The sequence below is a fragment of the Haliotis rubra genome, unplaced genomic scaffold (assembly GCF_003918875.1).
Source record: "Haliotis rubra isolate DU_JTF1 unplaced genomic scaffold, ASM391887v1 Scf117, whole genome shotgun sequence".
Lineage (NCBI taxonomy): Eukaryota > Metazoa > Mollusca > Gastropoda > Lepetellida > Haliotidae > Haliotis > Haliotis rubra.
In genome coordinates this window covers 858,399-1,002,577 of record NW_025765081.1, presented here as the reverse complement: position 1 = coordinate 1,002,577, position 144,179 = coordinate 858,399, and the positions used below count along the sequence as shown (strand labels likewise).

The 144,179-nt window shown below is 41.0% G+C and overlaps 5 protein-coding genes across 5 annotated transcripts; 2 read left to right on the top strand and 3 right to left on the bottom strand.

The window, feature by feature from the left end:
* Positions 1-53,056: 53,056 nt before the first annotated feature.
* LOC124257544 (immediate early response gene 2 protein-like) lies at positions 53,057-54,640 on the bottom strand. Its single transcript, XM_046691646.1, has one exon. The coding sequence runs from the start codon at positions 54,473-54,475 to the stop codon at positions 53,690-53,692; it is 786 nt and encodes a 261-aa protein (XP_046547602.1). The 5' UTR covers positions 54,476-54,640; the 3' UTR covers positions 53,057-53,689.
* A 10,326-nt stretch (positions 54,641-64,966) lies between these two features.
* On the top strand, positions 64,967-68,809 carry LOC124258083 (DNA-binding protein RFXANK-like). Its single transcript, XM_046692157.1, has 3 exons — positions 64,967-65,223; positions 67,499-67,597; positions 68,177-68,809. The coding sequence occupies exons 1-3, from the start codon at positions 65,052-65,054 to the stop codon at positions 68,491-68,493; spliced, it is 588 nt and encodes a 195-aa protein (XP_046548113.1). The 5' UTR covers positions 64,967-65,051; the 3' UTR covers positions 68,494-68,809.
* Positions 68,810-83,594: 14,785 nt separating this feature from the next.
* LOC124257534 (histone-lysine N-methyltransferase SMYD3-like) lies at positions 83,595-122,651 on the top strand. The gene is made up of 13 exons (XM_046691636.1): positions 83,595-83,793; positions 86,386-86,449; positions 87,456-87,566; positions 88,663-88,729; positions 89,549-89,679; positions 90,570-90,637; positions 92,295-92,403; positions 92,963-93,073; positions 111,956-112,019; positions 113,048-113,179; positions 117,229-117,400; positions 120,781-120,889; positions 122,488-122,651. Exons 1-13 carry the CDS (start codon positions 83,693-83,695, stop codon positions 122,593-122,595), a joined length of 1,347 nt encoding a protein of 448 aa, XP_046547592.1. The 5' UTR covers positions 83,595-83,692; the 3' UTR covers positions 122,596-122,651.
* On the bottom strand, positions 97,923-100,493 carry LOC124257526 (tripartite motif-containing protein 45-like). Its single transcript, XM_046691623.1, has one exon. The coding sequence runs from the start codon at positions 99,860-99,862 to the stop codon at positions 98,042-98,044; it is 1,821 nt and encodes a 606-aa protein (XP_046547579.1). The 5' UTR covers positions 99,863-100,493; the 3' UTR covers positions 97,923-98,041.
* Positions 122,652-122,721: 70 nt separating the features above from the next.
* LOC124257967 (uncharacterized protein DKFZp434B061-like) lies at positions 122,722-123,477 on the bottom strand. Its single transcript, XM_046692044.1, has one exon. The coding sequence runs from the start codon at positions 123,475-123,477 to the stop codon at positions 122,722-122,724; it is 756 nt and encodes a 251-aa protein (XP_046548000.1).
* Between the last annotated feature and the right edge of the window lie 20,702 nt (positions 123,478-144,179).

The window sequence follows — 144,179 nt, the reverse complement described above, 5'->3', positions numbered from 1 at the left end:
ATCGATCACTGGTCACTTTTTCAGTATATTCATTGTACTGAAAGAACCGTTGTTTCTTACACCATTGCGACTAACTTAAAGTTAAAAAACAACTATAAATAGAGTAAATTATGAGGCGCAACGCCAAGTCCCATTCATAAACTCCCGAAAAGGAAATACACAGTGTTTTCGGTCTTTAGACACGATGTATAACTCGTTCGATGTTTCTTTATATCTCTGATAATATAGATGTTTCAATGTTCTTCCACAACAGATTCTTAATTTATAGTTTTATTGATATTTGATATAATAATTAATTGTTCTCGTCACGATATGGATGAAATATTGTCAATAGATATTAACTCACTCACTCTATCGAGTTCACGCCGTATACTAAGAAACATTATTTTAAAATGTTTGTTTTTTTTTTATAAAATCAACATGCTGTAAAAACTTGTACGGGTTTCCTCAAACGGAGGCAAGCACAGTAGAGAACAAAGACGCGTGGCAGGTGGTGTCTGGTTCCACCTGTCACGTGACCGTCCTCACCTGTGTTCTTTATCAATATACCATCTGCCATGTGACATCTGCACCTTGTAAGCTGATTGTTAATTATTGGCGCCATTGTTAATAACACGCGGTCTTCATGCATGGCTGTTGGTTGACTTCCGCAAGCGTCAGATACCCGCCCCACTGTTGGCGCCTCTTGGATCACGTGGTACACGAGGATGCGGACAATTGTCGGAGCGTCATTTGATGGACCTTCGACAATATTGCCAAATGTCTTCGACTGAAATTTAGTATTTGTTTTGATAACGTTATGACGCCGAAAATAAACAAACTGAGTGCAATAAATAACACTAACTAATCACAATACAACGTATAGGGAGTGGTGCTGAATATTCATACCATATACATATTAATGTATTAATGTATTAATTATTCAGTTATGTAGAGCGTGTGTTTATGAAAGTAAACACCAAATTTCCAGTGTTTTTCAGGCTGAATATGTCTACAATGACAAAACTTGTTTGAGAGGCATTAGAAGGAAGGATAACAATATATGGATGATGAACCACTTCTTTATTACAATGAGAGGACGTTCCGGTGGAGATTCTAACACCGTTATCAAACAGGTGATGAACAGAATGAGGATAGAGAGACATATATATGCATCAATATAAGTATTTTATATGAAAATTGCTCTTACTTGTATATATACTCATGCCAATAATGATTGTCACCCCTTCAATTTTGTAATTGGAGAGGGGTGTGGTGGGTGTGTAGGGGGTTGAGGTGGGAGGGTGGTGACAACCATTATTGGCATGAGTATATGTATATTTGTATGACCAACTTTGTTTTACATAAGTCTTTCATAACTCAAAAGGGAGTGGGGCGGTGGGGTAGCCTAGTGGTTAAAACGTTCGCTCGTCACGCCGAAGACCGGGTTCGATTCCCCACATGGGTACAATGTGTGAAGCACATTTCTGGTGTCCCCCGCCGTGATATTGCTGGAATATTGCTAAAAGCGGCGTAAAACTATACTCACTCACTCACTCACTCACTCAAAAGGGATCGGCTCAAGGAATTTTTATGTATATGTTTTAATGCAATGTAATTTATGTACCACATTTAAGGTGAAACTAAAATAAAATAACCGTATGTCTGTCTATATACAAGTATGAGGAGAGGTGTGTACACATCTGTATTTCAGAGACCTGGGCAAATGTAGAAACGTTTCTTTTGGAATGAATGATGTGTTCACCAAATAAACAAAATATACAAAAAGCATTTGTTATAATTTTTTGGGGAAATAGATATCTCGTGTGTGTATCTCATCACCTTTCGTGTCATTGGTGTAGTTTGCGAGCGAAGGCGAACTTGTTTACGAATGTAAATTACAGTTTGTCAGTCACGCCATCTGAAGACGGTAGAGCTGTACAACACTTGTCACCGCTACAAACCCATCACCTGATACGTTGCAGTGCACTTGTTTATCTCAGGTGGACGCCCAGGCAGGCCTGGCTACGTCAGCGCTGGCTTTATGGACGTGTATGATTGTGAATAATTTCAGGCGTCACTGGTCTACCACAAGCGTCTAATTTTATTAAGCAATGAATGTTTGTTACACATGATGTATTGTGTTTAGCATGTACAACATCGTCAACAATTGTTCTTTTCCACATAATTGGCGTTATTAGGCGCGATATAGGAGGATACTTCACCTCCTACATCTTCGACTACTACTACTACACAACCTCTACTGCCACGTTGTTACCACTGCTTCAACTACAACACATACTGCACTGCGGTTTCTGCTGCTACCACCACCACCACTACTACTACAGCCACCAAACCCACCACTACTACTGCTATTCTTCTTCTTCTTCTTCTTACTACTACTACGACGACTACGACTACGACTACTACTACTACTACGACGACGACTACTACTACCACACAACCTCTACTGCCACGTTGTTACCACTGCTTCAACTACAACACATACTGCACTGCGGTTTCTGCTGCTACCACCACCACCACTACTACTGCAGCCACCAAACCCACCACTACTACTGCTATTCTTCTTCTTCTTCTTCTTCTTCTTCTTACTACTACTACGACGACTACGACTACTACTACGACTACGACGACTACTACTACTACTACTACAACTACTACTACTACTACTACTACGACGACTACTACTACTACTACGACGACGACGACGACTACTACGACGACGACTACTACTACGACGACTACTACTACTACGACGACGACTGCTACTACTACAACGACTACGACTACTACTACAACTACGACGACGACGACGACTACTTCTACTACTACTACTACTACGACGACGACTACTACTACTACTACTACTACTACCACTACGACGACTACTTCTACTACTACTACTACTACTACTACTACTACTACTACTACTACTACTACTACTACTACTACTACTACTACTACTACGACGACGATTACTTCTACTACTACTACTACTACTACGACTACTACTACTACTACTACCACTCCTGTCCATCATTGTCGTTATGAGGCCACTAACGAGGGATCGGTGGTCAGGTCCGCGAACCCAACTGATCGATGCTGATGATGCGAACCACTGGATTGTCTGGCCCAGGCTCGATTATTTACAGCTATTCATGTGTAAATCGTGTAAAACAACAATTAAACTTCTACTGCTAATGACACTAGACAGCCACTTCTTATGCTGGCACTATAGTCCGCACTGAAAAGTAGGCGAATACTCCTATTGTTTATAGAACAATGTTGTGAGTCGCATGGGGCGGTGGGGTAGCCTAGTGGTTAAAGCGTTCGCTCGTCACACCGAAACCCGGGTTCGAATCCCCACATGGGTACAATGTGTGAAGCAATTTCTGGTTTCCCCGCCATGACATTGCTGGACGAAAAACCATTCTCCACTCACCTCACTTTAATGTAAGGAAACCAGAGGAAAAACTAATGCCCGTTTTTGTTCCGTTTTATTGAATAGAGTTAATTGTTGCTGCAGAAATTCTATATTTTACTAGAGATTTGAATAAGCAATTGTTGTCAGAAATTCTATATTTTAAGAGACTGAGGAGTTGTCAGAGAGCTGATGACCAACGCTCTATTCACCAGGCCTTGAGACCACGTTTTACCACAACAAGTGCTCACCGCCTACAACTGCGAGCTGAGCAAACAAACGTCAGAGATTGCCAGGAACCACACACTTGCTGCTAATCCCTGGTGGAGACGTCCAACGTTATGGCCTTGGCAGGGTTCATGTGCGGTGAAACAGGCGACACTGGTCTCAAATCCTGCTCAAAGATATGTACAACTGTTTTCAATGACGGTAGAATCCACGTCATGAAACGCCCTGGAGAATGGTCTCGTTACAACCCCCCCCCACCCCCACTCCTCCAATATAGCGGAAAACGGTGGTGGGTCATTAATGGACCGTGATAGTCTGTAATGGGTGCGGCCTGAGTCACATGACCCCTTTGTCTATATAATCCCATCCGGGATTCGAACCCACACCCTCAGAGTCAAGCACCAAATCGCCAGCACACGAAGTCAGCAACCTAACCCGCTCAGCCATCGCATGTTGCATTTGACCACTTTCTAAATGACATCGTGTAATCATGGTTCTTCATGCTTTAAATTCTATAAGTTACAGAGCATAGACATTGCGCCACGGTTTGTGAGAGACGTCCTTATATAGACCGACATGCAAGGTAGTACCATGTCTAGCGAATTCACCCCGGAACTGCAGACTCCCGAAAGGCAGTGAGATGATGTCAGGCACCCTCCCACCGGTGGAGGAGCGCACCCATTACTGAGATCGTTACTCTTGTGTTACTCTTGTGTTACTCTTGTGTTACTCTTGTCCCTTGTGACTTGGTTAATATATTTGAAATTTAACTGTATACATCTCAAATCGAAACATGAGTCTCATTAACCTATTCAGACAATGAACGACTTTTCAGACGATCCGTATTTACTCGTGTGAAAGTGAAAAGAGACACCACAACCAACTATGGTTACACTGAATTCCCATTCCTTGTTTCATAAGAAAATGGTATTTACGTTAATTTTTTAAGTTTAAACTTTAATAACATCGTATTTCTATATTTTATGGCGAGGTGTAAGCAGCATGGCTATAACTAAGACGTCACACACTGCCCCTGTTTGATGAAGTCGTAAGATGATTCACAATTCATCTGGCTCACTGGTTACACCTGTTATGTGTTCTTTGCGCTTATTCAGTGTAGTTTTGTAACGTACAATGTGATTGATATCATATCAAGTCCGTACCAGACCGCCAAACGTTTCTAGCGGGAGAGCCTCGTTTTGAGAGTTGCACGATTTCCGTTTCTGTTTGTCAGTGCTCGCTGTACGACAGAGCTCGCTGCGCGACGTGTTTGCAAGGATTAGAAGGAGCGTAGTGTTGCAATATACAAGTGCTTAGATGTATCAAATAATACTGATTGATATTTATGTATCCAGTTGAATGAATTGGCATCAAAATTCTGGACTAGTTATTGTACTAATATGCCCACTTCCATTCGCAAATTCCAATCAGCAGGAAACGAGACTGTTGTGTAATCAATGTTTTGACTTGTCGACTGAATTCCCACTGCTAACAACTAATGACATATTGTTAAATACAGTCATATGACTATTAACCATCTAGCGAGTCACAGGCAGCTCGGGTTACCCGGGGTCATGCCCTTCATGTTTGCGTTTGGAGCACCGTTACATAAGTGAGTGAGTGAGTTTAGTTTTACGCCGCACTCAGCAATATTCCAGCTGTATGGTCGCGGTCTGTACATAATCGAGCCTGGACCAGACAATCCAGTGATAACAGCATGAGCATCGATCTGCGCAATTGGGAACCGATGACATGTGTCATCCCGTTAGTCGCCTCTTACTACAAGCATGGGTTACTGAAGGTTCATTCTAACCCGGACCTTCACGTGGATTTAGCATCAAAAGGCTACTATTACTACTACTTCTACTACTACTACTTCTCCTACTACTACAGCTTCTATTACTACTACTACTACTACGACAACGACGACTACTACTACGACGACTACTACTACTACGACGACTACTACTACTTCTACTACTACTACTACTACTACTCCTACTACTACTTCTATTACTACTACTACTACGACGACTACTACGACAACGACGACTACTACTACGACGACTACTACTACTACTACTACTACGTCTACGTCTACGTCTACGTCTACGTCTACGTCTACTACTACTACTTCTACTACTACAACTACTCCTACTACTACTACTTCTATTACTACTACTACTTCGACTACTACTACGACAACGACGACGACTACTACGACGACGACTACTTCTACTACTACTACGTCTACGTACTACTACTACAGTATTTCCTTTGTCCCGTGTGTTGTAACATGTGTCGGCATGTAACACGACCATCGCGGAACCCCACCCCGGGATGTCCACCTACCGTAATCACTTGAAACATTATTGATAAGCATCAAGGAAGCGAAACGCTTTATCTGCATGTTAATATCTCTGTCCCAGGTCATAGACCCCCACAAGGAAGTCTGTGACGGGTCCTCGGTGACGCAGCAGTGGGGGCGGAAGTTACACGGACGGCGATAGTGTGGTGGAAAGCGCGTGGGCGAGGGTGACTTCGTTTTATCTCTGGAAATATAAAATTCGATAGAAATCTGTTAAACCGAGAAAGGAGCGCCTGCGGAACTATCGGAAACCTGGACTTGCTTCATATGATGTATGCAATGATTTGTGATCCAGTTTCCTATTTGTATTTATTAATTATCCCAGCCCAATATGACGGAAGACGAAACTCTGAGATCAACCAGTGGGTTTCCAATGTTGCCTTCGCTCAACCCTAGCCTAGCTCCAAGGCTACACTGAAATATTATGTCCATGGGTGTATAGTAATTCTCTAGATAAGCGGACGCTACGCCAGTCTGTTAGATATACAATGCTTTCTGTATATATATATATTTTAGAAATTATCATGCAAACTATTCATTGTTACCTTAGAGACTTTGCAAGTCTAGCTCAACCCTTACAGTAATGTATTTGCGACGAATCAAGAATACTAGATTTTCCTCCGATTTCAGTTTAAATGGAATAGTTTGTTGCTATCAAAATAATATTTTTTCCGATATTGAGCCTGTCTGTATACCATAACATTTCCCCCTCGGGCCAGTCCATTCCCTCTAGCCAAACCCTAAATGAATCAGGCTCTATTGTCCTCCGGTTAAGGGTTCTGATACCATCACGTTAGAAGTTTGTGAATCTCACTCGGGCTTCTTTTCAGGTTAAATGTAGTGATGTGTTTCATTTGTTCAGCGGTTAAGCGTAAGGATACCATGTGGACCCGGCTGTCTGGTTATCGGAACGTGGGGGTAGTAGCGACTTGACGTGAACTCAAAAACATCGGTTGGCCTTGACCGTGAGTCTGTCGATGACATGTTCACATCTACTGACGATGGTTCCAACACTCCCGTAACATATCGTCTATAAACAAGTTGATTCATCAGAGTGAATGGGAGCCTACGCAGTATATTCAGGAGTCATGTGGTGGTGACTACGTGGTTGTAGTGACGACGTCGATGTAGTGATGACGTCGGTGTGATGGGTGAGTGGGTGAGTTTCGTTTTACGCCGCGTTCAGCAATAGTCCAACTATATGGCTAGGTCTGTACATGATATTGTATTGGTGGTTTTTATTGTTGTCCGGGTGGCATTTGTCCTATTTGGCTTTTGCCCGGGTGACATTTGTCCTAGGTGGCTTTTGTCCTAGATGGCTTTTGTTCTAGACTCCTGTAAATAATCGAGTCTGGACCAGACAATCCAGTGATCAACAGCATGAGCATCTATTTACGCAACTGGGATACGATGACATGTGTCAACCAAGTCAGCGAGCCTGACCACCCGATCCCGTTAGTCGCCTCTTACGACAAGCATGGGTTACTGAAGAACAATTCTAACCGGACTTTCACGGATCACGACGTCTATGCAGTGACCACCCGTGGATAAAGTGACCACCCGTCTATGTAGTGATCACCCGTGGATGTAGTGAACACCCGTCTGTGTAGTGACCACCCGTGGATGTAGTGAACACCCGTCTATGTAGTGACCACCCGTGGATGTAGTGAACACCCGTCTATGTATGACCACCCGTGACCACCCGTGGATGTAGTGAACACCCGTCTGTGTAGTGACCACCCGTGGATGTAGTGAACACCCGTCTATGTAGTGACCACCCGTCTATATAGTGACCACCCGTTGATGTAGTGACCACCCATCTATGTAGTGACCACCCGTCTATGTAGTGACCGCCCGTGGATGTAGTGACCACCCGTGGATGTAGTGACCACCCGTGGATGTAGTGACAATGGATGTAGTGACCACCCGTGGATGTAGTGACGACCCGTAGATGTAGTGACAATAGTTGTGGTCACGTTGAATCAGAAGCTAATACTGCTGCTACTACTACTACTACTACTACTACTACTACTACTACTACTACTGCTACTACTGCTACTACTGCTGCTGCTACTACTGCTGCTGCTACTACTGCTACTACTACTACTACTGCTACTACTACTACTACTGCTACTGCTGCTGCTGCTACTACTACTACTACTGCTGCTACTGCTACTACTACTACTACTCACTGCTGCTGCTGCTGCTGCTGCTGCTACTGCTGCTACTACTACTACTGCTGCTACTGCTACTACTACTGCTACTACTACTGCTGCTACTGCTGCTGCTACTGCTACTACTACTGCTACTGCTGCTACTGCTACTACTGCTGCTACTGCTACTACCATGCTATTACTACTACTACTACTCTGCTGCTGCTACTACTACTTGCTACTACTACTGCTGCTACTACCACTACTACTGCTGCTACTACTACTGCTACTGCTGCTACTGCTGCTGCCTGCTACTACCACTACTACTGCTACTACTGCTACTACTGCTGCTACTACTACTACTGTTACTGCTGCTACTACTACTGCTGCTGCTGCTGCTACTGCTGCTGCTACTGCTGCTACTGCTACTACTACTACTACTGCTGCTGCTGCCACTGCTACTACTACTACTACTACTGCTACTACTACTACTACTACTGCTGCTGCTGCTACTACTACTATTGCTACTACTACTGCTGCTGCTACTGCTACTACTACTACTGCTACTACTACTACTACTACTGCTACTGCTGCTACTACTACTACTTGCTACTACTACTACTGCTGCTGCTACTACTACTACTGCTGCTGCTACTACTACTGTTACTACTACTGCTGCTGCTACTACTACTACTACTACTACTACTACTACTGCTACTACTACTACTACTGCTACTACTGCTGCTGCTACTACTGCTACTGCTACTGCTGCTACTACTGCTGCTACTACTACTACTACTACTACTGCTGCTGCCACTACTACTACTGCATTGCTACTACTACTACTGCTGCTACTACTACTACTACCACTGCCACCACTACTACTACTACTACACTGCCACTACCACTACTGCTGCTGCTACTACTACTGCTACTACTACTACTACTTTTACTGCTACTACTACTACTGCTACTATTACTACTGCTACTATTACTACTACTACTACTACTACTACTGCTGCTACTACTACTACTGCTACTACTACTACTACTACTGCTGCTGCTACTACTACTACTGTTACTACTACTACTACTGCTACTACTACTGCTGCTACTACTACTAATGCTGCTGCTACTACTACTACTACTACTACTGCTACTCCTACTACAACTACTCCTACAGATACTGTTACCATTACACCCGCCACCACGACTTCACCTACTATTCTCCCATCTCTGACAAAATCCACTACGAGTACTGCCACATTCGTTGCAACTAATTAGATATTTAACGTGTTTGAGCTGTTACTAGAATAACACTGAGTCCCTGAATATATATAATTTTAATAGTAACAAATAAACCCATTTAAATTGAAAAGGAGCCCCAGTGAGTTGGGAGATTCCTGAACCTGAGAGAATCTAGACTTGCTTCATTTAGGGCTTCAGCGTTGCAGAGAGGGCTAGAGGAAATGATGTGGCTCAGGGACTGTACGACAGACGAAGCTGTTACATACACGCACCGAATGACACCTAACCTTTTCCCCTGGTTAGAACTAGCATTTTCGTCAATGTGTGCCTCTAACACTTCCGGCATTTAGGTTTCAGCCTGCAGTGCTGTACCCAAAATCTCTATAAGTATTTTATATGATCAGCTTGACGTGGGTAATAGACTCGTCCCTCGGTATCCGTGTCGAGTGTACTGCTCTGATACAACAGCTGGTGAAATCGATACCTGTAGACGTGTATGTACGTCTCCCGGGACATACAATCAGATCCTGGCTACTCTACATACTGCGGTAGAACCTGTGTTGACACCACTAGGAGAACCTACCTTGTCATCTGTAGTAGAAGGGCGGTGGGATAGCCTAATATTAGTGGTTAAAGCGTTCGCTCGTCACGTCGAAGACCCGGCTTTGATTGCCCACATAGGTACATTATGTGAAGCCCATTTCTGTGTCCCCCGCCGTGATATTGCTGGAATATTGCTAAAAGCGGCGTAAAACCAAACTCACTCAGTCACTCTTTAGTAGAACCTATGTTGTCAGCAGAAGTAGAACTTACCTTGTCATGTTTAGTTGAACATATGTTGTCATCGGTCCGTCTGAGCAAAAGACGTCGCCAGTGACGACTATATGAGCTGAGCTATGACATCAAACACTCCTTCATAAGAAAACAATGAAACCGATATACATTTAAAGATGCATACTTCACATCGTTCTTGAATGATGATGATGGTGATGATGATGATGATGATGATGATGACGATGATGATGATGAAGCGCCAAACATAGTTGCACCAACGTGGTTCTCTAAAATTACAGCGTTTCCATAAAGATACCACATTATAGTAGCGTTCTGACATTGATGAAGGTTCAAGGTCTTCAACAACACACGCTTACCACACAACCATAACATCATCAATCATACAGGGTCACACTTTCCAATTTTAATTAAATCAAAACATTAAATATTTTTATATACCCTCGTTTACGTAGGAGGGGTTTTATGCGAGCGTCTGGCGACGAGGGTAATCAACATTCTTGTGCGTCAATAGCTGTCAATCACTGGCAATAGATTTCGTGCGGGCGTAACAACCTCATTAGAATTCCAAAAGAGGACACTTCTGTCGCGTAAAATAATTAGTTTTTACACACCAGCTCTTATATTTATAGCACGGAAATATATTGTTCAGTGTTATCAATTTATTTAAGATAAATGTATCATTTACATATGTACTTATATTTCACATTATATATTCATTTCAGTTGTACATCGATGACCCGGTTGTTCCCAGTTCGTACCACTCAATGCTCAGAGAGTCGTTGTCCCCTCCACGCATCTGGGGGCGTTCTAATTTTCCCCCCTGACGTACGTCAGAGATTACATGGCACTACTTACGCACGTCCTCTCATTCTTTCTGGGGGCTAACACCGCGGCCCAGAGTGAGGAGGAACGGCCGGATCAAGGCGCCCATTAGTTGTACTGACACAAGTCTTTCAATTACACATACACATCGCCTTCAGATGTGCAGCTCGGTGCCACCATTTTATTGATCATGTCGGTTCTGTAACAACGAAATCAGGGGACAAGACGCTTTGCACGGTCAAGGGTCAACGTGCAGATAAATTCTTCCAGGATTGCGTTTTTAAGATTTTAAATGATCAATATGTTTTTGTACCAGGGTGTTTGATCGAATCTCCACATCGTACAATGCTATGCCGATTTTTTAGAAAAAAACCACACGGATAAATGTGACCTAATGCAAAATGGCCAAAGATGCTGAATTATTTTAACTAAGACAGGTCCCACAAGTACATCTTTCAAGTTTAATCATATTCCAGCTAACTATAATTTGTGAAACAATTAACCCAAGGGAGGGCTTCAATTCAATATGCTACACTAATTACTGCATTGTCTTGGCCATCATTGGCGAGAACCATTACACAATGGAAGTTACTCAATATTGAATAAAGCGTCTTTGCTTCGGTGGTTGTTTTTGGCAACAAAAAATATATAATAAAAACTCCAAAACGTTGCTATAGTAACCTGAAAAATGCTTAAATTTATGGTATATAAAATACCTTAGTTTTTGTAAAGAAATGACAGTTTCATGGTGACGACTGTTTACTTGTTATGTCAAAACGTAGTAATTGTTTTGTTCTAGAATCCTTCTATAAGGATCCGCGAAGATCCGGGTTAGAACTGATCTTCAGTAACCCATGCTTGTCGTAAGAGGAGACTAACGGGATCGGGTGGTCAGGCTCGCCGACTTGGCCGGGTAGTCTACACATGTCATCGGTTCCCAATTGTGCAGATCGATGCCCTGTTGATTACTGGATTGTCTGGTCCAGACTCGATTATTTACGGACCGCCGCCATATAGCTGGAAAATTGCTGAGTGCGGCGTAAAAATAAACTCGCTCACTCACCCACCCGTTTCAAGACGTGTCGTGGTAAGAATTCCTCCCGTTCCCCCATCCCAAATAATATTTATAAATATAATAAAATTATTAACAAAACACAACAATTACTAGAGAACTCACAAAATGACTAAAAGTTCAAAAATTTAAGTTAGGTTTAGGGTTAGGTTTAGGGTTGGGGGAACGGAAGGAACTCTTTCCCATGTCGTTTGTTGAACTAGACATCTTCATTCCGCCTATGCCGCGAGCATACACCCACGGTACCAGCATTAATTCTCTCCCAGTATCCCTGTGAAGGCAGCTTTGTTGCTGATGACGTATTTCACTGTTGGCATATACTGTAACCCACGAAGCTCGTGCAGCACGTGAATCCCGTACACGAAGTGTCACCATGCTCGCCCATCTGATACTGGGTCACGTCAGGTTCCGCGCACAACGAAAATTAGTCCCAGATCGATAAATAATTATCAGATTTTTTTTATATTCGAGAGAGCATTCCTTTACTATCAGACCTGTTTGTAAACCGGGAAGACCACCCAGTAAGTGATTTTTGGGGAATAAATTAATTTGCTTTGTTCTAACAAAACGTGATCATTAAAAATGTTGTTGATTGACAGTGAAACAATTTACACCTGAATTAGTGGGATCAAGTGTCTATACCGCTGTCTGCAGCCACCCCACCCCTCATAAGTGTATTAGTTTGATAACAAAGTGATATTAATGACTTGTCAACTTAATTAACTCAACCTAAGTGATATCGAAGGGCGTGGAGTATCAGCACGCCCGTCAGTAAATCGATATGCTCTCAAACCCGTGAAGGTCGGGGCTAGAATATTGATCTTCAGTAACCCATGCTTGTCGTAAGAGGCGACTAACGGGATCGGGTGGTCAGGCTCGCTGACTTGGCTGGTTGACACATGTCATCGGTTCCCAATTACGCAGATCGATGCTCATGCTGTTGATTACTGGATTGTCTGGTCCAGACTCGATTATTTACGGACCGCCGCCATATAGCTGGAATATTGCTGAGTGCGGCGTAAAATAAACTCGCTCACTCACCCACCCGTTTCAAGACGTGTCGTGGTAAGAATTCTCCCGTTCCCCATCCCAAATAATATTTATAAATATAATAAAATTATTAACAAAACACACAACAATTACTAGAGAACTCACAAAATGACTTGCCAAAAGTTCAAAAATTTAAGTTAGGTTTAGGGTTAGGTTTTAGGGTTGGGGAACGAAGGAACTCTTTCCCATGTCGTTTGTTGAACTAGACATCTTCATTCCGCTTATGCCGCGAGCATACACCCACGGTACCAGCATTAATTCTCTCCCAGTATCCCTGTGAAGGCAGCTTTGTTGCTGATGACGTATTTCACTGTTGGCATATACTGTAACCCACGAAGCTCGTGCAGCACGTGAATCCCGTACACGAAGTGTCACCATGCTCGCCCATCTGATACTGGGTCACGTCAGGTTCCGCGCACAACGAAAATTAGTCCCAGATCGATAAATAATTATCAGATTTTTTTTATATTCGAGAGAGCATTCCTTTACTATCAGACCTGTTTGTAAACCGGGAAGACCACCCAGTAAGTGATTTTTGGGGAATAAATTAATTTGCTTTGTTCTAACAAAACGTGATCATTAAAAATGTTGTTGATTGACAGTGAAACAATTTACACCTGAATTAGTGGGATCAAGTGTCTATACCGCTGTCTGCAGCCACCCCACCCCTCATAAGTGTATTAGTTTGATAACAAAGTGATATTAATGACTTGTCAACTTAATTAACTCAACCTAAGTGATATCGAAGGGCGTGGAGTATCAGCACGCCCGTCAGTAAATCGATATGCTCTCAAACCCGTGAAGGTCGGGGCTAGAATATTGATCTTCAGTAACCCATGCTTGTCGTAAGAGGCGACTAACGGGATCGGGTGGTCAGGCTCGCTGACTTGGTTGACACATGTCATCGGTTCCCAATTACGCAGATCGATGCTCATGCTGTTGATCACTAGATTGTCTGGTCCAGACTCGATTATTTACAGACCGCCGCTATATAGCTGGAATATTGCTGAGTGCGGCGTGAAACTAAACTCACTCACTTACGATATGCTCTCAAACTGCAATCTCAGCTCCCTGGGAATCACATCATAAAATCCATCATAATTATCATGATAGGTGATCGTGGTTATAATTGCTTTAGAACTGAGTGAGACAAGGAATTGTGAAGTGTATCATTTAACGATATAGCAAATCATTGTTTTGATTAAAAGTTATTGAGTAGAATCGGTCGAGATAAATTAGAAAAAGAATTTGGCCTCATACTGTTCTCAAATCCAACCCATATTATACGTTATACGTTCGGTGTTGTAGGTGGCGATGGAGTAGCCGGGTGGTTAGTGCGTTGATTCGTCACGTCAAGGATGGAGTTTGATTCCCCTCATGAATACAGTGTAGGAAGTGCATTTCTGGTGCCCCCCGCCCTGATATTGTAGGGATATTGCCTAAAACAGCGTAATACCAATCTCACTCATTATGAATTGTGCGTGCTGGATTGTTTTGTGTGGTTGTCTGTGTATCGAAAGCCTTTGTCATTACAGACGCGCCCTTTAACAATATTGATAAGTAAAGCAGATGAAATATGCATATTCTGAAATGATGCAATGCTGATTTGTACCCCAAAATGTCATAGGTAGAGCTGGAATGAGTAGTCTGTGATATCATCAATTCTAATTATTCTAAATTTACAGGAGTATTCATAATTAAAAACTAATTTTAAAAACAACAGGCACAACATGGGGAACACCTTCACTTATATAACATGGGGAACACCTTCACTTACATAACATGGGGAACACCTTCACTTACATAACATGGGGAACACCTTCACTTACATAACCTGGGGAACACCTTCACTTACATAACCTGGGGAACACCTTCACTTACATAACCTGGGGGAACACCTTCACTTACATAACATGGGGAACACCTTCACTTACATAACATGGGGAACACCTTCACTTACATAACATGGGGAACACCTTCACTTACATAACATGGGGAACACCTTCACTTACATAACCTGGGGAACACCTTCACTTACATAACATTGGGGAACACCTTCACTTACATAACATGGGGAACACCTTCACTTACATAACATGGGGAACACCTTCACTTACATAACATGGGGAACACCTTCACTTACATAACATGGGGAACACCTTCACTTACATAACCTGGGGAACACCTTCACTTACATAACATGGGGAACACCTTCACTTACATAACCTGGGGAACACCTTCACACCTACATAACCTGGGGGGAACACCTTCACTTACATAACCTGGGGAACACCTTCACTTCACTTACATAACATTGTAACATTGGGGAACACCTTCACTTACATAACCTGGGGGAACACCTTCACTTACATAACCCGGGGGAACACTTTAACTTACATGACATGGGGAACACCTTCTTTTTCATAACGTTTGAGAGCATCTTCACTTATATTATTCGAGTTAGCCGATGAATAAAGAAGGAAGGCACATTTTGTTCGAGACAACCACTTGTTCGACACTTCATTGCTTGACCTCAAAGGTGTTTGCTTGTAAGTGTGTATTGAATTTGTTGTTTCATAAAGTCGTCGTCCCTATTTCGATTTGTTTTTCATATTGCAAAACACTTGAAGGTTGTAAAGGATCATTTGATGGATAGTTGCCATGGTGGGAAATTGGGTTCAGTAAGAGCAAGTTATCATTCTTAAATTTCGATTTCGGAAAATCATTCTAATAACGATCCCAATGAAGGTTACATGGCGTCTTATTGTCTGCTTTTAAATGTGGTTAATGCACAATACGTTTGAACCCATTCTCTATCTTTATATGACATCTTTTCATCTGTTGCCTTTAATCCCATCAATAGCAAGCTAATTCCTGACACGCACATTGGTATTGAACTTGGTTAAATTTGTTAGCAAAAGTATTAGGATTCGTCATGTTTTGATTGACGCTGATGTTTTTGCCTTCATCTAACGGTACATGTACCGCGTGACCTTGACCCAGCTCACTATACAACACACATGTGTTGCTGCCATGTGGTTCTGTCTTCACACGTATAGATGTGGGGAAATAACAGTAATTTCATGAAAGGCGATTGGACCTCGCGAGCGGCAGATCGAGATGTTGTTCGGCGCTAAGTGGGACTTTCTCCACCGTGACCTACCTCCTATTGATTTTCCACTCCGTCTGCCCGGTAAAAACACCATGTTGGGATGGCAGGTGATCTACTTACTGACAGGGGCTGTGTGCTGGATAAAGATACAAACAAAGCAATCCTGGACTAGTCACGAGGAGTCAAGTGTCATTGAGATCGTCATCTTCTATTCGGTTCCCTTCGCACCATGTTCCTTCCTCTTGCCCCGCTCAAACATTCTCTTCTCTTTTGACGCCTTCCCTTTTCTTCTCTCTTCAAACTTTCTCTTCGCTGACCTTCTCTTATCAGATCTTCCCTTCTCATGTCAGGCCTTCTCTTCTGCCTTCAGTACTTCTCTTTTCTTTTCAGCCATTCACTTCTCTTCCCATCTCAAACCTCTTCTGAGACCTATTTCTTCTCAAATCTTTTCATTCCCTCCATGTGTATTCTCTTTTCTTCTGTTCTCTTCCCTTTTTGACCTTCCCTTTTCAAACTTCTCTCCTCTTCTCAAACCTGTTTTCTCTTCTCTTATCAATCAAATCAATCTTCTCTTTCCTCACAAATCATTGTATGTTTCTACACAGATGGTACACTAGTCTGCCACACAGACCCTGTAACAAATATACCCAATGCAGACCAAGCAAGTCTAGAATGTGTGGCAAGTCTAGAATGTGTGGCAAGTCTAGAATGTGTGGCAAGTCTAGAATGAGTGACAAGTCTAGAATGTGTGGCAAGTCTAGATTACCACAGTTTAAGAACTAAAAGTGAAGAAAGACTCTGGGGTCCTTTTATTTTATTTTATTTAATTTAAAAACGTTTTTAATTCATTTTTTTCTTCTGTAAAATATGTTCATTTCTAGATGTTAGTCTAAAGGTAGGCCAACTCTGAAACATCCTAGCCTTCCAACTAGACTAATGCTTAGTCCCTGAATATATATATTTTTTAATAGTAACAAATAATCCCATTTAAATTGAAAAGGAGCCCCAGTCAGTTAGGAGATTCAGGGCCTGAACCCGGGGAAATCTAGACTTGCTTCATTTAGAGCTTTAGCACTGCAGGGAGGGCGAGACAGTAGGGAAAATAATGTGAGACAGACTGCCTTCCTACTAGCCTAGTGGTTAAAGCGTTCGCTCGTCACGCCGAAGGTCCCGTTTCGATTCCCCACATGGGTACAATGTGTGAAGCCCATTTCTGGTGTCCCCCGCCGTGATGTTGCTGGAATATTGCTAAAAGGGGCTTAAACCAAGCTCACTCACTTACTCCAACCTCCTAGTCCTGCACGACTTCCGTGATGTTTGAGTGGGTTTGAGATCTTGCGCTTCCCGTGGGCTGATCAGGTCCTGGATGCTATACGACACCAAACAAATAACAAATGGACGCACAGGAGGTGGAGCACGATGCTTTGCTTAAGCAAATCGATAATTTTGGCAGTGCGTTAATTCCAGTGCATTTGAATTCTGCTGCATATGTCACTGGGACTTGTGACTTTCGCTGATTGAAGTGAATTCCTAAAAATAGATATTAATTCACGCTTCTGTCGGAATAATGATCATGCGGTGTGTTTGCGTCACAGACTCGTGAAGATCCGGGTTAGAATAGTCTTCAGCAACCCATACTTGCCATAAGATGAGACTAACGGAATCGGATTATAATGCTCGCTGACTTGGTTGACACATGTCATCGTATCCCAACTGCGTAGATCGATGCTCGTGTTGTTTATCACTGGATTGTCTGGTCCAGACTCAATTATATACAGAGCGCCGCCATATAGCTGGAATAGTGCTGAGTGTGGCGTTAAACAACAAACAAACAAACAAACACCTTTATGTCACAACAGTCTCCGCCCTATGGTGGGGTGACCTATTGATCAAAGGGTTCTATTGCCACGGGTACAACTTTCACAACGGTCTCCGACGTAGGGTGGGGTAAACTAATGACCAAAGGGTTCTATTCCCCACATGGGTACAATTTGTAAAGCCCATTTCTGGTTCCCCCTTCGTGATATTGATAAAAGGGGCGTAAAACCATAGTAACACCAAACGGCGTGAAACCTTACTCAGTCAGTCAGTTCTCCGACACAGTTCTGCGACAATTGGTTCAAGTCCGGAAATAGCTCTACGCATGCCTCTGTGGGGTGAAGGAGACGTCGTTTTGTGACGTCTATTGGTTTGTCTGCTGTTGTTCTTGTAGAGCACCATGTCCAGCAAACCACCTCAGGGATGTGCGTAGATCGATGCTCGTGTTGTTTATCACTGGATTGTCTGGTCCAGACTCAATTATATACAGAGCGCCGCCATATAGCTGGGATAGTGCGGAGTGTGGCGTTAAACAACAAACAAACAAACAAACACCTTTATGTCACAACGGTCTCCGCCCTATGGTGGGGTGACCTATTGATCAAAGGGTTCTATTGCCACGGGTACAACTTTCACAACGGTCTCCGACGTAGGGTGGGGTAAACTAATGACCAAAGGGTTCTATTCCCCACATGGGTACAATTTGTGAAGCCCATTTATGGTTCCCCCTTCGTGATATTGATAAAAGGGGCGTAAAACCATAGTAACACCAAACGGCGTGAAACCTTACTCAGTCAGTCAGTTCTCCGACACAGTTCTGCGACAATTGGTTCAAGCCCGGAAATAGCTCTACGCATGCCTCTGTGGGGTGAAGGAGACGTCGTTCTGTGACGTCTATTGGTTTGTCTGCTGTTGTTCTTGTAGAGCACCATGTCCAGCAAACCACCTCAGGGATGACGGCATGTAAATGATCCCTTCTGATACCGGTGATAGACATTATGAACATCTGTCCACTCCGACAGGGCACGATGACCCACAATTAGGTCACATGACCACCACAGTAGCAGCTCAGCTATATGGATGATACCCGTGAAATCGGGTACGAACGGGTCTTCAGCAACCCATGGGCGACTAACGGGATCGAGTGGTCAGGCTCGCTGACTTGGTTGACATATGTCATCGTCTCCCAATTGCGTACATCGATGCTCATGCTGTTGATCACTGGATTGTCAGGTCCAGACTCAATTATTTACAGACCGCCGCTGGAATGCGGTGTTAAAGAACAAACAAACAAACAAACAAACATGAGTAGGATGACGTACTTATAGCATGTTTAGGAGCATAATGGCAGGCTTGTTCAGACAATCAGCTGTAGACCAGTAAACGAGACACAGCACGGGTACATATGGCTGTTGACACTCACCGTGTCGGAACAACACACATTAAATCTAGCCCCAGGTCGCTACCTGATACTGAAATGAGGATTATGTCATTGTGGTAATATAATGTCATGGGATATATACCCGTAAGACCTTGTTTCGCGGGACGCGTTCAGGTAACATAACGGAATTCCGTATTGAGGTCAGGTGACGTATTGAGTTCACGTGGTATCCTCGGTCGGTCAGCCTCTGGCTTCAAACAATACCACGTCGGTCAGAGGAAGACGAGCTGGAGCATGTTTGTGTCCATCCCTCTCTGACCTGTGAAGATCCGGATTAGAATTGATCTTCAGCAACCCATGCTTGTCGTAAGAGGTCACTGACGATATCGAATGGTCACCCTCGCTGACTTGGTTGACACATGTCATCGTATCTAGGAATATGGTGCCGTGTTAAACAAAACCACAGCAACAACACACAGTGATAATTATCGAAATGAGCAACGACAACGACAACAACGTCTCTGAAGTAGACATCAGTTTTATTTTGTATAAGAATTCAATGTGGCACCAGTAGATCTATTTTCCGAAGGTTGACTTAAACCAGACAGGAGAAGTCCCCTCACTAACTCTGTTTAGTACACATAGACACGATAAAAACAACACCACAGATGTCTGTGAAGAAATAATGTCATTGGCTATTTCATTCTTCTGTTAAATTTATGATTTTAGCGGTTTTTAAAATTCAGATAACATATATGTATGTTTGTCAAGACATCCTACACATATACATGTACAATGGTTATGTGTAAAAAGCGTCATCACGCGAATGTTATTTGCGATGGTAAATATCCAGAATTAAAAACAGAAATTGTTTTGTAGCGAGTCTTGGCGACATAAATAGAAAATGTTGGCTCCTAACACCAGATAATTACAATCGTAATGACCTCTTTATCATTATCATCTCTCACAAACGATGAACACTGATGGTTTGACGAGCATATGCGCATTAATATGATACGTCCTAAGGCAGTGATTAGTCGGTGGGACAGAAACATGACGCGATATAGTTCCGGCTGAATCCCGTTATGTAGTGTCTGTTAATCAGTATCTTGACTGTAATTATTGTAATGGTAACAAGCACGTGATGTGACGAAACAATATACTTCAAATGATAGACAAACGGTGACGTCATGACTGACTGTGAGAAGTGGTCCCTACCTGACCTTTCTCATCTGCATATTTATCCGTGAATGACCTCATCGGATACCTTTTTCTGTTAACATATATACCACTGGGACACGTCCCCGGGATATGATTAACTGTTTTATCATCTGATCCATGTTAACAAATATAGGCTGTGGGGTAGCCTAGTGGTTAAAGCGTTCGCTCGTCTTCGAAGTACAATGTGTGAAGCCCATTTCTGGTGTCCCCCGCCGTGATATTGCTGGAATATTGCTGAAAGCGGCGTAAAACCATGCTCACTCACTCAGCAACATATCGTTTATGGGCATAATTTTTTATGTGTTTCACGTAGCCACCAAATTCTGAACATGGATCGGTCGGTCGAGGAAAAAACAAAACAAAAAAACAACGAACAATAAAAACAAACTTGATAAAGACAAGATTATCTGAATAATGTTCTTGCTTCTCATTTCTTGTAATTCTTATTACAATTTCTCGCGTTATTTGGACTTGTGGCAGCGACTGATTAAAAGAAAACACTTTATGTGACGAGGCGGTAACTTTTAGGTTCGAGTCGACGGTGTTGAAATGAAAAAATATAAAATTAGAAGGGTCGGTCGGGCGATGAGAAACACAGAAAATTAAAATGCTGCCCTATCTTGTATGTAACCGTTACTGTCACAGACCTGACAATAAAATGAAAAAGTGTGGTATTCAAGGCATGTAACAAATGTCATGTATATTATGTTTATAGTAAACACGCCATGGAAGTTAACCGACTTCACAGTGATGACTCAGCAGATCAACACCAGGTAATTTACATATCACGTGATAGGGCGTACGGCTTGATTGTAAACAAACGTTAGTGTACCAAACAATATGATAGAGTATCACTCGCAAGTGTGTCAGTGCGATTTATACTAACGCTTAGTCATTGAATATATATAATTTTGATAGTAACAAATAATCTCATTTAAACTGAAAAGGAGCCCCAGTGAGATCCTGAACCTGGGGAAATCTAGATTTGCTTCATTTAGGGCTTTAGCATTGCAGAGAGGGTTGGGCAGTAGGGAAAGTAATATGGTTCAGGGGCTGTGAGACAGACTTGTGTGATTTATTCATTGGTAAGTATAATCATGGAGATATCAAGCTACGTCACCGAGGAGTTTCAGAATAAATATTTACACAGCGGAGTGACCCTTGGTTTAGTGACTCAGTCAGTGACTGAAACAGCTGATAAGCGATCGGGGTGTCCAACTTTAGTGACACATGCTGAGGAAATAGTCGGGAAACGTACAGTGGATTTCGTATGTTTATGAAAATGATTTTGGTTTCGGTTTTTCTTGTATTTTTGTTGTTGCTATTTTATAGATTTGTAAGCATTTTGTTTGTTTTAAACGCCGCCCTCGGCGATATGACTACTATATGGCGGCGGTCTGTAAATAGTCTGGACCAGACAATCCAGTGATCAACAGCATGAGCATCTAGCTACGCAATTGGGAACCGATGACAAGTGTCAACCAAGTCTGACCACCCGATCCCGTTAGTCGCCTGTTACCACAAGCATGGGTTACTGAAGATCAATTTTAACTCGGATCTTCACGGGTGACGGCGGTCTGTAAATACGTGAGTGTGGACTAAACAATCCAGTGATTAACATCATGAATATCGATCCCTGCAACTGGGTCATGTTGACATCCATTCACCAACTACACGCATTACGTTTGTCACAGGCATGGGTTGCTCCAGACCTTCAACAGTACGTTTTAAAGCAGTGATATTTTTTGGATGCGGCAGGTACTGTATGTTTTGTTATGAGTCAGTGAGATGGCGTTAAGTACAAACTCAATGACTCACTCGTTGTAGCCTTTACTCTATTTATACTATTAAAAAAAGCACGGGAACTTTTCAAAGACAGACATCTTATGAACGCACCACCATTTCTCTTTATAACCAGTTCTATACACAACACATGGGATGCACGTGCACAACGCTGTAGCCCCGTACACGTGCATGGGGTGTCATTCTTGATTTTGACGGTTTTCAAGAAGGTTGATAAATCACTGTAGGCCATTAATTTTGACAATCATCTGCATCACACAGTTGTTGGTGTTTGTTTCTTGAAAATAAAAATCGTACATATGCAAACACGTCAAACACCAACCATCTGTCAAGAGCGATTACTGTACAAACAACTAAGGTCATAAGGAAGTGCAAGTGGTGTTGCACTCTCAAAACATTCATTATGATCATATCAACATTGATTGACTCCGATATATCTCCAAACTGTTTCAATACTAAATTAAAAATGACTAGAGTATATATTACGCAAATCAAATAAAAGACCACCCACAATTGGACTGTTGCTATACCCAACAGCAAGGACAGATGAACGTTTCGTGTGTCATACAGGCCAAGGTAGACAATTCATGGGTAACATCTTCTTTACGTAATTTATGGATAAAAATGCCTGCACATAATTTATGGATAACATTTATTAATTTCAACTTCCTAATAATACTGTAACAACGATGTTTCGTTATAAACCCTGGCAATATATAGAGACAGACGTGCAAAAGAAAGATCACATCCCGTGACCCACGCTGATTAGGATATGTGCATCCGGTTGCGCAGATTCAGAATGCGCAAGTGATGGCCATCTTGGGCGTGATCACTCTCGGTCTTCGTGGTCTGGGACTGTCAGATGTCAGGCCAGTCTGTTTGATGTGTCTGATTAGTTTGATGATGGTCTGCCCTGTACAGCCACGCGCTCTGGCAATACTCTCTGCTGGAAACGCTATCTGCGACATTCCATTGGTCATTCTCTCTCCGCTGCTGATAATCTTGGCATTTGGATTTAATAGATGTACCGCTAACAATCGCAATAATATTTACTGCTTCTATCCTGTCGGCAGATAACATGCAGTGTCATTCAACAAAATCATGATTTCCATGATGGTCTACGTACAGCACTGTAAATCTGTCGTGATATTTGAGGAATCTAGATTACATAGTGCAGGATCTGCAAACAAAGAAAGTCTAGAGGCACCTGTTTTGACACATTCTTAACATGATTTAGGGTGGTGGGGTAGCCTAGTGGTTAATACGTTCGACCGTCACGCCGAAGACCCGAGTTCGATTCCCCACAAGGGTGAAGCCCATTTCTGGTGTCTCCCGCCGTGATATTGCTGGAATATTGCTAATGGCGGCGTACAACAATACTCGCTCATTTAACATGATTTGCCAATTGTTTTGTCTGTTATAGATTTTGATTTCAGAGCCTAGATGTTAATTTAATTAACCACAGTGAAGTGAAAACTTTGGATTGTTTTATCTTCTTTTGAGAAAGATAACAACTCACGGGCCCTACTTTTGTATCCGTGTCATGTACATTGTAAATAGACCTGGAGAATGACAGTGACATATCTCACGATATTTGATCTTTCAGATCTATACTTGTTTTGTTCACTTGATACATGTCGCAAGTCCATGTGAAATGGGAAACATTATCCTACGACTTTCTAATGCATGTCAACAGCTCGTCAGAAATAGACAACTTCGTAAACATGTGACACATGGCTGCAGTTGTTTGTCGTAAATAAGATGATTATGATGTAAACAAAAACACGTGGTGACAAACAGCTGGAATTATACACAACGTGAATGAGCGGCTCGTGTTTCAGCTGACATTAGTAGAATCTTTGGCCTTTTGGATAACCGAGTTGTTGACATTTTTGTAACGCCTATATAACAAAACAGTGGTTATATAGATATGATTTTAGTTAATGTCATCAGAGGTAGTCAAGTGCTTTAAGTCTTCGAACTTCAGGCTGAAGACCCAGGTTCTATTCCCCTAGAAGGCTAAATATATACTGAATAAAGGTGGTTAGTGATCATGAGTATTTGCAAAATATATTAAATTTTTGCTTTTTGTATACGGACGCCATTCCTTCTACGCTAATCCAGGGGCGGTGGGGTAGCCTAATGGTTAAAGCGTTGGCTCGTCACGCCGAAGACCCGGGTTCAAATCCCCACATGGGCACAATGTGTGAAGCCCATTTCTGGTGTCCCCCGCCGTGATGTTGCTGGAATATTGCTAAAAGCGGCGTAAATTCAAACTCAGTCAGTCAGTCAGTCAGTCTACGCTAATCCTTATGGCGTGTCGGAAAGGTGGACTTCGCAGCTCAAAGTGTAAATTCTGCATCTTGTGGTTGTCAAGACACATCATTATTTGTCGTAGAATGTTAGCTATTGCTGACAATAACAACCTGTCATTCATCCACTCACCCCCACGACTCACTCACTCACTCGTTCATTCATTTATTTCTAGAAATGAGAGCAGCTTCCTACCAGCTGGGATCATTAGTTTATGTTCATTATGGATGTTGAGGAACCATGCCAGAAAATGAGCCAGAAGAGAAGATGACCCTACCGAGTGTCTTCCAGAGTGGGTTACGTCACTGGTAGAATACACAACCTGAAAAACAGGAATAGAATTGGTTTAACCCATTCTGTCCCAGCCAGCTGTCTTCCAAAGTCCGCATGAAACGTGTGTAGATGTTACCACTGACTGAGTTTTGGTTTTACGCCGCTTTTAGCAATATTCCAGCAACACCACGGCGGGGGACACCAGAAATGGGCTTCACACATTGTACCCATGTGAGGATTCGAACCCGGGTCCTCGGCGCGTCGAGCCAACGCTTTAACCACTAGGCTAGCCCACCGCCCCGTAGATGTTACCAATGAGAACTAGGTAACCATTATATGTAAGCATTGCTACATAATTGTGTTGTCGAAGAATTTTGTAAAAGTGACGTATTGAATAACGCTACATAAGACCAGTGTGTTTCCTGACGAAGGAATCTGCAAAGGCCATGCGTCAGCACCTTCATATTTCGGCTTGACTATGAACCTGGAGACGTGTCTATTCGTCTTTTGTACTGTATTCCAGTGGTCCATGAAATCCGTACAAATAGACACACATTAATGGATCAAACAAATGGATGTGCCACCGAGCACCTGTCTCAAGGGTCAACCATAATCCTGAACACAGTGAAGGAAAGACCTTTTTCTGAGACAAGTTGATATCATCTTGACTTTTATATTTATAGCCTTTTGTAATCTCAGAAAAATAGATCAGAGAAGTTCTGTCCAAACTCATGATTTTTTCAATTTCGTTCAGCACGATGTCACGTGACCCATCCAGGGAAGCACGTCATTCCGGCAGGTTTTGTTGCAAAACGTGATGACTATAAATACAGTAGTGACATGTCTTCCTTCATATATGTACGACAAATTGTAAACAATGAAAGAAAATGCCACCTGAACCTTACTGAGATAACGATATATAACATTTATGTACATTTTGTAGCATTTAAAGACATTTAGGCAGGACGTCGGTATATTCCCATGGGTAGTGTTCCCCTCCTTGCAAATCTGTTTCTTTATTTCTGCTCGGACAAAACAAGTCAAAACAAGTAAATTTGGTCAATTTACCGTAAGCTTCAGTTATATCGATAATCTAGCGTGGTTCAGTAACAATGAAACAGCTAATTCCCTTTCAGTGATTTACCAACTCGAACTAAAGATAATGGAGACCAATGGGATGTGCCACCTCGTCTGGTTTATATTCATATCAATAAATAAACACTGGAGTGACAAACATTTACAAGGCTGCATCACGAGAGAGATGCTTTCACATTCCAGTGTCGACCATCACTTAATGTCCGGCAATTGTCAAGCAGCTCCAGCCTTTGGTGTTATATGTCACAATATTTTAGTCATTTTAAATTGTTTTGTGGTAGACATGTTGAGGACATTTCCAAATGTGACCGATCCCCCTGATTCCTTTTATTGACTTGCTTCTATTCAGCCGAACAATAGGCAAGCATTTTTATGAAAGAATGAATTAATCAATTAATTAATTATCTCTATTTCCTCCATTGGTTACGGAGAATACAGGTATTACAAATACTATATCATTACATCGACCCGTGAAGATCCGGGTTAGAATTGATCTTCAGTAACCCATGCTTGTTGTAAGAGGCGACTGACGGGATCGGGTGGTCAGGTTCGCTGACTTGGTTGACACATGTCATCGTATCCTAATTGCTTAGATCGGTGCTCATGATGTTGATCACTGGATTGTCTGGTCCAGACTCCATTATTTACAGACCGCCGCCATATTGCTGGAATATTGCTGAGTGCGGCGTAAAACTTAACTCACTCACTCACAAGTTTTCCATGAATAGCATGTCGGACCACCTCAATGTCTTTGATTTTGACACTAACGTAAGAACTAGTTGTCCCCATGTTGTTTTCTTTGGGAACTGTCCATCATTTACATAAGGTTGTATATAGTCGAAAAGATCATACGTCTTCCTTGTGTTCATAAGATCATGGGTCACAGATGCTCTTGAATCGTTACTGCACAGATATTGTCCAACTCGCACGTCAAATGCATCGATATGGAAAGGGTTTTGGTGCTCTTATTCCAGTCAACTCCGAGATCACAGGATTATCCCCACATAATTCCTGATTCCTAATTTGTCTGCATATAATGCCAGGTCTTTCTTCGTGTCTCAGTTCTAAATTTTGATGGGATATTGCGTCAAAAGCATGGCTACTCACTCACTCACCCTTGTTCACACCACTAAATATTGGAATTCCTATGATGTCCACCGTCAAAGAACAATGCGGTGGTCCAGTGGTTACAGTGCCTCGTTATGTCGAATACATGGGTTCGATTTCTTTGGTTCCTCATAACCATACTTTTGATCTTTCCATTAAAATGGGGGATGAAGGTTAACGCCTCTTACAACCACCTTCACCCTTTCACTTTTTAAACTTTATTTACAACGATATTTCTGAATCACTTTTACGGTGGGGTAATTGAAGGACCAATATTGGAACAGTTTCACGTGCTTATCACTATTTCTTAGAATGTTCTTTATACAATCAACATAGAAAGATCACGCTTAAAGCTATTCAAGATGTAAGTGCTAGTGATTCTGTGATTACATTATCTGTTATTTTAAACGGCATTGCAGATCCGACAAATCATAAAAATGAAGTTATATTGAAAAATGTACATCAGTAGATATGCAAATCTAAACGATTCCAGTAGTCTTCTTTCTATACACATTTTGTATTATAACATTTCCCATGAACTGTCAATCTTCCTCAATTTCCCCCGTCGAACACCCTCACACCAATGTAATGTCCCCCAGCATCTCAAAATGAAGATACTCCTTGTGCACGTGTTCCCTCCTTTCTTTACCGAATGTATTACACAAAATAAGTTTTTATAACATTTATTCTTATTGTTTTTTATATATCTGGTCAAACTCTAAAAGTAATCTGTCTTTTACTTTTGATGTGTTATTCCAGTCAATAATAAAATTGGTATTTTCGGTATATCAATATTTAATATCTCAATTAGTTTCTTTTTTGGGCCCATAAAAATATGTGTGTATGTTTTCAAAGTATTGGATATGTGATTAAGTACCTTTAACGAATCGGAAATATATTCTCTTTAACAGACACTGATGTTTGGAAAGCACTTAGCTCCAGAATAGAAAGTGTTGTCTAAATTTGGAATAGTGGTGCTATATTTAGTATAGGAAATGGCTCGAGTGTCGAAATATACGACAGCCACGGTCGGCGTTAGCGACGACATGACGCCCACTCAGAATCGATATGATTGACAGTTCAGAAGAAGCACAGTCCACGGAAGTCAGCTGGGAAATTGTAAGGTATCTTTTATTCCACTTACTGGTGATACTCTCTGGTAGCTATCAGTTTGAATCACGAATACTTAATAAAATATTTTCAATACATCAAAGATAATTCAAGATGTCTGCTAATGCATGTCATCGTGAACGTCCATGCAGTTGTCGGTAACCATGAAGCGGGGTGTAGGTGTTGCCAATGGTAACCGGCGGGGGAGTCGATGGAGAAGGAAGAGAACATGCAGCAGAGAATACAGAGGAGAATAGGGGGTGGGGATGGAGCTTTTAGCTACATTTCAGCAATATCACGGCGAGGGGACACCAAACATTTATTTATACATTGTACATTTGTTGGGAATCAAACCCGGGTCTTCGGTGTGACGAGCGAACGCTTTAACCACTAGATTACCGTCTACTAAAATCAAGAAATTGTAATACAGATGCTTGTCTAGACTAACGCTTAGTCTCTGAATATATATAATTTTGAGTGTAACAAATAAACCCATATAAATTGAAAAGGAGACCCAGGGAGACCAGAGATCCTGAACCTGGGGAAATCTAGACTTGCTTCATTTAGGGCTTTGGTATTGCAGGGAAGGATATCAATGCCAACGTATGGGATGCATAGGATGTTGTCAATGGTAACCAGGATGGGTGCATAGAATGTTGTCAATGTAAACGTGTGGGGTGAGGATGGGGGGTGGGGTTATAGTATGTTGTCAATGGATGCATATGGGTGGTTGCAGGATGTTGTCAATGAATCCGTGTAGAGGTGTATGGGATGTTGTCAATATATACGTGTAGAGGTGTATGGGATGTTGTCAATATATGGGTGTATGGGATGTTGTCAATATATACGTGTAGAGGTGTATGGGATGTTGTCAATATATACGTGTAGAGGTGTATGGGATGTTGTCAATATATACGTGTAGAGGTGTATGGGATGTTGTCAATATATACGTGTAGAGGTGTATGGGATGTTGTCAATATATACGTGTAGAGGTGTATGGGATATATACGTGGGGATGTTGTCAATATATACGTGTAGAGGTGTATGGGATGTTGTCAATATATACGTGTAGAGGTGTATGGGATGTTGTCAATATATACGTGTAGAGGTGTATGGGATGTTGTCAATATATACGTGTAGAGGTGTATGGGATGTTGTCAATATATACGTGTAGAGGTGTATGGGATGTTGTCAATATATACGTGTAGAGGTGTATGGGATGTTGTCAATATATACGTGTAGAGGTGTATGGGATGTTGTCAATATATACGTGTAGAGGTGTATGGGATGTTGTCAATGAATATGTGTAGAGGTGTATGGGATGTTGTCAATATATACGTGTGTAGGGTGTATGGGATGTTTGTCAATATATACGTGTGTATGGGATGTTGTCAATATATACGTGTATGTATGGGATGTTGTCAATATATACGTGTAGAGGTGTATGGGATGTTGTCAATATATACGTGTAGAGGTGTATGGGATGTTGTCAATGATATACGTGTAGAGGTGTATGGGATGTTGTCAATATATACGTGTGTAGGGGTGTATGGGATGTTGTCAATGATATACGTGTGTGGGTGTATGGGATGTTGTCAATGAATACGTGTAGGGGTGTATGGGATGTTGTCAATGAATACGTGTGTGGGTGTATGGGATGTTGTCAATGAATACGTGTGTGGGTGTGTATGGGACGTGTTGGGTGTATGGGATGTTGTAAGTGAATACAATATTGTCAATATATACGTGTGTGGGTGTATGGGATGTTGTCAATGAATACGTGTGGAGGTGTATGGGATGTTGTCAATGAATACGTGTGTGGAGTGTATGGGATGTTGTCAATGAATACGTGTAGTGGGATGTGTCAATGAATACGGGATATGGGATGTTGTCAATGAATACGTGTGTGGGATGTGTATGGGATGTTGTCAATGAATACGTGTAGAGGGTGTATGGGATGTTGTCAATGAATACGTGTAGTGGGTGTATGGGATGTTGTCAATGAATACGTGTGTGGGTGTATGGGATGTTGTCAATGAATACGTGTAGAGGTGTATGGGATGTTGTCAATATATACGTGTAGGGGTGTATGGGATGTTGTCAATATAATACGTGTTGTCAATATATACGTGTGTATGGGATGTTGTCCAATGAATACGTGTGTGGGTGTATGGGATGTTGTCAATGAATACGTGTAGAGGTGTATGGGATGTTGTCAATGAATACGTGTAGGGGTGTGTATGGGATGTTGTCAATGAATACGTGTGTAGGGGTGTATGGGATGTTGTCAATGAATACGTGTAGGGTGTATGGGATATTGTCAATATATACGTGTGTGGTGTATGGTGTATGGGATGTTGTCAATGAATACGTGTAGGGGTGTATGGGATGTTGTCAATATATACGTGTGTGGGTGTATGGGATGTTGTCAATGAATACGTGTGTGGGTGTATGGGATGTTGTCAATGAATACGTGTGTGGGTGTATGGGATGTTGTCAATGAATACGTGTGTAGAGGTGTATGGGATGTTGTCAATGAATACGTGTGGGGTGTATGGGATGTATGGGATGTTGTCAATATATACGTGTGTGGGTGTATGGTAGATGTTGTCAATGAATACGTGTGTGGGTGTATGGGATGTTGTCAATGAATACGTGTGTGGGTGTATGGGATGTTGTCAATGAATACGTGTGTGGGTGTATGGGATGTTGTCAATGAATACGTGTGGGTGTATGGGATGTTGTCAATGAATACGTGTAGAGGTGTATGGGATGTTGTCAATATATACGTGTGTGGGTGTATGGGATGTTGTCAATGAATACGTGTGTGGGTGTATGGGATGTTGTCAATGAATACGTGTAGGTGTATGGGATGTTGTCAATATGAATACGTGTAGAGTGTATGGGATGTTGTCAATGAATACGTGTAGAGGTGTATGGGATGTTGTCAATGAATACGTGTAGGTGTATGGGATGTTGTCAATGAATACGTGTGTGGTGGGTGTGGGATGTTGTCAATGAATACGTGTAGAGGTGTATGGGATGTTGTCAATATAATACGTGTGTGGGTGTATGGGATGTTGTCAATGAATACGTGTGTGGGTGTATGGGATGTTGTCAATATATACGTGTGTGGGTGTATGGGATGTTGTCAATGAATACGTGTGTATGGGATGTGTATGGGATGTTGTCAATATATACGTGTGTGGGTGTATGGGATGTAATGAATACGTGTGTGGGTGTTGGGATGTTGTAATGAATACGTGTGTGTGGGTGTAGGGATGTGTATGGGATGTTGTCAATATATACGTGTGTGGGTGTATGGGATGTTGTCAATGAATACGTGTGTGGGTGTATGGGATGTTGTCATGCGTGTCAATATTGTATAATACGTGTGTGGGTGTATGGGATGTTGTCAATATATACGTGTGTGGGTGTATGGGATGTTGTCAATGAATACGTGTGTGGGTGTATGGGATGTTGTCAATATATACGTGTGTGGGTGTATGGGATGTTGTCAATGAATACGTGTGTGGGTGTATGGGATGTTGTCAATAATACGTGTGTGGGTGTATGGGATGTTGTCAATATATACGTGTGTGGGTGTATGGGATGTTGTCAATATATACGTGTGTGGGTGTATGGGATGTTGTCAATGAATACGTGTGTGGGTGTATGGGATGTTGTCAATATATACGTGTGTGGGTGTATGGGATGTTGTCAATGAATACGTGTGTGGAGTGTATGTGAATGAATACGTGTATGGGGATGTTGTCAATATATACGTGTGTGGGTGTATGGGATGTTGTCAATGAATACGTGTGTGGGTGTATGGGATGTTGTCAATATATACGTGTAGGGGTGTATGGGATGTTGTCAATGAATACGTGTGTGGGTGTATGGGATGTTGTCAATATATACGTGTAGGGGGTATGGGATGTTGTCAATGAATACGTGTGTGGGTGTATGGGATGTTGTCAATATATACGTGTAGGGATGTATGGGATGTTGTCAATATATACGTGTAGGGGTGTATGGGATGTTGTCAATATATACGTGTGTGGGTGTATGGGATGTTGTCAATATATACGTGTGTGGGTGTATGAGATGTTGTTAATGAATACGTGTAGGGGTGTATGGGATGTTGTCAATGAATACGTGTAGGGCTGCATGGGATGTTGTCAATGGTTTTGGAGGACACTGTCACCAAGACAATATTGCTGTTGTCTGTTGTATGTTCTCTAATCGAAATTAAATTATTTTCTTTTTCTTTATTCACCCACTGTAATATGTTCAATAAAGTGTTTGCATGTGAGCCTGGGGCCTTAATACTGAAACAGAATAATATGATCTGATCAAAAGCAATTGTTGCAAAGTGTTATATAAATTTAGTTTTCAGGCTTAAGTAAAACAGAAGATGGCCAGGTCAGGTCATCTTACAGATGTTAACGGTCTGGTTAACGGTTAACGGTCTGGTTAACGGTCACACTGTTACAGGTCTGTGGTTAACGTGTAACGACAATTCCAATAAAAAGAAATTTGCTATAAATAAAACGTTTCATGTAGACATTATGGATTAGTAACACTCAGAAAATACTGGTTAAACCTATCAGCGGATCACTAATCATAACGCTTCATGATTCTTCAAAATAACTCCAGTATGTTCACCTTGACCAGCAAATTCCCCTCCAGGGGCACTCAGAGGAGCTTCAAGTTTAGATTGGTTATTTGTGTCCTCGTGTGACGTCACAAACCCACGTGTGCCAAAATGTGAAAATATTTGGAAAATAAAATGCAAATATAGCAGATCAATATGCACCAGTTCCTCTCATCTACGTATGAAACAATAATTTCATCTTATCAAATTATCATATCAAGGACAAGCTGTATTTTCTACATGGTTCGATTTTTAGCCCACTCGGGAAATGTTTTCCAATCAATTCATAACCAGTTTACAAAAATACATCCTTGAGACAAAGGTAGTCCGAACCTTACAATGTGAAAAAGGCATTGTCTTCAACCGCTGGCGTAATACAATGTGTGGACAGGGTGATTAACCAAGGGAGGTAACCGTCAGTGGTATGTATTGCTGGGAATAATTGCGTGTAATGAACATGGGATCTCGCTTGTCAAACCACGCACTGCATCCAAGAGATTCTCGGGCTCTCCGCTCGTGGGTTGTTCATCGTTGGTTGATATTTCCAGCACAAGATCAATACGAGACGAAAAAAAAGTGCCACATTGATTGAGTCCGGTGAATGCCTGATGACGTCAACACCTCCATCTTGACGTCACGTGACCGAATGGGGACCCGTTATAATTGACAGTTTTTGCCCTTGCAGTGTTTGAACAAGCCGTTCATTGATTTCGCAATTGGCCGAAGTGAAAGGTTCGACAGATACTTTCTGTTGACGGTATGGTGTTTAGGGTGAACGATCTTAAGTCAGGAACAGAATGAAATCGATATGCTGTACGAATACTTGCTTGGAGTAGACGCTATATGATTTAAAATTGGATGGATGTAACTTTTTTTATTCTTTATTTCTTAAAAGATTCATTTCTATATTTGCCATCTCTTTTCAAAGCTGTGTAAACGACCCCATCTTAAATCACTTTTAAAAAGAGCACTTTGGAAATGTAACTGTTTGGGTTAAATTTGTTCTGTTGAAAGACATTCCGAAAATGTTCGTTCTAAATATAGTGCTTCGTATAAACCAATCCTTAATTATTCAAATGATAAAGAAAATTTAGTTTTTAGTTCTTAGAATAGTTGTATGTGATTTTTAAAGAAAACATGCAAAAGGTGTACTCTTCTTGAAGGGACTTAGCTCACGCAATGACAAGTGCAAAGAGCTCAACAGAAAGTGTTTGGGGAAAAGTGGACTTATTCTATTTCAACCGTGAGTGTATTTGTCAACAGAGCCCAGTGTCTCTGTGTACAGAAGCCACATGAAGACAGTGATAACCTGCTGTAGTCGTGTGAAGCCGCCTAAATCTAAATACATCTGCCCTTGACCTTGGCCAGTAGCATGATCCAGTAGGTCAACACCTCTATAGACGGGGCCCAGTCTGACATCGTCACTTTATTTCGTTTTACAACAAGGCTGTAACAGATCGCTAAATGCCCCTTTGGCGAAGCAGCTCATCAGTACAAAACAAAACTCTCATAGGGGTAATTGATGTGTAATGTTTGTGAACTGTTTCCGACGCTTAAACCCGGGCTTCACGGGCGATCCATGAACTGACACCACATCTTGTATCCTAGTCTGTCTCGCAGTCACTGAACCACATTATTTTCCCTACTGCCCAGGACCGCCTCCGTGGTGTAGTGGTTAGAGCGTCCGCCCGGAGAGCGGAAGGTCGCGGGTTCGATCCCCGACCGCGTCATACCAAAAGACGTTAAAATAGGGTACTTGTTGGTCCCTGCCTGGCGCTCGGCATTAATGGGTACAACAAGGACTGGTCGGCTCGGAGTCAGTATAATGTGTCTGAGTGGGGTATTCATGCTTCACTGCGGCATGGTATCTCAGTGGGCTAGCACTATAAAACCAGCTAAAGTTTGGGCTAGTACAAGCAGCCGCACATACACATACACACGCATGCACGTCGTCATATGAGCGAAATATTCTCTAGCACGACGTTAAACCCAATTCCACCACCACCCTACTGCCCAGCCCTCCCTGCAATGCTAAAGCCCTTAATGATGCAAGTCTAGAACTCCCCCCAGGTTCAGATCCCAACTTACTGGGACTACTTTACAATTTAAATGGGTTTATGTGTTACTTTCAAAATATATATTCAGGGACTAAGCGTTAGTCTACTTGTATCCAAGCCTCCAATATTGCCGCTGAAGGGGTCGTTGTCGGCACAGGCACTACAGACATGTAGCCCAGGTACGTTTCTATAAACAGAAAGGTACCCTAAACAAAGTCAGTCTACAGAAACGTACCTGGGGTACACATCTGTAGAACCCGTGCCGACAACGACCCCATCAGCCATATTGCCCTCCATGAGCTGATGATGGTGTTCCCTGCCGTTCTTACTTCCATTCCATAGATGGAACAGAACCAGCCACCAGTCTGCCACGCAGTATCAAAGCTCAGTGATCATACACAGGGTATAGTCACATAATGTGTCTTTATACAAAATATCAGTCTAAATATCTATATCTAGAAATGCAGAAAAACGCCTCCTGGGAGAAGTCCCATTCGCTGTCTAGGCTGTGTGTGAGGCAAGGGCATGATGAGCGTAAATAACGGGCCTGAGTATCCCAGGACGACCAGAACCTCTGTTCTGCATCTATTATCTTAATCTGTACATGATGATGATGATGATGATGATGATGATGGGTGATGGTGATGAGGATGCACATTCATAACTCCACTCCGCATGAAAGGCTGGTCAAAGCATTCAGTTCAATCAGTGAGTGTGTGAGTTTAGTTTTACGAAGCACTCGGCAAAGAATGGCGGCGGTCTGTAAATAATCGAGTCTCGACCAGACAATCCAGTGATCAGCATAATGTGCATCGATCTACGCAATTGAGATACGATGGCTCGTGTCAACCAAGTCAGCGAGCCTGGCCACCCGCTCCTGTTAGTCGCCTCTTACGACAAGCATGGGCCACTGAAGATCAATCTAACCCGGATCTTCACGGCAAGGTTGAAAAGGTGGGACTTACATCGCCGCTTAAAGATCTGGGCCCCAATCCACAAAAAATATAAATGTAATCTGTCTCCTGGCCCAAGAACATAAACTAAGTAGACTTCTAATCAAATATAGAATGATTTGGCAAGTCTAGATTGCCTCGATCAGCTCTGGGGAATTGTTTTGGGCTCGTTTAGATTTGCTTTGTAGAAGAAAAACCTTTATTTCAGGGATTAAATGTCAGTGTAATATGAATGTTATGTGAACGTAAATACTCCAAGAAATAAACAACTTGCGGTTAATGACGGTTATGTCTTTCCATTCAGAAGCAAATCACGAGCTCAGTATACTGTGCTAAAATAATTTACACATACTATATCGCGTTTAAATGTGTTGATAGTCTTACAATGAAATTTAATCGAACATTAATATGTATTTAACTCATTAATGATGTGTGTGGTGCGGAATGTACAAATATATTCATATCATTTAACGGAGATTTATACTGCCCAACCTTCACCTTGCTTCCTTGCAGGGCTGATCACGTGATTAAAACCACCGCGCGCCAATAGAGGCAAGATGTTACAGAATGACATTGATCGGACACGTCAATCATGATGGTGAAATAGGTATCACTACCAGGTGATTGTCTACCTCCACAGCTGTTCAGATCAGAAACGATGGAACCTGATTTGGGAGATCATTGGTATTTACACCATCTAGATTATATGATACATGATCAGGAAGATTAAAGTGTAGCAGTGATTTGGAGTAACAAAAACAACTTTAAATACCAATATGTAAATACACGTATCTTCAGAATAAAAATAGAAATTCAACACAAGCTGCTTGTTAGTTTTATCAACCAACCCAACCTTTCTTCCTCAATGTTTCTTCGCCACGCAAGGAACAACTGGCATCGAAATTTCGCAACAATTTCCCGTTAAACTCTGTAGTAACTTCAACCTTCACCGCTGAGCTCTTGCGTTCGGTGACAGCAACACAAACTGTCTTCAACTAAACAAACATCCACAGTACAAACAAACCAAACACCGTTGACAAACATTTAGCTTTGGTGAACTGTTGGACATCCGCCGAACTCTGTGTTTCAAACGGCGACTGCTTGCCCTTCGGTGTTGACAGGTCTCAGACAACCCGCCTGTCTATTTCACGCTTAAAACCCATACAATTCTGTTAATCCCTTCTGACCTTGCTACTACTTCCAGCTTGACCTGTCAATGACCGCATCACGTTTCCAGGTCAGCATAAAACATTCCTTAAAAAACTATTAATTTTATAACCTCAATTAGGTTATAGGTTTGTGATAATGTTAATGTACAGTTAAAGACATGTCGCGTTTTCTCTGTCGACACAAGGACCCCCCAAGTCAGTCCCTGAACCACATTATTTTCTCTACAGCCTAGCCCTCCTATATGAAGCCCTAAATGAAGCAAGTCTAGATTTCCTCAGGTTCAGGATCTCTGGTCTCCCTGGGGCTCCTTTTCAATTTAAATGGGTTTGTTTGTTACAATCAAAATTATATATATTCAGGGACTAAGCGTTAGTCTAGGATCCCCCTTCAAACAAAATCTAAATAATAATATGTTTGGAATCAAATTTGCATCGCAGTTTGAATGGGAATGTCTTCAATAAATGAATACGTACAAGCATATTTGTGCTGAAGGGGTCGTTGTCGGCACGGGTACTACAGATATGTACCCCAGTTACGTTTCTGTATACAGTAACGTACCCTGACCATAATGAGAATACAGAAACGTACCCTAGGACGATTCCATTCCCATTGTGTCGTATTCTTGATCGGAAATGTCATGCTGTTGTATTAGATACATTTGATTGCGTTATGTAAGTAATGAGAATACACAGTAACGGATATTTCGCGATGCATATGAATACCACTCGCAATCAGTTGAACGGGCATAACTACATGCGGTTTCGGTTTTGGATTGCGGAATATGGACTCGTCCGCCTTTTAAGGTACCGGGCACGTTTCTGTATTTTGACTTTGTTTAGGGTACATATCTGTATACAGAAACGTACCTGGGGTACGTATCTGTAGTACCTGTGCCGACAACGACCCCTGCAGCCATATTTGTGTTACCTCTAACAGGTTCCAAACTATGTGACTCTGTATGAAATGCTTCCAATGTATGCGCAACTAATAAGTGAAAATGAATTAGGTTTAGAACTTTATTCTAGTCACTTTCATTCAGAACGTCAACAACCAAACAACCATCCCGTCCAGTTTTCCTTCCTCCGGAAATGCCCGAGACAAGAGCTGTCGCTCAACGTGACCACGTGACCTCGATGGAAGATGCCGTGACTATATGCTGAGCCAACAGAATCCGATAGATGCAGTAGAATAGATGCAACGGTACTTTCTTAGAACTCTTGGTTGCATAAATTAAACGTATTTAGGCCATTGGGTAGAAACATGAATCTGGTGCTCAGTGTTTTGTATTGTGTGAAGTCAAGCTTTGATGAAATGCAGCTGGAGTAACACCATATGGCGTTATTGACTGACATAAACAATTGTCATAAAATTAATATATGTAGAAACCTACATATATCGTCCACGTAGATGCACATGAGGTTAAGATTTGCAAATCAATGTGAACCCGGTAACCCATTTTGACGGGCCTGGTCGACACAAAACACTGCTATCGACATAATCATCGAGTTGCCGATCCTCACCAATAATCCTGATTGACCGAATGTGTGAGATGTGTAACAGGTCATATACGTCACTCTACCAGGGAAGGACGTGGCTGATTTTCTGATACAGATTTGTATTTAATTAACACTTAACATTTAAATAACTAGTACCCAACTGGAGAGCGGATCCATTTGAACACCACAATCACCTTCCACCTTAGATGGGTAATAAATGGCTAATTTTTAAAAATACAATTGATATGTGACTTAATGACTACATCAAGCTGAATCTACAAATAAATTAATGACTGAAACTATTAAGGGAACGCATGAAAGTATAGTTGTTCATACATGCATATTCATTTCCAGGTTTGTTTACAAGCTGGGTGGTGGAGTAGCCTAATGGTTAAAGCGCTCGCTACAACAGCTGGTGAAACCTATACTGACTGACTGACTGAGTTTGGTTTTACGCCGCTTTTAGCAATATTCCAGCAACATCACGGCGGGGGACACCAGAAATGGGCTTCACACATTGTACGTCTCCCGGGATATACAATCAGATCCTGGCTACTATACATACTGAGGTAGAACCTATGTTGACACCTCTAGGGGAACCTACTTTGCCATCTGTAGTAGAAGGGTGGTGTGGTAGCCTAGTGGTTAAAGCGTTCGCTCGTCACGTCGAACACACGGGTTCGATTCCCCACATGGGTACTATGTTTGAAGCCCATTTCTGGTGTCCCCCACCGTGATATTGCTGGGATATTGCTAAATGCGGCGTAAAACTAAACTCACCACTCACTCTTTACAAGCTTTGTATTGCACTGTGGGTGAAAATAAAATAATGGAAAACGTCTACTTTCATGTGTTCCCTTATTTGTTTCCGTCAGTATATATGATTTGCTGCAGAATATTCAGATGAATACTGGATATATTCCGTAGGTACAAAGTCAGATACATATATTGGGGTAGCCTACTGGTTAACGCGTTCACTCGTCACGCAGAAAGTCCGGGTTCAATTCCCCATCAGGGTACAATGTGTGAAGCCCTTTTTTTTCTCAGCTGTGAATATTACTGGAATATTAAAGGTGGCGTGAAACCCAACTAGATCACTCAAATACATATTGCCACAAATATCATCAACAACGAATTTGCACCTGGTGTGAATTAAAGGACCGCAGTTGTCATTGTCCAGCGTTCGAATTTAAGAAAAGGAATGAAAGAAGAAATCGGTCTTTGAACACAATATATTTTTCTCTTTGAAAAAAAAACCGCGCACATTGTCAGAGACAAGACATCTGCAGTGAGAGTCCTTAGACAACGGAAACATCACGACGGCAATCTCGGCGGGGAGCAGATCCATTTTCAGTAGTTATGAATCATATATTCACAGTAATCAGTGCGTAACGAAGTCAGATACAACAGCTGTGCGAGGTGCACGGACTCCATCGATAAGACCCGTATATTGACACCTTGACATGACGAGCCCGGTGGTCAATTTCATGTCAATTTCATCACCGTTCCTGTTGCATAGTTGCAAATTAGGTGATACTCCCAGCCAGGTGTTGAGGTGATAATCGTATTTTGATATCAACAGATTGTATGATGATAATTATGTCTGATATTGATCGAGAGAGGCTATTCAGACACACAGTTAAACCTTCTGGATAATTCATGTAGGCCAGGTTCCCGTATAGTGAAAATATACCTGCCATGCTGCATTTAATCAATTATTGAAACGAATGATTATTAATATGCACTACGTTGATTCCTACAACTAATACTGATTTAGTTAGTATAAAATACATTATCGCACCACCGTCATTAATACTTAATCAGCAAGGTAGGATATTTATTCATTAATTGCACGAGGCATTTTTAAAGGTAAAAATAATTCCCATTGTCAGCTGTGCTTCTCAACACGTGAACGCATCTGCCAAACAAGGTATACACTATTGCCATTGTTAACAAAGGCCAAGAATCACACAAACAACCCGTCACTCGATCAACAATGACAAGCTAACATACATGCAACAAGGGAATTTGGGAATTTGCAGTGCCAGCAATGTGTGAGGCTGGACAGATACAGCTCCCCTGTTAATTCGGCCCAGTCCCAATGTGTTTGTTAGTCATGACTGCTGGAAGCATGCCAAGGTCACGGTTTTTAACTATTTTTTTATTTTGTTTGTTTGCGTGCAACCATTGAGACAACAAAGGGCTTGAAATGTTGAGAGAACAAGACACGTTTTAGAAGAAAAAGAGACAGTTTCCTGCAGCGATTGAACAATAGAGATTAGGAAGGTTTGAAACAGGCTTAACAGCCAGAGATGGTGCTCTGTCTTAGACACAGGTTGTACACAGTGTGCACCTTTACACCAAAACCTCTTCACGAAGGACACTGTTGAATCTGGACAATGTAGGAATCCAAACAACTCTGTTCTCCTGATAGCACGAATAATCGGTTCTTGCGAAGTAGTGGCACGTTGTGACAGAATAATGTTTTAATGTGGTATTACTTGAATCGGTTATATATTTATAACCCCGCTGATACATATATAAAGACAGTCAAATCAATACAACATTTGAACACACAAACAATGACACTCGTCTCAGACACTGCATGAGTCGACCTTGCGTGAGATTAACACTGCCACCTGTAAAAGCATTTTGTACATGACTGCCACATCACGTACGTGTTCCACGTGCACACACAAAAGACCGTCTGCGAATAGTTTACTCGATTTACGCTTGGCATTAAATATGAGAAACATATCGTTGGAAGTAGTCGCAAAAATACAGGATATATCTGAATTACAGTCGTATGATTCGCTGGAGGAAGAGATATAGGATTTTTATTTTGGATACATTTCCGCAATACGTCGACACGAATTAAATATTGAAAATGCCATATTGGGTTAGATAAGGTCTTGAGAAATAAGGCATTTCACCAGGATGTAGGACGTACATTTAATTTGGGAGACCTTTATAAAATATGTATCGCATTCAAGCTAAGAGACAATTCCATCGTAAAACAACGTAATCAACACAATGACGAAAGGAAGAATAGCGTATTGTTCTGGTGAGAACTGTCTGTACGATAAACAGAAAATTCGTGATAATAATTGTTCGCAGATAGGCTAGGACGATAAAATCTTCGGAATAGGTTTCTGAGGAACGCTTTCAGTCTGTTGTAGACTAACATCTAGTCTCTGAAATGAACATATTTTACTGACAAACTGACTGAGTTTGGTTTTACGCCGCTTTTAGCAATATTCCAGCAACATCACGGCGGGGGACACCAGAAATGGGCTTCACACATTGTACCCATGTGGGGATTCGAACCCGGGACTTCGGCGTGACGAGCCAACGCTTTAACCATTAGGCTACCCCCCACAGCCCTTACAGACAAAACAAGTTAATAAAGAGAATCATAACATATAATAAAAGGGAGTCCTGAGACTTTCTTCATTTTCACTGTCACTTGCCACATATTCTAGACTTGAATGGGCTTTCTGTGATATGACAGACTAGATCTGTTACTCGCTTCTTGGTTCCGCGTGTCTGTGTAAGATGATCCGGTATGAGAGGATTGAAATAAAGATGAAGGCCTTTCAAATACTGAACATGAGTGTGACATACATTGATGGATTAAACAGGTCAACAATATTTCAGTTATTACTAGTACTGCTATGCGTTATGTCAATATGCCAACGGTATTGGTAAAGTGGGATACCGTTATTAAAGGTTCCAGATTAGTAAGGACCCGTTATTTCTGAATGAAAACAACGAGCTGATACTAGACTTGCACAAGTCTATAAGGTAATAATTAATAGTTTAAATGATAAGTTCTAAAAAAATATAAATAAGAGACTGGGGTCCTTAGACGCTTATCTAGATTTGCCTCTTTAAAGGATAAACCCGTGAAGATCCGGGTTAGAATATTGATCTTCAGTAACCCATGCTTGTCGTAAGAGGCGGCTAACAGGATCGGGTGGTCAGGCTTGCTGACTTGGTTGACACATGTCATCGGTTCCCAATTGCGTAGATTGATGCTCATGCTGTTGATCACTGGATTGTCTTGTTTTAGGCTCTGTTATTTACAGACCACCGTAATATAGCTGCAATATTGCTGAATATAAAACTAAACTCACTCACTCACTTTAAATGATAGGATTACTATACATCCATGGGCTTAGCACTTGGAGCAAGGCTAGACTGATACAAACGACAGGAGTAATGTGATTACTTTGCAGGAAGCAGGGTGGTAATTGCGTGAGTTTACTGTCTGGGTATATATAGACACAGCCACAAAGATATACATGTTGGTATACTTAGAACGCTCGCCTCTTCTAGGAAGTCTGTCGATAGCGTGATTACCACACGGACATGCTTCCAACAGACGGGTATATCCACAGTTAGGGCCTCGGGCTATTGTAACAAGTCCCTCTACGAGCACATTTAGTGTTGTTATCGAATAAGGCTCCAACACGACATAGGAGCTGACACTGTTTGTACCAAACAGTCTATATTTACATGAGATGTACAAACTTCTCTTTTGTACTTGGCAAACACTGTTCAAAGTTGTTTTCCTTTATGTAATTACATATCAGAAGGTACATCCGTGTAACTTTTTGTCTAAACAAGCAGACGGATGGGGGTAGCTTAGGTAATTCCCCCTGTATCCTCGAGAGGCATCATGCATTGATAAGGACTCGTGGTAGACACCATTATGCATTGATGTGGACACGTGGTAGACACCATCATGCACTGATGAGGACACGTGGTAGACACCATCATGCATTGATGAGGACACGTGGTAAACACCATCATGCATTGATGACGACACGTGGTAAACACCATCATGCATTGATGACGACACGTGGTAGACACCATCATGCATTGATGAGGACACGTGGTAAACACCATCATGCATTGATGAGGACACGTGGTAGACACCATCATGCATTGATGAGGACACGTGGTAGACACCATCATGCATTGATGAGCGACACGTGGTAGACATCATGCATTGATGAGGACACGTGGTAGACACCATCATGCATTGATGAGTGGTAGACGACCATCATGCATTGATGACGACACGTGGTAGACACCATCATGCATTGATGAGGACACGTGGTAGACACCATCATGCATTGATGAGGACACGTGGTAGACACCATCATGCATTGATGACGACACGTGGTAGACACCATCATGCATTGATGACGACACGAGGGTAGAGACACCATCATGCATTGATGACGACACGTGGTTGACACCATCATGCATTGATGAGGACACGTGGTTGACACCATCATGCATTGATGACACGTACACGAGGTAGAACACCATCATGACACCATCATGCATTGATGAGGACACGTGGTTGACACCATCATGCATTGATGACACGTGGTAGACACCATTATGCATTGATGAGGACACGTGGTTGACACCATCATGCATTGATGACGATACGTTGTAGACACCATCATGCATTGATGACGACACGTGGTAGACGCACACCATCATGCATTAGTGATAACGCAAAACATACAGATCAGATGAGGCATGAGAATGCAAACACAGGCACGTGATGTATGGACAGCAAATCAGGTTTTGTAATCTGAAGATTTTCAAAAGGCACTATAAATAGGTATTGTTTTTTATATATTGGTCCTTAGCAAGAACCAACTGGAAGACAAAAAACATACCGATATATGATACTGAGCTGCATTGTACTGTGCACAACTCCGGTTGTTATGACGAATCTAAAATATTGATGTAACGAAACTTAATACGAGAGCGCCATTGTTGGAGGTTTTGTTGCTCAATGGGTAGAGGGTGTTCAAATCACCAACCTGCAGACAATTAGTTTGTTTACCTGTCGCGTCTTTTTTTAAACGGGTCTTAAATCACTGTGCAAGTACTAACACAATTGGTTAGCTGGACGTTGACGACAGGGATGGTATATCCCCAGCCCGAGTAGGCAGGCCTACATACGTTGTTCGCTCAGGAACACAAATATGGTTCTGAAGAAAACACTGACTGACTGAGTTTGGTTTTACGCCGCTTTCAGCAATATTCCAGCTATATCACGGCGGGGGACACCGGAAATGGGCTTCACAAATTGTACCCATGTGGGGAATCGAAACCGGGCCTTCGGCGTGACGAGCGAACGCTTTATCCACTAGGCTACCCCACCGCCCCTCTGAAGAAAACAAGACATGCCACATACATAATAAAGACGACATCATAATCTAAACATGACATACTGTTCATTATCACGTTCATTAACCATAAGTTGGCTTGCGTCAACAATACTCCAGCGACACCAACGTTGTGTGTAAGTTGTCGAATCTCGGAAAACTAGAGGTCGATAGCATGACCACCCTGGGGATCATCGAGTGTACGATGACGCCCAATGAAATCCCAGAGTCTGGTCACATGATCCCACGTGTTATAATTGTCTCATATGCTACTACACAGAGTCACCTGATATCAAAACAAAATTATTTCCTTTGATCCGTGTACATTTAGAGAAAATAGAATGTAAACAACTCTCAGAAATTGGGGTAATAAGAGAGAGCACCTTTCGGCAAGTCCATATATAACAATAATCTACTCATGGGATAATTGTTCAGTGGATTTAAACTTTTCGTAACTTAATAAACCAAGTTAATTAATTAGGTATTTTAACTTTACACCAGTAAATGTTTTTGCCATGTGTCATTGCTTTCCAAAATGGCGTGATTTTATATAAATATCTTCCAGCTTTTGTAATTATTTTACGGATCGTAACTTATAGGAATAATGTGTATAATAGTGTATAAGGAATAAAAACACGATAATCGGTATTCGCTGTGATTTTATAGGTTCTGGGTCTCTGTTTACCAATTGCGTAATATTTTTTTAAAAATGAAACTAGTTTTTTTATCATTCACAACTCCCGATCCTCGTGTTTTTATTGATTTTTTGTGTGTAGCTTCTGCTGTTTATGAATGTTGTGTCGTCTAGGAAGCTAGTTTATCCGATAAAACCCGTGTGTATTTAGTGTTTCTTGTTTTGACCTTGATAAGCTGTGATATTCGACCTTGTCCAAGAATCCCGGAAGATTGAACAAACTCCGTTAGCAGACGTGACCAATCAAATTAGCTGACGCAACCTCACGTGGAGCCGAGAGCTGAGACATGGTGATTCATGTGACCTCCTGCGCATGTGCAAACAAAGCGAAATCAACACAACAGGTAGTTGTTTGTTAAAGTGCTGTGAACCAGCCACGACCGGATGATGTGCAACTAATCCAGTGACTGGCATGTTTGTCTCGTGCTGTGACGTGCTTTCTCTCAAAACTGGGGCAAATCTCGTCCCGTTTTCTGCTATCGCCATGACCCGAACGGAAAGAAAACAAAATTGCAGCTTCGCTGACCAATGTTTTCAAAGTATTACAAACCCGGACTCTTGTCTATCCGTGAGCTGGGAATAGCCGTCGTCTATTTCCATATTGCGTAATCTGTCTTTAACACTGAAAGAAAAGAATTTGTTTACATTGCTGGATTTAAGTATGTCACAAATCTCCTTAACACGCATGTTATATTTTTGCTGTAGAAACACAGTGGATAAATAAATAAACTGGTACATCTCAGAGAGAGAGAGAGAGAGGGGAGAGAAAGAGAGAGGGAGAGAGGAGAGAGAGAGAGAGAGAGATAGAGAAAGAGAGAGGAGAGAGAGAGAGAGAGAGAGAGAGAGAGAGAGAGAGAGAGAGAAAGAGACTTTACCCGTCTATCATTTGTTGTCATGGGACAGCTAACGACACGACATCAGATGTCTGTCACAGTCCAACAGGTCAAGTTTGACAGGACTGTTAATTTGTTCAAGGGCTCACAGTGATATTATTTGTATCAATATGCAAATTAAGTTCCTCGTGTACTGGTCGGGCACCTGTCTTGTGTGTTTACCGTTATGACAATGCCATATGTCACAGCCGGTACGGGGCGGGCTACTCCGGACTGACCAACACGCTACTGACAAGCAGAGAGTTTATTACAACATGCGATCATTCCCTGAACATTTTGTCTGCAGCAACTTCTTTCATTCATTTAAACGGCTTTACGGAGCTACCTCATCCATTTTATCAAGTAAATGCTGAGTAAGTGTACTTAAGTTTAATTAAGTGTACTTAGTGTCCATCTCTCCGAGAGTACAATGTGTGAAGCCCATTTCTGGTGTCCCCCGTCGTGATATTGCGGGAATATTGCTAAAAGCGGCTTAAAACCATACTCACTCACTTTGAAGAGAGCTTCGGTGCTCGGAATCTAAAGTACAATTTCCCTAGCAACACGACAGTGCATCAGTACTTGATGCTTATATTATGTATCCGGGAAAAGGAAAGATTTTAAGAAACTAATATCAGAATTACCCTTATATGTGTCACGACTGACACATGGCCCTGTTGCATTCCACGTGGATATCACTGTGACATATGTGTCTGAACAAGTACACCTTGCCATCTCGTCGGCTGCCCACCTGTTATCCAAGACAGGGGTTCATTAATTCTCATAAACATGATGTTGCTTTTATCGATCACGGGTAGGCCATCTTGTAGGAAGAGACTGGAGCGATGGGGTGTATCTACAGTGACATTAATTTATTTATATAACAATTGCACGAGATGCAACCACACACGGATATCCCAAACATGGGATCAGTAGGTACATATTGAAAATGACTTCATACAATTATGACCGTCGTTAAGTCGCTTTAGACTTTCAACGTGACCCTGGCCAGGCGGTGTGGTGGAGTCTAGGGTGTGCTGTGTGTGGAGCTATACACTACATTGTGTCGGGGGTATCAAATGTCAGGCAGATTTTGTCGAAATGTAGGTTCGAAGGTTAAATATAGCTGGGATCATATCTATATATACCCTAAGGTGATACCTGTGGACTTTAGACCCCGTGACTCCATTACGTTTATAGCATCTCGCAATAACATCATAGGTAAATGACAGCGTTCTATAAATAGTTGAGTGTGCATTAATTTACACAGCTAGATATGCATAAACTATGTCACCACCCGATACCGTTAGCCACCTCTTACAAGCATGGGTTGCTGAAGATCAATTCTAACCCGGATCTCCATGGGTCACCTCTTACTACAAGCATGGGTTGCTGAAGATCAATTCTAACCCGGATCTTCATGGGTCGCCTCTTACTACAAACATTGGTTGCTGAAGATCAATTCTAACCCGGATCTTCATGGGTCGCCTCTTACTACAAGCATTGGTTGCTGAAGATCAATTCTAACCCGGATCTTCATGGATCTTCATGGGTCGCCTCTAACCCGGATCTTCACTACACACGCATGGGTTGCTGAAGATCAATTCTAACCCGGATCTTCATGGGTCGCCTCTTACTACAAGCATGGGTTGCTGAAGATCAATTCTAACCCGGATCTTCATGGGTCGCCTCTTACTACAAGCATGGGTTGCTGAAGATCAATTCTAACCCGGATCTTCATGGGTCGCCTCTTACTACAAGCATGGGTTGCTGAAGATCAATTCTAACCCGGATCTTCATGGGTCGCCTCTACTACAAGCATGGGTTGCTGAAGATCAATTCTAACATTCATGGGTCGCCTCTTACTACAAGCTGAAGATCAATTCTAACCCGGATCTTCATGGGTCGCCTCTTACTACAAACATTGGTTGCTGAAGATCAATTCTAACCCGGATCTTCATGGGTCGCCTCTTACTACAAACATTGGTTGCTGAAGATCAATTCTAACCCGGATCTTCATGGGTCGCCTCTTACTACACGCATGGGTTGCTGAAGATCAATTCTAACCCGGATCTTCATGGGTCGCCTCTTACTACAAACATTCGTTGCTGAAGATCAATTCTAATCGGATCTTCACGGTAACCGTGACAAAGCAGCTCAAATGGGTGATGACGCGTGTCATAAAATACTCGGTGTATGTCTCTGTATGACTGACTGACTGACTGAGTTTGGTTTTACGCCGCTTTTAGCAATATTCCAGCAACATCACGGCGGGGGACACCAGAAATGGGCTTCACAAATTGTACCCATGTGGGGATTCGAACCCGGGTCTTCGGCGTGACGAGCCAACGCTTTAACCACTTGACTACCCTACCGCCCAAGAAGAGTCAGTAATAAGCGATGGTGAATAGACGAGTATTTAAGCAATATGCCGAAGTTATCAGAGATTCCGAAATTTAATGTTAACAGGTAGAGAATTCCAGAGACTTAGGGCTGTATGGGGGAATCATCGCTTGCGAATGAAGCTTAGCGGATCTTGGGGACTGTTAACAAGAGCTGGTTCTGGGATTGAACCGTTCTGGCTGGGTGTATGCTGTGATGAGATCAGGTAGATAAGCTTGTGTTGCATTGTGTGGACAGTGGAAGACAAGGCAGAGGAGTGTAATGTCAATACGAGATGCAACAGGAAACCAGTGTAGGGATTTGAGAATCGGAGTTATGTGATCTGACTTGGATTTTGAAGAAACGGCACGAGTAGTGTGTTTCTGTGACAAACATAGGTGTCACATTGTCTCTTCGTGACATACATATATATATATATATATATATATATATATGTGTGTGTGTGTATGTGTGTCACAGATATATATATATATATATATCATTGCCTATGTGTCACACATATAGGTGTCATTTTCTCTTTCTGGCGCATATAAGTATCATTGTCTCCCGGTAACACATATATTTATTATTGTCTCTGTAAGCGATATAGGTTTCATTTTGTACCCCTGTGACACACATATTCATTATTGTCTCTGTGAGCGATATAGGTTTCATTGTACCCCTGTGACACATATATTCCTTATTTTGTCTCTGTAAGCGATATAGGTTTCATTGTACCCCTGTGACACATATATTCCTTATTTTGTCTCTGTGAGCGATATAGGTTTCATTGTCTGTTTGTGGCCAATATATTATTATCATTTTTTCATTGGATATTTATATAGCGCACAGATCCATGCAACTAGTACGTGCTCAAGGCACTACAGTTTCTCAGTCACATTTATAGGTGTCATCGTCCCTCTGTGACGCATATAAGGACCATTGACCCTCTGTGACGCATATAAGGACCATTGACCCTCTGTGACGCATATAAGGACCATTGACCCTCTGTGACGCATATAAGGACCATTGACCCTCTGTGACGCATATAAGGACCATTGTCCCTGTGAACGATATCACACATATGTGTCTCTCTCGAAACACTCTGTATATCCCACTTATGCCTCTCTCTCTCTAAACAGACACTCTCTCTATCATACATATATAGTCTCTCTCGAAACAATGCCTTGCTATCCCATGTCTCGCTCTAAACACTGTCTTGCTTTTACACAAATGTGTGAATGTGTCTTTCTCTAATCACCCCCGCTATGTGAGAGTGCATTTTTCTCCAAACGCTCTCTGGCTATAATTAAGTGAATGCAGCTCTCATTAAAGTTCTCTGTTTTACAAATATGTGAATGTATCGCTGTTTCACGTAAATGCATGTCTTCCTCATAATGTGCTCCTGAAAACATTCCCCCTCATTTACCCGGGCAGACCTAAAGAGGTACTTCTATAAAGATCGATTTCCAACTGATGCAGTTCTCTTCAAATGGCCGAACTAAAACCTCATTATTTATTTGGCACAGGCGATGAAAGTCTTCTCGGAAGCTGATAGTGGATCGCATGACCAAGTCATCAAGTGGGTGCATTTTCGTTAAAATGTCATTCCAACGTCAATGCACGTTTATTTTGCCCACTTCACGCACGATGACAACGAGTTTAACTACCCCGACTTCAGTGGGCGGGGCAGCAAGAGAAGTCATGACTCACGCCAGCCACCTCAAAGCGTGATCGGGCCTTGTTCGCCGTACTTAGAACCTACGTAACTACCAATCCTAGGTGTGACGCTACAGGCGAGCTATTGACTAGATACGCAGTAAGCACAGTTGACACAGTTTCCTCATGTTGAGAAATATATGCAAGTTATGAAATGTTCAGACTTGTTGGGGTGTTCAGTCATCAACGTTTCCGACACGGGTGAATGAGCACCGACATCCGGGTTCTCTTTTCAGTATTAAGTGCATCGCATGTTTCAGGATAGGTGCATCGCATGTGTCAAACATGTATGTTTATTTGTTTCATAGTGCAGCTGTAAATGTGTGACTGCATAGTGTTCTCAGATAATAATGCGTTCTGTAAATGAATGGAAAATATTTATCGGGTCATTAACATAGATAGTTTCAGTCCATCGCAATAATGCACCCTATATTGAAAGGGGAATGACTCGACAGTTAAAACCAACAATCTCCGCATATAATATTGACGAGATAGGAGGTAAAGCGTAACTGCTTGAACAATATACGCCTTCGTAGATAGCTGTAAGATGTCAGCATACCTGTTGTCCCACATGGAGCACGCGCATATCTAGTTAGGGTTGACACATTTGAGAAATGAACAACACGGGTTTCAAATTCCGCATGTACCTGTATAAATGTGTTTATCAAATGTGGCATCACACATGTAACAACTTCCCCCAGGGTTTCAGTGTATGCCCTGAAGGTGAAATTAGTCAAACACGAATCTTTAACACTAGACATAATCTCCCGAGCGTGTGATATGTTGATTGACAAGTGACATGGACACCTGTCTACAACGTGTACTGCCAACACCATTGAAACATCATTTCGAACTTCCCGTTCAAGCCGAAATCCCACTTCCCGCGAGCTTCACGATAATCCCGTGCTGTTTGTGTTTCCATATGTTTGCATGCTGTCGGAAACTGACAAGGCCAAAGGTCGTATGAGAGGTGATTGCCCGAGGGCGCGACGTGATGTATGCCAGAAATAGCACGGACCGAACAGCTGATACCGTTGTTATATAAAGTCATGCTTTTCCTTGTGACTATAAACGATGTTTGAAACTAAATAATTCTGCAACTATGTAATAATCTTGATATTTCAACAGATTTCAACTGCCTTGTTTGATTTCTTTCAACATCGAGGTTCGAGTCTCGTTTACAGTTCAGTCATGTTTCTTATCAGTGCTGAAATATTTCTTGAAACATATGTTCATGAATTAAACTGATTTAGAAAAGTTAATGATTATGACTATTTGAGGGGTATTTCCATGAAACTTTGTGCCTAGTCTTCATTACAAAAAAAAACTATTAATTTTGGTGAGTATACTTCGGGTATTGTCTCGACATATACATGTAACGAAATTGCCGTCTGGCTCAGGAATTACGAGCCAAACTTGTATTATTAATTGTACATTTGTATGAGACTGCTATTTATTAATGGCGGGTATAAGTCAGTCCATCCCACTAAACAGACACAACTCTTTACTTCCTGAATGATTCCGCGAACTGAGGCCTTAAACACGGGTATCCCGATTGCATCATATGATTGTCAGTAATCCAGCAAACATTATCTTCTAACGGTAAACCGATTACTACTGAATATTTATTATCATTAACTACACCTCTTCTCAAGTTCCTGTCCCTCCATCAGTACCCGAAACATATCTGATATTCCTTACAATATGCTGATACAATATACGGCTTCCAATCAATCAGTCTGACCTGTTTTCTAACACTCCAGATGGCTCAATAATCATCGATCAGCCCAAGCTATTATAATATCTCTGTATAAAGTATCTGTAAACATTTCCCCATAAATGTCCTTTGTAACCGGGATGTGTTACACGTTCAGATTTAGAGTCTATCAAATATTTATCTGTTATTGATAAAACTTGAGATACTGGGGTCTCGAACAAAACTAACTGTGTAAGTACTGTCTACGCAATTCACATATTGTCGGTCGACAAGGCTTCTAGCGAGGTTTTTTTTCAGTAAGCAACTCCGGTTCACCCCGACATTGCTTGCAGCAGATTGTGTCGTGAATTGTAAATGCGTGTCAATATTCGCACTGTAACAGTACATGCTGGATGCATCGTATACCAAGGAGCTGAACCAGAATGAACCAAGGTTCATATCCATTGGCGTGACTCTGCAACTCATCAAAATACATCCGACGTGCTTGTGTAATCCTTGTGAAATCGACAAGATCACATGACTTATCACTGAAGGAAACCATTTCGATACTGATAACACGTCACGGTGTTATCCAAGATTCGATAAAAAGGAAATTACCCAAATATATTTAGGTGACGATCCGAATGGGCAACGCTTGTAAGCCAATATATATTGGCCAGTCAAGCAAGTCGTTCTCCTTCATTGATAACACATGTGATCTTGGTTTTGGAGCCAGCCAAGCAAAACTCCACAATGAGAACTGAGACAGTAGATTTGTTTCAGAAAATAATTAGTGTTTATTCTTGATAAACATGATAAATAATCGAGTCCTTTCGGACCCAACACACATGATACGCATTCGCTCGACAATGGACATGAAAGATGGGAAATGACACATCAGAAACTGTTCGGGTTTTGACACGTTGCCTGGACAACCGACGCGTATCCAACCCTTTTGTCCATACACACAAAGACGCCCGATATTTTATGGGGGGGACGCCCAGTCTAAAAATAGCCCACGGCATGAGGCAGCGATTTCCCACGAACAAAAGCCCGCGGGACAAAGAGGTGATGTTGTCGGCAAATTAACAGCCCATTGTCCCCCTGGAACAAAGTCTTGCTGAAATCCATTCTCGTGAAATGCATGTTGATTGTCTTTGGTAAATATATGAATGACCGATGTGAAAGCTGCATTCACGCTAATGTTAATTCTCTCCCATTGTACACTCACGACCATTACATGTACACAGAATATCTCACTCCCGCTTTCTTGTCGATTTCATCTCCTTGTTGTCCATCACAATCAGAGACATGTCTTGAGATCACGATTACACGCCCACAAGGCGTGTTGAGTATTGTCTATATCAGTCAGAGTCTGACTTCGGTCAGGCCAATTTACGTCACATTTACACAGTCAATGCTATCACAGTAGGAAGTCCAACTTGTTTTTCAACCTGTGCACTACAATGTAAGGAATCCGATCTTGAAAACCCTAATTGAAGGTCCGCATTACCAGCCGAACACAAACCGCCAAACCCTGTGTTGAAAATACTGACTAGATTGGTGATTTGAGTAGGCTCTGTTTGCATGGCTTCACAGTGAGAATCACTCTCCACATTGTCTGAATATTTGGCCTTCTTGGCGAGCACCGTGTCCATATCCTGTGAAGCATTGCTTCGCCGACGTTTCAACAGACACGAACTGCTGTCTCTCGTTCTGCTTACGCAATCAAGTCTGCCTTGGTTCACACTTCCTGACGAGTCAGGAGTATTACGAGAAGAGTCCGACATAGGAGAGAGTGTTTTTTCTTGCGTTTCCATCTTTTCACACGGAGCAGACGACTCTCCCCTGGGCGGGGTATTTTCCTTATCCGATGAATCACGGAGTCTGGGTGAGGTTGAGTTACTCTGTGACCTAGATACGTGCGCCTCGTGGCATGTAGTCTCGTGCGGGTTGGCGCCTGTTTTCTCGGGTACTGGGTTCTGTATATGAATCTGTTCAGCCTGTGCTCTCTTTGCAGCAAGCATCTGTTGAAAGTTCTCCATCATGTAAGCTGTCCGTGCCTTGTGCAACACACTGGCTACTAACAAGTTCTTGTGTAAGTTAATCCCACCACGTTGTGACCGTGAAGCGGCGATTTTGCCGAGTGACACAGCAATCAGTCTTTGGGGTTCTGCAGCGATAGCAGCCATTGTAACAAGAAATTAGCTGAGCAAGGAAGAAAACTAGGCCTCCTGAGCCGAATAAATAAAGCTCGTCTTCAGAACGTAGCGTGTACTCCACTTGATGTGTAAAATACCGGAGCAAGTTTCCACTAGTACTCTCCTCGTCAAAGCTTGGTCCAATAATGCCCGTTCGACAATGTGATATCCTGTTTTGAAAGGCATGACGTCAAGCCCACAAATCCCAGCCAATCAGAAAGCGAGAAGGATGATGTCGGTCCCTGACGTCATGATCGGCTGGCCAATCCTGTTTAGGAATAGATACGCTCATCATAACCAGCGTGACCCGGAAAACTAAAAATAGAAGTGACCCGCCAAATAAAGGCAAACATCATAGTTGTCATAGTAGCAATCGCCTTGTAATACAGACAGCCCATTGAGTCATTTTCACGTTACTTACGTTGAAATCACATGGTTAACACAGGGATGTGTTAAACATACACCATCTGTCCCACCATCCAACGTGAGATGAAATACCGGCTTTTAATCATGCATTTGATTATACAATGAAATCCCGAGTAGTACGATGTTTCGACAGGAGTGGCACGTGATTATTAGATGTCGGCCCGATACGCTAACCGACCTAAGGACAGGTTACAGCTTGTTCATATCTGCTTGAATCCGCATCTGTAATAACCCAATTAGCAATGCGATATACGCAAATACTATTTTTACAGTCTATTGCACAAGTTTTGCTTCGTTTGAGATATGTATCGGATACCTTACCTAAAATCAGGCATACCAGATTTCACATCGACACTGTCTATATTAAAACACATCTGAAGCTGATATTAGAACACCCATGCATAAATTATGCGAACATTATGTATGCAGTGATGCATGTACAACGCAATGAAATGTGATATTAGTCACAATGGATCTGTAAATAGCGCATCATCGTTTTAAATATACATGTAGTTTTTTACCATAATACATATTTACAGTCAAAACCATTGAGCACCTCCCACCCCCACCCACCTCCTTTTGATGCATTACAACGTAAATTAGTTACGGTTTAAGGATAATTAATTTTACATTTATGATTATTGAAAAAAGTAGATTCAGGTCGAAATATGCATTTATGTGTATGTGTGCGTATGTACTAACTCTCAAAACAGTAAATTGTGCAAAACAATAGTCATATCATAAATACACACAGATTCCTACACATCTGAGAACTGACGTATATTTTAAAATAATCCCACGAACAAAAATACCGAGTATTGCTTTCATGGAAAACGGGTGAAATCTCCGAAATATGCATTTATATGTATGCGTATGTACTAACTCTCAAAACAGTAAATTGTGCAAAACAATAGTCATATTATAAATACACACAAAATCATACACATCTGAGAATTGACGTACATTTTTAAAATAATCCCATGAACAATATACAGAGTATTGCTTTCATGGAAAACGGGGGAAATCTGTGTACACCAGGCCCTCAAGAGTTATCTCCCTTCCCCCAAGTTTCGTTATCTCTTGCAATCGGATGACAGTCAGCTAGCTAACATTAGCGATGAGTAAATGCTAAATTAGTAAATAGCTTTGTAAATTCTAAGTATATCATTGACATTATTATATACATTCTATATACAATTTTACATTATCATATACATTCATACTAAAAATATTCTCCAACGCAGGCAAATTCTAAAATCAACTGTTACGATTACATGTAATCGAATATCGACGAGATGAACATAAAAATTCTTCTGTAATATAAAAGAAATTCATTAGAAATCAATTTTCCATGTCTACAAATGATAATATACGGTTTGTAAAGTTAGTCGTTAAAAAAACCAATCCACTATATTAGTTTTTCTGCCTCTATATATTTGTTGCGAATATATCTTATTTTGTGAATATTACGGTGTTTTTCCAGAGAGTTCAACGTAAAGTGTGTATCAAAAACACGGGAAGTACGATTAAAGTGAAAATATTACATGGAGGGACATCAAATCGAACAAATGAAATCATATCGGTTGTCATGAGTCATATCTTTGTGGGCATGACCAGCTGAATCATGATACGCCAATCTGGTGAAATAACACCCATTCATTTCAACACCTCAAGAAATTTGATCTTAACGACTGACACTGAGTCAGATTATAACCTTACATTTTATATTCTCACAGTTGTTTTTTTCAACTGAATATCATGCCTTAATATTTGACCTAATATCAGCCTGAAATAATCTCAAACAATGGCCAACCCTGTGGCTTGAGTGGAATATATGCTCATGCCAATAATGGTTGCCCCCCCCTCTAATTAAAAACATTGAAGGGGGTGACAACCATTATTGGCATGAGTATATGTTATCGACAAAAGTTAAACAATTTTATAAACCATCTCAGAATTCATTTTTCATTTTCATTTTGAGAATAGAATTTTAATAAAACCAGATTATTCACTATTCAACATTTAACAATAATAACCGTATGGTGAATATATTACTTTTTACGAAAATTAATTAATCACAATACTCTAGATGATAGAATGGCAGGTCGAGTGATTATGGTTCTTGTCAGCTGTCTGTCAGAAAAGGCAGAGTGGTGATAAAACTGAGGATTATTCTTTCATGTAAATACATGTATTTTACAAGTTTGTACAGATGTAGCTCGTATGACCCTGTTTAATGATGGAACTCAGAGGGGAGAGAGAGTCAGTTTGTTCAACACTCTCATTTCAAGTGTACAACGATTAGTAAGATACGACATTTTGCGTAAGAGTTATAAAAAAGTAATCTGTTTTGGGCGTTATCGAGAAAGTTATGTCATGCACCCAGCGATGTTTCGTAACAAAGGATGTGTGTGTCCAGCTAGTTCCGGATACCACTGGATGCGAGCTCGCCATGAGCCCAGAGACACCTGGGTGGACGTCACCGTCTGTTGTCATTAACTTCTCCCACCCGCGGTCACAGGTGTTGTGATCTGTGTTAACTTGATCTCCTATATGTCAAACAAAAATATATTTCATAAAATATTTGACACCTTAAATAATCGATTAAAAAATATACACACGTATATAACATACATACATACATACACACACACATACAATACATACATACATACATACATACATACATACATACATACATACATACATACATACATACATACATACATACATACATACATACATACATACACACACACATTCATTTATACATACTTATACATACGTACATACACACACACATACATACGTACATACATACATACATACATACATACATACATACACACATTCATTTATACATACATACATACACACACATTCATTCATACATACACACACACATTCATACATACACACACACACACATACATACATACATACATACATACATACATACATACATACATACATACATACATACATACATACATACATACATACATACATACATACATACATACATACATACATACATACATAGAGATTTCCATTGTGAAATTCAAGTCGATCTCCTATATATATCAAAGACAAAAATAATGTATATTTAATAAAAATATACAAGAGAGAAAGTGTGTGTGGGAGAGAGAGAGAGAGAGAGAGGGGGGGGGGGATTGAGGTTTATTTGTTTCCATAGTAACATCTACACTGTATTCTTATTTACAGGGGGAAGTTTGAATTGAATTTTAAGTGTGCAATCAACACCATCATGAACGACATAAACATCGTCTTCCGTCCAGCACAATTTATCAGAAAGTGGTATTTACAGTGGGAAAGAGAGAGAGAGATTGAGAGAGAGAGGGGGGATGAGGTTTACTTGTTTCCATGGTAGCATTAACAGTTTATGTTTATTTACAGAGGGATCTTCAAATTGAACTCCAGTGTGAAATCAACACCATCTTGAACGACGGCAATATCGTCTTTCGTTCAGCACAATTTGTCAATTTAACAAAAAGTGGTAGATTCTGTGGCTAACTTTTCCGTAGCACAAAAAAACATCCTTAGAAAATGTTAGATAAAGAAAAGGAAATATAATCGTGTGTTACAAATAATCTTGAAATGCTATGTACGATATTGTTACTTGTTGCATTCTGTATTAGATCATACTGATATAAATAGACAAGATATCCGTCTTTGTGATATCTCTGTTAAACAAAGTTAATGGGTCTTCTTGTTTTGTCTGATTTTGACAATTGTTATAAGTGTTTGAAAACAAATTCCCTGTACCATTTGAATTTCACTTAAAGACGCCACTGAAATTATTTAGCTCTACGAAACACTTAAACGCCTTCATAAAATATCCATCAGTATTCATATATTTATCTGTATTATATTCATAAGTTATGCATGATGTTTATTTATTACTCGATTGTTTTAAATGTCGGGGAAATAATTCATCCTTTGAAAAAGTGCATAGTGACACTGGTATATTTACAGGGACCTATTTCTGACATATACACATTGAATGGTAAATGGCATAACCGTGTCACAGAAGAACTGCTGTCGAGTCGGTGTATGGCAAATAATACGATATTTTTGTTTATTGGAAATACACTCGTTACATGCCACCATAACAGTGCGCAAATTCAGTAATGTCAAAACGCCACCGGTGACGCAATCCAGCCAAGCGCCCCAGTGGAACTAACTGGTGGCCACGAAGTCTATTGCATCAACTGGGAGCTTGTGTAACGAGATGTTGCGAAATATGATAGGAAAATAATACCGATGATAAAAGCAAAATAGGAGTTATTATATGTAATAATGTGGTTGACATTTATCCTGTATCTACAAGGAAGCACTCGGGGCAGGGTCGGTCTGTGTCCTCAGGTTCGTAAATATTTAGTTGTCAGGTTAAATATATCGACATGTCAATCACGGTGAGCCATCGTGTTCAGCACTCTGAGAATAGCAAGGGATAACAAGAATGGATGGGGATCTAAATAGGCTCTCTTAGTGTTACGCCGCACTCAGCAATATTCCAGCTATATGGCGGCAGTCTGTAAATAATCGAGTCTGGACCAGGCAATCCAGTGATCAACAGCATGAGCATCGATCTGCGCAATTGGGAACCGATGACATGTGTCAACCAAGTCAAGCGAGCCTGACCACCCGATCCTGTTAGTCGCCTCTTACGGCAGGCATGGGTTACTGAAGATCAATTCTAGCCCAGATCTTCACGTGTCCTTAAAATTAGAATCGTGTTTATTTTGTCAAGAATATATTTAGAAGTATCCTGCACGAAGTCTGTGTAATTAGTGTACCGGTACATAGAAATCATCATCATCATCATCATCATCATCATCATCATCATCATCATCATCATCATCATTGTATCGAGTGGACATAATCATAAGGCAGTGTTAAGACACGTACGTGACCCATCCTGAAAGGATTTAGGCAGAGGATTTGAGTAATATGTAAATAACATTAACATTCATAAACTCTGTTTTTAAATGTAAAGTTATCTTACTTGAAAAATGACAAATATGTGAAACACAGGTTAAAAAACAAGTCAGTATCGATTGCGACAGTACAAAAAGGACCACGAAAGCAATGCCAAAGGAAACTGACAAGATGTGAGTATCCATGGTAACATCTCCATACCAGTTGACTATGACAAGAGATAAATATCAGCATAAAATATGAACTTGACATATTTAATAAAAGTTTTTATTTGCTGTTCTATTTTGTGTTTTGTTTGTTATTATTCTTTGTTGTTGTCTTGTTTTTATTGTTTCTAAAAAATATAATAACAGACAGTCAGACAGACAGACAGACAGACAGATAGACAGATTTTATTGACGCAAGCCACATGGCCCTCTGGCCATACATACAATACAATATAACATAATATTTATGCTGGATGGTGAGGATGACATTATCAATAAGTTAAAAGTTGTTTCTTACACGGAATGCCTCATACACATATACTCATGCCAATAATGTTGTCACCCCCCTCCCCACCCAAACCCCACACACACCTCATATCCCCACCCCTCTCCAATTAAAAAAATTGAAGGGGGTGACAACCATTATTGGCATGAGTATATCTACCTAGAGAGCGTTGAGTATTAATATTTCCTGAAGATAACTGTACACATTTATAAACTGAATAATGTTTAGAGTAATATTTTAATAACAACCTCCTGTCCCAGCGTGTTAAGAGTAAAGAAATCCTACCGCGTCAAACAGGGTGTGGATAGGGGCGTGGATGGGGTGACTGTTGGGTCGGGATATGGACCTGTGTAAATATTCACGATAAACACGTACATACACCAAAATTCAAACTTCATTATATTAGGGGCGTCTGAACGTACATGTGTATATATATTTGAAACATGTTTTAAATTAAGTCTTTTAGTGGCATTTAGAAGTTGTACGTAGATGTCTAAGATATTTTTATGGATGAAACTTCTTTTTTATTTCCCTCACAACGTTTCGGGATCATTCCAGCTCCCTTCATCAGTCCCGAAACGTTTTGAGGGAAATAAAATAGAAGTTTAATCCATATAAATATCTTGGACATGTTTTAAATTACTTTTGTTCTTAATTCGATTGTATTAGCTAAACGTCAGCCATCTGGTATATTGCCAAGACAAGCCTCCGTATTCTAAATGACTCAAGTTAATAATTAATTTCCACATTTTATTACAACAAAGTTTCTCACCTTGTTTTTAACCAGATCAGTCGCCAAGTACAACGCGTACACAGCAGAATTACATTGACGAAAGGACATTTACATAGGCCAGATGTGCAATTTAGCCAAACCGGTGTCTATTCACTATTGTAACTATTATTCTCATCTCTTATTGGCCATACGAACACCTTCCACGCGATATTTTAAATGTATAGCCATGTTTTCGAAAAGGCAGACTCCTAGATCGCCCGTTGACGTCATACCTATGATATATTTACCACATAAGGTGGTTGTCGATACTTATAGCGCTATGAGTGCGCGGGAAATTCCACTGTCTCGCCACACGGCGTGGGGAATTCAATGACGTATACCGCTGTACGCTGTCAATCAACTGCATTACGAAATAGCAATATCATATACCCACCGTGGTTGTCTCCCTTCTTCAGATTCGTAACACGTTCAATGGTTGTCTCTGCATGCATTATACAAGGTGTCTAATGGGTACTATATTTACTGAATGTTTGTGTGATTACATAAACAATATTCGTATTATTAACACCGTACGAGGGCGTAATAATATATGAACTATGTTACTGCTTATGGATAGGTTTGCTGGTTTCGACAAACTATGATATATCATATTTGGTTTCGACTATTTGTTGTTTAATGCCGCACTCAACAATATTCAAGTTGCGTAACAACAGTCTGTAATAGTCCAGTCTGGACCAGACAACCCGGTGATTGACATCATGAGCACCGACCTACACAACTGGGCTACGGTGACACAAAATCAAGTGATCGAACCTCACCACCTGATACCGTTATTAGCGACAGACCCTATATAGGTTTCTAGACTTACGTCTTGTCTCTGAAACTTCTGAGTGGCATTTTACATGTTGGGAAGTACAATATTGAACAAAGTTTATGGATATCAACTTCTTTATTTCGTGAGTGCGACATTTCGATACTGATTCTTGTACCGTCGTCAAGCGGGAATAGTCTCTTAAATGAACATATTTTACAGAAAAAACGGTTCCTAATTATAAACATATAATATAATGAAAAGTAGGCTTTCTTCACTTTCCTGTAACCTAAACGTGCCACATATTCAAAGCCTGCGTGGGCTGTGTTGGTATATTTGTTTCAGGGTCTGAATGGCAGCCGAAACATTCTCAGAATTAGTTTAATTTCGACATTTCATTGTAAATCGAAATGCAAGCTTCATTCAATGCACTTAGTGGGAATCTTTCAGTCTGATATTAAATGTAAACACGTATAGGATGAGATGTGGACGATAATGCAATGGCTACCATAACGACTTGTCAGAAATAGGGTTGATGTTCGCGACCTGATGTCGTAAGGTCGTCACGTGATATAGATCAGATGACACTAAACTGACAAACTCTGCGATTGTGCATTGCAACGTGTATGAATCAGATATCAACTGTTGATCCCGTTATCTGAAGAACCTTGACCGTCTGCATGGTGTATTGGACACTGCACCTGCCTGGTTACAGCAAGGTGTGTCACCCATTTTGTTCTGGGGAGCTAGGGGGGTCATCAATTTTGTACATAAAAATATGTTTAAAAAAAGGCTTATAAATTATGGAAAGGGGAGGGGGGTAATTGATTTTGTACATGACATGCAGGGGCGGTTTAACTTATTTTGTACATAAATTTTAGGGGGGGTCATCCACATTGTACATGCTTCTCCATAAAAATCATCATCACCCCCACTAGCCATAAATTATGAACGGTCCCTTAGGTTAAAAGATGCCACTTGATATTACCATGCCTGGCGGGCGGCATTTAAGGGATACGAAAATATGGACATACGTGTCTTTATGAGCGTGCTATGCTTCTATATACATGAGGTAAACTCCCATTTCACGCCAGCTCGCCTTCTTCTATGTGACTGTGTAAGGTGCCGCATATAGCAATCATCATCAGGCGGGAACATCACAAATGGGCTTCACAAAAGTGTACCCATGTGGGGAATCGAACCTAGGTCTTCGGCGTGACGATATTTTCTGGGACATTGTATCTGAAGCAATCGAGTCAAGCCCAATCATTCCAGACTTCTCCTCCACGTTTTCCACCAAAATTCCAACATAGTTACTTTATCGTATATATACTACGACAGTTATAGAAATTGTGCACCCCCTCTCCTCAAATAGCAGTGCCCGCAAGTGTTTAATATACGACCATCAATACATGTATAAGCTGATTACAATCAATTCAATGTGTCTATGTGTGTGTGTGTGCGCGTGCGTGTGTGGGTGGCGGGGTAGTCTGGTGGTTTAAGCGTTCACTCGTCACGCCGATGCCCCGGGTGCGATTCCCCACACGGGTACAATGTGTAAAGCCCATTTCAAGTCCCCCTCCGTGATATCACTGGAACATTGCTAAAAGCGGCGTAAAACCCAACTCACTCATTAATTTACTCACTCATTTTAATGTCATCTGGCACAACAGAGACTAGTCTAGTATAATGAATAGTCAACTTCCTCGATGTCTGGGGTTCAGAAAAATGCCAAATTATTACACGAAAGTTCTTGGTAAAAGTGCCACATGAAATAATGCCACATACAAGCATACGATCAGTATCGTACTAAAGGAGTGAGTTTAGTTTTACACCGCACTCAGCAATATTCCAGCTATATGACGGCGGTCTGTAAATAATCGAGTCTCGACCAGACAATCCAGTTATCAACAGCATGAGCATCGACCTACGCAACTGGGATAGATAACATGTGTCAACCAAGTCAGCGAGCCTGACCACCAGATCCCGTTAGTCGCCTCTTACAAGCATGGGTTATTGAAGACAATTCTAACCCGGATCTCCATGATGTTTCTAAAAGTCGAGGGCTCATAACAATAAATCCAGGTATGACTATTACCTTATATCACCCAAAATGGAAGTCATCTTTCAAAGCTTTGCCTACGTGTCATCAGCAGCTGGGATACTCACAAGCATTTCGACGATTTCTAATCTTGCTCAAAAGTCATCCTAAGTTTGACGCATCAGGTGTCAGAGAAACTTCATATGCCTTTGCATGTGTTTGTGACTGATGCCTCTGGTACTGCGGGCTACGCTCACCTTTTTTGTGAACATGATAACTGTTTACTTAGGATACAGTTAAAGTCGGCATCGCACAGTGGACCTTTGGAAGAGGTATGTTTATGATTATGGAATTTGTTTTATAATTATTATTATAAAAACAACAACAAGGGTTGTTTTCATCAATATCCTTGCTGTTTACAGCTGTCCAATTCAATGTAACATTCTTACGCTATAGCTGTCCGTATATTTTACAAGTGTTTCCCATCACACGCCGGTGCGAAATGCTCATTCCGACGAAAAATGATAATAGTTTTCTTATCTCAATTTTCCTTGCTGCTATGTAAATATATACGTGTGATACATTTATATTTTTAAAATGTTCCTGACTTGATCTCCACCATGGATTAATTCAAAGACTTTTTTCAAGTGATTCCAATTTCAAGTTTTCATAAAACATTAGTAAATATGTTTTTTCACCCGTCTGTCTACTGGATGAGGTTGGAGATGACTAAGATGAGCAACAACTATCAACTTGTACAGTTTTGCATTGTGAAATATCTCTGACTATATTCATCCCACAAAGGTTATACATTGCTACAAACCCTAAAATAGCCTAATGAAGCCCAAATTGACACAAATGTGAGTTTGTATGAAATGCCTTTTTCACTTCTTCACGACTAGCACAAGGGGGCTTACTCTAACTACCTCTACAAGCTCTTGCCCAGCGCGTGGGAACTTCGCTGAATGGGTTGTCGCTGTGCGGAGCTTCCTAAAAATAACTAAAGGGGAGGTAATAAAAATGGCGACCATGTAAACAAGTGCTTGACAACGATAAGGTTGAACAGCGTTTCGTGCAAAGCGGTCGTCAGAACGGCGTTATTATGGCCAAGGAAGTTCTTTCCAAAGTCTATATAGGAAAAGAAACTGAACAGCGATTAATCACCGCCTCAGCAAATGGAGATCTATCTACCGTAATCAAGCTCCTGAGAAAACACGTCAATCCAAATGTTTGTGACGAATACGGACATACGGCTTTATCTAGGGCGAGTGCAGGTAAAGATATTTTGCTAATGTCCTTAATGAGATTAGTTCAGTAAATGGTTGCATGTTTAATGGCAAGTTCGGTCTCCGGATATAACCTGAACAAATTAGTAAACAAATGCTTGCCTCTAGGCTCTACAGTGAGTATGTTAGATTTGAACTTGTAGGCAACGCGCCTGTCACACTATGCATGGAAATACCACTTGGTAACATCGTCCTGAATGTGTTTCAGGTTTTAAGATTGTCGTAAACAGGGTGGACTCCATTTCAAATATCAGAGAACATTTTACAGACGCTTCTGCTAACAACACGCATCTCTTTAGAAATTGGTTAAATTTTTAATCATTCTTCCCAGTAAACTACATATTTTAGTACTTCTGATGGTTGTGTCCCATACGGGATTCGAACACACATCTCCCTGGGTATTGTCTGCACGTGAAAGTCGATATATAGCTATAAATAGACGATTTGCCCTGGATCTGAATAATAGATATTAAAATTTACTTTAAAAGTGAGTGAGTATGGTTTTACGCCTTTTTTTTAGCAATATTCTAGCAATAACACGGCAGGGGACACCAGAAATGGGCTTCACACATTGTACCCATGTAGGGAATCGAACCCGGGTCTTCGGAGTGACGAGCCAACGCTTTAACCACTAGGCTACCCCACCGCCCCTGAGCGTTAAAAGAATTCTTTGTATAAAGTAGTTTTCACAAACGTTCACGTTTTTAGAATCACATACGTAAGTCGCAGGGAAAGGGAGAATTGCTTGTAAAGTTGCGAAGGTATATTCAGGGAACGCTGTATAGATAATACTCCGGCTTATTGAAGTCCGTTATATGCTGTTACTTCTGCATTATTAGATTGATCATTATTTGAGGTCGCTTCCTCCTAATTCACATCCATATTCCCTGTCACCTACAAAATACCGGATACCTACTGCAGCCGATATTGTTTAGTTTCACGTCACACTGACCCTAACCCTAGCCTAATCCTAATCCTAACCGCTAATCCTTACCCTAACCCTAGCCAAAAGTAAACTCGTGTGCGTTCAAAGATGGTGGAAGGTATCCGGTGTTTGTAAACGGTGTCTAGCATGCTTTAGGATACTGGTTGAAAATGAAACGTGGCGTGGAACTCACCAATTCTGTGTAATTTGTAAAGTTACCTTCATATTAAACCTGAGAATAGTTGATTGTTTCACATTTGTCGATGCAGAATTGCCCGTCATATTTGAACGCTATATCTAGAGACGGTTACCGTCGTTGGAGTGGTATTGGAGACGTCCCATAATTTGATCTCTTTGGGACCGGAACGTTGTCTCGCATGGCTGTCAAAAGGGAGGTAATTCGCTTATGCCAAGGGAGATTACTCTACATAGTACACTTGTGCCAGTTTACTCGAGAAGTAGTTCCGTGTCGTCCTCGTGAACAATCCAACATCTTTCATGGGATGTTGTTAGCATATAGCCTTGTTGTGTCGGTACGTGTTTCTTCATCCTAAAGTTAAATGTTATTTTCACAAATGTATAAGGGACCGTTCATAAATAAAGTAATTGACCCCCCTGCATGTCATGTACAAAATCAATGACTCCCCACCTTCCCATAATGCTTAAGGATAATTTTTCAATATGTTTAGGTACAAAATTGCTTATGTCCTTATTTATCCTAATTCCACTGTCTGATAAATGCGAGGTCACATCCATCTAATGGTAGAAAGACAACATACCAAAATACCAATCACAAATAGGTATAAAATGAAAAAGAACAGAAATACCAGTATCTCTTTTCAAATGTTCAGTATAACCATTTATTTGTCATTTACATTATCGTTTATCTGTCCGTAAACGAAAAGAAGAAATGACCACAACAGATTTTACTTCTTTTAATTTACGCATTTGTTTACAGAATGTATTTCGTGTTGGTGGTTGTTGTGTACGATAAAAGCTCAACATCGGCTGATAGTGACTGACTGACTGAGTTTAGTTTTACGCCGCTTTTAGCAATATTCCAGCAATATCACGGCGGGGGACACCAGAAATGGGCTTAACACATTGTGCCCATGTGGGGAATCGAACCCGGGTCTTCGGCGTGACGAGCCAACGCTTTAACCACTAGGCTACCCCACCGCCCCCGGCTGATAGTGAAAATAGTGTTACCTGAGATAAATTCACAAAGGCAAGTAAATTGTACAGTCCTTGCAGAATACGTTGATTCACTATGATATGTGTGCGTCTATGATATTGTTGTTCATTCTATAATTATATGTGTATGTTTGCATTTCCCAGGGGGCTATACGGAGATAGTGGCGCTACTAATTACTTCCGGTGCAAAGCTCGAGGCTGTAAATGCTTCAGGGGTAACCCCCCTTCATCTGGCTGTTAAAGGTAAACTTGTCGAACGTTCTTCATCACTCAGTGACAACTGGCTGTGAGCACATAGAAACTGAGTACATACAAGTACATTTTCCCGAATTTGAGAAAAACCTTATGAAGGAGAGGGGCATTGGCGTAACAGTCGTCTAAAGCGCTGTGCAGAGTTGTGTCCCTTGGGTACACCAGATACCGATGATTGCTGGCTGTAATCCTGGTTCACCCCTATTATAAACTGACATACAAAAGAATGTCCACACCTGGTGGTTTAGGAATAGTTTCCTAAGTTTGAGGCTAATTCATCTATTATTCAAATCACAAGCAAAATAACTTCAACGACTAAAATTAACCAGGTATTGATAAAACGTTTGGAACATTTAAATTTATATTTTTCGTTTGTGTTGCAGTTTTATCGTAATAGTAGCAGCAGTAGTAGTAAATATAAAAATAATGACTAAGGCGACGACAGCATTACAGCTACTACTACTTATAATAATATCACAATAATACTAATAATAGTAATGTGAAAAAATGTTCTATTGTTGATAAATTAGATCGTCTATGGTGTGGTAATCTGAATGCTTCTCTCGACAGGAAACCACCAAGAATCTGTCAAACATTTGATCCTAAATGGCGCCAAAGTCGACGCTAAAACAGCCTCTAAAGTCATCCCAATCGACTTCGCAACGCACGAAAGCGACGTGTGGAACATCGTCAACGATGCCAAACAAGGAGAGATGCCTGAACTAGACGAAGTCAATGACGTTCCCGACATCCCCGACTTCTCTATACCAGATGGGGAGAAGAAGAAGAAGAAGTCGGGGAAGAAGGGAAAGAAAGGGAAGAAAGGCAAGAAGGGGAAGAAAAGCGGCAAGAAAGGGAAGAAGAAAGGAAAGAAGAAGAAGAAATGATATTCCCGATGGGTTTTGTTTTGGTGCTGACATTCTGGAGAGACATAGGACGGTGACTGCCGTGGGATCAGGTGTTCAAGATAAAACAGTTTGCCAGCTTTCAGTCTAGGTCTTGGCTTACTACCTGTGTAGACCTGAGACATTTTCTCTGTCTAAAGAGAAGCAATCTTATATACCTTATGTAAATTGAATTAGCAAAAAGGTGTAACATTCAAACTCTCGGAAGGGCTTACTTGTCTGTCCATACGCAATTGTTTCCTTATAATGTATGTAGAAGGAACGTATTCATATTTGTTAATAAATATGTTAAACACTTTTTGTGTATTAGTTCATAAGGGTGGATATTCATTACGTGATGTGAAGGATTACTGTTGGTCTGTTAAGGAATCGGAGTTGGACATGCCCATGTGTAACTACAGCTGAACAGCAATGGTGGCTATGCCGTCCAGGACATCGCAATTCCACGTTTTAGTCAATCTTTCGTCTCTAACGACGTCATAACCGAAGTGTGAGAATATTGCGGACTGAAACAATAACGGTATCTGGACTGCAACAGGTCCCTGTTTCTGAAAGCGGAGTTAGATAGTCCCGACTATCGCTTTGTGACACCAGAGACCATATAATAATCTATGATATGGTCCTGGTGACATGGGCCCCACGTTATTTTGGTTGGGTCTAACTTGACGCGACGATAATCCAACCTTCTTCTCAATAACCGCACTGCTTGCAAAAACAATCGTGCCTCGTGTGCAATTTCCACTTGTAGTAAAGAAAAGCAGGTGGGAGTTACCTGCCCTTGGTTAAAGTTCAGGCGCTCAAGAAGAGGGCACCATTAATAAAATCTCAAAGCGGACTTAGATAGTCCCGACTATCGCTTTGCGACCAAGGTATTTTGGTTGATTCTAACATGACGCGATGACAATCCAACCTTCTTCTAAATAACCGCACTGTTTGCACAAACACGACAAGAATCAAATTTAAAATCAGTTTTAACTTGAAGTTGGGAAAGCATGTGGGAGTTACCTGCCCTTGGTTAAAGTTCAGGCGCATATAAAGAAGAAGGCACCAGATACAAAATCCTCTCCAGGTGAGCCTGATATGAGATACATTGTACAACTACTGCAGAAGTGTTTATAGCACTCGTAAAATCAGCATCTCTATGAACGTTTTTACAAAAGCCTCAACATGAACTTGTTCTCAGAATTCATACAATCGGGATGTAAATAGGCTGTGACAAAATACGTTTTGGTTGCGGATCCAATGGCATTTTTTAACAGAACGAGATAAAACATCAAATCCTTTCATTTTCAATAGTAATTATGTGACAGATTTACTAAACGTGATATGACAGATGGACTGTAGCAATATGACAGAACCGGGTCATCTTTAACTTCTTCTTAGAACTATATATACACGCACACGCACACACGCACTCACACTAACACACGCATTACGCGAGTGAATTAAATGCCACACTCATAAATATTCGAGTCTGGACCAGACAAACCAGTGATCGACATCATGAACCTTGGTCTAAACAATTGGGATACGATGACACGGGTCAGACGAACTAGCATGCTGGACCACCAGATCTGTTGCCTCCTCTTAAACCATAGTTCAAGCTGGTGAGCGTTGTTCTATACATTTCCCACAGTATTTTGTTTTTTAAAGAAAATCCCTATCGTGCTTGGCCATTGTTGCAGCGAGATCAGCTGTACCCGACTGTGATGGATACATGCAACCACACCGTGGCCTCTATCTGAAAAGTTGTATCTCAATATGTGATACTCAGTGCTATCATTCACGCTATTTCCCATACGACTAGTCACAGTGTACCTTCTACGACTGAAATTGCTGTTGAATAAATGAAACAAATATTGTCAAATAAGGTGGCGCCCGATCAGTATTATCTATAACTAAGTAATATATTGTAAAATCTGTAGTTAAAAGATAATTAATATATACAATGTATAACGGATCTCGTAAATATCAGGAGAATGGCGTCTCGCACCACTAATTCGAGATCACAAATCGCGTTTTGTATTTTGCAAATGTAATGCCACCATTTCGGCACTTTCGAACAGGGAACATATGGAATGTACCTTCCATTTAGCGGGGTTCACAAAAAGTATTGGAATGGGGTTCAGCCAATCAGAATCTGACAAATATGTGTAATCGGTATTTTAATGAACATGTCATGGAAAATCTTCTCCAAACGAGAATAGCTTGCATAATATATTACAAATTCTATCGGAATGCAAGGTATTTAATGAGATCGATTACTGCTCCAAGTCGTACGTTAAGTAACTTGTGTAGTTAGACCATGTAATTCCAGTTGATGAGATGATGTAAGTTGTAGGATGGCGAAATCTGCATTACAAAATCAGAGAAATTATTCAGACACTGAAACTCTAGAACGGGCGTGTGTTATTATGTGGCTGTGAAGGTCTACTCCCATTTGTGAGAACTCCCAGTTGTGAGACTCCCAGTTATGAGACAGTGGAGTAGGTAATTAACAACGAAAACACACCATACTCCCCCTGTCTGATAGAATGGAATTCACCCTAGCTAATTACTGATTTGCTATGTAACTGAATCTTGTGGAGGTAACTTAATGAAACTTTAAATAAATAAATTGATTAACATACTCAGGTAAATGTCTTTAATAATTCAACACTTTGTGTAGGTAACTTCGTGATCAAAGAGAAATTAATTTACCTACTCAGATTCACTCTGTCTCCGAAACTACAAGCTATAGTTTAAGAAATAACTCTGAAATAACTCTGAAATTTACAGTCGAAATGCCCCTTATGCCAAACCCTTTCTACCCGGCACAATAAATTTATGGAATGCCCTACCAAATTCCAAAGAGTCATACAGTCTCAAAGAATTTTAAAACCTAATTACAAAACCGAAAACAAGATGTATATTGATCTTAATTATGGCTCTTGTTTTTGTCAAATCGTTCATTGCTGCCTCAGGCTCCGATCTAGCGACCCAAACGCCGATATATTTTGCAATAGTCAATATCGATGACGTCACATCCTCCATTTCATTTTATATTTTATGTTGCATGGGGCGGTGTTAACATAAGCAGTAATACTTCACCAATCCCAATTCATTTTCATAAATAATAATAAAATATGTTTAAACCAAAATGACTTTCAAACTTCATAATAGTCAATAAAATGTGTTATCATAATTACATATTCTTCTGAATAAATAAAATATTCAATGAACTATTTCTTCTGTGTAAATATAATCTTTGATAATCTATTTCATTAATCAACTCATCAATGAACTATGCCTCCTGTGGGTACTGGGCTGGGCTGATCCCACTTTCATTGTAGGGATGTGGAAACACCACCTATGTGCACTGAACCATTAATTAATGTGTCTCACAACTGGGAGTTCTCACAAATGGGAGGACACCGGCTGTGAATCATAGTGGGCAGCAATAGGATATCGTCTTCTTGCTGTTGTATTTTCTTAAATAAAAGAGTGAGTTTGCGAATTGACTCACATCGGCAGTGTCTCTACCATAGTGTCATAATAAATATGTTTCTATGAAAACAGGGGCGGTGGGGTAGCCTAGTGGTAGCCCTAGTGGCCCATAGGTCCATAAATCCGGCGACAATGGGGACCGCCTGGTCTTGTGGTGAAAGCGTTTGATCGTCACGCCGAAGACCCGGGTTCGATTCCCCATATGGGTACAATGTTAAAAGCCGGTATCTGGTTGTCCCCGTCGTGATATTGCTGGACTATTAAGATCGGCGTAAAACGTACTCACTCACTGCTATGGAAACAAACGTGTCTGAGTCGCCTAAGTATACTTCACTACCAATAATGGTTGTCACCCCTTCCCTACCCCAATAAACACACAGCTTCACTCTGGGCTAGTACCCCACACCCCTCTCAATTAAAAAGTATGCACGTCGTCAAGGAGCGACAATATTCTCAAGCATGAATATATATTGTCACTGTTTTTGCTTTCCTCTATCACAATATAGAGTGTTGGTTTGTTAGCTGGTTAAAGCCGCTCTTGGCAATATTTCAGCTAAAAGAGGGCATTCTGTAAATGATTGAATCTGGGCCATTAACACTAAGATGACAAATATTTCTTTCCCTTTGCATACAACAGTCTGAACCAGACAATCCAGTGATCAACATCATGAGCATCGATGTACGCAATATTCGATACGATGACATGTGTCAACCAAGTCAGCCAGCCTGACCACCCGATCCCGTTAGTCGCCTCTTACGACAAGCATGGGTCGCTGAAGACCAATGCTAACCCGGATCTTCACGGGTATGTATTGAAAAGAGCCTTGGGGAGTCAGCTCGATTAGCAGAAGAACTACTGTACAACATCAGTCACTAAACAACTGGTACGCCATAGAGTAATTTACATAATTAGTTTACAATAGAATATGAACAATCAAGATTTACAGAATGTGTAATTCATGTATTCATTTGTGATATTCACAATTTCCAACATATTTAGAATATGAAAATATTTGTAAAACGTTGTCCAATTTCTCCATGTAAGTACTTCCAATACAGACGTACTAAATAAACACCTGGTGTTTTGGGAATTTTCAGAGAGGAAAAAAACATACAAAAAAGACCCCAAACAACGTATATATTTTGAAAAAGGTTCGCATGTGATTGTAGATGTAGTGTTTTGGCAACACGCACACTGTGTGTGTCGCAGTCAAAACACTATATAAATATTTTAGCTGGTTTATGTTTTTTTATAATCCCCCAAACCATGTAAGTACGTCAGTTTATGTAAATCAGCAATATATACACAACAGAATGCATATATACACACTATTAATGCTTGTTTTTTTAATGATTTTGTTTGTAATTTAGAATATGAAATGAAACTAATTAGCCTCAAATTCATCGATGAGGGTTGGAACCAGAATATCTTACATCGACCGAATTGAGGGGTACAGTCCGTTTGAGTCAGAAACGGACCGATGAATTGCAAATTTTATCATTGTACAAAATTACCACATAAATATAAATAGTACACATGTTTATCATGTACTAATACCCAACAGCTTTCTTATATTTGAAAATTTTCCGGACTCCACCAAAAAAGTTCTTTAAGAAACTATCATTAAAATTTTGACACAGTTCACTATTTGATACGAGGGAGGAGTGCAGAGAAAGGGACAGCCAGGTGTTAGAGAAGCACGTGCACAAGTGCCCACCAAGTTATTGATTCATTAGCCTGTGCTGTGCCGTCTCCATCCTTTCTCGTACACCTGGCTGTCCCTTTCTCTGCACTCCTCGTAACAAATAGTGAACTGTGTCAAAATTTTAATGATAGTTTCTTAAAGAACTTTTTTGGTGGAGTCCGGGAAATTTTCAAATATAAGACAGCTGTTGGGTATTAGTGAATGATAAACATGTGTACTATTTATATTTATGTGGCAATTTTGTACAATGATAAAATTTGCAATTCATCCGTCCGTTTCTGACTCAAAACGGACTGTAAATAGGGGCACGGTTTCTCGAATCAAACGAAAGCGTGTTTATAACATTATCTATTTCCTTACTTATGGTTTACGTAACAAATGGAAGGAACACAGGCCTGTTTTACGTTCTCATAAAAAATATACTTCTGATCACTAATGCCACAAACAAATATAATGTCAGCCATCAAAATGAACATTTGGAAACTTATGTAATGTACACAGTACAAACCTGTCATTTTGACATCTAAAAGCAGCCATCGAGTGTGTATTTTGCATGGCTACATTTTCCCAGAACGTGGCTTACTGTCTTGTTGCTTTTTCCCTGTATCTTATGAAGCGTCTTTGTTTCATAGGTTTCTTCAGTCCCGATGCTGTTGCCGGTTGCAACATCCAAAAGTATAGATTTAAAAGAAGGGATTTTCCATTTCAGGAAGGTTTAATAAAATAGTGTTCAGGGACTGGGGTGTAGCTTCCCATGGACAGACTTCCATCTGACCGCCATCCAACAATGCTTCAAATGGAACCGAAATCCATCACGTCAATGTCTCTGTTTAAAGGCGTTCCGAGACGTCTTTGCCCAGTTCCTTTTTAACATCGACTCATTATCAATCTCAGGTTGTTCTATTACTGCTTTAACAGTATGTTAGGATAGTGGTTGAAACCTTCGCACATTTCGCCAACATCCCGGGTTCGATTCCCCACAGAAGAAAATCACACAAACCGCTGTGATATCACGGCATAGTTGATTGAGCAGGCCAGGAAAATGGGGTTGCTTCTTTTTTCATCTGTATCTGATCTCTTTCAGTCAGCAAGCCTGGTGGAGGTTTCGTTTCAGAGAATGTCTTCATTGATTTCAGTTTGACGTGTCGCGGGACCCGTGGTATCAACCACTGGGTTTCCTGCTCCAGACTCTGGAGTGTGGTGTTGGACACACCCCAGGCTTGACCTCACTGTCTGTCGGAAAGGAGGATATAAGTACAGGTATGCCCCTATCTTCATGATCTTAAAGACGAACACCATTAAAGTCACCAGCGCTGTCCAACCCTCGGGCAGTTGCAAAACCTGGACAAGGTGGATAACTGTCCACGACAGAATAGTGAACACGAAGCAGACGAGATTCACCCTGATCAACACCATCATCACCAGTGATCTCGCAAACCCCGACCACGTGGACCGGGACAGGAAGAGCATGTGTTTCTTGATCCGGCTGTAGCAGAAGACTGACACAATAACTGGGAGAACTGTGGAGTTGAGTAGAACAACGAACCCGAACCACCAGGAGTGGGTGTCGTAGGTGACCTTGACCTTGTTAGACATGTTATCCACAGTGTAAAACCTTCCCTGAATGAAATGAAGACACGACAAGCTGATGTTCCAAATCCAGGCCAGAACCAGAATAAGCACGGTTTTCCGGACCGTGATGTAACTTGCATACTTTAAGGAATGACACACCGCGGCATAGAGAGCCAGACCGTGGCAAGTCATGGAGTGAGATTTTACGCTGTACAGAGTCACAGTGATGGTGGTCAACACCAGTATCACGTTGTTTGTGATGGTGTCGTTGTTGCAGAGGTACACACTGAACACAAGTATAACCACATCGGTCAGACAGTCAGTCACCGAAGTGTTAATCAGAATCACTCGAGACACTGGCTGAAAAGATTCGGTTTTGCTCAATACGACAACGATGATGATGTTGACAATAATGCCCACCACGTTCACAACCGACAGAGCGCTCAGGGACACCTGTATTAGTAGGGTGTTGGTTTGGTTAACATTAGAAATGTTGATTTCACCATTGCCAGAAAAATTCATCATGTCATCTCACCAAAACCCCGAAAGCCGTTTCTAGTTGATAATACATGGGTAGCCTGTAATCAGACACGATAGTCCAATCATCTTATGAAGCACGTGGCAGACCCGGGCGTACAAAATGGGATTACTGTTGATCATGGGCTTATTAAGATGCGACCAGCAGTTAAATCAAGCTAGTTGTCTGGTTGCAATACGTTTATACCTGTTACTGCCAATGAAATCTAACAAACGGAACCATTACTCATTGAAGAAGGTATCACTAATTCTATATGTTTTCGCGCGTTTCGCAGTAAAGCACGAAAACGCTGTCTACACGGAAGTGACGTTAGTAATGTATGACGTCAGATAATTACGTCATTGGGTTTAGTAGAGCGAGCTTTTGCCATTCTAGCCCGAGCAGTCGTCCTGATCAATCAAGTTTTTTTATTTTTATACATGTAATTGTAAAGACTTACTAATTCTCTGTAAGGTTATACTTTAAATAGTAGCTTAACTCCGCCCTGTAACATTCTATTCAATTTAACAGTAAATATGTAACACGACGAGACATGGCGTCGTCCCTTAGACAGATGTCTGCACAGACACCAGGTGCAGGTTTCCGGATAAACAGGCCGGTTTTTCCTGATCGGCGTCATCTGTCCACGATAGGGAATTATATGAAGAAGAATAGAAGAAGAATACTTTAATGCCTTTTCAGGAATTGTGTTACATCAGCAGAGCTACTGACACATCAGAGACATACAAAACATATTTACATAAATTCATTGATTTAGATATCTTCACATTTGTTTAAAAGAGATATATGGTACTTGGAATAAAGGATGTGCGGGCTCTCTTGGTTTTCACCATTGGAACTTTGTAGCGGCGGCCTGAAGGGAGGAGGTTGTATTCCGAAGTTAAGTAGTGAGTTGAGTCAGATATAATTTTGACAGCTTGATTCACGATTTGCCGCTCATATATTGATGATAAACATTCAAATCTGACTCCAGCGATTTTACTTGCAGTGTTAACAATTCTATCTATTTTAGATTTGAGATGAACTGAGAGAGACCCGAACCAACAATGGAAGGAAAATGTTACTCTGAATAAATGCTGCATAAAAAGATGACATCACAGATGGGCTAACATTAAAAAGTCTCAGTTTACGCATGAGATGAAGACGTTGTTGGCACTTTTTTGTATAGGGCTTCAGTGTTAGATTTCCAGTTCAGCTTAGAGTCAATGAAGGTTCCCAGATACGTATACTCCGACACTGTCTCAACACATTCACCGTTGATTATCACTGGAAGCATTTCTGTGGGCTTACTCCGAAAGTCAATTATCAGTTCCTTTGTATTTGTGACATTTAAGAGTAAGTGCTTTTCTGCACACCAAGTCGTAAAATGATTAATGTCCTCTTTATACAGTTCTTCAGAACCGGTGTCGTTCAGTTTGCCGACAATTGCTGCATCATCTGCGAACTTTACAGTTGAACAGGTTGAATTCGAGCTTGCACAATCATTAGTGTAGAGGGTGAAAAGAACAGGAGATATTACACAGCCTTGTGGTGTACCAGTGTTGGTGGTCCGTTTACTCGATACAGCCCCCTTAACTTTCACGTACTGCTGTCTGTCCACAAAAAAGTTTTCGATCCACTTGATGAGGTATGAGTTAACGCCAATGTCTAACAGTTTCTGTATCATGATATGTGGCTGGATGGTGTTGAACGCAGATGAAAAGTCAACGAAGAGGATCCTGATGTATGACTTAGGTGTATCTAGATGTTTATAGACATTATTAAAGAGTGACAGCGTGGCATAAACAACTCCTCTCCTTTACATGTAGGCGAACTGAAGCGGGTCCAGTATGTCGGCAATTTCCTGACGGAGATGTCTCAACAAGATGCGTTCCAGCGACTTCATTGCTATAGATGTGAGAGCAACTGGCCTGTAGTCTTTGAGTTCTTTAGGTTGTGTCTTTCTAGGAACTGGTACAATTTCTGATGTTTCCCAGTCCGAAGGAATAATGTGTGTATTCACTGAGAATTGAAACAATCTAGTGAAAACTGTACACAGTTGGAGTCTGCACTCCTTCAACACAATGCCATCAAGGTTGTCAGGACGTCCTTTTGCTTTTCTGATGTTAATTCTGGAGAAGCTTTGAATGACGTCAGCTTCTAATATATGGAAACGACTTTTACTATTCTGTACGGCTTCACTAACTTGAGCTCTCTCATTGGTAAAATCGTGACAATCAAAGCGGCTGTAGAAAGTGTTGAGGTCCTCAGCAAAGGTCTGATTGTCCCCGGCGTTGGTTGTCTGTCGTCGCCTGCTCTTGCCATGCAATCGTCGTGTTCACGCCTTGCCACGCTTGTTGCAGATTGCTTTGCTAAAACTGTCTCTCAACTTTCTCTTTGTACGCTAGTTTACACTCACGAGCTTTAAGATTGATGTCCTTCTGTATGCATTTGAGTTTTATTCTACCTTTCTTCATGTATGCTCGTTTCTTTTCGTTTAATAAATATTTCATTTCTTTTGTGATCCAGGGCTTGTTGTTTGGGAAAATTCTTATTTCTTTTTCTGGTATTATGTTGTTGACACAAAACTTTATATAATCAGTAATGACGTCACACATTCCTTCTAATGTTTGTTCAGCATCATAGAACATGTCCCAATCTGTACACGCAAAACATCCTTGTAGGGTATCAATACATTCTCTGTTCCATGATTTGACAGTCTTATATATTTTATAGACATTGTGACAGGACTTATTATCATTGCCTTAATCTGTCATATCTGACCTAACCCCAGCAGAGACACGCAGTGATTATGTTGTACTTTAATTCTTGTCACATACAATCCAAACATTTTGCAATGTGTGCGCTTCCTCTCGTGCTGTATTCTTCCTTTCTCCAATAAATTGCTCGTGGCAATCCCATAAATTGCTCGTGGCAATCCTATTCGTGTCTTGGTGTTCTTACTTATTAAGTTTAGACTGGATATTACCTATTAAAGTTCATGAAGATGTATATTCGAAATATACATGTGGCAATCCTATATACATGTACACGTCGTAATCCTATAAATTGTATTACCGTCGAATGGTAATCGTCGAATATAAATTGCGTCGTGGCAATCCGTCGAATATATATGTCTTGGTGTATATACATTACTTATGCGGTGTAGTTTAGCCTGGATATTACCTATTAAAGTTCATGAAGATGTATAGTGCTACGAAAAACGAACGAAAAAGACTAACAAACAAAACAAAACAAAACCACAAAAATATCTTCGAATATATACATGTACACGTCGAATATATACATGTACACGTCGAATATATACATGTACACGTCGAATATATACATGTACACGTCGAATATATACATGTACACGTCGAATATATACATGTACACGTCGAATATATACATGTACACGTCGAAAAACCTATCGCAACACATATAAACATTTTACCCCCATATATTATATTTATTATTATTATCTGAAACATGTTTGTTTGTATGATTATTTTGACCTTCGTGCCCCTATCTTAACTCACTCACTCACTGACACTTCGGGCGCACAAACATTTGTTTTAAACATGCACGTGCTACGATCGAAGGCCAGTGTCACACTACGTTTAACCGTCATTAAGCAAATAAATAACTGTCCATAGATGGCAAGTTATTGGTATGCGGATCCGGAATCCTGGTATAAGTCTGAGGGCTATTGCAAGAGATGTTGGTTATCATCCATCGACTATCGGCCAGAAAACACCAGCTAACTAATAACGTTTAGCTGGTGATGGTGCCTTCTTCTTCACTTCCTCTTCCTGTTCTGAGGCATCTCACCTTCTCTGTCTCCACTAATATATCTTCGTTTCTCGGTTCTGGGCTGGGCTCACGGACAGGACTTGGGACCGGACTCTCTTCCAAGATGTCCACTAGCTAAACAGTTCAAAACACAGTCAACAAAGAAAGCCTCGATCCCCACAGAAGAAATCCCTTGCAAAGGGTACGAAAAACCAAACGTCGCTCACGTGCTTCTTCAAGAAGAAATGAAAGTGTGCATCACAACAACAACAAAACAAAAACAAAACAAACAAAAACCACCAATGACGTTAAGAGTCGTCGACCACGAGGGACAACAGAAGGAGAGGATACAGCCCTTCTCAGAATCACAAGACTTTCAAAACAGTGGCTTTCGCATCGTCATTTGTTCAACAGAACGGTCGCAGCACAAAGCCCGACGTCACTGGAAGTTGAGGTCATGAACTGGTCGGACTAATTCGTGCGTTCATTAGCGATGGCCGACTTGGTTGACACTATTATCGCATCCCAATTGCGTAGATCGATGCTCAAGATGTTCATAATTAGGTTTGGTGTTCCAGATTCGATTATTTACATACAGTTTGAATATTGCTGAGTGTGGCGTTAAACAACAAACTGATGTCCGAGCTCGCTTTGGTGCAGAAACACTGCACATGCACAAAGGAATATTTTGGATCAAATACGTACCGTTCATAGATGGTGTGGAGGGGTGCCTCTCACGTGACTGTAAACTTGACCATGTGACGATATGGCACAATCTGATTGGATACCTGAACATCACTGACATCCTAGACAGGGTTGTTGTACCCCATTGCGATGACCATCCTCTGAACACAAGGCCAGTCTTCTTTGTAAACAATGCTAGGCAACGTGCGTGTGCCGTTGGTGGTTCCTTACGGCAATAGTGAGTGAGTGACGAGTTTAGTCTTACGCCGCTTTTAGCAATATTTCAGCAGTAACACGGCGGGGGACACCGGAAATGGGCTTCACACATTGTACCCATGTAAGGAATCGAACCCGGGTCTTCGGCGCAACGAACGAACACTTTAACCACTAGGCCACACACACACACTCTAAACCACAAGTGTTCAAGCAGAACTGTGGACGCGTCCGTGCGTGTTCTGAATTGGAACACATAGGCCATATTTAGAACAGACGTGTTCTGTTTTCGAACATATGTGTTCAAAGTCTGTGAAGTAGGTGTTCTAATTTCAGAACACAATGTGTTATTTGAACACTGTGATTTCTGAAATGAAATGAATAAAATACTTTTGACATGATCATTAACCTGTTGAGATATTTTAAGACAATGCTGAACATTATACAAGCGGACATTTAAAAAAATGTTTTAAGGAAATTGATAATAACTTCTGTATTTTGACTTCAACTTTTCTTTCCAGAAGGAGAATAAAAATACATGTATTTTGCAAGAGGATAAAGAATCCTCAAAATGTTCTAAATAACTTGGTACAATCTGGTTATATATGGTTTACAATTGATAAACAACTGAATAAACAACATCTAAAGTAGACTATCAGAACGCATAGTGTTCCTTTACATTTGATAAAGTGAACACGTTAGGACGGTATCTGTTCTGTAACGTTTGATTTGATATCTGTTCGGACGGCGTGTGTTCTGATTAGAACAGCTGATGTTCTAACAAAGTGACGTCATGCGCAGTTGTCTCTTTCCCAACGCTACCGAAAGTCGTTTGGCGCCACAGGTCAAAATGAAAATGCTGCCTGTGAGTCAGCATATCGAAGACAAAACAAGACTCCATCAGGGTGGCAAATCCAACAAGACCGCAAAGTTAAACGGGTGAGTGGTACATTAAAATTCACGTGTTACATTATTTTATATCCTGTTATGTAAGGAAACTTATCATTAAGTAGGTGGTTACAAAGATTCTTCCACCATGTACAAACGTGAATTGCATATTCTTACAAAGTGGATCCTGTTTTGTGTTGACTAAAACCGTTGGATGTGCGTTTTTCGTATTTGTTTGTGGGTGAAATGAAACGGTATTTTCATTCAAAATTGTGTGTCAACTATAGTACTGTCGGAAATAGAAAAAAACTGTATTTTCTCATTTATCTCTACAATTTATGTAGTTGATATGTGAAAGTGTGAAATATCTGTTAAACTAAGTTCGGCCTAACTACAGTCTCGGTGGTAGAGAGATAGGAAACGGAGAAAAAGGACTTTACTGAGGGGAAATTAGTGCAGAAATGAGCAATGCGGGGTTTTTCTAAGTCCAAAAAGACTTATTTGGAACAGACCATGGCTTTATGCAAATTAGTGTGCGACGATATTGTATTACAAAGGACACTTTTTAAATGCCCAATTTGAAATTAGACGTAGATTCATTATAAACGATAGCTGACGTAAAAAATAATAACTTTTATGCCGAAACTATTAAGGATGTAGCTACCATGCAGTCTCACTGTCACTATAAAAAGAAACAGATAGGAGGGGCCGTCTCAAAAGCAAAACCTGGGGTCGGGCTTGGGGATAGAGATATCAGCTAAGATAAGATAATCCTTTAGGGCAATTATACTGGGGAGGTACACGGCACGTCATAACAATTTACAAATAATATCCAGTCCTGTCGATCTTCGGGTGGTCATGCCACCTATATACTACGATGCGTTTCTATGGTTTTCGGGTATCATACTCTTTTACATATCTCAACATAAACTATATGAAACTATATGAAAGAAAGACACGTAAGATGTTAATCAATAGATGAGACATAGTCAACACACATGAAAAAGCACAAAATATCTTTGAGATGACCCCTTGTGCCTGTAGGCAGCACGTGCATTTCATGCCAGGTGAGTCGACGGTCCGTCGTCATACCTGGCTGAGCGACCTAATTGCCATCTATAGTCTGATCTATTGTTTTCAGCAGCTATTCGTATTTTTTCTAAGTTTTGCCCGATTTTACGAGTAAACATGCTTTTCTGGATATCGTATTACGCATCCCACTGAACGCCCAGTTAGGCCGAAGTGGGTTATTTCGACATATGCTATTTGCAATTGTGTAAATTTTAGGGATACAGAGTAACAGCCTAAAAACAGTTTTTTTCTATTTCCGACAGTACTTTAGTGTTCTGAAATAAGGCTCAGAACACTCAAAGGGCGCTCTAAATCTGTTACAGCGTCCGAGGCGTCCTGGGGTGTTCTGGGGTGTTCTGGGGTGTTCTGAATTGAACACATACAGAACACACAAAGAGTGTTCTGAAATCTAGAACACGAGCGTTCTGTAAGTGGAACACTAGTGTTCTGACGACAGAACACATAGTGTCTAAATCAGAACACTCCGACAGCGTTCTAAATCTGTTACAGGAAGGGTGTTCTCATAGTGTTCAGAACTAGAACGCTTAGGTTTAGAGTGCGCGTGCGCGCATACACATACACACACACACACGCACACACACACACCGGAGATCTCCAGCATACCGTATTACCTATTCTAAACCCTCACAATGCCGTCTGATTTGTTGGGATATTATCTTAAATATAATTTTAGATTGTATGTCATGTATTCCTACTTCATTTTGTACTTGTAGAATACATTTAAGTACAAACTGATACACGTAGCTATTTAAAGATAGAACATGAGAACTAACCGCAGTGACATATTTTACGTCATGGACGAGTTAACAGTATTAGTATCAGTTCAGCCTGATTTTTCCTGTTTACATCACTCCAATGCAAACATATAATTCCTATTTTGCAGTATTAGATTATATGTTTCTCTCTTTTAACACATTAACCATCATTGGGGATATTTTATTTCATGGTGACACGCCCACTCACCAACACGTGCTAATGTTTACATGTTGTTGTTGCTACAAGGGGTCGTGAATGCAAGCAATTTGATTGGTTTGACGACTTCACTTTGCCGCCATCTTCTCTTCAAACGTGTAAGGCGTGCGCTAGGTAAGCTGGGCCCCGTCTCCCATATCGTAATATACTTTTGCGTTAGTGCAAGCTGACGAGTCGCAAAGGAAGCTAGGCACCAGTTTAGACACAACATGCCTTCAGTGAGAAAGGTGGAGGTTCGAGCGTTCGTTTGAAAGTCATGGGCTGGAAGAAAGGAGATGTCATTGTACGGGCAGACCCATACGCACACGTTCTCGGGCAGAAACATCGTGGGACAAGATGCGATAACTGCTTTACATGGTGCGACTGCGAGTTAAACATTTCCATGTAACTGATTTTCAAGAAACAGGATTCCCCGAGATTTCGATGTGCACATGAATGTCTTTTGAAAATGAAAACAAATTAATATTTGACTGACCTGCTTTTAGCGTAGTGCTATCTGTGTGTACAAACCAGACAAACCAAAATTTGTGTGTGTGTGTGTGTGTGTGTGTGTGTGTGTGTGTGTGTGTGTGTGTGTGTGTGTGTGTGTGTGTGTGTGTGTGTGTGTGTGTGTGTGTGTGTGTGTGTGTGTGTGTGTGTGAGAGAGAGAGAGACAGGGATTTTAAGGGGGGTGAGTGTCATCTTGTACATAAACATCACTTACTTTGTACATAAATTTTAGGGGGGAAGGGGGGATCATTCACATTGTACATGCATCTCCATAGAAATCATCATCACCCCCCTAGCCATAGATTATGAACGGTCCCAGCAGAAAAAGGCTATACAGCTGTCTGTCTTGCACATATTCCATGGCAGTTTCAGTATGTATCACAGGGGCTTATAAGTAGTCGCTGACCTGGTTGATGCGGGGTTCAATGCTCATTATGTCAGTCACTGGATTGTCTATTCCAGACTTAATTCTTTACAGACTGCCATCATATAGCTGTAGACCCGTGAAGGTCCGGGTTAGAATGAACCTTCAGTAACCCATGCTTGTCGTAAGAGGCGACTAACAGGATCAGGTGGTCAGGCTCGCTGGCTTGGTTGACACATGTCATCAATTCCGAATTGCGCAGATCGATGCTCATGCTGTTGATCACTAGATTGTCTGGTCCAGACTCGATTGTTTACAGACTGCCACCATATAGCTGGAACATTGCTGAACGCGGCGTAAAACTAAACTCGCTCACTCATATAGCTGTAATATTGCGTAGGGTGGTGATAAGCAACAAACATCTTTGATCTTGGCTTTCGTTAGTCTCCACTCCTGCCCTCCCATCAAATATAACAGTGGAGAACTATGAATGATGGACCTACACATACTCTGAAAGTATGAAATTTTGAGAGAAACAAAGGACTCAATTAAGATTGAAAGGGAGCCCTATTAAACGTTGAGAATCAGAACCTAAGGAAAATCTAGACTTGCTTCATTTATAGCTTTTGCTGGCTATCGATTGAGCTCATAGAAATTAATCATCATTAACTAAATATCGATTGATTATTGATAATATTAATGATCTTCATAACGATAATCAACGATGTTTTTTCAATCAACGATGTTTTAGATTATTGACCATTTTAGCCAGCCCTAGAATATGTGACTTTTAGAGAAAGAAACAATTCAGTTTAGATTGAAAAGGAGCCCAATTGAAGTTAGAGAATCAGAACCTAAGGGAAATCTAGACTTTTTTCATTTACAGCTTTTGTGGATCAGAGGTGAGGAGGTGAGGTGAAATTGGGTTTAACGTCGTGCTTGAAAATATTTCGCTCCTATGACGACGTGCATGCGTGTGTATGTGCGGCTGCTTGTACTAGCCCAGACTTAAGCTGGTTTTATAGTGCTAGCCCACTGAGATACCATGCCGCAGTGAAGCATGAATACCCCACTCAGACACATTATACTGACTCCGAGCCGACCAGTCCTTGTTGTACCCATTAATGGCGAGCGCCAGGCAGGGACCAACAAGTACCTTATTTTAACGTCTTTTTTTATGACGCGGTCGGGGATCGAACCCGCGACCTTCTGCTCTCCGGGCGGACGCTCTAACCACTACACCACGGAGGCGGTCTTGTGGATCAGAAAGGGTGGAAGGGAAAATTAGTTGTTGGGAAACCGAGACAGACAAAGTGAATGATGGTGGTGATGTTAGTCAATAAGATCTTTTGGTGACAGTTTTTAATAAGCAAAAATAACAGCAAAACAAGTAAAGCATTCCAGAATGTTTTTGTTAACTATATTAATAAGCATCCAATGATTTCTATCACCTGAAGCACGGCAGTTGTTCTCCTGTTTATCTGTTGGATTGATCAACAGATTTGTCAGTTAACATGGCTAATAACCAGCAGATTGCAATTATCAATCCAGAGGCCCAGATAAGCTGCGTATCTGGGTAAAATACGCATAGAAAATTTCCAATAACGCATTGAAAAATAATTGTTGCGTACCAATTACGCATTTAAAATGTTAGATACGCAAAAAAGTTTAAAACAAATGCGTACAGAATATATTTATAAAAATCGCTTTCGTAATGAAAAAGACATCGATTGCTATCAAGTTGTATTGTTAATATAGGACAAGTGTTGTACTGTCAGTATAGGATGAGTGATTTTTTATGAAATCAATTGTATTATATTTAAGTTGGTTTTGATTAGGTATGACATAAGGCAGAATATACCTGCTTAGTAAACTTACTCAATGACATAAAAATAACTGAAATACGCACATGTTTGAAAGCAGTGGGTAACGGAAAATGAAATACCCACTCAACATTCATAATACCCACTCCAAAAAAATACAGTGGGTACTAAATCTTATCTGGAGCTCTGACCAATCTTTTACGGGGAGCAGCCAGGTAACAGTTCTTGCTAATTTGTCATGGTGTCAAACATTGGTTTGCTTCTGTGTTCCAGTGGCAAGGTTCTGAAGAAATGCACAGCTTGTATGTTTCTGTACTACTGTTCCCGAGCCTGTCAGGTGGGTATTGTGTTCGAGGGGCACTGATGAAAACCAAACCTTTGTTACAAAACCTGTTGGGCTGACAGTAGTCGATACATTTTGACAGTGCAATCACTATTAGGGGGTAAGAAATTGGAGTTATGTCCCTTAGTGCATTGGCTACTCTGTTAGCTTTGCCTTATTAAATGTCATACAAACAAGGTTTTCATCTCTTAGCCCATTAGGTGTGTAATGATACAGTGAGGCTGCTATACATTACACATTCAATATTGGTTGATATAATTTGTATCATGATACAGTACTTGTATTTAAGAAGTGCATATTCTCTCACTTTTTGACGGTGAACCACGAACCGAAATCACTTTTCTTCCAATCTAAGATAGCAAAGATGTGGTATTGTAGGAATGAAACATATAAGCTTTGGGTCTCTGCTCAGATTCTGCTGTTTATAACCTGCCAGGAAATGCTAGAGAATCTGCATAAACTGGTTCTTGAAGACTTGCCGTTATTATTCACGTTTTACATGTATTTTACCGTATTTTGTCTAATAAGCATCTTAGCACTTATTTTTTCAACGGACTTCCAGACCCGGCGTTTATTAGAGCCTCTGCGCCTATTAAGCGCTTACTGGGTGTACTGTAATTAATTGTTAGTGAGCGTGATGTCAGTTAGGGACCATTACTAAATGAATCTATTTTTGGATCAACGGAGAATACTTTTGTAGAAAATGTACCCGGCGCTTATTAGAGACCCGGTGCTTATTAGAAGGCCAGCGTTTGTTAGAGGAAATACGGTACTTATGATGTAATGAATTGTATGTAATACAGTGCAGGACTTGTAAATATTGATGTATCAAGAGCCTCGTTTGTCTTTAGTTGCTACTGACAATTACTACAGATATGTTTACACTAAAACCATCATCACATATGAATTTATTAAGGAACTTGGGTGTTATTTATTGTTGCAGTGGGGTAGCAGTTGTAATTATATTGACAGACTGAACACACTAGATTTTTCTCAACAGAAGAAAGATTGGCCACTTCACAAAGATGAGTGTCCATGTCTGAAACGTGTGGCACCAAAAATCCCAACAGACAGTGTACGGTTGCTGCTCCGACTCCTTATAAGGCTTCAGGTAAGCCCCACATACACATTGCTGCCAGCGGGGCATCGAGGTAGCCACATGGGTACAATGTGGGAAGCCCATTTCTGGTATCCCTCACTGTGATATTGCTGGAATATTGCTCAAAGCAGCGTTAAAACCAAACTAACTCACTCATTGGTGCCTGCATGCAAGAAAGTTGAAAGCGCACAGTCTTCATAGGCAGATCTGGGGTGGTGGGGTAGCCCAGTGGTTAAAGCGTTGGCTCGTCATGCCGAAGACCCGGGATCGAATCCCCACATGGGTACAATTTGTGAAGCCCATTTCTGGTGTCCCCTGCGTGACGTTGCTGGAATATTGCTAAAAGCGGCGTAAAACCAAATTCAGTCAGTCAGTCATAGGCAGATCCAGAGTGGGGTCGGGTGTGTGTGGAGTGCACCCCTTTTATCCTGAAAGTATATTAAGAGACCAGTGAAACTCATTAAAATGGGTGAAAATGAACTGTGCATCCCCCTTCCTCAAAATACTGTATCCGCCCCTGGTCTTGTAGCACTTTTTTTAAGATAAAACATTCAGTATATCTTGATAAAATAATTCACAGGTATGGTATTTTGAATTTATTCTTATTTTTCCAGTTTTCAAGACAAATTTCAATAATGAGCCATTTCAAGTGGTCAAATGCATAGAATGATTGGTTACCTTTTATGTTAATTTCGTTGATCTCTGGATTGTCTGGTTCCGACTCAATCATTTACAGACCGCAGCCATATAGCTGGAATATTGCTGAGTGTGGTGTAAAGCTAAACTCACTCACTCACTTTGTTTATTTCATTGTTGTTGACTGATGATCATGCGTCATGAGTTTGTCTTACATTCAATATAACACAAGGCTTGTCGCAAGATGCGACTAGCGGGATCGGGTGGTCAGGCTCGCTGACTTGGTTGACACATGTCATCGTATCCTAATTGCTTAGGTTGGTGCTCATGCTGTTGATCACTGGATTGTCTGGTCAAGACTCAATTATTTACAGACGGCCGCCATATTGCTGGAATATTGCTGACTGCAGCATAAAACTGACCTCACTCACTCGTTCATTGATAGGGTGTTTCATGCTTGTTATGATTGCAGCGTGGAGACGGTCAGAAGACGGAGTGGGACAGTGCAAACTGGCGACCCTTTGTAGAGCTTGAAACGCGTGAGTTACTGAGACTGGAGACGTGGATGTCTATGTGTCTTTGGTATCACATTAAGCTATGTAGAGTTTCACCTCCTACAGGCCTACCAAAGAAATTTTTTTTATGGTTATAATTAGTCCATTTATATTACACTATATTCACCCCGACAGCATGGTAATAGAGCAGGATTATTATTACCCCGGATAACCCAAGTTGCCTGTGAGACGCTAGAAGGTTAATATGACTTGTCCCACCAGGTACCCATTTTCTGGTGGGTTCAAATCTAAAACTAATCAAGGTACTTTCTGTCGAGTTTGTCACCAATATTATCTAGTGTGTCTAGTTCATACTTCACGACCCTTTAAGATCCGGGTTAGAACTGCACTCACTCACACTTCACTCACTCACACTTCACTGTTGAGAAATGTAGAGAAGTTCTTGCTGTCTTTACAGTTTTGAGGGGTGATGTGGTAGTATGGTGGAGACCCGGGTTTGATTCCTCACATGGGTACAATGCCTATTTCTGGGGGCCCTTGTGGATATTGCTGGAATATTGGGAAAAGTGACGTAAAACCAGACGCGCTCACTTTGCAGTTTTGCATAAGAGTATAATTATTGATTATAGTTTTATTTTGTCATTTAGTCATGAATGGACATGATAGGATGGAAACATTTCATGATGGATGCATAAGCATGTTACTGTTTGGCAGCTTTTAGAGAAAAGTTCATGATTGTATAAAACAGCTTGTAATTTGTTCATGTGAACATGCATAATCATTGATCTTGTTTTTAACAATGCAGAAACATTTCTTTCTCAAATTACCTTTTTCATACTTCAGATTCTCGTGAAATCCTTCAAGATGAGAATAGAAGTGATCTGCTAGCCCAGGCAACGTTCACCTTGAGACAGATGGTTGGGGACTCGGTGTCTCTACCCGAGGCTGGAGAACTTGTAGATATGTTCGGGAGGGTCAGTACTTCAACAGAGCCAAATGCCCACAAAATACAATCCTTTAACTCTGCATGTTGAATGAATTTTGTATTTCTTGTCAAACTTTGCTGTAATATTTATGTCATGGATTGGTTGTGGGTGTTAAAAAGGAACATGGACCAGTGAAACCCCTGTTTGAATTGGTTTTCAACAACCCATGCTAGTTGTAAGAGGTGATTAACATGGGTCATGAGTGATCAGGTTCACTGACTTGGTTGACACATGTCATCATATCCCAATTGCGTAACTTGATGTTAATTAGAAGTGGGTATTGCAGAGAATGAGAATTTTCATATTATGATATATTGCGATCTGCAAGCATATATTGCGATATGTATTGCAATATATTGCAAGAAGTATTTTTAAACAAAAACTACGTTATAATGGAGTTAATGCTTGATTTATAAAGCATGAACACAACAAAATCACTAAGCTTGATTAAGCTTTAATAAACACTTTTAATCATGACAAAATGAATAATATTTGGCACAAATGAAACAAAGAAATATCCTAACATTTCGAGTGTTACGAAGTTTTCGAATGAAAGTCAAAATACTGGTTTTCGATCAGCGTATCGCAATACATATCGCTTTACATGTCTGAACCGTAAATACCGTAAACTGGTTATATTGGGCAGCCCTAATGTTAATGCTATTGATCACTGGATTGTCTGGTCCAGACTCAATTATTAACAGACAGGAACCATACAGCTGGAATATTGCTGAGTGTGGTGTTAAACGACAAACCAAATATCAAAAATGTTAAATAATGTTGACCTTTCAAAAGTCAGCATGTAAAACTTTTGGCCGGCTGTTATTACACTTATTTAAGCCATTTTTGTTGAATTGATATTGGTTGTTCAATTTCAGATGGTAATCAACACATTCTCAATCTGTGATGGTGAAATGCAGCCGATTGGGTCAGGAGTCTATCTCAGGTGTGTGAAAATAATAATTCCAGATACGATTTCTTCAGATCATTGAATCATATTCTTTGTTAGGTTATTTATTACTGAATCATCAGCAGAACATGAAGAAAATGTGTGAGTTGCTATTTTCAAATGTTAACGAGAAAACCACAGGCTAATATTAATCTCTGCAGGTACAACAGGTAACAGAATTTAGATTGGTGTTGTAACTCATTATTTGTACTATTGATGTCATGCAAGTTTCATATTTGTTGTCCCTGCCACGAATTGGGAGGGGGATATAGGTTTGAGCTCCGTCTGTCCATCTGTCATTGCTTCCGCCTGAATTTGGTATGTGTTTTCAGGACATAAATACATTGATGGAGTTTGAAAACGAAAACCGTGTTACAATTTGTTACAGAGTTGTGGCCCTTGTCATGCATTTCTTGAGTCTTAGTGCACGTTATCCCCAATGGGAACAGATCTTGTCAGTGACCGTTAAAGATAGGGAAACCAACTGTGGTATATGTTTTCAGGACATGAATGTTGTGGTGGAGTTAAAAACAGGAACCAAATAGGAATAGAACACTGGAAGGGATATTGATGACCATGTCTTCTTGTTTGTACTATTAGGGCTGCTAATATAACCGGGTTTACCGGTATTTACCGGTTCAGACATGAAAACGATAATGCATTGCGATACTGATCGAATACGGTATTTTGACATGCATTCGAAAACTTAGTGAGCACTCGGAAATCTTCGGATATTTCCGTTTTTTAATTGTTCTTTCCCTGTTTCATTAGTGCCAAATGTTACTTACATTTTATTTTTGTCATGATTAAAAGTTTTTATTAAAGGTTAATCAATCATAGTGATTTTGTTGTGTTTTTGCTTTATAATCAAGCATTAACTTCGATTATAAATAGATTTTGTTAAAAAATACTTCTTGCAATATATTGCAATACATATCGCAATATATGCTTCCACATCGCAATATATTGCAATATGAAAATTCTCTGCAATACCCACCCCTATGTACTATTCTTGTCATGTAAGTTTCATATCTTCATAGGCTAAGTTCATTATCTGCTCACTTACCTGGAGGGATATAGGCGGAGGGATATAGGTGGAGGGATATAGGCTGAGGGATATAGGGGAGGGATATAGGGGAGGGATATAGGCGGAGGGATATAGGTGGAGGGATATAGTGGAGGGATATAGGCGGAGGGATATAGTGGAGGGATATAGGCGGAGGGATATAGGGGAGGGATACAGGGGAGGGATACAGGCGGAGGGATATAGTGGAGGGATATAGGCTGGAGGGATATAGGCTGGATATAGGAGGATATAGGCGAGGAGGGATATAGGTGGAGGGATATAGGAGGGATATAGGTGGAGGGATATAGGGGAGGATACAGGGAGGGATATAGGGGGAGGGATATAGGCGGCGGAGGGATACAGGTCCAGGGATACAGGCCCAGGGATACAGGCGAGGGATATAGGCCGAGGGATATAGGCTGAGGCCTCCTTGGCAACAGTCAATATTGAGACAAAAATGCATAGTTAAATTTAACACAAGCAGACACTACCCTCATATTTTGCATTAAATACTCTTGAACTTCTCTTGTGAACAGAAAGGAATATATGGTCTATTATGTGTCATGACAATTATTATTGTGTTGACAGCCCCTCACTGTTGGACCACAGCTGTGTCCCTAATGCTGTTGCTGTGTTCATTGGAACGACCCTCTCGGTGAGGTGTCTGACGGATATACCTAGTGACCAGCCAACACAAGTACGTCTCACTGCTTCACAAGCATTTCATCACCCATGAAGATCCGGGTTAGAATTGGTCTTCAGCAACCCATGCTTGTCGTGAAGAGGCTTACTGGACGGTATCGGGTGGTCAGACCTCGCTGACTTGGTTGGACACATGTCATCGTGATCACAATTAAGTAGATCGATGCTCATGCGGTTGATCACTGGATTGGCTGGTCCAGACTCACTTATTTACAGACTGCTGCCATATAGCTGGAATACTGCTGAGTGCAGCATTAACAACACACAAAAATACACAACAACAATAATTATGGAGCTGACAGACTATCAATGATATCTGAATTCCAATAAATAAAGACAAAATGCAGGTTAATTTATTAGGGATCGCTCATTAGTTATGGTGTGGGGGTTGATGATTTTAAGGAGGGTCACCCATTTTGTTTGAGGGAGGTAATGGGGGTCATCAATTTTGTACACACATACTAGGGGTGTCGTCATTGACACGCAGGGGTGGGTGTACATACTTCTCCATAAAAATCATCATCCCCGTATCATCTTCATTTTGTCCTTTCCAGGTGCTCATCAGTTACATCGACCAGCTAGCGCCCTCTGGTGAGCGGAGGAAACAACTCGAGGAGCAGTACTACTTCACATGTCAGTGTCGAAGATGCACAGAAGCAGACATGGTAGGTGAAAATATGTCGGACCTCGATGATTGTGTGTCATTGTTTTAACACTTGCTTTCATGGCCCGGACTGTGAAACAATGCTTACTTTCATGGCCCGGACTGTGAAACAACGCTTACTTTCATGGCCGGACTGAAACAACGCTTACTTTCATGGCCCGGACTGAAACAACGCTTTCATGGCCCGACTTTCATGGCCCGGACTGTGAAACAACGCTTACTTTCATGGCCTGGACTGTGAAACAACGCTTACTTTCATGGCCCGGACTGTGAAACAATGCTTACTTTCATGGCCCGGCTGTGAAACAACACATACTTATGGCCGGACTGTGAAACAACGCTTACTTTCATGGCCCGGACTGAAACAACGCTTACTTTCATGGCGGACTGTGAAACAACGCTTACTTTCATGGTCGGACTGTCAAACAACGCTTACTTTCATGGCCTGGACTGAAACAACGCTTTACTTTCATGGCCTTGACTGAAACAACGCTTTACTTTCATGGCCTGGACTGAAACAACGCTTACTTTCATAGCCCGGACTGAAACAAGCGCTTACTTTCATGGCCCGGACTGTGAAACAACGCTTTACTTTCATGGCCCGACTGTGAAACAATGCTTACTTTCATGGCCCGGACTGTGAAACAACGCTTACTTTCATGGCCCGGACTGTGAAACAACGCTTACTTTCATGGCCGGGCTGTGAAACAATGCTTACTTTCATGGCCCGGACTGTGAATCAACGCTTACTTTCATGGCCCGACTGTGAAACAACGCTTACTTTCATGGCCTGGACTGAAACAACGCTTACTTTCATGGTGCGTGGACTGAAACAACGCTTACTTTCATGGCCTGGACTGAAACAAACGCTTACTTTCATGGCCTGGACTGAAACAAGGCTTACTTTCATGGCCTGGACTGTGAAACAATGCTTACTTTCATGGCCTGGACTGAAACAACGCATACTTTCATGGCCTGGACTGAAACAACGCATACTTTCATGGCCTGGACTGAAACAATGCTTACTTTCATAGCCTGGACTGAAACAACGCTTACTTTCATGGCCTGGACTGAAACAAGCGGCTTACTCACTTTGTTCACCTTGTTCTCCCTTGTCAACCTACTACAGCCAAGTATGATTTTACTAATGTATTCCATGAATCGAACCATATCACTTCATGAATTCAAATCATTATTCCTAATCACTCAAATTTATGATTTTTATGCCCCGCCCATATATGGCAGGGGTATATAGGTTACCCTCGGTGTCCGTTCGATCCGAAACAGGGAATGCATTCTATCCACTTCTCCACCATAACCGCTCTGTGGAATTCAATGAACTTATGCATTGGCTTTCTTGGGACTCTCTCATGGTGTGCATCTCATATTTTGTTTTTATTTTATTGTTTTTTTGGTAAGTTTAGAGACATTTGAACTTAGGTACATTTTGCTGAATTTCTCTATGATGATAGTGTAATAGGGGATGAAGTCTATCCACTTCTCCACAAAACTGCTCAACAGAATTGAATGAACTTCTACATGTCTTTTTGTAGGGACTCTAAAGGTGTGCATTTCATAATTTTATATGCAATTTCTTAATTTTGTCACTTTTACAGATGTTTGAACTTAGTTGAATCTCGTTCTATTCAGCCTGTTCGTTCCATCCAAGAGGGGTGTGTCGTTATCCACTTCTCCTCAAAAACTACTCTATGGAATTCATTTAGATTACACATGTGCTTTATAGGGACTCTAAAGGCGTGCATCTCATATTTTGATTTTGTATTTTATTTATTTTTCCAATTTTAATGCCGTTTGAACTTAGATAAATTTTGTTGAATTTCTCTCTGAATATAGTGTTATAGGGGATGAAGTCTATCCACTTCTCCACAAAAGCTGCTCAACAGAATTGATTGAGCTTCTACGTGTGTTTCATTGGGACTCTAAAGGTGTGCATCTCATACCTTGTTCATCCAATTTCTTAATTTTGTCACTTCTACAGATGTTTGAACTTAGTTGAATTTGGTTCTATTCATCCAGTTCGTCCCATACAACAGGGGTGTACTTTATCCACTTCTCCTCAAAACCACTGCAAAAAAAACTCTTTTTTAGCTTACATATGTCTTTTATAGAGACTCTAAAGGTGTGCATCTCATATTCAGGCAGACCAGTAGCTACACGTGTGAAAGAACACAAAACTTCAGTGGACAAATCAGATCTGAAATCTGCAGTTTCCCAACACATTATGAATAATCCCGATCATGAAATTGACTGGGAAACTGAAGTCCTCGCAAAAAAAATCATCAGTGACTGGCGGAAACGCAAGTTGATTGAAGCTATCTTCATCAAACGCACAAAGCCAGCAATAAACAGGGATCAGGGTGTCTACCTCCCAAATGCATGGTACATAAAACAATAAGACAATACCCTACCTCGTCACTGTTCCCATGTATAAAGCATGTATAAAGCATAATTTCTATGTATACACTGCTATTACTTTACATTCTATACATTTATAAATACGTCTCTGTACATTTCTAAATCAATCAACAATTTTGTATAAGTATCTGCACAGTTCTAAATTGATCCATTAATTTTGCAGTAAACGACATCTTATATATTCATAATAACATGTATTCTATTAACCATGTCATCTGTATCTATTGTATGTATTGCGTCGTCATAGCATTGTGACGTCATAAGCATTGTGACGTCCACGGCCAGAGTTAACAGTTACTGTTCAGTTTTACCTGATGATGGGGCCAGAACAAGCCCTGAAACGTTGTACTTTCGAGGAATAAAAAGAAGATGTAACCAAGAAAAAATCTCTATGTTCGTCTTTTTAGGATGTTGTCAAATGTTATATCAGGGGTGGAAATAACCCATTGCCCGGCCTTGAGAGTCCAGTGGGTTTTTGTCGGGCAAGCAAATTTGTATATCACACTGTACTGGTGTCCAGTTAAAAAATCAACAAGAAAACAGACAGTATAGTAGAAAATTTATCAGGGCAAGTGATTTTACATGTGCCACTGTACCGAATACACTAGCAATTTTAAACTTAATTCCACCCCTGTACATGTGTTGTGTTTGGGATTACACTTTTCAGTAATGTACATGTATACTCTTGCACTTTGGGGACTTAGTCCCATTCAGGGTTTGAGCCCACACTTCACAGGAGTAAAGCCTGGTTGCCAGGACACAAAGTCAGCCATCTAGCCCACTCAGCCAACGCTTTAACAAAAGTCTTACAACTGGTCGCCTGGATCACATACTTTGTGTTTCTCTCTGACAAGTGTAGACTGAAAGCTGTGTATAGGTACCTGAGTGTGTGACATTACTGACTTACTGATCCTAAGAGGCTGTGACATAAATACCAGCAAGTTTAAAGAATTGTTGCCTGACCTCAACATGTCTGCATAAAGTGGGTGGTGCCATAGTTTAGAGGTTAAGGTCATTACACAGAAGACCGGTTTGATTCCCCACATGGGTACAATGTGTGAAGCCCATTTCTGGTGTCCCTCCCCACATTGATATTCCTGGAATATTGCTAGAAACTGCATAAAACAATACTCCCAGACTTCTGTGTCCTTGACCTTGGGAGAACCTTCATGTCACCATCACAAGGGCAATCTCTTCCACAGCATATCAACTCAGGGTGCTGGGCCTCCTTTCACAAAGCACTAAGGTGATCGTAAAGTCACTAAGGTAACCTTAGTGCAATGTTAAAGAATGGGAGTTAAGGTTAACCTTAGTAAAGGTTGCTTCGTGAAAAGGAGCCCCACATTTGTAGCTCTTAGCAGTGCCAGAAGCTTGTGATCATGAGTTTGATTTGTTCCGTGATTTGTCAACATGGGTTTCACTGAAGTGGTTAAGAGGAAGCTGCCATGCTGTAGAATAACTGAAATACCATTCAAAGCGGCAAACGATGCAATGAGCTCATTGGTTGCTGCATTGTTCATTGTCGTGTAGTTAGATCCATTTAACATGTTGAATATCTTATTTATTTCTACTTGTTCAAAAACAGCTCTTGTGTTCCCAACAATTTTATAGTTTTCAATTTATTCAATATTTTATTATGCACAATAGTTGAAAATTTCCATGCTTGTGCGAATCATGTTTGTCGCGGTCTCTTCGATACTGCAGTACTATTGGAACAAATATCACTTTTCCAGACCTAGATGGAAGTTATGAATACACAATGTCTTTTAGAAGGTAGTCAGATATATAATGTGTAATATTTGGGATTACACCCAGCATGCACACAAAGTCAGTGATCCAACCCACTCGGCCACTGTGGCTTCCACAGGAAATAAAAGTCCGACAACTGGTAGTCTAGATCTCATACATCGTGAACAATTGCGTAGATTAATGCTCATTTGATCACAAGATTGTCTGGTCCAGACTTCGAGCCATTTAGCTGGAATATTGCTGAGTGCGGTGTTAAATAAGAAACAAACATACACTGTGATCTGGGTTCCTTTGTCTAGTATAAATATGCTTGTTTCCCAATAGAACTAAAATGTATATTTGACTTAGAAAGTGTATTCCCAATAAAACACATGGTCCATTTGCATCAAGTGATCTAATCACTAAGATTATAGGCACTTTGATTCTTTTATAATAGTCCAAGCTGTAAGATCACTTTGAGCAATGTGACACCGGGTCTGTCAGAGCCTGACATCTGGATATGGCTGTGAGACGAGGTGATACACCCTGATCTCGTTCATATCAGGCATGGAGACGGCTAGACAACCCTGACTACTATAGCTCAGACCTGTTGGTCGTTTCAGTCCCTGGTCTTTGTCAACAACCACACCCAGATATTGTCCAGTGCTGGAAAACAACAACACTCGGTCATTCCCGGAGTCTGCGATGAAAATGTTGCCAAAGATGTCAAAGCAGATAGCTTTGGGGTACCTTAGTCTGCCATCATTGGTACCATAGCTACCAAATTTGTACAGAAAAGTTCCATTCATGTCGAACACCTTGATGGCATGATTGCTTGAATCGAGACGAAGATTTTGCTGTACTGACTGACAGCAATGTATCCTGGGTTGTCAAATCGATCTTGTGTACAACCATGAGATCCAAACTGGCGTTTGAGGATTCCAGATGCAGTGATGATGCTGACGTTTTCGAAGATCATGTCGGTGAAGATAAAGAGGCCTGTATGAGAAGTGGCTAATCCAAAGGGAAATGTTGCCCCAGCAGGATTTAAAGTCAACTTTAGGTTGCCCCCCAAGTCATAAACCTTGATGGTTTTTGAAAGTTCGTCTGTGACAGCAAGGTCACCTGATGGTGTTTGAGTGACACATCTAGGTATGATCTCACCACTTCCAATGAATTCAATAGATTCCCCATCAATGTCAAACACTTGGAGTCGTCTGTTTCCGTTCTCTGCAACCACCAGTTTATCATCCGCGGTGAAACAAATGTTGTATGGAAGACACATATTTCCCATTGATCGCCCGTAGCTGCCAAACACACTCCTCAACTGGAGAGGTGTTTTGTAAGGGAGATCCAGGTTCAAATCTGGGGTTGCAGATGGTCCAGTTCTCAGTAGAAGGCCATGGTCATATGCCTCATCATCGTCCGACAAGTCCAAACGATCATCAGTATCAGCTACAAATCTTAGAGATGTTGGAATGAAGGACCTAGTATCAGGCTCTGCACCAGAGTTGCTGTCGCTGGTGTCGAGAGTTGTCTCTTGTGGGACCACAGTCCTGGATTCGTCCTTCACATCCACCTCCAACAGCTTCCCAAGCTTGAAGTGGCCAGGTCTGAACTTGACAAATGTCAGCAGGGTTTGTGAATTCAGGGGATAAGAGGGTTGTCGTATCTTCTCCAGCTCTTCGCTCAGAGTAGGATACTTAATGAGCAGTTCATGAATATCATCTGCACGAAGCAATGTCCCTATTTGCGACTGGAGAGTCTCACAGGATGACAACTTCTTTCGACACGTCTCCTTCATCTTGAAGACTTCACTGCATTTTGTGTCATAAATGGCTTCCAGTTCCTTCAGGAGCTGGCCTTCATCACCAAGGATACGGTTGATGAGTTTCCGGGATCTTTTTTTGATCTGCAGTCGTGACTCTTCAAACAGCCCCTTGAGTTTGCCCTCCAGACATGTAAGGTTGAACAGTGTCTCATGGGTGGACCAGATCTGTTCTCGTATGTTGGTCATGCTGTCGTGGAGCTCGGTGCGCTGGAGGGAGCTGGATGGGTTCAGATGGGCGATGTTGTGGAACTTGTGTTGGCCCATTACACAGATGACACACACCGGGAAGGTGCAGGTACTGCAAACATACTTGGCCGGTTCTTTGGGATGAGTGTGGCAGGATGGTCCGGCACCCTGACCATCCCCGGGGAGATCCAGCATAAAGTGATGACTCAGGACTGGAGTCACCCGGTGTTTCAGGGAACAGTCATTGCAGAAGTACTTCTGACAGTCGGCACAAAACTGTTGAGCGCTTCTGAAGTACTCCTCTGTACAACAGATACCACACAAGCCTTCTTTCTTGAGGTTGACAATCGTCTTGAGTGCGTCGGTGAACTGGATGAGTCTGAAGTCATGGGGAAAGGCATCCGTCCCACCAGGGGGCAGGTCTGTCGAAATACGGCAAGAGGGACAGTTGAATTTTCTTGGCCTGAACCTACTTACGCCAGTAGTGGTCCTGATGTGAGTGGTGAGACAGGATTCACAGAAGGAGTGGAAGCAAGGGAGGACACGAGGGTGTGCAACGGTGCCCAGACACACGGCACACTGCAGCAGTTCTTGTATAGGGTTCTGCATGATTCTACTGTTGCTATGGAAACCAACAGATTCTGTGATGCAGTCAGTTTCACTGACGTCTCATTTTAGGAATAATTGTTTTGAGTTTGTCAATACTTTTCAGTTAGAGAAACATATTTTTAAGTAAAAGCACTGTCACAGTGTGTTTAAAGTGTCAAAGTGTTCAAGGATGTATTCACAGATAAATCTATGGTACTCGTAGTGTTGTGTCCTTGGGAGTTATCATGTAACTCTGACTTGTGAGATTGTTCGGCAGTATCCGTATGTCACTCTGATATCTTGGATTATCTCAGATTGTCTCGGGACTTCACACATAGATACCAAGTCAGTGGTGGGAGGAATTCATATACAATTTCACATCCTCTGTTACGAAATCCACATGAGTTTTGTAAGTTCAGTTCACAATCAAAGTCTTCATCAACCTCAAGAATCCTCTTCAGAAGATAAACCGTCATGAATTTTCCGTCTCCCCAATATGCCACGTCAGAATTAGCACTCACCTTCTTCTACATCGCAGTCGCTTGTGTAAATTGTCACACTCTGAATTTCTGAAATTGCAACAGATGTTTGGTCGTACATTTCCTGACATGCATCCAGATATTGATTATGCACTGTAGGTTTTGTGTGCTATATGGCGTATATTGCACAGCTGGTGGCTATTGATTTCATATCACCTAAAGTGAACCTTTGCCCATATCACTAAGTCTACCAGTCCTCTATTGTTTGGGTGATTTATACAAATACAGCCCCACCTCCAGATATTAGTGGATGAATGGAACACTGTTATGTTGATGATGTGTAATTAGATGTGATGGAATCGGGGATGTTCAGATCCGGACAGGTGAAGCCAGCTATTCTTATGAAAATGGAACATTTAATTGGTTTTTTTTATCATATTTTTTTAATATACTAAAATTAAAGTTTGTTTCACACGCGGATTATTTTCACTACTTTAGCAGGTTCTGGTAAATAAATATCTTGTTTCATGTTCTTTTTTATTTATATTTGGGTCTGTACATTTTTGTTTGAATATTTGTTTATCTTTATTTATAATATATTTTCATCATGAAGAGAAACACAAAATAATATGCATGTCTCTGTTCGATATTATTAGTCTTGCACTTCTGCCTTCCTATTAATATATCATGATAAACATTTTAAAATGTCTGGCTCTGATCTAATGCAGATGTCCAGAGCAGTTAATCTCACAGCTTTGATGAAAGTGCACTCTGTTGACCAATGGCACCTTAGAACCTTATGTATCAGACATGAAATTATCGTTACTTAATTTTGTCCATAATGTCATGTATTATTACTCTCCTGTGGAAGATACTGCAGTGTAATATTTTTACATAAATATCACACTAGTGTAATACCGCTAGACGTATGACGTATGATGGTTTACAGTTATGACATCACAATGCTAATACATCTGTCACAATGGTATTAGACCTTGCTTGATTCGCGGAAAGCTGCAAGTCATCACACTGTTAGTAGGCAGTTTCTATCAGTTTATGTTGGAGAGTAATAAACAGAATACTAAACTCGCTTCCGTGAAATACCATTTTTATTAAACTCGTGAAAGATAACAAATCATTAACTCGTTTAATAAAAATGGTATTACACAGAAGGTCGTTTAGAATCCTCTATTTATCATTTAATCTAGCAAGAATAATCGTAAAAAGATCTTTTTCAATGTACATGTATTGTTGTATATCATACAACCCTGAGGAAGGTCAAATCATGCTTGTATAACTTTTTCTACATTCTTTGAATAACCATCGATTATCAGGGTTATCCTGAGCCAGAATGTGACCAGTCAAATAACAGTTATCTTGCTGCTTCATTGGAATTCATTGCTGTATTTTGTGTTAGTTTTCATCCTTGTTACAATATCATTGCATAGACAGCCATTTGTTCCTTACAAACACTTCCTAACGTTGTTTACATATACAGGTGCATTGTGAAATATTGCACATTACCGACATACATGTTGTAAATACTGGATTACATTATGCAAATTTCAGGAGCAGGAACGAGGAAAGAGATTATCTGCCTGTACTCATAAGAAACAAACGACAGTCCAGTCCATGACTATCTGGCCATAACTAAAGTTTTTGTTGCAAATGGTTTGTTGGGAATAGAGTACTAATATATATAGACAACATTGTCAAATATCTATCTGCAACAGGCTTGCTGGATGGGATTTACTTATTTTTGTGTGGGAATATGATTTGCATTGAAATTTTTGTTATATTTATGAAATTATTGTTTCATGAAATGGAATACCACAGGAATATGGAGGTTATGGAGCTAGCTGTTGGCAATACCTGACCCGGCTCTGTTTGGTTGATACTGATCATTTGAAAAAGCCCTCGTGATGAATCCTCTATTTATTAAAAATATTGTTTACTGATAATTATTTTGTGTAAAAGAAACTTACGTGAAAAAGGCCACAATTGGATTTGTTGTGTTTATGTCACATGTTCAAAAACTTTGACTGAATATAATGATTGTATGTCGATATATTGATTATTATGTTTTATTATTTAAACATAAGGTCTTGATTATTGATTAATGTGCTTATGTTTTTCTCCAACATGGAGAGCCAATTAAACATGTTTTAAAGAAATGATTACAAAACCGTGGTAATCATGATCATAGAGAATCATGTTGCCCCAAATATTTACTATGTCCGCCATATAGCTGGAATATTGCTGAGTGCAGCATAAAACTAAACTCAAATTTACGATGAGGATTATTTTAGATATCTATTGTACACAGCTGACTTTTTAATCTGTACTGTTTGTCATGTCTAGACAAACGCAAGTATATCTGATGACAGTGTGTGTCATATGCCTGATCGGCCTTGAGTTGTGAGGCTGAGGCGTGATGGGACTCCTCACACGTGTCTGTCGACTGTGTGTGATTTGTGTGATTATATCTACACACAGCTGGTGACCTCAATACATGTTGTAATGTCTTTATCTTGGCTTCACACAACCACATCATGTAGCAGCAGTAGTAACTGTCCACATGGTCAGTGTTTGTCATGGTCGTATATCTCAACGTTAGTCAACAGTTGGAGATATTTGAAATGTGTGAAAAGTTAAATATGATCTCTTTGATTTTATTTCACCATAGCTTCTGATTTAAATAAGGGTACCGGATAGGTTTTTGAAATGTTTCATATTTTTCTTTCAATTTTTGGTTCAAATGACGTCACTGTTTTTGATAATTGATCCTTTGTTTTAGGGATCTTCTTAGTAGGGCTGAAATGAATACACTATGAAGCGAATATGATATGTTTTATGAATGTTAAATACAAATATTTATTCATTAGTACTTTATTCAATATCAAGGAATTAGAAAAAAACCCATGTCATTTGTTTGCTTAGGTTGAAAAATTTCAATAATTTCTATGAATCAAAACAACAATACATCGCAAACAATGCAGTTGTAGCCTAATGACAGTGCCGTAAAAAGGCCTTGGCAAAATGACACAAATTGCGCTACTGCATGGCTTGGATATATTCCATTTTGCGTATCTCACTTAGATAAACAATATTCTAGTTCCAAGCGTAAACACTCTTAAGCATATTTGTAAACATTCAATTATATTGACCACGCATAATGAATTGAATTCATGATGGGATACAGTTCCAGAGCTCCAAATAAGATTTAGCGGGTACTGTATCCACTGAATTTTTTGGGAGTGGGTATTATGAATGTTGAGTGGGTATTTCATTTTCCTTTACCCACTGCTTTCAAATATTTGCGTATTTCAGTCATTTTACTCACCTAAGTATTATGTCATTGAGTAAGTTTACTAAGCAGGTATGTTCTGCCTTATGTCATACCTAATCAAAACCAACTTTAATATAATGGAAATGATTTCATAAAAAATCACTCATCCTATGCTAACAGTACAACACTTGTCCTATACTAACAGTACAACTTGAAAGCAATCGACGTCTTTTTCATTACGCAAGCGATTTTTATAAATATATTCCGTACGCATTTGTTTTAAACTTTTTGCGTATCTAACATTTTAAATGCGGAATTGGTACGCAACAATTATTTTTCAATGCGTAATTGGAAGTGTTCTATGCGTATTTTACCCAGATACGCAGCTTATCTGGACCTCTGCAGTTCAATTCACCGAATACTTGAATGAATCATGATAGCACCGCTGCATAGACATACATATATCTATGACAGAGTATGTTTTGACTTGATCACGCTGTGTTGACTCATTTCACCACCTGTTGCTAGTCAGGAGTGTAATGGGCTTCCAACAGACAAAACATCTGGTCATGTTTACAGTTTATTATAGTAACTTGACCAAATGAAATAAAAAAAAAAATGACCAATTTGTTTTGTTATGAAGATAAGTAATATTTAGGTTTGGACAGACGACTTGTATTTCTTAAACAACATCCCCTGGGGATTCTGACTCAGAATTTATCACTAGTATGCTTTGAGGTTGTAAGAGGAGACCGGTTGATTTGTAAGGTCAGACTTGTTTGCTCACAATATTGACCTTTGGATTGTCTGGTCCAGACTTGATTATTTACAGACCCCCGTCATATAGCTGGGAGATTGCTGAGTGTGGTGTTACACAATGAACAAGCTTCAGGTTCAGAAAGAGAAAGAAGCTGATGGGTTGGGATGAATTTCCACTATAACCAAATACATGTATGGTGTTCTAATAATTGAAATATGAATTGAAACTTGTGCTCATAGTCAGCTGAATCTACAGAATGACTGAAAATTGTCTTTTTGTACTCCTGGGTGATATTTTGTCATACACTACAGTATATAATGCAATGTTAAAAATGCCAGCTGAATATATGAAAATATATCCAATAGACTGACTATAGTCCTTGCTCGTACAATTCAGAAAACTATATTGCCTCTTATCCATGGGTGAATGGATAGAGTGAATGTTAGGTTAAAAATAAAACTTGGAACATAGGCCTTTTATCCTATTTTCAATTTACCTGTTTTAGCCTGGGTCAGTGTTTGACCATGTGTGTAGTGATAATATGGCTGTCTTTGTATGACACGTTCATTTCACTGCAGCATGTGAGAGGCTGGATTATTCAAGCACCTGTTGCTTGTCTATTGCATTCAGTCAGCTGTGACAGGTGACACAGCGACAGGTTGCATGTTCATTGCAAGGCCTGATCCTCTCATTTTGTGTATTCAATCCATAAGTGGGTTGTAATGTATCAAATTATGTTACATTGTGTTACTGTGTGTAAGGTATTGTGTGTTTATTTCCTCTCCCTGTTTGTAGATGTCATATTTGTGACTGAAACTGATCAGTGGGTCACTGATGCATCAGCTCATAATACAGTACTGTTATGTTCACCAAGTATTATCATTTGACAAAGTACAGTGCACTCTGTCTAATTCGGACCAGCTTGGGACCGACTAAAAAAGTCCGAATTATACAGTAGTCCGAAGTACACAGATTTTAATGGAGTTATCTCCCTATTATCAGCAGAATTAAAATTATAAACTATATTTCGCAATGTTATTGAAAACAACGATTCTCGGACACCTGCTTCGGCATCGGGTCCACAATAACATTGTCAAAGAGCAAAGTAACTATGTTTCGAGGAATTCATGAAATAAATTGAATAAACTAATGAATGAAATCAACAACAACATTCATAAAAGTTGTCAAACGTACATATAAAATTACTATTTCCATCTTTTTGTGCGATCATGTAATGTAAGTCATGTCACTGACAAGTGACATCTCGGCTCTCGCCGCCTCAATCGTCACGCTCGGACACGATGTTCAATGCGAAAATATATACATGAAGCATTTTTGTCACAGGTCATAGCCTAGCACGATAAGTCGAATACGTTCCATAATTTACGTATAGGTAGCAATTTCTTACTTAATATGTTCAGAATAGCATTATTCTACCCAAAACTTTATAGTTTACAATTGGTGTTAGTAGCATCAAAGGTAAATAAGCGTTCACCGCTAGACCACGCGGTCTTGGCCAAGCGGACTTCCTGCTAAGTAAATGAGACAAAAAACACAAACCAATCAACGGAATGTTTATTCAAGGTTTACTGGCCAAGCGGACTTCCTGCTCAGTCCGAATTATATAGCAATGTTTTTACATGTAACTACCTTATCGGGCTGACACTTTGGTCCGAAATCCGAAATAATGAGAGTCCGAGATACAGAACTTTTTTATTATGACAACAAAGAAGGATTACGTCGGGACCGTGAGTTCAGTCCTGTTTATACAGCAATCCGAGAAAGACAGAGTCCGAGTTTGACAGAGTGCACTGTATTGTCATTTGACAAAGTATTATCATTTGAAAAAGTATTTTCATTTCGCAAAGTATTACCATTTGAAAAAGTAATATCATTTCACAAAGTATTATCATTTCACAAAGTATTATCATTTCACAAAGTATTATCATTTCACAAAGTATTTTCATTTCACAAAGTACCATTTCACAAAGTATTATCATTTAAAAAAGTATTATCATTTCACAAAGTATTGTCATTTGACAAAGTATTATCATTTGAAAAAGTATTATCATTTCACAAAGTATTGTCATTTGACAAAGTATTATCATTTAACAAAGTATTATCATTTCACAAAGTATTATCATTTGACAAATTATTATCATTTGACAAAGTATTATCATTTGACAAAGTATTACCATTTCACAAAGTATTATCATTTCACAAAGTATTATCATTTCACAAAGTATTATCATTTGAAAAAGTATTATCATTTGACAAAGTATTATCATTTCACAAAGTATTATCATTTCACAAAGTATTATCATTTGAAAAAGTATTATCATTTGACAAAGTATTATCATTTCACAAAGTATTATCATTTGACAAAGTATTATCATTTGAAAAAGTATTATCATTTCACAAAGTATTATCATTTCACAAAGTATTTTCATTTCACAAAGTATTTTCATTTCACAAAGTACCATTTCACAAAGTATTATCATTTAAAAAAGTATTACCATTTCACAAAGTATTATCATTTGACAAAGTATTATCATTTCACAAAGTATTATCATTTAAAAAAGTATTACCATTTCACAAAGTATTGTCATTTGACAAAGTATTATCATTTCACAAAGTATTATCATTTAAAAAAGTATTATCATTTGACAAAGTATTATCATTTCACAAAGTATTATCATTTGAAAAAGTATTATCATTTCACAAAGTATTTTCATTTCACAAAGTATTTTCATTTGACAAAGTATTATCATTTCACAAAGTATTATCATTTAAAAAAGTATTATCATTTGACAAAGTATTGTCATTTGACAAAGTATTATCATTTCACAAAGTACCATTTCACAAAGTATTATCATTTAAAAAAGTATTATCATTTCACAAAGTATTATCATTTGAAAAAGTATTATCATTTCACAAAGTATTGTCATTTGACAAAGTATTATCATTTGAAAAAGTATTATCATTTCACAAAGTATTATCATTTCACAAAGTATTATCATTTCACAAAGTATTATCATTTGAAAAAGTATTATCATTTCACAAAGTATTATCATTTGACAAAGTATTGTCATTTGACAAAGTATTATCATTTCACAAAGTATTATCATTTGACAAAGTGTTATCATTTAAAAAAGTATTATCATTTCACAAAGTATTATCATTTCACAAAGTATTATCATTTCACAAAGTATTGTCATTTGACAAAGTATTATCATTTCACAAAGTATTATCATTTGACAAAGTATTATCATTTGAAAAAGTATTATCATTTCACAAAGTATTATCATTTCACAAAGTATTATCATTTCACAAAGTATTATCATTTGAAAAAGTATTATCATTTGAAAAAGTATTATCATTTCACAAAGTATTATCATTTGACAAAGTATTGTCATTTGACAAAGTATTATCATTTCACAAAGTATTATCATTTCACAAAGTATTATCATTTCACAAAGTGTTATCATTTAAAAAAGTATTATCATTTCACAAAGTATTATCATTTCACAAAGTATTATCATTTCACAAAGTATTGTCATTTGACAAAGTATTATCATTTCACAAAGTATTGTCATTTGACAAAGTATTATCATTTGAAAAAGTATTATCATTTCACAAAGTATTATCATTTCACAAAGTATTATCATTTGAAAAAGTATTATCATTTGAAAAAGTATTATCATTTCACAAAGTATTATCATTTGACAAAGTATTGTCATTTGACAAAGTATTATCATTTCACAAAGTGTTATCATTTCACAAAGTATTATCATTTCACAAAGTGTTATCATTTAAAAAAGTATTATCATTTCACAAAGTATTATCATTTAAAAAAGTATTATCATTTCACAAAGTATTATCATTTGAAAAAGTATTATCATTTGACAAAGTATTATCATTTCACAAAGTATTATCATTTGATAAAGTATTATCATTTCACAAAGTATTAGTACAAAATGGTTCTCTTGTTATCCTATAACAGATACTGATATGGCACATCAATCATGTAATCATCTGCTAAATATACAGTAGACTAGCAGGAACTTTGGTAGCTGGAACTTTAGATATTTGGGAGGCAGTGATTTTACCCAAAAATACATACCGTTCCTGGACCTGGTTGGAAATATAGTTTGTTTGCAGGTTTTCCTGAAATATGAATCATTCATACATGCACTCACCTTGAATAATACACATTTGGTCCTTACTGTTCATCTATCAAGTGTGATGACTTACTATCTCAATGAACTGTTAAATCATTAGTGTTGGGAATTGGTTGAAATCTCACAATTGATGATTGATTCATTACCAATGAACAATCATCGAAAAAAATTGGTTAGCGTCATTTAACGCCAGGTTGTTATTGCAGATATGAAAAACATGATGCAACTTGCTACTTAAAGTGATGACTAATATATCATGAACATAAACTTCCCGGAGTCTTTAAGAAATATTCAGTCATGGCTTTTCAGTTAGTGAAGTGAGTTTTCAAAGAATTAAACACGTTTTCAGGCCCTGACACTTCAACGATATGTTCCATTGTGAAGTAATTTAAAGACTAAAACAGTAGTTCCAAAATCGTTTATGTTCGAGAAAATGTGATCGATTGCTTGATTGTTTGGTCACTGCGACCAATCTTCGATTATTTCAACTAATCGGACCACTACTATAAATCATAGAATCAGAATGAAAATGTTTTTGTAAATGCATATGAGGAATAAAAGCTATTTATGATGCTTACCTGTGGGTATAAAGCAACAACAACAAATGTGTCAGTATCTTTACCTTAATTCACAGCAACATATGGAAAACATTAACTACATAGTGCCTCTTCAGCCATGTTCAGATAGTCTCTCTTCAGTCCTACTCGGCCCGTGAAGATCTGGGATAGAATAGGTCTTGAGCAACCCGTGCTTGCCATTCAAGGCGACTATGCTTGTCGTAAGAGGCGACTAACGGGATCGGGTGGTCAGGCTCGCTGACTTGGTTGACACATGTCATCGGTTCCCAATTCGCAGACCGATGCTCATGCTGTTGATCACTGGATTGTCTAGTCCAGACCCGATTATTTACAGACTGCCGCCATATAGCTGGAATATTGCTGAGTGTGGCGTAAAACTAAACTCACTCACTCAGTCCTACTCTTTGCTTATAACGAAGTGTTTGATTTTTTATTTAAACATATTTATTCAAGAGAATGGATTGGGTACAAGTTATGCCAACTTAGTGAAACCCTCTCCTATTTACAGTGCTTACATGCAAATGTGAAACAAACTATATGTACAGGGATAGAAAGATATATACAAAATGATATATACAAAATGATATATACAATACAATTAATACATGAATTATTTAGATCATAAACATTATATCCAATTACTGAACCTTTTGGAGTTTGATATATATTTTAGAACTTCTTTAAAAATTTGAATATTGTCACTGAACGGAGATCTGCACAGCCATTTAATAGTACATCTAGGTTTGTTGGTGATCTAATGTTACAAATTCTGCTAATATTTTGAAACATTTCCTGTCTGATATTAGAATACAAAGAACATTCCATAAAATAATGATGAGAATTTTCACAGGTAAATTTACAATTACATTCAGGGTTCTCTTTAAGACCAATTCTATATAGATCACCATTTAATCTACTATTTGAATATCTTAGCTGGGTATGAATTACATTGAGTTTTCTATTACCAAATGAGAAATATCCTGGTGCTTTTGACTTACGCGAGCTTATATGCGATTTAATTTTTTTAAGGGAAACTGATTCTCTAACATATAAAGGGAGATTATTCCAAAGTTGTGAAGATGATGGGAAAAATGATTGACTGTAGAGATTTGTGCGGGAATAAGACAGTCAAAGATCACGAATGTTTCTAAGATTATAATTTCTCCTAGATTCAACAGTTTGAGGCATAAGATCACAAAGGTAGGATGGAGCATTTTTGTTGTAGATATTATAGAATAAAGACAGTTTATGACATGTTTTCCTTTTAACAATTGCCAACCTGTTTCATACATCAGAGTATCTCTAGTACCATATTTTGGTAATCCGGTAACTATCCTGGCGGCCTCAAACTGCACTTTTTCAATTTTATCGGTTAAATCTACCAAACAACCATCCCACAATTCACAAGCATATTCAAGATGTGGTCTTATAAATACAATATAAATCTTATTTAGAGTGTCTCTGTTTAACATGAACTTTAATTTTCTCATTGATGAAACCATCAAGGACGTTGTTCTTACAATGTTATCAATATGGGTGTTCCATATACAATCAGAAGGAAATGTTACTCCAAGATGTTTGAGATTTTTCCAAACGTACACACTGATTTTCAAATTCTATATTTAGAATTGAAGTATTTTTCTTAAGACTGAGAAGTATAGCTTCTGTTTTGTTGGGATTGTGTCACAAGCCAACGTTTTGCCCAGCACGATAAATATTGTAGGCTCCTATTGAGTGTCTCTTGCATAAGCCTGTGATTGATAGATGAAAATCCCATTGATGTATCATCTGTGAACAAGCGTGCAGCAAAACGAAGTGTTTAATTGTTTATCTTGTTTAAAGTGGATAAACACACTGTGTTTTCGATGTAAAGTTATGATAGCTGAAGCTTTGATGGCCCTTAAATATACATTCTAATACACACACAAAATCTAATAAATGCAGCAAGATTAAACTTTGCACAGTCACATGAAATCGACAGACCAACTCTGATGATTTGTCTCATAATTTTGGACACCCGAATGAAAAAGTTGTTTAACAAACGATCATTATTTTGTTGTCACTTCTTGCTATGTCTTACGAGGGGGAACCACTCGATGTCTAAGGTCTGAAAACCAATGCCTTCTTGCAGTACCAAACTCAAGCCTACACTCCTACAGCAACAGATCGTTTCAAGTAGCAGGACCTCAGTTATGGAACTCACTACCTAAGAACATTAAAGAATCCCCGACCCTTGAGACATTCAAAACCAACCTAAAAACCTTTCACTTCAGAAAGTTCTATCCCCACGAACTATCTCCTCCCGTGAACTTCTCATCTGTGACTATTGTAGCGCCTTGAGCGTGCACCTCTGTGGATGGAAACTAGCGCAATATAAATAGACATTATTATTATTATGGTGTCGGTTTCAGGATGGTGTGATGTCATGTCACAGATTATGTGATGGTGTGATGTCATGTCACAGATTATGTGCTGGTGTGATGTCATGTTACAGATTATGTGCTGGTGTGATGTCATGTGACAGATTATGTGCTGGTGTGATGTCATGTGACAGATTATGTGCTGGTGTGATGTCATGTGATGTCACAGATTATGTGATGGTGTGATGTCATGTCATGTCATGTTAGATGCTGTGTGTGCTGTCATGTCATGTCACAGATTATCATGTGATGTCATGTCACAGATTATGTGCTGGTGTGATGTCATGTCACAGATTATGTGCTGGTGTGATGTCATGTGACAGATTATGTGCTGGTGTGATGTCATGTCACAGATTATGTGCTGGTGTGATGTCATGTCACAGATTATGTGATGGTGTGTGTTTCAGGATGGACTGATGCTGGGTGCAGTCTGTCAACAGACCAGCTGTGATGGGACCCTGCTGCGTGATGGTAGGCGATACAGCTACTCCACCGCTGCTTCTACAGCGTCTTGTCTCAGTGTCAGTCAGGCTCACATGATAGACACTGGATGTGTTTCTTACAACATGTTCTGCAATGTGAATTCAGTGTGTATGTCTGATGTTGATGATGGCGGGGTACTCACCAAGGATTTATCTAGAATTCCCCACTAAGTGCCTTTGTTCAAAATCAGAGGTCACAGTATTTAGTAAATTGTTCAGTAATTTTGAATTTTTAGATTCATACTTGGAAATATAACTGTGATCTGCTGCCGACTTTGGGCTAAATGTCTGTATCTGAGAAGGTCTTGATTAATCTTGGTCACAGTGTCGCCTGCATGGTGTCGCCTTATATGGCTGCAAACTGATGACGACAATTGCTGCTTTATTTCAGAGAAGATCCTGTTGGGTGTTTCTATTTCACATGAAGTTTTCTGTTGACACAAGTGCTCATGACCTTTTGTCTTTTCATTAAGCTTTATGTGATACTTTTGCAATTACTTCCACATTATTATTGACCCGTGAAGGTCTAGGTTAGAATTGGTCTTCAGTAACCCATGCTTGTCGTAAGAGGCGACTAACAGGATCGGGTGGTCAGGCTTGGTTGACACATGTCATCGGTTCCCAATTGCACAGATCGATGCTCATGCTGTTGATCACTGGATTGTCTGGTCCAGACATGATTATTTGCAGGCCGCCGCCATATAGCTGGAATATTGCTGATTATTACCCACGTGGTCAACGTATGGGTAGTTGCATACTAATCTCGTACGTCACACGAGTGTCGTATCACATTGACCTGTGTCGTAACGACTTGACTGGATAACCGATGACCTCTCAATTAGGTCACGTTCTGATGTAACTATTTTTTCTATTTTATTGCTGAATGCTGCATTAAACAACAACACAACCAACCAACCAACCAACCATGACAATCATGATAATTCTGCTTTTGGGGGATAGTGATAACGCTGTGTTTTCATTGATGTGAGATGACTTGAATGCTACTGTTGATTACAGGTACAGCATTCTCGGCCTGCCAGTCCTGTCAGCTGGTGTGTAGTGACGAGGCATACAAGTCACAGGTGCAGACAGTGATGGAGGAGTCCCAGACAGCACTGAAAACACTAGCCGACCTGAAGAAATCTGGAGGTGTGATATTCAGCCAAAACAGTAGTTAACGTGTTACATTTGGGATTAAACTTTCTTAGTTAAGTACAGATTCTGGTACTTTTGTTGGGTTGGGGTGGTGGTGGGGAAGCCTAGTGGTTAAAGCGTTCGCTCATCACGCAAAAGACCCGGGTTCGATTCCCAACATGGGTACAATGCATGAAGCCCATTTCTAGTGTCTCACTTTTGTTTGGTCGAGTCCCATCGGGATTCGATCCTACTAGGGCTGCAACAATTCTGTTCGATTCATCAAAAATCAAATCTGACACGTTAGTTTTGATTTTCAATAACCAATATCACTATTTTGATTCGATATTTGAATACCTATTTAAATTATTTCCACATAACCAGAATGTAATTTTGACTCCAACTTGAGCAGTTTTGAGCCCTGAAATAAGGCGAAACATGATTGGTTGACGTTGAGAATTGAGAATTGTTAGTAGACATTGCCAAGTTGACGTTGGATTTGAGGCTAAAAACGCCGACTCTGAGAGTTAAATGAAATCTGATGGTTTTATTTGTATGAAGAATCGAATCGAAAATGATCGAATTGAGGGTCCAATATCGAAAATTGAATCGAATCAAATCTGGGTGAATCGTTGCAACCCTAGATCCCACACCCCAGAGTCAGGCACCTAATCGCCAGCACACAAAATGAGACGCCAAACCTGCTCACAAACCAGCCACAGCGGCTTCGTCTTGTTTTTTATGCTGTTGATTTGTTGCCTGACTCTGAGGGACGGGGCTCAACCCAACGAAAGAATCTGTACTTTACAGAGAAAGTGTAATTCCAGCTATAACATAGTGTTACATTTGACCACTTTCTAAATGACATTGTGTATTGACACAATGGTTGACGTGTGGCTGGACTCCTGACAGTGGCAAGCCTGTCACAGACTCCTGACAGTGTTTGGAGCAGAGTGGCACAGACTTTTATAGAGCCACAATTCACCATGCAGACATGAATCAGTTGGGTGAAACAAGAAGTCCTGGGTTTGAACCCAGATTTGCCATGGTTGTGGTGCTTGTGAGTTGCAGGAAAGTGATAAATGACTGACAGTTGCCTCAAACACAATCTGCAAAAGGTTCAGTTAAAGATTAGATTCCCCTGAGGCCTAAAAAAACTGTTGTGGTTACGATTACCCGACCGACCCTTGAATTCTGGTGCCGACCCTATTTTATTTAAGCGGTATGAATAAAATACGCATTCAGATACCATTGTTATCCCACCGGCATGTAATGCGGTGGGATATAGTCGTCGCCTAAATCCGATCCGTCCGTCCGATCCATCCGTCCGTAATCATTTTGTTTCGGACATAACTCAAAGACCGTTCGATATTTTTTAACCAAAATTGGTAGATATGTCAAACATAACCTAAGGTGGTGCCTTTTGCTAGTTACAGATTATTGTCATTTTTATTTTTCTCGGTTTCCATGGAAACGTTTTGGACTTAGTCTTAAAGAAGGGTGGGCTTCGTTTCCGGAGCATAACTCAAGAACCGTTCAATATTTTTCAACAAAACTTGGTAGATATATCAAACAGATCCTATAGTGGTGCCTTTTGCTATTTACAGATTTTTAGCATTTTTTCCTTTTCTGGTTTCCATGGAAACATTTTGGACTTAGTCTCAAAAAGTAAGGATTGCTTTCGCTTTCGGACATAACTCAAGAACCGTTCTATATTTTTCAACAAAACTTGGTAGATATATCAAACAGATCCTAAAGTGGTGCCTTTTGCTATTTACAGATTTTTAGCATTTTATTTTTCCCCGGTTTCCATGGAAACGATTCGACTTAGTCCCAAAAGTGAGGGGTGGGCTTCGTTTCGAGCATAACTCAAGAACCGTTCAATATTTTTCAACAAAACTTGGTAGATATATCAAACAGATCCTATAGTGGTGCCTTTTGCTATTTACAGATTTTTAGCATTTTTCCTTTCTGGTTTCCATGGAAACATTTTGGACTTAGTCTCAAAAGTAAGGATTGCTTTCGTTTCGGAGCATAACTCAAGAACCGTTCTATATTTTCAACAAAACTTGGTAGATATATCAAACAGATCCTAAAGTGGTGCCTTTTGCTATTTGCAGATTTTGGCATTTTATTTTTCCCGGTTTCCATGGAAACGATTCGACTGAGTCCCAAAAGAGAGGGGTGGGCTTCGTTTCCGGAGCACAACTCAAAAACTTCTCAATGTCTTTCAGCAAAACTTGGCAGATATGTGAGGCAGATCCCAAAGTGGTGCCTTTTGCTATTTGCAGATATTTGTGATTTATTATTTTTTTGGTTTCCATGGAAATGATTCAGACTTAGTCTCAAAAGGAAGGGGTGGGTTTCGTTTTCGGAGCATAACTCAAGAACCGTTCAATATTTTTCGACAAGACTTGGTAGATATATCAAACAGAACCTTAAGTGGTGCCTTTTGCTATTTACAGATTTTTAGCATTTTTACTTTTCACGGTTTCCATGGAAACGATTCGGACTTAGTCCCAAAAGTGAGGGGTGGGCTTCGTTTCCGGAGCATAACTCAAGAACCGTTCTATATTTTTCAACAAAACTTGGTAGATATATCAAACAGATCCTATAGTGGTGCCTTTTGCTATTTACAGATTTTTAGCATTTTTGCCTTTTCTGGTTTCCATGGAAACAATTCGGACTTAGTCCCAAAAGTGAGGGGTGGGCTTCGTTTCCGGAGCACAACTCAAAAACTTCTCTATATCTTTCAGCAAAACTTGGCAGATATGTGAGGCAGATCCCAAAGTGGTGCCTTTTGCTATTTGCAGATATTTGTGATTTATTATTTTCTCAGTTTCCATGGAAATGATTCAGACTTAGTCTCAAAAGGAAGGGGTGAGTTTTAGGTTTCCGAGCACAAGTGGATAAGTTCTTAATATCTTTCAGCAAAACTTGGCAGATATGTGAGGCAGATGCCAAAGTGGTGCCTTTTGCTATTTGCAGATATTTGTGTTTTATTATTTTCTCAGTTTCCATGGAAACAATTTGGACTTAGTCTCAAAAGGGAGGGGTAGGTTTTGTTTCCGGAGCACAACTCGAAAACTTCTCTATGTCTTTCAGCAAAACTTGGCAGATATGTGAGGCAGATCCCAAAGTGGTGCCTTTTGCTATTTGCAGATTTTTGTCATTTATTTTTTCATGATTTCCATGGAAACGATTTGCACTTAGTCTAAATCAAGCTGGACTTTAAGTAACTGTCAGATGATTTGTTCTTTCAAAGATGTGGGGGCCGGGGATATGTCATCTTCTGATGACTCTTGTTTTTCACGGCACGGACGGGCGTCGGTCATTCTGATAGAGAAAGTCGACATGGCCGCAAGCTTGATAAATGTGTTATTAGTTTGTAAATTTTACTTTTACAAAATGAAAAAAAAAAAAAAAATTCTACCTACCTACCTACCCTAAATTTTAAAGAGCTGTAATTGGAACCGCAACATATTTTCTATTTGGCCTGATTAGGTTTCTCGTGGCATTAGCATCTTTTCACTATAGTAGTTAAGATCTGCTATTGTCTGTTTTCCCTGATAATATGACCACTAGATGGCTTAAGCTGTCGTCAAACCTACTCATTGTATAAGTACATATTCCTACATACTATGGCTAACATGATTAGAATGTACCCATGTGTAATCTGAAATCTGGTGGTCACTGTAATTTGACAGCAGCCCCCATTTCCCTAACAATGGGCAGCAGTCTGTTCTTTTGCCATGCAATATCATATTAAGCATGTGCTACTTAGTTGATTTGTAGTCCTCGTTCTTCTGCTGATGATAATGACCTCAAACAAAGTTACCCAATTTCAAGCAGATGTGGGCGGTGGGGTAGCCTAGTGGTTAAAGCGTTGGCTCGTCACGCCGAAGACCCGGTTCAATCCCCAAAGGGTACAATGTGTGAAGCCCATTTCTGGTGTCCCCCTCCGTGATGTTGCTGGAATATTGCTAAAAGCGGCGTAAAACCAAACTCAGTCAGTCAAGCAGATGTGGTGGTGTTGACGGGTACCCTATTCACTTGTGTTACAGATCCTGAGACCAGGCTGCGAGTCTGTAAGGAACTGCTGAGGAAGCAGAGAGTTCTCTCCCCTTTCAATGTGTACCGTGTGAAGACACTGGACCAAGCAATGGACGCCTGCATCGACAGCCAGCAGTGGGAACATGCAGTGGACTTCGGCCAGCAGACAGTGCAGCCTTATATGTAAGTACAGTCAAATCCCGATGAGTCGAATCAGCTGGGGACCAAGTAAAAGATTCGGCTTATTGATGTATTCGACATAGGTATGTCTATGAGGGTAGAAAAAAGATGATTCAATATTGAACAATTCCTTTATTCAGCACATCATATCTAAATATAGCACAACAATACATTAGGTGACTTAGATAATGGATAATAATGGATAATGGAAACAAACATTATACAAATGAGAACACATTTCAATACTAGCACAATAAAATACAAAATACATTTACCTCTTAAAATCCATGAACAAAATCTATCGGCAATCGATAGATATACTTGTACATGCCGCCATCTTGAATCTTATTAATACAAAAGATGAACTCACTTCTGGAAAAAGTCTGACATTAATGTTTGTTTCTGTGAATTTCCATTACATTTATCCGCAAATTCACGGACGCTTGCCAAGTGGGAAAAATGTTAGTTGATTGTACCTGGAACCGACTTCGAGAAATTCCTCAAGTCCTTCACAGAACTTTATAAGCCTCGATAACGGATGGTGGTGGTTTGACGGACAGGGTGTCTCGTCTTCATCATCAGACGAAGTCGCCGTTGTGACAGGTGCTAATTCTTCTGTTTCCGTGAAATCACTAATCAGCCTTTTGAACTCACCCGACAATAGCGGAAAGGTGCGCGCTGGTTTTGTTAATTGCCAGCATGGTTTGTCAATACCGGCATCAATTCGGGACCAAATAAAAATGCGGTTTTGATCAGGTTACATGATAGTTGGATCTTTGTGCCGATAGAGACAGAGTGCGGTGTTTACAATTAACTTCTTCTCATTGACTGATTTCGCTTATGTATACAAGATTACTATTGTTTGAATCTCAAGGGACCAAATTTCCATTTCGAGTCATCGTGTGTATTTATGAGACGAATTCGTGTAACTGGTAATCAAATGATGACAAAAGAGCAGGGAATGGTCGGGACCGACAGGTACTTCGTGTTATGCATAATATTCGAGACACCGGCATTCGACTCATCAGGATTTGACTGTATGTATTGTGTAGTTTGGTAGTGATGACAAAACAGGAATGTTTATTGATACTTCAGGGGAGCTGGACTACTGAGATGTCTGGTGTCACTGTTGCTGTTTCAGCTGCTGATTTAGCATAATGGATATAATGAAAACATTGTATGCTGGCTTCTTTTTATTGAATTTGGCGCTTGTGCTGCTATTTATGGACACCGTGAAGATCCAGTTAGAATTGATTTTTGGTAACCCATGCCTGTCGTAAAGAGGCGACTTCGCTGGATCAAGCGGTCGGGTTCGCGAGACTTGGTTGACCAACGTCATTGTATCCCAATTGAGTAGATCGATGGTCATGATATTTGTCGCTGGATTGTCTGATCCAGATTCAATTATTCACAGACTGACGCCATATAAGTGGAATAGTGTGGTGTTTATCAACAAATAATTATGAAATTCACAGGCTAATACTGATCTGAACTCCGATTACAGAATGGAATTCAAATATTTGGAAGGACTTGAATATTTCATATGGGAACAAACCAACAGATGTAGAGAGTTATTGTCCCCAGCTGCAACGTATGTATTCAAGCTGAACGGGGGACTATGTATTCAGCGGCGTCTGTCCGTCCGACACCAGTCAATTTTGTTACATATTTCATGAACTGTTGTACCCAATGTCTTCAAATTTGGTGACAGCCTACATTAGGGGATTACGACACCAGTTTATCTTCAAGGTCACCACGACACTTTGACTGCTTTTCAAACTTTTTAAACCAGTATCTCATAAAACATTGCACCCAATGTTTTCAAGTATGTCGACAGCCTACATTGGGTGATTATGCAGACACCAGTCATTTCAGGCATCTTGTATGTGACCAAAAAATAAAAAGTAGTAAATATAGATATTCCATTCTTTAGCGGCGGGGGACATTGCCATATCAGTGAATAAATTTGGCACTAGCATCTTGAAATAAACGAACACGATGATTGAGCTGATCAGCTTATTTTCTAAAACTGTTTGTTTATGTAAGAAATGCCCATATGATGACTCGACATCTGCTAGAAAAATATATAACCACGAACCTTGTGAAGTTTAAGTAACATTTTTCAAACTAACACAACACAGAAAACATTCCTGATGGTGCAGAACATCAGCTTTACAATGCATCTAATTCCAGCATACACGTCTTCAGTGACTTTGTCCACCACTCATAAAGCCCCATTTTGTAGTCGTAATTGAAAACCACCTTTCTAAACATTTCCTGCCTGACTGACCACAAAACTTGACAGTGTCTTTATACTTCACATAAAGATAATCTGATGATATTTTATACTTGTGTGTTTGAAGTCAGTGACATCAAACATTGTGAAATTTTTGCTTAGGCTGTCTTTTACGTAGTGTAGACTTGTATAAATAGTTATTGGTAGTCATCTGTGATAGTATGTCAGTCATAATCATTGGTTGTGTGTGTTACATGGAAACAATGAAAACCATAAATCACTGTTAATGGAAACTCCTGTGCCTTCAGTTTCATCTGGGGCGTCCTTGACATGTATGACAAACGTCTCCCTTTCTACCTTGTTCCTCACTATGCAGGGCCAGTCGTGTGGGGAGGAGGAACTGGCTGGAATTCTAAGGATTAAGTCAGACATACAGTGGGGCTGGGCATATAGGAACAAAGTCAGTCCATTCTTCCTTCTGTTCATCCTTCAATTCTTCCTTCATTCTGTTCGGTCGGCTTCTTAATGGGGATAAATTTTCTCAGAAATATTGGAGAATTTAAGATTAACAGTCTGGTCACTGGTGTCACTGGTCATGAGTTTGAAAATTGGATGCCAAAATAATAGTTAGTGTTATAGCCATTGCTTCATGATTTCCAGCTTCCAGTGGGGACCAGTCTTCCCAGATACTACCGAACTTACATGGATGAAACTTTGCAAGCTTGACAATAATATTTATCAAGCTTACATTTGAACAGTGGTACTATAATATCCTTTAGAGAGTTGCTCAATGCATGCCATTCTTATTGCTTTGAGCACACAGTTATGTCCCTTGATTGAAATTACACATTATCAGTGCATAGCTTGTGAATGGTGTCAAGTATCTTCAATAAGTTAAATGAAGTAATCAATCCAGAGTTCCAAATTGGTGCCATGAATTACTCCTGGAGAAGGGTCCCTTTGAGTAAATTTAATTTACATCTAATTATTTTCCTCTTTTTGTAGTTCATATTTACTTAGTTATTAATTTATTCATTACCGTAAGACACACAATAACTCTCATGTGCCTCATGACATGGTAGAGTGATATAATTTCAAAGATATCAGATATAAGGTCACTGAGTGTGTCAATATACAATTGTTTCAGGAAGCTGCACCCTCCAGGCTCCCCGACAGTTGGAATACAGCTGTTGAAGCTGGGCAAACTACAGCTGTACCTCCACCGGCTCCAGGCTGCCCGGACATCCCTCCAGCAGGTAGGTAGTCCAGTATTACCTCCACCGGCTCCAGGCTGCCGAGACCTCCCTCCATCAGGTAGGTAGTCCAGTATTACCTCCACTGCTCCAGGCTGCCCGGACATCCCTCCAGCAGGTAGGTAGTCCAGTATTACCTCCACCGGCTCCAGGCTGCCGGACATCCCTCCAGCAGGTAGGTAGTCCAGTATTACCTCCACCGGCTCCAGGTTGCCCGGACATCCCTCCAGCAGGTAGGTAGTCCAGTATTACCTCCACCGGCTCCAGGTTGCCCGGACATCCCTCCAGCAGGTAGGTAGTCCAGTATTACCTCCACCGGCTCCAGGCTGCCCAGACCTCCCTCCATCAGGTAGGTAGTCCAGTATTACCTCCACCGGCTCCAGGCTGCCCGGACATCCCTCCAGCAGGTAGGTAGTCTAGTATTACCTCTACCGGCTCCAGGCTGCCCGGACATCCCTCCATCAGGTAGGTAGTCCAGTATTACCTCCACCGGCTCCAGACTGCCCGGACATCCCTCCAGCTGGTAGGTAGTCCAGTATTACCTCCACCAGCTCCAGGCTGCCCGGACCTCCCTCCAGCAGGTAGGTAGTCCAGTATTACCTCCACCGGCTCCAGGCTGCCCGGACATCCCTCCATCAGGTAGGTAGTCCAGTATTACCTCCACCGGCTCCAGGCTGTCCGGACATCCCTCCAGCAGGTAGGTAGTCCAGTATTACCTCCACCGGCTCCAGGCTGCCCGGACATCCCTCCAGCAGGTAGGTAGTCCAGTATTACCTCCACCGGCTCCAGGCTGTCCGGACATCCCTCCAGCAGGTAGGTAGTCCAGTATTACCTCCACCAGGCTCCAGGCTGCCCGACATCCCTCCAGCAGGTAGGTAGTCTAGTATTACCTCCACCGGCTCCAGGCTGCCCGGACATCCCTCCAGCAGGTAGGTAGTCCAGTATTACCTCCACCAGCTCCAGGCTGCCCGGACATCCCTCCAGCAGGTAGGTAGTCCAGTATTACCTCCACCGGCTCCAGGCTGTCCGGACATCCCTCCAGCAGGTAGGTAGTCCAGTATTACCTCCACCGGCTCCAGGCTGCCCGGACATCCCTCCAGCTCCAGCAGGTTGGTAGTCTAGTATTACCTCCACCGGCTCCAGGCTGCTCAGTTGTCTCTCCAGCTCCATCAGGTAGGTAGTCAGTATTACCTCCACCGGCTCCTGGGGCTGCCCGGACATCCTCTCCATCATGTAGGTAGTCCAGTATTACCCCACCGGCTCCAGGCTGCCAAGTTGTCTCTCCATTTCCAGCTGGTAGGTAGTCAGTATTACCTCCACCCGGCTTCAGGCTGCCCGGACCTCCCTCCAGCAGGTAGGTAGTCCAGTATTACCTAGTTGTAGAGCCAACAGGTGCCCGGACATCCCTCCAGCAGGTAGGTAGTCCAGTATTACCTAGTTGTAGCCAACAGGTGCCCGGACCTCCCTCCAGCAGGTAGGTAGTCCGGTATTACCTAGTTGTAGCACCAACAGGTCCCCCGGCTTGTAGACATTGCAGTCCAATCCAATCAGAGGAGAAGAATGTTGTAGGCTTGTATCTGAATGTTTCCCTTTCTTTGCAGGCTGAGTCCATCCTGAGAGTGACACATGGCGAGTCACATGAGGTGTATCAGGAGCTGAGTGAACTACTGCATCGATGTGTGGCCGAGATGGAACACAGCGAGGGCTGATCCAGTGAGGTGATGCATCGATGTGTGGCCGAGATGGAACACAGCGAGGGCTGATCCAGTGAGGTGATGCATCTATGTGTGGCCGAGATGGAACACAGCAAGGGCTGATCCAGTGAGGTGATGCATCTATGTGTGGCCGAGATGGAACACAGCTGAGGGCTGATCCAGTGAGGTGATGCATCGATGTGTGGCCGAGATGGAACACAGCGAGGGCTGATCCAGTGAGGTGATGCATCTATGTGTGGCCGAGATGGAACACAGCGAGGGCTGATCCAGTGAGGTGATGCATCTATGTGTGGCCGAGATGGAACACAGCTGAGGGCTGATCCATTGTGGTGATGCATCGATGTGTGGCCGAGATGGAACACAACGAGGGCTGATCTGGTGAGGTGATGCATCGATGTGTAACAGAAATGGAACACAGTGAGGGGTGATCCGGTGAGGTGATGCATCTATGTGTGGCTGAGATGGAACACAGCGAGGGCTGATCCGGTGAGGTGATGCATCTATGTGTGGCCGAGATGGAACACAGCAAGGGCTGATCCAGTGAGGTGATGCATCTATGTGTGGCCGAGATGGAACACAGCGAGGGCTGATCCATTGTGGTGATGCATCGATGTGTGGCCGAGATGGAACACAGCGAGGGCTGATCCAGTGAGGTGATGCATCTATGTGTGGCCGAGATGGAACACAGCTAGGGCTGATCCAGTGAGGTGATGCATCTATGTGTGGCTGAGATGGAACACAGCGAAGGCTGATCCATTGTGGTGATGCATCGATGTGTGGCCGAGATGGAACACAGCGAGGGCTGATCTGGTGAGGTGATGCATCGATGTGGCCGAAATGGAACACAGTGAGGGGTGATCCGGTGAGGTGATGCATCTATGTGTGGCCGAGATGGAACACAGCGAGGGCTGATCTGGTGAGGTGATGCATCTATGTGTGGCCGAGATGGAACACAGCGAGGGCTGATCCAGTGAGGTGATGCATCTATGTGTGGCCGAGATGGAACACAGCGAGGGCTGATCCAGTGAGGTGATGCATCTATGTGTGGCCGAGATGGAACACAGCGAGGGCTGATCCAGTGAGGTGATGCATCTATGTGTGGCCGAGATGGAACACAGCGAGGGCTGATCCAGTGAGGTGATGCATCTATGTGTGGCCGAGATGGAACACAGCGAGGGGTGATCTGGTGAGGTGATGCATCTATGTGTGGCCGAGATGGAACACAGCGAGGGCTGATCCAGTGAGGTGATGCATCTATGTGTGGCCGAGATGGAACACAGCAAGGGCTGATCTGGTGAGGTGATGCATCTATGTGTGGCGAGATGGAACACAGTGAGGGCATGATCTGGTGAGGTGATGCATCGATGTGTGGCGAGATGGAACACATCGAGGGCTGATGATCCAAGTGTGGTGATGCATCATGCAAGGGCTGATCCAGTGAGATGGATCGATGTGTGTGTAGAACAAGAGATGGAACACAGTGAGGGCTGATCTGGTGAGGTGATGCATCGATGTGTGGCAGAGATGGAACACAGTGAGGGGTGATCCAGTGAGAGGTGATGCATCTATGATGTGGCTGAGATGGAACACAGCGAGGGGCTGATCCAGTGAACTGGTGATGCATCTATGTGTGAACCAGAGATGGAACACAGCGAGGGCTGATCTGGTGAGGTGATGCATCTATGTGTGGCTGAGATGGAACACAGTGCAGAGGCTGATCCAGTGAACTGATGCATCTATGCATGAGCGAGAGGCTGAGATGGATCATCAGCTGAGGGTGCTGATCCAGTGAACTGGTGCATCAGTGAGGTGATGCATCTAGGTGTCCAGTGAACTGAGTGTGAACACAGCGAGGGCTGATCCAGTGAACTGGTGCATCAGTGTGGCAAGCTTTGAATGGAACACAGCGTGAGGGGCTGATCCAGTGAACTGGTGCATCAGTGTGAACACAGCAAGGGCTGATCCAGTGAACTAGTGCATCAGTGTGAACACAGCAAGGGCTGATCCAGTGAACTGGTGCATCAGTGTGAACACAGCATCAGGGCTGATCCGAAGTGAACTGGTGCATCTGATCCAGTGAACTGGTGCATCAGTGTGAACACAGCAAGCTGATCCAGTGAACTGGTGCATCAGTGTGGCAAAACACAGCAAGGGCACAGCAAGATCCAGTGAACTGAGTGCATCAGTGTGGGGTGCACAGCAGCAGCGGGCTGATCAGTGAACTGGTGCATCAGTGTGAACACAGCAAGCCTGATCCAGTGAACTGATGCATCAGTGAACTGCAAGCATCAGTGTGAACACAGCAAGCAAAGCTGATCCAGTGAACTGGTGCATCAGTGTGAACACAGCAAGCTGATCCAGTGAACTAGTGCATCAGTGTGAACACAGCAAGGGCTGATCCAGTGAACTGGTGCATCAGTGTGAACACACAGCAAGGGCTGATCCAGTGAACTGGTGCATCAGTGTGAACACAGCAAGGTGCATCAGTGTGAACTGATCCAGTGAACTGGTGCATCAGTGTGAACACAGCAAGGGCTGATCAAGTGAACTGGTGCATCAGTGTGAACACAGCAAGGGCTGATCCAGTGAACTGGTGCATCAGTGTGAACACAGCAAGGGCTGATCCAGTGAACTGGTGCATCAGTGTGAACACAGCAAGGGCTGATCAAGTGAACTGGTGCATCAGTGTGAACACAGCAAGGGCTGATCCAGTGAACTGGTGCATCAGTGTGAACACAGCAAGGGCTGATCCAGTGAACTGGTGCATCAGTGTGAACACAGCAAGCGCTGATCCAGTGAACTGGTGCATCAGTGTGAACACAGCAAGCGCTGATCCAGTGAGCTTGGAGGTGCAGTCGGAACACAGGTAGTTGGGATCTTTGCTAGAGTTCTTTCTCCATCAATTTACACATGTGCTGTAACACACCATCATTCTCTTGTTAAAAAGAGAAAAAGGTTATACCTATGTGAAGACTCAAGCATATTATACAAATCAATACCCTGGAGGATGAAAAAGGAAGAGCTGTCTAAGCAATACCACTGGAGGATGAAAAGGATTGTAGAGCTGTTCCAAAATAAGCACACTTGACTTTAACATGTGAAAAGCAATGATTTGAGGTGGTTGTTAACCTTCCGGTGACACGTACGAAAACACTGAATATGTCGGTCAACATAATCTTGGTCAACTAGATTCAATCTTAGTTTCATTACCACCGTCATTAGTAGTGGTGGTCCGATTAATTGAAATAATCGAAGATTGGTCGCAGTGACTAAACGACCAAGCAATCGATCATGTTTTCTCATAATCGAACACAAACAATTCTGGAACACTTGTTTTCATAAACAATATTTTTCAGAAGGTTGGTTTTGTCTGTTACATTTCATAAGCACTACAAGCTCGTTTCAAGTCATGATTGAATTTATCTTAAAGACTCCAAGAAATATATGTTCCTGACATACTAGTCATCCTTTAAAGATGTGAACTTTTGCCAAAAACCCCAAAGAACTACCGTATTGTTTGCACTATTACCCGCTCCTGAATATTACCCGCACCCCAGTTTTGGAGTTAATCTCCACAACACAGTCTACACATAACCCGCAACCTTTTGTGCGATTCAGTGTAAAACTAAAAGTAAGACGCGGAATATCTTACAGCAGCCAGGATCTAGCGTACCTTTATTGGGAGTTGCCTTCAAGAAGTTTTCAAAATCGTTCTAATTTGTTATCTTTCTTCTTTGTTATATCCTTTTTTCCGTATTATTTGTTGTAATAAATTGTCACTATTAGTGTCGTTGACCTATTGAACATCGTGTGGCTGACGGATGCGTCGCGGATAAATCATCATGATTTCTTCTGAATAATAAAAATAATCCATTGTCGTTATTACAAAATAGATGATTAAAACTGATGTGTCGTTCTAACTTCTTTGTCTGGCTGCACTGCTACCACTCTCCTACCCAGAGTTCCATGCGGCCAACCTCTGCCACAGGCCAGAAAGATGTGACGTTATTACCACAATTTCGATTTGCGCAGCGATCCTTTGTTTACATGGGTTGTACGGCCCCACGTGCTGTCATCGAAGCTTTATGGAGAGCAAATGATGCAGCCAGTTTGAAATATAAATATGTATTGTCATAATATTTACGTAACAGTGTAAAACTGATATTAGATGTTATGCTAAGTCATCGCTGCGCCGAGTGTGTACTGCGACCTACCACGTGCCAATCAGTCGGGGTTTCCCGGCATGAATTTAGTATAGACAAGTGATTGGCTGAAAATACCACACCCACACAAATTAAGCCAGTAGAAACACTTCAAATTCATATCGCAATAGCAATATACTCATATGGTTAAAAATAACATGAACCACATAAGAATATAAATAAATAACATGCAGAAACTCAAGAGCTAGAATTATTTATTTTGACAAATTATTATTTTGATTAAATATGTATTCTGCCAAAATGGGAATAAAAGCATTTCAGTTCATTTCGTCATCACTGATGGACATTTCACAGTAGCACGCATTCAGGTTACTCGTCTAGGTCGTCACTTTGAAAGCCATCAAAGTCCTCGTCTTCAGTGTCCGAATGGAAGATCTGGGCAATTTCTGGATGTATAATGGAATCTGGATTGTCCATATCTTCATCTTCTGAGACAGACTCAACAAGTACGGCAGCGGCGGCGGCCTGAATGATCTCAGCTCTTCGAAATCCGTTAATGATTGTTGACACACTGATCTTGTCCCATGCCTCTACAATCCACTTGCAAACTTCAGCATAAGTTGCTCTGTTGTCTTCCAGTCTTGGTGAAGGTGTGCTCTCCACTGCACATCCATCTGTCCCAAGAAGCTCTCAGGAGTGTCTTTTAAACACCTATTCACACTAATATCCAGTGATCTGAGCAGCCCTCATAGAATCCATAATAAGATAGTGTTCACTGTCTTCTGAAGATGGAAAAATCCTCCGGTGGTGAGCCCTCATAGAATCCACTGAGACCAGCCTTCTGAGAGCCATCCTGCCCCTCGGCCAAAGCACTGAGAGCCATCCCATCTGCCCCTTCTCCATGTTACACTGGATCACAATGCCACTGGATCACAATGCCAATCTCTTTCTCTTTTGGCTTCGTAATTCTCTTGAATATGACCATGGGTGGAAGCTTCTTTCCAGATGCCGTAACAGCCAGAACAACCGTAAACGCCAGATTGTGACGGTGTCTGCGCCTTGGTTGTCGACTGTCCGGCTCATCTGTATATCGAATGTCAGAGGCACCTCGTCCATGTTGACAATTTGATCAGTAACGATCCCATGGTCTTTGACTACTGAACTGACAATCCTTAAACGTCTCCAGTTTCTCTTGGAATTCAGCTGGTAACGTCTGTGCCATGGTAGTACGGGCCCTTATGGAAAGCTGCTGGCGCTTCATGAACCTGAAGCACCAAGATGGTCCTCCCATAAATTCAGAAATCCCCATCTCCTTTGCAATAACACAGGCCTTCAGATGAATTTGAACAGTGCTCACACCCTGACAGGCAGCTCTCTGTTCAAGGATCCAGTCATGGATACTCTTCTCCAGCGCAGGCCATCTGGCTTTGTTCCCTCGGAAAGACTTTCTTGTTTTCTTCATTTTTCGGAGTTGGTCCTTCTGTTTTCGCCAATATCTTATCAAGGATTCATCAACTCCAAATTTCTGTGCTGACTGACGATTCCCGTTTTCTTCAGCAAACTTGATCGCCTCAAGTTTGAAGGCAGCTGTATAGCTCTTCCGTTTTCGTACTGGCGGCATTGCGTAAATTATCAAAGAATGTGTATCGCAGTGAAAGATGAATAGAATGTGTGATAAATAAATTCTGTCTGAGGGTATTAATAAGGGCAAAGGAACCCAGACCCGATTGGTAAAAAAACAAAAACAAAATATTGTAAAACTATCCAATGACAGCTCAGACCTTTGAGTCTCAATACATACAACTAAACTGTTCAAATATTTATTTTACCTAAACTGACTGTGAACACATAAGCAGGTGGGAGGAGAGCAACTAACAATACTGATTTTCTTAATTGTTGTGACAACACTACATCGAGCGAAATCTCTTTGTAATCGAACGAATTGCATTAGGATTGTGTTGACAGTATTGTATTATTAATTTTGTTTCTTTATAAACAATATATTATCTTGTAGCAAAATACATTAACAACTCTTAACTAATCACGTGGCCCTCCCCCATTATCAACGAGACTAAATTACGAAAAACATCAATGTAAATACCTGCCACGCCCACCCACATGTCGCGACAAGTTCATGGTGACCTGATGAATATTCATACAAGAACCCGACACCTCCATGGCAAAATGTTGATTGCTATTTTTATACGTTTTAGAAATGAAATAATCATGGAAGTAAATTCACAGTACCATTTATAAACTTTTGCAGTCAATAAAGTATGTATTAGCATTGCTGATTCACGTAATTAACGACAAAAAGTTTTCGCTTTTGCACACGTCCGACATTTTGGCGAGCGTCCCATCCAGTGTTGCGATCGATGTGCGGAATTACCGGACGGCATTGTATGCTCTTTGAACATTTTCATAACAGTTACAAGCAGGATTGTTTTAATCATAAATCAAATCTACTGTCATATTATTGATACACCGCTCGATTTGAAATTGAAAGTCAAGTTTTAAATAGCACATACAACGACTACATTCTCAGGGTATTTTATAACACTTCCTCAAAAAACTCTTGTTTTCTCGGTGTAAAATCCACACATAACGCGCTCTGGATTATAACCCACACTGCCACATAGCCTGCAGTTTTAGAGGGAAAAAGATGCGGGTAATAGGGCAAAAAATACGGTACATGTTTTTCCTTATTTTTATGTGCATTAACAAATTTCATTAATAACGCTAACCAATTTTTTTCGATGATTGATCGGTTGTAATAAACCAATCATCAATTATGAGATTTTAACCAATTCCCAACACTAGTCATTAGCACACTGGCAGGAGAACGGGTCACGGAGACAGGAAGTATCTGCCTACAGAACTGAACTAACCATAGGAAGGTGGCATGATTTGCTACACCTGTGAAAAACAGCATTTTCCCACCCTCCTTACATTAAATTATTAAATTGAAAATAAATTTACAAGAGTTGGACGGTTAGTCAGCATCCCTGGGCAGAGATCCCTCTGTTACTTTGGTTGGATGCCTCATCTCAGGCATCCCTGGGCGGAGATCCCTCTGTTACTTTGGTTGGATGCCTCATCTTAGGCATCCCTGGGCGGAGATCCCTCTGTTACTTTGGTTGGATGCCTCATCTTAGGCATCCCTGGGCAGAGATCCCTCTGTTACTTTGGTTGGATGCCTCATCTTAGGCATCCCTGGGCAGAGATCCCTCTGTTACTTTGGTTGGATGCCTCATCTTAGGCATCCCTGGGCAGAGATCCCTCTGTTACTTTGGTTGGATGCCTCATCTTAGGCATCCCTGGGCGGAGATCCCTCTGTTACTTTGGTTGGATGCCTCATCTTAGGCATCCCTGGGTGGAGATCCCTCTGTTACTTTGGTTGGATGCCTCATCTTAGGCATCCCTAGGCAGAGATCCCTCTGTTACTTTGGTTGGATGCCTCATCTTAGGCATCCCTGGGCAGAGATCCCTCTGTTACTTTGGTTGGATGCATCATCTTCATGTTGGCCTTGGCGAGGGCAGTGGCGGTGTAGATTCTTTCCGAGTCCAGTGTCCACTTGTATGTCCTGCTGGACTCCCAGGCAAAGGGGATGGAGTGCAATAAATTGCTGTCTTCTTCGACACTCACAACTAGTAAAGTCATGTCTACGGTGAGTGTTGTTGCTACCATCTCCTTTGTCTTTCTGGCCAATCGATAGATGCAAGGCTTTTTAGGCACTGTGCAAGATTCTGAAAACGGCAGGTAATAATAATGAATTACCTGGTTATTTTAATAAACTACAACAGAAAATTGCCAATGCCAAGAATAATTTCAAATAATCAATCCAAAAGGAAAATTGATTAGAAAACAACGATTGCACTTTGCACTAAAACAGTGCAAAGTGCGATAGTTGTTTTCTAATCAAAACTCAAAACTCAAATTATGCAATTCGTCACGATTCATTGATAGAATAAAATATCCTATTTTCTAAAAAAGGACACATAGTCTGTTAGAATTTTGCTTTCCAGACCAGAGGTAGTAATATGTTTATGTAATAGGTTTTCATCCATATTTCATATTAACGTTAACAGTATTAACACAGCATAATGCCCACTTCCCAACATTTGCTTGACAATATCCTCTATCTATCATGTCACTCGTAACTTCCTGAATATTGTCGGCTGTTGCTCGTGAAGTGTAAGTGGCATTGTTGCAAGTCTAGATGCTGGAGAGTGTCCACATCTTGAAACTGGAGACATTCCATCGAGGAAGCATAATTTGATGTTGCAATTCCCTCCTTGGCTAACCAATACACTGCCTTCATTGCAGATATTATACCTTCTGTTTTCTGTGTAAAAGCATTTTGAGATGCAATACACAAGTTCCCACTTAATGCTTGTTCACGGAAGGCTTGTACATGACATGTACTTGACATGTACTTTCTTGGTGTCTTTCCATGGTTGATGTACGATAATTACTACATTCATTGCCTGTGAAAGTGTTGATGTACGATAATTACTACATTCATTGCTTGTGAAAGTGTTCTTCCCTGTTTTCTTACAAAACTTGCATGTCATAACCTCAGATTTATCATCGTATCAGAGCCACAAATAATCTGTAAGCCACTTTTCCTTTTCTTTGTTATAGGTTCGTCTTTTGCCAATTTGTCTTTATTTGATTCTCCTTCATTGACCTCTACGACTTCATCAATGTCAGAACTTGTTCATCTTGTAGGTTGGCTACCTACTTGAGGAGCTGTCTCTTTTCAGCTTCCAGTCTCGTGATCATCTCAAGACAGGGTCATGTATGTCTAGAAAACACATTACAGGATTAAATGGCATATTCATAGGTCGACGTGAGTAAATACAAAAGAAAGGATTTATGATAAGGGCCCATTTTATTTCACAATCTGTGGTTACATTTTATCTTGCATAACTCTTTAGAAAAAACTAGGAAATAATTAATGAAGATTCAAGTTGATAATAAACAGGGTTTTTTGGTCATGCTTCTTGTTTCTTTATATCAAATATTCCATAAAGGATTAAACTAGAGCTTCATGTAAACTATTTCCAATGATGAAATAGCAATATTTGATGATTACTGTGATAGCTTGATTTTCTTCATTTTCAACATCATGCAGAATGGAGGCAACATTGCTTCTTTCCTGGTTATCTAGGGCTTGTTATCCCCCGCAACGCGTTTTGCGGGGATACTAAAATGGACTCTGTCCGTCCGTCCGTCAGTCCGTGCACATTTGCCTTTTCCGGAGCAGAACTCTAAAACCGTTCACTATTTCTTCACCAAACCTGGCACATAGATTGGTCTGGTGGTGTACTGGTTCCTTTTTGGTAGTTTTGGAATTCTGAATAAAATATTTTTGGCGTTTCCATGGCAACAAGTTTGACTAAAACAGAAATTAGTGGTAGTGCTGCTTTCTCGAGCAGAACTCTAAAACTGTTCAATGTTTCTTCACCAAACTTGGCACATGCCTAGATCTGGTGGTGTACTGGTGCCTTTTTGGTAGTTTTGGAATTCTGAATAAAATATTTTTGGCGTTTCCATGGCAACAAGTTTGACTAAAACAGAAATTAGTGGTAGTGCTGCTTTCTGGAGCAGAACTTTTAAAACCTGTCAGTACTCTCCTTACACTTTTCTATATGCACACCAAAACATTTGACATAACTCGTAGACATATTCATGAAGAGTATTTTGCCATTGCGGGGGATATTGATGACTTTGTCTTCTTGTTTGTTTTTGGTACTTTCTCTGCACTGTGCCCTGTAAAAGCCATCTTTCCTTGCTATCTAGGGATTGTTTGTGTTTGGTACTTTCTCTACACTGTGCCCTGTAAAAGCCATCTTTCCTTGCTATCTAGGGATTGTTTGTGTTTGGTACTTTCTCTACACTGTGCCCTGTAAAAGCCATCTTTCCTTGCTATCTAGGGATTGTTTGTTTTTGGTACTTTCTCTACACTGTGCCCTGTAAAGCCATCTTTCCAGGCTATCTAGGGATTGTTTGTGTTTGGTACTTTCTCTACACTGTCCCCTGTAAAGCCATCTTCCAGGCTATCTAGGGATTGTTTGTGTTTGGTACTTTCTCTACACTGTCCCCTGTAAAAGCCATCTTTCCTTGCTATCTAGGGATTGTTTGTGTTTGGTACTTTCTCTACACTGTGCCCTGTAAAGCCATCTTTCCAGGCTATCTAGGGATTGTTTGTGTTTGGTACTTTCTCTACACTGTGCCCTGTAAAAGCCATCTTTCCCTTGCTTTCTAGGGATTGTTTGTTTTGGTACTTTCTCTACACTGTGCCCTGTAAAAAGCCATCTTTCCTTGCTATCTAGGGATTGTTTGTTTTGGTACTTCTCTCTACACTGTGCCCTGTAAAGCCATCATCTTCCCTTGCTATCTAGGGATTGTTTGTTTTGGGTACTTTCTCTACACTGTGCCCTGTAAAAGCCATCTTTCCTTGCTATCTAGGGATTGTTTGTTTTGGTACTTTCTCTACACTGTGCCCCTGTAAAAGCCATCTTCCTTGCTATCTAGGGATTGTTTGTTTTTGGGGTACTTTCTCTACACTGTGCCCTGTAAAAGCCATCTTTCCTTGCTATCTAGGGATTGTTTGTTTTTGGTACTTTCTCTACACTGTGCCCTGTAAAAGCCATCTTTCCTTGCTATCTAGGGATTGTTTGTTTTTGGTACTTTCTCTACACTGTGCCCTGTAAAAGCCATCTTTCCTTGCTATCTAGGGATTGTTTGTGTTTGGTACTTTCTCTACACTGTGCCCTGTAAAAGCCATCTTTCCCCTTGCTATCTAGGGATTGTTTGTTTTTGGTACTTTCTCTACACTGTGCCCTGTAAAAGCCATCTTTCCTTGCTATCTAGGGATTGTTTGTTTTTGGTACTTTCTCTACACTGTGCCCTGTAAAAGCCATCTTTCCTTGCTATCTAGGGATTGTTTGTTTTTGGTACTTTCTCTACACTGTGCCCTGTAAAAGCCATCTTTCCTTGCTATCTAGGGATTGTTTGTTTTTGGTACTTTCTCTACACTGTGCCCTGTAAAAGCGATCTTTCCTTGCTGTCTAGGGATTGTTTGTTTTTGGTACTTTCTCTACACTGTCCCCTGTAAAAGAGATCTTTCTTGGCTTCTGGTGTCGGGTAAAAGCATGGCTCCATTTTTATATCCCATGTTGACGTGGAATGTAGTCAGGGTCACTTGGGGCACTGCTTGCAGATCAAACTACAAATCACACACTTATATAAAAGTGAAAAAAATGTGCTCATCTTACTAAGATTACTAAAATGTAGAGCTTTGCAGAATACAGAAGTCCTGATAAAAAAATGAACATTTTTGTAAACAAAGTTTATTCAGAATTATAATCACCAAAACTAAAAATGTCCGTGGTCCCTGGGCGATCTATTTATAGCTAAACTGTCCCCTGTCTCTGTGTCCATCAGATCATCACATTCCTCAAACCACTGACTTTGTTCATTTGTTGATCACAAGAACCTCAGAGAGGAAATCTTCCCTTCTCAGAGGTGATGTAATCGAGCAATGGGCCACCATGGTAGGGCTTGTTTCTTAACCTTCTTGAAGGGGGGAGGACCGAGCTCTTCTGAAAGTTTCCTAGAGTCTGTTCGAGAGACGCCGAGCCTACTCTCTTGTATGCAGTAAATGCCTCGCATCATCTACACTGATCACACTGTCATACCCAAGAACATAAACTCCACACAATAGGTGCTAGGGCGAAAGGCCTCCCTCGAAGATGGAATTCTGTGGGGATCAGGCTCTTGCATAAGGACAGCTTACCTGAGTCAGAACTTCTGCTATGCAATCTTACTCTGTAATCTATGACATCTACATGTACGGGATGATTTGAACCCAAGTTATAAGCACAAATAATGAATGAATGATGTTTGCCCAATGCTGTTGACTTAATCATGCATACAATACTCTTTTATGCTACTGGTATTTAACATTTTATATAATATTAAAACAAAAACAAACCAGAATAAACGTTATTATTATTTAAATGTCCAGAAGAAAACTCACCACGCTAAAACATGTCGTAGTCCAAACGTCATTAACCATGATACATGCATGCAGCTAATCTAGTCTCTCAAGTCCATGCAACATGGGTATCTACAGATAAATGCCATCAAAAAGAAAGCATATAACTTTCCTATCCATGTCTTCAACACTGATCACATGTCTCTTTGCATATTTTGAAAGGGTGTTTGGTTTCAGTACAGTAATGTTGATCAGTTTTGAATCACATAGACTTTCGAAGCAACTGCCCAGATGCAACTGACGGATCATGACACAAATGTAAGGCCTGTTTTGCCGTCTTTCTCTCACAAAAGCTAAACTCTGATTCTTTAACAAAACACAACTGTCCTTCCTTGTTGATAGTGAGGCACTAAAATACTTTTAGCTTGTGCATCCCCATAACTGCGCACATCACCGTCGACACAGCAGACCGTAACGAGTCCCTGGTCAGGTGGGCCTGCACATCAGTGAGTTGACGAAGTAAGACAACATGAGGTGATATGTCACCCGTGCCTCCCCTAGTCCCAGGGCCGACCTCTGAATCGAGGAGAGATACGTCCCATGGACCACCACCCTGATCTGCTGCACAGCATTCCGATATCCCTCCTCGTACGTTCGGTAAGCTTGCCGCAGAGGGGCGCCGGACTGAGCAAAAGGTGGAACTAAACGCCTGGAGCTGAACCCGAGCCTCCCCCAAGGGCGACCGAAGTGAAAACACTTTCATCTACCACCGGAACGTGGAAGAGGGACTCATCGCCCAGCAGGTAACGCTTCACGAGTTCGGGTAAGTCGAATTGGAGCCGAGAACCAGCGAGCAACGGATCCACTACATCCTGGATCAGCGATGGAAGAACTCGGAGCTGCGTCTGTGGCTGCCGAGGCTGCCGAGGAGCAAACGCCTCACTCAGCAGGCGGAACTGACGGCATGTCGGCACCGCAGCTTAGGGCAACATCTGTTGGTACATAGAGGTATGAGTCTTTGAGGTCGATTGACGTGAGCCAATCCCCTGCCTCTACAGATGAGATCACTGAACGCAGTGTCTCCATCTTGAATGACGCCTCTCTATTAAATCGTTCAGACCAATGAGATTGAGAATGGGTCTGAACCCTCCGTCCTTTTTGGTGACCAGGAAATAAGTGGAGTAAATCCCAGACTTTCCTGGCCCACCGGAACCATTTCGGCACCGGAGGGCAACGAATCCCGGAGAAAGGAGGAGGGCCTCGCTTCCACTGCGGCATGTGGCCATCCCTGAGTGTGGACAGGACCCAGGGATTTGAGTCGACTTTCTCCCATTCCCGAAGGAAGAGAGTCAGTCGGCCACCGACAGGGACATCGGGTAACAGGCAGTGAATCCCGACGGTCGACAGTGTAGCAACTGCTTGCGCCAAGACCACCAAGGGCTCCGGAGGATAGCTAACTGGGAAGCCGGGGCTGTGACTTCCCCTTCCAATGAAAAGGCTGCTGGAGGAGAAAGGTGGCAGGCATCGGCCCTGACGAGCCGAGGCTTGGCTGTAGCCGGATGATCCCCCTAGGGCAATCGAGGCATAGATGCACTCGTCAACCACTGGGGGATCAACAGTCAACACTTCCTCTCCCATCAAGTAGCGACGGTTGAGCTCGGGGAGATCAAACCGTGACCGACTACCTGACAGGAGAGGGTTGATTACTGATAAGCAAAGGTAATATGCGTAGCCGGGTATCGGCAACCCGACACGGAGCGAAGGCTTCACCGGGAAGCCGGAACTCCGCGGGGTCGGGGTCGTCCGAGGTGAAAACCACCTGAGGCAATACAGCAGCGATGCGTTCGCACACCTGCCTCGGGGACAAGCCAAGCAAGAAGCTAGCTTCTCCCAGCTGATCCCGACCCCCATCCTCATCCATGGCTTGCTCCTCCAGGCAACAGCTCTCTGCATCGAGTGTCGGCTCCTTCGAAGAAGGGGCCACGGACAACGACAGAGAATCGAGAAGCCTGGCTCGACCGACCCTAGGCTTGAGGCCGAGCCTGGGTGCCAAGATCCGAGGGAAGAGCCCGCCACAGAAGGTATTGAGGGAACCGGTGGTGGCGGTGCTCGAGAACCCACAGCATGGGTGCCGGGAGCCATCGGTGCAAGACCTGATGGACCGGCGCCTGTAAGCTGTACTGTACCGGAGCCGAAGCTCTGGCCAGACACGGCTGAACCAGCAGGGAGGCTGTCACCGGAGCCTGTCACCGAGGAGCCGAGGCTCGGGTTAAGCGCTCCTCCGGAGGTAGTACCAGTCCCGGAGCCTAGGCCCGAGGTAGGGGTGCCTCCGGCAGACAACCCCAGCCCGCCACTCAACCCCGAATGGACACCGATCTCCTGCTGGAGACCAACGCCCAAATGTCCCTCCCCCCCCAACAACAATTTATGAATGAAACAATCAGCCTATAAATTCAATCTAGTGCCCGTGCAGAAGAAAAGGAACCATACATACAGTATTTGGCTCTTTTTCACTCATATTTCGAAGGGAAGAAGCACAAACTTCTATGGATCACACACACGTTTTTCAAGATGAACGACAGCATGAAAAGTGAGGTGTTGACGGCTAAAAAATATAGTTACAACTGTCGTGGGAATTTAAATGCTTATATGTACCCAAAGGAGGACTTCTTCTGAAAAAGAAATAAGGAATCGATGCACTGTGTTCAACCTCCAACATCTCAAGTGTAATGGTACATTCAAAGATGAAGGATCTATCTACATACAGAACTCATACACGGCAGAGTAAACAGTTAAGACTTAAAATTGTTTTCAAAGTTCTCTTTCAGTTTTACCTGTAATGATAACAAGTACACACAAAGATCTAATTCCTGTATTTACCCTCTAAAGTTGTTATCACTAATTAGTACTCAGCACGAAGCTACCTCCCTTCCACAAGCTGAACGAGGGCCACCTCCACCCATGTGCCTCACTTTCCTCCCTTCTTCCAGTGAGCTGGACGTGGAGAGCTCGTGTCTCCTAACACACTATATCCTTTGATTATATTTAGTTAGTTACCCCGTGATAGACATCTAGAGAGGTTTTAGCTGAGTATCCTTCAACAATTATATATTGATATTTAGTCGTTATTCTACTGTTTATTCAATGGACTGCGGTTTGTTTCCAGTGGATTACGCTTGATAAAAATTTCTGTTCTGTTGCAGATTACGCTTTTATTCTGCTGCTGATCCGCAAGATTTAATATGCCCTAGTTGTACTGCGCCATGTTCATTTTATTCACGCTTGCAGTTGCGGTACTAATTTATCCATTTCTGCCTTTAATAAATAATTACTTTATGCTTTTGAGACGCCAAGCAGCAGATAGGTCGCCAGATGCAGAGTCTCAGCCATGACTGATACACCTGAACCCCGCCAGTCTACTGCTGTTGGTCGACCCCGGCCCCGCCTGGTGTCTCCGCTAGAGTGGTGGAAGTGGGGCGTGGACCGGCCGCTTCCAAGAAGCGTCCCTGCTTCCCAGACATCCCATCGCCGCAGCCGAAGACTAGAGTTTCTACTGCATCTCAACGCTAATCTCTGAGGGGAAATCAACGGGTCTACTTGAACTTTCTCAGCCGATTGTTCCCTGGGCCGCAGATTTGGGCCTGTATGATGATCAGCCGATCATCATACCTGATGTACATCAAAAGAATGACCGATGTCGGCAACAGTGATGTCAGCGAGATCAACATGCAGCCTGATGTACCAACGCTGATATTCTATGATCTTCCTGAGGGTCCCGTCACTATTAACACTCAACGCAGACTTCGCGACCCCCAGGGCAGCGGCCGACCTCTGAGGGGAAATCAACGGTCTACTAGGACTTTCTCAACCGAGATTGTTCCAGCCGCTGGAACTATTCCTCCGATGATCAGCTGATCATCATCCCCGAATGCATCGCCACAAGAAGCTTGCACCGAAGATTGATCTTTACAGTGACATCAGCAGAGATCGCTTATGCAGCCTGGATGTCTCTACACTGACGCCAGATCGACTTCCCTGAGGGTCCGTACCGCTAACATCGCAGCAGAGAGGGCACCGACTAATTCGCCGCAGACCATCCCAGATGAACTGTTAGCGCAAATCATGATCATGATGGAGGGCCACCACAGACTGGGAAGCAGCCAGCCCAAGGCCCGAGCCTTCGAAGGGTTCCAACGCGAGACGACACACCCCAGAGGCACCCCATCAGCTGCGGAGGGCAGCCACGACGAAGCCACCTTCGCTGGCGCTGGAAGTCGCAGACCACCTCCACGTGGCGACCCAGGATGTACAGCCTTCGCTAAGGCGGGATAGATCATCACCTTCCTCGGCTTCATCCCTAGATGCGGACTCAGACCGGCCAGACCTCACGGAAGCCTTCGCTGAAGCGTCAAATCGCCGCTCCCAGGACCGACGAGGAAGCTTCACTTGGCGAAGCCTTCGGGCTATCAACATTCTCCTCACAGGTCTCCTCGAGAAGGTCAACCCATAGACGAAGTTCACTAACACGCACGCCCGCCAAGCATCCCCAGGATCTCCAGACATCACCATCGCCGTCGCCGTCTACAGGTCACCACACAAGTCTGCACACAAAGTCTACAGTCAGGTCTCCCCCGGGCCAAATTCCGACATAGAGATAGAAATACACAGTCCACCATCAGAAAGAGCATCAACCTCTCATCAGTGATGCTGGGATAGAAATGATGGAGGCATCATTTTCTCAGACGCTGAGATAATGATATATTGGATGGTAAACAACCTAGATCTCTCTTCACCTTCCAAGGTGAGTGGCAACTCGGCGCAGACATACATGATAAAGGAAGACGAGGCAGACGCCATCACCCACCTCCAATCGACTCGGATTGCTGTGGTGCCACAGTATGTGGACACAGCTCACCATAAAGCCATAACAGTTCAAAACGCCAGAGTATGTTGTTGGTGCATTAATAGATCTAGAACGATCAATGAGATTCTTATCACCAGATTTCGCGGTACACTTAATTACTTCTGAAGATGATAGGGATGATCTACTCGGCTCTACTTTATGCAGAACCAGCAAGAACCACACTCCTGTATGGAAGCTAACGCTCATATATTGATCGGTTTCTAGACACTTCTCGCTTAAGGAAGTCCCAGGCCACCTCCGCCAAGGAGCTAGAGCCTCACCAGTTACAAGGCGGACGCCACGGAGGGGTAGCTTCACTGACCCCACATATTGCTGGTGCGGGCGTTAAACAATACACTCACTCACTCACCCTGTTGAACACAGAGGTCGCTCGCAAGCAAGCAAGCCATATATTATATATATATACTGATCGGGCTCTGACTCAATACCTTCGCGAAGGTCGCTAAGGCTAAGTGCTCCGCCCAAGTCTACCTCACACACAGGAATCTAGATTGATACTTTTGAGAGTTTCACCAAGCGATCTCCAATCAAATCCACCGAGGAATTCCTCCTCCAAGGTCTCCAGATATTAGCCACTCGTCTATATATAGCTACTGGCCAGTCCGTTTCAAGACATCGCGATAAGTTGTCTATCAACTGTATGCCATATGCCGCCTATAAGCCTCTGGCGAAGACAATTGCACCGGGCTATTTACAACACAGAACGTCGCCATATTAATTAATCAACGACGCGCATAGATCTTCACAGAAATCAACCTTTCCGTGATAGATTGCTAGAATATGCAATCCCGGACTACGATACGATTATTCGCCATGCGACTTATTCATGAGGATCTGCGGACAATTCAATAGATCAAATTGAACAGCAGCCTTGTTACAGAGGTAGTATAACTCATTAAATCGGCAAAAGTTTCTGAGAAGAAATAGGTACAACAAGTTCAGCTTTAATTCTACAATTATGGACGATACATTCATGTATACAGTCTAACAAGCAGACAACTTGCAAGTTTATTGTACCTTTATATAAGAAAGTCGGAATTATATTCAAAACTGAAGTTACTTTCACGACAGCCAGGGAAAATAACCTACCCAGCATTAATATTTCAGAGCGAGGTATTTACGGCCGAGGTTTCGCAGCGTTTACCTTTAACCCTCAAAACACGTGGTCACTCGGGTAACTTCGAAGCTACGCGTGAAGACCGGCGATTGTGCTAATATCAACGACGGTAAGATTTTATACAAGGTTTTTCTGCTACACCGGTGACATCATGCTGGTATTCTACAGAATCAAATGCCTTGTTCTGATTGGACATATGTTGGACAAATCCACTCCACGAGGTCGATCTTAATTCACAGGTCAACACTTTTACGCTACAAAGTGACAACTATATATCAGTGAACGAGCAAGTCTCCTTACAGTCCAGTTAATCTGAACCTTTCATGATTGGGCTGCTTTCAGGTTAGAGAGACCTCCTCTGTATCAAGTTAGGACGAGGCACGGCAGTCAGGCAATTTTACATAAACTTCAACGAGGACAGACACACCTGGTTGTGCACCTACATCAGTCAAGGACTTCGCGAGTGAATAACCTTAGGACGACGGGATACAAGTGGATCTAAATCCACAGCCGCCTCAGACTACAGCTGAATTTCATAATCAAGCTACTAACACAACTAGATGGTTAGTAAACCTACTTAACTTTCTGATTGGAGAATTAAAACGAAGTTTCACCCTCCAACTTGGGATTCTGAATATAGTGCCTCCAACACCTCACAAGTGAGGTTTATGAACACGCTTGATGACATATACTGGACTTCATGATACGATGATTCTATCAATGATGACCAGCAAGAGCACTGTAAATCTATCTCCACGGAACCAAACAGAAGGAATAATACAACAGATTATTTCCTCTATCATCAACTTACGCGGGAGAATGAAATCTCAATGCATCATATATCTCCGCTTTGGATCAGAACTGTCATACTAATGGGCATACAAGACGGATGGACTACAATCTGACCCTCCATGATATTAGAGAGCTTAACTGATGCATTGATCTACACAATGTTATTTGAAATAATGGAGGGTTTATTTTCCTGAGATCCGATATGGTGGTTGCCAACCATTATCTGAAAGATATCATCACCGAGGACGTCTCAGGTATCCACCAATTCGATCCCATGGTCCTCATAACAACAGTTGATTAGTTCTCGGAGAAGATAAGTCAATCTTACAGATTTCTACTTATCTTATAACAGTACTAAATAGCTACATATACTATATATAATTTGCTTAAGTTCTTTTTGTATCATCACAGTACTCATGATTATTACATCATACAATATATAAGTTAACAACTCTACAGAGTTATTATTATATATTTACCTTAACCTTAATTATATCTCTAAGCATAGTACTATACTCAGATTGTAAAAATATATAGCCAACAAACTCTACAGAGTTTGGGCTATTATATAGGTAGCTTAAGCTTATTCATATCTTAAGCTCAGTACTATGTTTATATCATATAAGTATATTAGCTAACAAACTCTAAAAGAGTTTTGCTATTTGGCTTAAGTCTCATCATATCTTAAGCAATATGGTTACATTATAACATGTATTAGCTAACAAACTATACGGAGTTTTTACTTTAATATGTAACTTAAGCTTATTCATATCTTAAGCCAAAGCAAGTACCATGTTTATATCATATAGGTATTTTAGCTATCAAAACTCTAAAAGAGTTTTTGCTATTATATATTTGGCTTTAAGTTTCATCATAATTTAAGCTTTATGGTTACATTATAACTTGTATTAGCTAACAAACTCCTAATGGAGTTTTAGCTATTATATATGTAGCTTAAAAGTTTCCTTCAAAAGCTCAATACTATGTTTTTATCATATAAGTATATTAGCCTAACAAACTCTGACGGAGTTTTGCTATTATATATGTAGCTTAAGGTTTCCTTCATAAACTCAATACTAGGTTTATATCATATAGCATTTTAGCTAACAAACTCTAAAGGGTTTTTGCTATTATACAATTAGCTTAAGTTTCATCATATCTTAAGCAGTATGGTTACATTATAAAATGATTTAGCTAACAAAACTCCACTGGAGTTTTGCTTTTATATATATATAGCTTAAGTTTAATTTATATCTTAAGCTCCAGTACTATGGTTATAAACATAAAAGTATATTAGTTGCAATAAGCTCTAAGGAGTTTTTTTGCTATATACATTTAGCTTAAGTCTAATCTTATCTTAAGCTTAGTACTATGGTTAATCTATAAGCTAATAAACTCTACAGAGTTTTGGCTATTATATATGTAGCTTAAGTTAATTATATCTTAAGCACAGTACTATACTCATATTGTAAAAATATATTAGCTAACAAACTCTACAGAGTTTTGCTATTATATGTGTAGCTAAAGCTTATTCATATCTAAAGCTCAGCATTATATCTATATCATATAAGTATATTAACTAACAAACTCTAAAGAGTTTTGCTATTATATAATTAGCTTAAGTTTAATCATATCTTAAGCTTAGTACTATGTTTATATCTTAAAGTATTTTAGCTAACAAACTCTAAGGAGTTTATACTAGCATATTAACAAGCTTAAGTCTAGTAGTCTTAAGCATTGTATTAATGTTATATATACTTTATCATAATAAGTACATTGTAATAACCTTTATATGGCATCTGATAAGTTAGCAGCAGGAATTCATCAGTTCAGTACCTTTATGAAGTTCCCATAGGGTTATTACAATCATCACAGTTCAAATCACTAATTATTAAAAATGTAATTTTTAGAGTAAAATTGATATTTTATACTTATCCTGACTCATGCTCTTTTGCTTGTCTTCTTCTTCTTGCGAACATGAGTGGAACACTTGTATCTCCTTATTTGAAGCTCCTTCAAAATAAAATCACTAATTGGTACTCACCACGAGTTGCTCCCTTTGTCCCCCTGGCGGGGGAAGGTGTCAGCCACCCCCTCTGGCCATGTGCTCCACTCTCTCCTGATTTAGCGAGCTCCAACACTTGAATTTACAGGGAAATCCAAAGTGTTATGTGGGGAGGATGGGAGGGCTAACCTCATGAGTCAGGATAAGTATAAAATATCAATTTTACTCTAAAAATTACATATTTTTCCTACTTATCCTGACTCATGCTCTTTTTGCTTGTAGCATCCTAGGCGAGGAGGTGGGTAACAGAATACTTTGGATTTATAATTAGTGATTTTGTATAGATATACTGTAATATCCCCTACGGGAACTTCATGAAGGCTTAGATTTAGGATGTTTCCTGTATAAAGAAAAAACAATAGGTTATATAAAAGCCATTAAAGGGGAATTACATTATGAATATATTGAACAATACATATAAATTATATATATATATATAGGTGATGCACTCTGATAGAGGCACTGAAAATTGACTATACCAAAGTATATGCTTAAGGTTGAATACTTAAGC

Excerpts from the sequence above, each read along its gene's own strand:
- LOC124257544 (XM_046691646.1), bottom strand. The coding sequence starts at position 54,475 with ATGGCTGCTATCGCTGCAGAACCCCAAAGACTGATTGCTGTGTCACTC.
- LOC124258083 (XM_046692157.1), top strand. The coding sequence starts at position 65,052 with ATGGCCAAGGAAGTTCTTTCCAAAGTCTATATAGGAAAAGAAACTGAA. Across the intron at positions 65,224-67,498 it reads TTTATCTAGGGCGAGTGCAG|GGGGCTATACGGAGATAGTG; the intron begins GTAAAGATATTT and ends TGCATTTCCCAG. Across the intron at positions 67,598-68,176 it reads CCTTCATCTGGCTGTTAAAG|GAAACCACCAAGAATCTGTC; the intron begins GTAAACTTGTCG and ends TTCTCTCGACAG.
- LOC124257534 (XM_046691636.1), top strand. The coding sequence starts at position 83,693 with ATGGGCTGGAAGAAAGGAGATGTCATTGTACGGGCAGACCCATACGCA. Across the intron at positions 89,680-90,569 it reads TTGTAGATATGTTCGGGAGG|ATGGTAATCAACACATTCTC; the intron begins GTCAGTACTTCA and ends GTTCAATTTCAG. Across the intron at positions 117,401-120,780 it reads CAGACAGTGCAGCCTTATAT|GAAGCTGCACCCTCCAGGCT; the intron begins GTAAGTACAGTC and ends CAATTGTTTCAG.
- LOC124257526 (XM_046691623.1), bottom strand. The coding sequence starts at position 99,862 with ATGCAGAACCCTATACAAGAACTGCTGCAGTGTGCCGTGTGTCTGGGC.
- LOC124257967 (XM_046692044.1), bottom strand. The coding sequence starts at position 123,477 with ATGCATCACCTCACCGGATCACCCCTCACTGTGTTCCATTTCGGCCAC.